The sequence below is a fragment of the Pezoporus flaviventris genome, unplaced genomic scaffold (assembly GCF_033815535.1).
Source record: "Pezoporus flaviventris isolate CSIRO_AGI_PZ_B2104156 unplaced genomic scaffold, CSIRO_AGI_Pfla_v1 ptg000013l, whole genome shotgun sequence".
Classification (NCBI taxonomy): Eukaryota; Metazoa; Chordata; class Aves; order Psittaciformes; family Psittacidae; genus Pezoporus; species Pezoporus flaviventris.
The window spans coordinates 26,821,830-26,944,367 of record NW_026892561.1 but is presented as its reverse complement, the minus strand read 5'-3'; the positions used below and the strand labels follow the sequence as shown (position 1 = coordinate 26,944,367).

The window sequence follows — 122,538 nt, the reverse complement described above, 5'->3', positions numbered from 1 at the left end:
AAAAATACGTTAAAACTTCTTCAGCTATTTAAGGAATTATTTTATTATCTCCCAGGGTGGCTTCCCTCCTTTTTCAAATGGCCAGTTAAGAACATGCCATTTTGTAATGGGCTGTGTGTGAACATCATGAATCTGGAGGAGCAGGGTATGAACTCCTGACTTTTTAGACTAATGTGGGGAGAGGGGTTTTCTTTTGTTTTAAACTTCAGCATGCAGAAGCTGCACTCAGACTGTACTGAATAGTTGACTGATTTATCTGGCTTTGCCTGCTAAAATTTGTATGCACTCAATGGTGTTGGGCCAGGCCTTGATGCACAACCTGGGCAGTGGCTGGTGGGGAAACTGTGTGTCTAGGTACTAAAATAGGGGTTAGGTGTGCTGAGAGCTCCTTGACAAAAAGGGTGGAGGAAGAAAAATCACTGTGAGCTGTTTGAGACAATCTAACATGAGAATTATGGCAAGCCAGGACTTCACAGCAAATAGTAATGTTTTTCTTTTTCAGACTGATTTTTACTTTTTCACATGATACATTTAGATTAGGGTGGAAGGAGGAAGAATTCAACAACTTTTCCTTGTTTTCCTTTTCTCTTCTTATTCCTAGCAGTGTGCTGGATCCAGTAGACCTCTCATTCTGAGTCTCAATCTTCAGTCTCCAAAACATGTGTAGACTATAAGTCCTATTTAATCTGCCTAGCTAAATTGTAATTAAGATAAAAAAATATTCAAAGCTGTAGTTTAAAAACAAGTCTAGGTGTTTCTTGACTGCTGTCACTTGTAATTGTTGTGGGTTCAGTGGCATTACTTCTGACTCTGGTTTAACAGAAACCAGCAACCGTCCATTTATTTATTTATTTATTTCATTCGGGCAGCCTCCCCTGGGTCATAGCACACATTCTGAATGCAGATGCAACCAGAGCTTGTTAGATTGTTTTAGAAGCATCTCCAATTCATTCCTTTTGTTCTCCATCCTGGCAGCAGCCATTTTTATCTTCTTCATTTTCATGCATTGAATGACTATGCAAAATGTGTAACTGGACATAACTTTTTATTCTTTTTCCCATCACCCTTCCTACCTTAATGGCTGAGGTCAGTTTCTGATTTCTGTTCATTTTGGTGGTTTTACTGTTGTATCCTGGAAGTGTCTGTACCGGTTTACTTTGCACCATTCAGAGTTGTTTGCTTGAAGCACTGTTAACATTTTGGAGAGTATTTGTCTGTGATGAGAAAGGTTGTGAATGACATTGTTGCTAATGTTTTAAATTAAAAAATATTCTTGCATCTTGTGTCTGTGTGGATTCTTGCTTCTGTCTTTCCTGTCTGAAGAGGAATACATTGAATATGTTTTAATGTTGCCTCTTTTTTTACTCTTTGTGCTCATGTTTGGTGTTTTATTTAAAAAAAACTGTATAGGGAACAAAGAGGTTTGTAACAGTCTTGATTTCTTGTGACTCATGGCACTTGTGTGGATTGGAGGGGGTAGGGGGAAATCCCACGAAAAAAAAAACCCAAGCCCTGAGTGGCTATAAAACTTGGCAAAGATAGAAACAAGCATTTAAGGTAAGATCTGGAGTTTTTTGCTTTTAACTTTTAAGCCGGCTGATATTCTTTGAACACAAGAGTTGGCAAGATGTGGAAGACTGTTGTTATTTCACTCCAAAATTCCTGCTTTATCTTGGTCTGTGATTCCTGATACTCATTTAGAAATTTCACCTGCTGCTCAGTAAAGGAGAAGCCTTTTTTTCCTGATGTTTAAGGGCTTTACATAGCAGTGTGACCATTGAGATTCTTTGGTAGATGCAAGAATTGGCCAAGAAGGAAGACTGCGAGATGGCAACCCTTTCATCTTTTTATAGGATCATGGGACCAGGAACTGGAGGAGAGGTGAGAGGTAAACCTATTGGAATACAGGTGACATAGAGGACATGTGAAATATTGAATGATGAGAAGGGTAAAGATGGTTGAGCTCCTGAAGGCCAAATTTAATGACCTGTTTTGGTTTCTCTTCTATCACAGGTGACCTTTGTGACCATGTCAAGTCACGCTGTGCTGTGTTCACACCACTAGTAGCAACTGGAAGATGTGTAAAAATGTGTCTCCTTGTGCAAGCTAACGGTCTCTGCTCAGACTTTGTGCAAGAATTTCCTGCACAGGATTTGTACCTGTTAACTTTTGCAGACTGCTTGTGGAAAGAAGTATTAGATAACCGGCAAGTTTAACACCACCCCTGGTTTCTGCTCCCCCTCACTAAAGTGGGAAGTAACACCTCTCTGTCCTGCAGGTGTGCTACAAGCCTAAAAAGAATGAGAGGCACTGAAAACTGTCATGAAAGATGAATGCTATAAAAATATTGAAGACAGTGCATGACTGGTGTGGGGCAGGTGATTCTATTTTCAGACTTCTTCACCAGAAACTTTCCCAGTGATTTTTTTGAGCAGTTTTGTATGTAGGATTTAGTACTAATGCTTTTCTCCCAGCCGCTGTCTTTGGCTTCCTTCCTGCTCTGTGTTTGCTACAGAACATGTAACTTAATGGGCATTACTGCTACTTGTTAGCACATGCAAGCAGCAAAAACTAAACCAACAAAATCTCTGGCAAAACATGAGTGTCAAGAGCACCTGTACTTGCATCGTGAGGGCCAGTGTGGTTTTAGTGTTGGTTCCCTTTTTTATTTTTCTGGAAGGTTCTGCTTAAAGCCATTAACTTTAACTTTCCTGACAGAACTTTATTTCTACAGGCTAATCCTGGCTGGCTTTCATGGAGTTTTTGTTATTGTCTGTTTGCTTGTGGTTGGTTTGTTTTTCTGGAGCATCACACAGGTCCCTTGAGGGAGTCAGCCTTCAGATCCATGCCAGTGTTGTCCTGATTTGCCAACAGCCCCCTGCTGTAACTGTCACAGCCCCCTTTCTGGTTGTCATCTTTTCTGTCCACAGTGGTGTACAGGAGTTTTATGTCCTTCTCATGTTTGTGCTCATGTTAGTATCCCATAGCAAAAATATAAAGATGATGTAATTTCTACTCTGTCAGTTTCATCACATGAAAGCCAAAACTGAAAAACAGCCAACTCCTGCTGTGATCTATGGGAAGTTGCTTGAGTAATAATTTCAATCATTGAAAGTTTGTGGGGTTTTGTACTTTTTTCTGTTTTGTTTCATATGAAGTGTATGTGCAAAATCCTTTGGGCCAGACCTCAACTGGTATAAATCCCAATTGTAAGTATAATTATCAACATGTGGCAATAAAAATAAATTAGAAAAACAACTCTACCTCAGAGTAATGATGAATTTTTGAAAAATGGTGATAAATAAAAGCATCCTCTGGACCCTTAATTTTTAAGCAGAGAAGCATGCTCATGTCGTAAACAATGGGATAGAACACCTCATTACAAATAACTCTTTATTCCAATTGGAGAAGTAGATCCCTCCTTTCAGTTCAAGTATTTATAGTCAAGACTGTTTTCAAATTGAAAAGATATTTTGAAATATTTGAAGCCACAGACAAAGTTTATTATTAAACCATATTTAAAAATTGCACAGTTATAAATACAGGTAAATAAATACAATTTAATATGTGGAAAAGAACCCAAGGAAGGCATGCCTCCATTATAGTACAAAAATACTACATTAAACGTGGCGCTCTGCAAATAGTCATCTATGACCTTAATAAATGTAACACATCCAATATGCGCATCGTTCCTTTTTGAGGAAATAATCTTATTTTAAACAGCAGTGCAAGAAAATGTCAAATTAAAGCATCAGTAAACTACAGGTCTGTGTTTAATATTATGCACACCTGATAATGCACTAAGTATATAGAGGCAAAGTTACCTGTAGTAAGAAACTAATCTTTTACTCCATATGTGCTTACACTCAGATTCTCAGTCTGGGTCAATATGAACCTTGGTAACAGAATGTAAACATTCAGGGGTAGGGCTGAACTCCCACCTCTGCATCCACTGCCCACTTCATTGCTAAGCCGTACACTTAACCATCCACACAAAAAGTTAAGTGAGCAATGTAAGTCTTTGCAGCAGCAGGGCTCTCAGATGGCCCAGGTGAAAGTATCTGCCAACCCTATAATCTCTTCTTTCCTGTATGTTGGCTTAAAAATAAAGCCAAAAAACTGATGCAAGATCGCCAAGATTTTCAAACAGTTTACAGCATAAAGAAGAAGCTGCACAGAATGCCTCTCAAAACTAGTTTTCTTCTGCTCTAGATACATTATATCCAGATATATAAAATATACTTACAAATGCTTTTGATTTTTCTGAGTTTACAGTAGATTACTGATTTTAAAAAAGCTATTTAAATTAAAGTCTTATCAATGTCAATGACATTCTGTAAATGTGGAAGGGGAATAAAGATCAAAGCACATTAAGTCTTGACCATGCAAGCTTGCTCAATGGGCTGTCACTTGTGCAAGCATTCATAAAGTTAAGGTTTATTTTAGGAAAACTAGATTCCTTCAGTCTCTCTCACATGTCTAGTACTTTTTATTTTGTAGGCTGAGGCTCTGAACCTTTCTGTGGATTCTGCGACATGCTTGTTTTCATTTTGCCTAGCTTTGTTCAAAGTGTCAGTGGTCTCTTCATGCATGGCATTTGTTTTCTCTCATTTATTTCACCAGTCCAAAACCAGTAGAACTATAATGAAGGAATCTGTTTTCTAGCCTACATAAGGTTTGACTAGTAGGTAGTACTGTATTGCATACCACTTTTTTATTTTTCACAACATGCAGTGCATTTTGTCTATCACTTATCTGTGAATACTCGGTATTTTATAAGCATTTATTACATAAATGCACTGTACAGACTGCTAGGATGACAACACTGGTGACCAGAAATGCATTTTTCAACTGCGCAGGTTATTCATGAGAAGTAACTAACACATCTCATTTTGCAGATGCAATTTGGGCAAAGGAGATGTAAAACCAATTTATGTTTCACTTCAGTTCTCACTGGCTCCAGCAGGCAGTGATGTAGGCTTCAGGCTTTGCCTCTATGGCCACCAGTCATTTCATTGGTTATTATTTCTGTTGTGGTGGCTTTTGTGTTATGGAGGCCTGTGCTCTATGGATGTTCCTAGAATCACCTGGCTGATCTGCTGGTGTTGTAAGGGTCCTCCTTTTCACCTGACAGACAGGTCCAAGTTCTCTAAATCGGCTCATTAGCTCTTCATGTGTAACTTCATGTCCTGAGCTTTCAGCTGAATTCAGTGGCTGCAGCAGATACTCAGATCCTCTGAAATTTTATGCGTATATACTTCAAAGAGAACAGTTGGACACTGAGCTGCTTTCAGAGCTAGTGGGCAACTTTGACAAGCCTGGCCATGGTAAGTAAGTGTGGACTGAGACAATAGTTGTTTCACTGATTCTGGGAATCTTTTTCTGTTGTTTGGAGAAGAAAATGTGAAAGTCTAAACACATGCTTCACAGTGAAAGCTGCACACATTTAGCTTTTTAATCCTTAAGAGGATACTAAAACGTGTCTGCCAAAGCTATTACTACGTGTCTGTTATTAAATAAACACTTGAAGCAAACATGAAATGCACAACACAAAGTGATTTCTAAGGATGGGATTTAAAAAGGGCTCTGCATTTGGTCTAATCTGTTCCAAGTAACATGAACAACTCAGTTTTGAGTATGGCAGATGCAAAGTACTTTTAAAATATCCCATAGAAGATACCAATCAATAGTTTAAAATATCCTATGAGTTGGCCTTCTGCATGCATTCTGTAAACATGTATTCAAGTATTATTATTGCATGCTTCATGTTAATATTTCAGTGTGGTTATTATGTAATTGCATGCAATATTCTCATATGAGGTTTTGTCATTGGAACCTCCCCCTCTATTTTTACAAGTGCCGTGTTTCATCACAAGAAAATACTATTTGATACAGATATGTGTATGTGTTTACCTGAAGATCAGATCAATTCTTGAAACTGACATAAACCACTATATTGCAGCAATAGACATTGTAGTTTAGAAGACAGGCAAGAAATGAGCCTATTACTTTAATTGGAAAGGCGCATTCCTAAATAATCTCTTTGATTTCAGTACCTGTTTAGCATGTGCAGTGGTATCAGAGGCCAGCCCTTGTCCGGTCACTGAATATGGGCACATGAACTGATCATGCCAAGTGTGAAGGACTCCTGTGAAGACTACAGACTCACTGTTCAGCAGCTTGATGGATCAGACTTACAGGTCATAAATACTCTTAAAGCTTTGCAGAGGAGAGGGCCATTCACAAGCTGGGGTTGGGAAAACAATATGTGTGAAATATAAAATAGAAGACTCAAAAACACTTGTAATCAATTACCTGGCAGTGATAAATCACCTCTAGAGAAAGAGGGGAGTAACAGGAAAGGGAAACAGGGGTGAGAGATGATGATAAACCATTGTAACGTTAATTTGTCATCATCGTATAGATGCTGTGCAGTTATCTTGAAATGTCTCCGAGTCTCTTCTTTGCTCAAATTGCTAGTCTCTTGTGTAAACTTAGTTTGTTTTCTTATGTAGATCTGAGCAACGTTGTGTTCATATGCTGCCTCTCAATTTACTTGAGTGGTGACCTGACCCATGTGGTCTGTGGGACAGCGGCACTCCACTGCTCTTTGGTAGTGCCATCACAGGCAGTGGCTGTTAATTGCCTGTCTTCCTTCCTTGCACACCTGAGCAAGTCAGAGATGGCAGGAGGTTTTGACTTGGTTTAGCTCACAGGCAGGACTGAGAACAAGGCCTAGATTTACCATGTCACTCTCAGGTTCAATCTGCTACTATTCAGCAGCTGCCTTGTTTATCCTGTCTCATGCTTGATTAGAAGTTTGAGTAGATGAATTTTCTCTTCAGGTTAAAATGCTGCAGCCTCCTCACATGATTTCTCTTGTTGTTTCAGCCAAATATACATGCTTGCTGCTGAATATTTGAGAAACCCTGTGAGGAAGTCAGATCAAAGCTGCATCTAATCATGTCTTCTGCACTGACTGTGCTTGGCAGTGGAGGCTAAAGGAGGACAATAAAGCTCAGGGTATTGAAGAAGTCTCCAGAAGTACCAAGAGCTGCTGAGCCTGAGCTGTTAGGGTGAGGTGAGCTCGGTCACTGGCCACTCGCCAACACAGACCAGGCCAGAACTGGTGTCTAGTGTAAGGGGGTGTGCCACTGTCCTCTATCTGCTTTAGTCTTTCCCTCATGCAGTGTCTCGGTCAGTGGTACAGGGTTAATTGGAGCAAATATGCTAACCTCCAAGAGCGTGCACAATCTCTTTGGATAGGCTTTGTAGCCTGTGTCCAGTATAGCAGGATTGCAGTGCTTGTGATGAACTGGGGGCCTGAGTATCCCCATGGGAGGCAGAGTTCAGCCCTTTGATTTGTCTCTAGGTTTACACAGACAACTTTTCTCACACCAGTCACGTGGGTGTGGACATGTATCAGCAGATGGATACAGTTTTGAGCAGTGCATTTCAGGATATATCAGAAATTGCCTACTTGGTCTGTTCCTTTCTGGGGACATTAGGATTTGCATTAGGTTTTCCTAACAGAATTGCTGTGTTACTCACGTACATCATAGAGAAGACGTTTAGTGAACTGATAATCAGTATCAAATGCCCTTTGTCATTCTGACTGAGAAGTCAAGCAGTTAAGTTTTGTTTTATTTGAAAGGTATAAAAATAAAGCTCTTGAGCAGCCAGTTCCTTTGGATAAGTACTGATTATCCTACACCACAGCACAAAGGATGTTCTGGAAGAATTTGTGTGATGGCAGGGCATCAAGCAAAATGTAAGCATATTGCTTTTGCCTTACTGCCTCTTCCCAAAGATGCCTCCCTTCTTTCTTACCACTTTCCAGATTCAGTTGCATTACACCTTCTGCTCTGCCTTATCACACATCACTATCAAAGCAAAGGCGCAAACTGTTATCAGAAGATATGCATACAGCAGCCCATTTAGCTAAAACAACACCCCCAGTCAGTCCTTGATAACAAATCCGTAGAGAAAGTTGCAGGAATGAGTTATGAAACGCTTGATAGCTAAATAGGAATACATGTGTAAGGAGCGAATTAATAAAGCACTACTAAAAAATTCCAGTAGCAGTTTCAGCATCTGTATTCTGTGGGAGAGAGTGTGAGGTAAGCCTTTTATTTTTTAATGAAAATTGATTATTTTTATTTAACAAGCTATAGTTGGTGATTAGATGCAGTGATTACACTGTCTTACCTGGAATTTTCCTTTAAGTGGTTGCTCAAAATAACAGACAGCTGCAAGAAACATTAGGTTTGTACTGTTGAAACTGTCCTGATTCCCACAGAGCTTCTTTCTCTGTGATCTTTGAGCTGGATTTTTCTTCTAATGTTGTTTGTAGGAAATGTGCTATTTGTCCCACTTTAACACATTTCAGTACCTACTTTGCACATTGAATTTCTGACCACAGAGCAACATAGTAGCCATTTGATTCGGCTTTTTATCTTTCACTGTATAGGAAAAAACCTGAAAATTATTACCTTAAAAATTTCTATTTCTGTCTTTGATTGACACATTCACCTTGAGCTAAATGTGTTTGATTGTAGCTGAATTAATCCCTTCATCATGTAATGCCCCAATACTGTTCCCCATTCATCCAGTCAGGGAAAATTATAGATGATGTGTATATATATATATGTGTATATATATATATGTACACACACACATTTTTAGGCAGCTACGAATACTGATGTTATCGAAGGATTTAGTCTGCTATCATGGAGACCACTGAGTCCTTTGCTACTACTTGCTATAATAGCAGGATCAAACCTTAGTCCTACAAGCATACAGACCAACTTTTTCAGGGAAAATTTTCCCTTGAGCATGGTCTGCAGTCCTATGAAGATTCTTCTTTATTTGCAATAAAGATCTGTGGCTTAATATGTTCTGAAATGTCATCGTTCACCTACAACATGTATGTGCATGCATGTATGTGTGCAGTACCTGATGATAATAGAATGATCTTTCTAATGGATATTGCAGTTTATACTGTATTTGCATTTTTTAAACGGAAGAATATTGAAAACCTTCTCATCACATTTCAGGAAATTATATTTGGTCCTCTATGCCAACAAGGCTATCCTGTACATTCTGTTGTTAGTAACTAAAAGCGTAGCGCTATCTTACAAAAAGAAAAATTAAAGTGCATAAGTACATAGTTGCAGATCCTGCTATGAACCCCTTTGAAGCAGACGTGCTCTGTGCAAGATCAGGGATAGCTGGTTTGAACAGCAACAATTCTAGTGCAAATTACTGCTTCTGCTGGCAGCACTTGGCCTTCCCATATGTACATGGCCTAATCCCATAGACTTCCATGTATGATGTTTCTCTTAATGTTGCACATGGTTTGCAACTCAATGAGCCTGCAGGATTGGGCCCAAATTAATCGAAGTTACATTTGGAAGCAAAAATTTTCTTGATTGCCAGCTAATAAATATATTCAACCGAAATACATCAATTTTACATGCATCTGTTCTCAGAGCTATGTTAAAAATGGACCTTGAGAGGACTTTTCAACAAAGAAGCCAAAGGATAGGGAATCCACGTTGTAGGGCAAAGTGATGTCAGCATAGTGCGATGAGCTAGTAAGCAGGTTCCTTGGATGCATTGCTTCCATTCTGCTGTGCAATAATGATTATCTAGCTTTGTTTTCAATATATTTTTCTTTGTATAGCTGTGTATATATTGAGAGAGAGAGAGATCTTGCATGGGATGAAGTTCCTTTAGAAATGGCTACTTCATGTAATTCAGGGCTTTGTCAGATTAGCCACAGCTCATTTCAATCCTTTGAGTTTGAATTTATGTACAATATTTTGTGCTTTTGAACTTTTCCTTTTTAAGTAATGTCCAAGGGAAGTTCCTTACTGATCCACAGCCATGATTTTTTGAAAAATGTGGTCTTGTTGAGATGAGATATAAAAGAGTTCTCTGTTTCCTAATACAATATAATTGATTTGTGGATACCTTTTATTACGGCTCTAGATTAAAAGCTCTTAACAGAATATCTAGATCACCCACATTGGCAGCTTGAAATAGTTCTGGTTGGTCCATCATAGATAGAGCAATTCGAAGTGCTGCCCAAATATTGCCTGATAGAGCAGGATGGGGAACCTGTTGTTGATTTCTGCTCTTTCTTTGTAAACAGAGAGCAGTGAGAAAATTGCTGACAGCCTCTCTGTAGGGAAGAAGACAAAAGAAAGAAGCAATGTAATTTGTTTAATAGCTAGAGTAAAACCTTAGAAAGTTCTACGCTGGACTTCAAGTACATTATTTTACAATGTAGTTCATCAGTCTCTTTGTGTTACTCTTTCTTAGAGTTTCTTTAAACAAATGGATGTGGTGGCTAGTAATACAGAGCCCACTCTATTCATACATCTAGAGATATTGTCTTCACTGCTGTGTAGCTCCCCTTCATCATGTCATCCAGTTTACGCTGACAGTTGGATTAAACACCCTGGAATCATGCTTGATTCCTGAAGACTGAAAGTGTTTTTGACGGGATTAACTACCTGAAGCAGTTTAACTGAAATTTTCTTTGGACAGGCTCTTACATTTTCTTTTAGAAAAGCTCTTAAGCACAGGACTACATTTAAGTGTGGGAACAATCCCATTGTTTATAAAAGGAGTACTTGGACTTAGAGCTAAACAAAATATTTAAGCAGCTTGCTGAATAAGGGATTTATTTTCTTTTAATAGAATCTAGTAGTTCTGTTACGTAGAGTTTGTGGCTATAAGAAAAGTATTATTGATTTGTTAGTACTTTTTAAAAAATAATTACTGATTTTTGCAACAGCTGAGATTACAGAGCTATAATCTGATATTTCTTTTTTAATTAGATAGCTCCAGCTAGAAAATGAATTTTCACATTGTAGTTAAGATGCCTCACTTTTCTGTTTGCACGTTTTTGTAACTTACCTGTATGCCCCTAGGTTGATGCAGCTTATCCCTAAATTGTATCTGGACCTAATGAAGCCAGGTTGAATTTCTAAAGCACGTGTGTAGGCTTCGACAGCTTCTTCACTTCGATCCCCATTTGCCAAGGTTGCTCCAAGACGGTTCCATAATGTATAGTCCTGATGAGAAAATGAGTTTTCTATTGTAGGTGTCAAAAAGGCACATAATAGCTCTTTTTTGCTTCTAAGGTGAGGAGGACTGCAGAAAATAACAGTATCGTGTTTCCTCGTAATTGACACAGAATGTGAGGTTCTGACTCCTCATTATAGGCAACTTTATATAACTAGTACAATCAATCAGAACACAGCTAGAAATTGGACATATATAAATCTGCTTCTAAATGGGACTATCTTGTAATTAACATTTCTATTTCAGATATTAAAATTTTAATGGCTGAAGTGATATCTCATTAATATTACCTGGATCAAGAGTGGAGAAAGAAAATGGCCTGTAAAAGCTGAATTCTTACAAATGTAAAAGCATAAAATGTACCTCTGGTCGAACAGTTAAAGCAGCACTAAATGCATCTATTGCTCTGTTAAATTCTCCATTCAGGTGGAAAAGAACTCCAAGTCCTGTCTGCAAGTCAGGGTCTATCATATCGCCATTCTGGTGAGCAGCCTCCAGATACAAATCCTTTACTTCTTCAAGTAATGAGCTAGATAAGGGTGAAAAATAACAGTATTCAATTTTGCAATTCTTTACAAATATTGCAGTGTTGATTGCATAGCCAAATAAATTTATAAATAAATTTATAAATCCTTATAGTGGGATTTATCAGAAGAGATATAACTTGAAAATAAGCTTCAGCACAGCACAGATTAACTTCCAGGTGCAGGAATAAAAAAGTTCACCTATATAATGAAGTCGTAGTGCAGCTGTGAACCCAAGTGAGATAACATGAAGGCTTATTAAAGTGTTAAAATTAGATGAGTTTCTCAGATGTAATAGAGTTCTTTACTGGCAAAAATAGTAGTCATTAATAGTAGTCATTATAAAGAGGAATAGATCAAGTGACCAGACAAGACCCCAGAAGAAAGATGCCAAAATTTAAGTAAGTCCTCTGTACCCACTGTGGGATTCACAAAACCTTTGCATTGACACCACCAGATGTCAGTGGGATTAAGCCAAAGTAGAATAGCACACATCAATTAAGCAGAACTTTATGTTTTATTTTTGCTTATACTAAATTATCTTGTCAGCCCAGGGCTTGTTAGGATAAGGGCCTGTCTTCAAAATGACAAGCAGTGAGATAGCCCTGGTGATTTAGTTCTATAAATTATGTTTATGCCTGTAATGACTGTATCATGCATCTCGCAATGCAGCAGTACTTATCAATCTCATGAAATCACGATGAAGGGCTGCCAACTCATGATTTTGTTTGTTATTTAAAATGGCTGCCAGCTCCCTTTACAGTGTGCTAGGCTGAAGTCAAATAAAATGACTACACTATCTCTTTGCTTAGATCCAGAATAGCTTTTAAACAGGCAGATGCTACCTCTCAGTGTTTTCAGTGAAATGAAGTCACATCCCACTGAAAAATGGCTGTCATTCCTGGATTCTAGTGGCATGATAGGGGTATAGGAAATATGTTTAACAGTAGGGAGAACACACACACGTAGAGCAGGTTACAGGCCTGGTATGGATTTGGAAACAGCTGAAGAATGAAGATGCAGGATTTGGGAATACAGAGGTAGCAGACAAGGTCAGGAGAAAGTGATGTGAACTGAGTTTTTAGCTTCTTTATTAATGTTTTGGTGGTTCTTTTTGTTGTTTGTTTGTTTGTTTGTTTGTTTAACTTCCACCAATGGTGTAAGATACATCCTTCAGTTGCTAAACCGATTGTCTTATCTTGGTTCCCTACTTCTGCCAGTAGAGATACTGAGTCTTCCATCGTAGGGAACAGGCTGAATGTCTGCAGAGTAAGGGGAAACAGCATCCACCATCATTTCTAGTAATGTTAAAATTTCCACCACTGAGATTTACACTGCGTTTACCTTTCGTCTGATGCCTTAGACATTCTCCTGGTAAGTGCTGGGGACCCTTTTTTGCTTTTAGCTATATGCTTGTATTTTGGATTTTGCTTTATCCAGTTTCTTAGAGCTTGATAGGCTTCTTGTTGATGGCCAGTGTTAGTATAACTTACAGCCAGGGCCATCAGAGCTTTTAGGTTGTTCGGCTGTAGTTCCAAGCACCTAAAAGGCAGAAAATAAAAATACATTGAGGTATTTCTTTTAGCCAAACACAATTCTTGATTTCTTTCAAAATAATCTGTGTCAAAAAAAAAAAAAAGAAAAAAAATCAGACAAGTAAGATCTACCCAATAATATATTTAAAGAATGGACTTTGTCTTATTTTTCTGTGGTAAGTGCATTATGTGTAGGTATATACACACATGTATGCATGCACATTGCTGTGCGTATACACTTAAGTGTATCAAAGTATGCATACAAGTTTTGTTTCCATCCTTCTGGTTATGAGTAAATGTAGGTAGATTCATTTTTATAATACCTGTCTAGTAAATAGAGAAGCTTTATGTAAATTCAAGCGAGTGGATTAAAATAGTTTGCAGCTATATAAAAAAAGTGTTTTGAAGACGAAATTTCTTCCATCCGTATGAATCTTTTCAGTCGTGCTGAATTCCCAGTTTTTCTGGTCTTTCTATGGTTATATACCATTAACCGAAAACAGAATCTCATCTATTTTGTGAACACCGCTCTTGCTTCTTTCAGAATGGTGGGGATGAGCAAGCCTGAAATCAGGCAACCCCTTGGATTTTTACCCAGGCAAGCTAATAAGTTACATATTAATAAGTTAGAGTATCCTTAGGTGAAATGGCTAGATGGTTAGCGTTGCTAATGCAATTGAATATGCAGAGGGAACCCACTATGGAAGGACAATAATAATGCTGATATTTTGGAAATGACATTTTACATACAAGCATACGGTGATCTTTGCATCTCTATCAGCCTAAAAATGTTGTCGGTTTAGTATTCAGCAGCTGAAGTGAGCTCGTTCCAATTAAAAAGCCTTCTTCATTAAAGGACAGACTACACAAAACATTCCAAGTGGCTAGAATATAAAAAGGGTACTTCATTTGCATTAGGCCTAATTCATGTTTATCATGTCATGTAACTTTTCTTTTTGTGCAACTACTTAAATTACTAAATTTAATATTGCACTTATTTAATAAACAAGCAATATTAATCACTAGTCATCCATCTGAAGTCACTGGGAATATTTGTATATCTATGTCAGTGCTTTACTTGGTTAAATAAATACTTCATATTACAAGATAGGTATCATGTTAAATATACGTAGGTCTGTGTTACCTAATACTCATCAGACCCCTTATTTAGCAATTATCTTCATTTACCTTTGGAGGGCGACAATGGCTGCCGGCTCATTTTCATTCTCTGCTTGTGTTACACCCAGGAACTGCCACGCCTGCAAAAATAATCATCATAGTGATATTTTGTTATATATACCCAACTGCAAGCAGAGTTACAACTAATATCATTGTTAAGCAGCAGGGTGAATAAAAATAGCAGATCTGTCCAGCACTAGCTACAGATGTTTCCACAGTGTGCATACCAACATCATAAATCAGTGCAGTTTTGAATATCTTTGGGACTGATAATATTTGTAATGAATGAGTGCAAAGGTATTCTGTCAGTGATCACATGATGATTTCTTAAATTTGAATTGCTGTACTTTTTACATATTGCTAGAATTTTATGGGAAACGAGGAAGAACAATTATGAAGTTGTATACATTTAAGGGATTCAAGAATGTCTGGGGATTCTCTCTGCTTTTCAAAATACTGCTGGTTAATTTAATGAGGTAATAGATTCAACAAGACCTAGATACACTGTAAATATTTTTCATGTTTCAGAGAAAACAGACTTTACATATATATTTTTTGAAAACATCAATATTTCAGATATTAATATAACTTTTAAAGATTTTTCAACATTCTTATTAAATCAAAAATGTTCATCTTTCAATAGCAGTGTTTAAGAGATAGTTTGAAAACCTCAGGGAAAGAAGGAAAGGTTTGAAATATTGTATCTTTTGAATGCTTTTAAATGACAACTTGGAAATGATATCATTTCAAAAATAGATTCTCATCTTTTGAAGAGCTCACCTTTCAAGGCATATACTATTTCAAAACCACTGTTAGCATTCAGCCTGTTTCAGTCAGTCATGACCCGCAAAGGTTTGGGCCCTGAAATCTCTCCAACATTGCACGCTAAAGGGAGTCCCCTTTTCCTTTATCAATGAAAGGCACATGGGTGAATACCTCTGCATCATTGGGTTCTTGTAGAATAGCAGCTTCCAGGTATAAGATTGTAACTGGCAGGTCACCTTCTTTCATTTTTTTCAGTCCTTCCTCAAAAGCACCAGGCCAGTCTTTAAAGGGATTCTCAGTATGGAAAAAATAACCCTGGAGAAGAGAGATAATGGACCCATGATGAAGCACAGTAGCAAGGAATGGCATCTCTGTAAAATTAAATGACTCACGATTTCCCAACTGAATGTAAATATGCTTTGTTCTATGAAAATAGTACGACTCCCCCTCCCTGAAATGTCACTGAAAAAACCTGTAAAAGCCTAGCATCACTGGACATTTATGTTTCTGCTCTCTTTATTTTTACTTTAGCTCTGTAGTAATACTTACTGGTACTCATGTTGGGCTCTCCTGCGCCATCAAATATAATGGCAACAACTCACACTGTCTGCAATAACAGCAGAACTGAACCTAGCATAAGCCTGATCCAGTTTGGTGGTGAAAAGCACGAACCAAGCAGTGGACTCCCTGCAGTGCTTGTAACCTGATTCTGTTCAGTTAATAGTCTGAAAGCTTCAATTAACCTTCAAGGTACAGAAGAGTGTTGCAAATACCTGAGTTTATTTTAGTATTTTAAATTTTGCCTTGCTGCTGCAGTGTAAGTGGTGTATGCTAATATCAGCTACACAGTAAAAATCAAATTACTGATCAAGTTACCCACCCTGTTCAATATCTTTGTCACTGACATGGACAGTGGGATTGAGTGTGCCCTCAGCAAGTTAGCCAACGACACCAAGCTGTATGGCTCGGTTGATACGCTGGAGGGAAGGGATGTGATCCAGAGGGACCTGGACATTCTTGAGAGGTGCGTCAGTGCCAACCTCATAAAGTTCAACCAAGCCAAGTGTAAGGTCCTACACCTGGGTCAGAGCAATCCCAGGCACAGCTACAGGTTGGGTGGAGAAGAGATGCAGAGCAGCCCTGCGGAGACAGACTTGGGGGTGTTGGTTGATGAGAAAATGAACATGAGCAGGCAGTGTGCGCTTGCAGCCCAGAAAGCCAACCGTATTCTGGGCTGCATCAAAAGGAGCGTGACCAGCAGGTCAAAGGAGGTGATCCTGCCCCTCTGCTCTGCTCTTGTGAGACCTCACCTGGAGTATTGTGTGCAGTTCTGGTGTCCTCAACATAAAAAGGACATGGAACTGTTGGAACAAGTCCAGAGAAGGGCCATGAGGATGATCAAGGAGGACCTCCTATATGAAGATAGGCTGAGGAAGTTGGGGCTGTTCAGCCTGGAGAAGAGAAGGCTGCATGGAGACCTCATAGCAGCCTTCCAGTATCTGAAGGGGGCCTATAGGGATGTTGGGGATGAACTCTTCATTAGGGACTGTAGTGATAGGACAAGGGGTAACGGGTTAAAACTTAAACAGGGGAAGTTTAGATTGGATATAAGGAGGAAGTTCTTTACTATAAGGGTGGTGAGGCACTGGAATAAGTTCCCCAGAGAAGTCGTGAATGCTCCATCCCTGGTGGTGTTCAAGGCCAGGTTGGACAGAGCCTTGAGTGGCATGGTTTAGTGTGAAGTGTCCCTGTTCATGGTGGGAGGGCTGGAACTAGATGATCTTAAGGTCCTTTCCAACCCAAACCATTCTATGATTCTAAATTAAAACATATGATGGAGGGAATGGAGAGACAGAATTTCATCATTTCTATACTCAACAGTGTTTGAATGTGCCAACTGAGATTTTTTTATTTGGTGCTTTTCCTAAAGTGCCCATCTTCAAAAGTGCCCATAATCTAGCAGTTTGCTTTGTGAACCTTCTAGCTGAATTCTGGCAGCGTGCAAGTCTAAATGTGTTCTCACTATGATAAGGTTTTTTAATCTACCCCACTCCCAGACAGTCAAGGAGAATGATCTCTTCTGGGCAAAATTAGCTTCTGTGTCCAAAGAGTTTTCTTGGGTTGCCTTGAATAGCTGAGACTCATCTCAAAGTTTCACAGGAAGGATATTAAAAACCTTTGTGTTACCTTCTCAATGGTTGAGATGGTGACTTGTCCTGGTGCTTCCTGGTTCTCTGAAATCCAGTTTCTGCGAGCCATTTCTTCCCATTCTGCTTGCATTTTATCCCAAAACTCTGTGTCTGACTAGAAGAAAAAGAGGGAAGAAATGAACAACAAAACTTTAAAATGAAATGGTAAGCTTTCAATATCTTTCTACCAGTGGTCAGAGTCTGGCAATTCTGCTGAGCAATATTAATTCCATTACTAATCATACTGACTGAAGCTCATATTTGGAATTCCATAATTAATTTTCCTCTTTTGCATTGGAATGCATTTCATCAAGAGAAACTCTTTATTTCAGAGACAGTGTATGCGCTGTTTGAAGCAGGATTTGCAGCAGCTTACACTGCACCTTACTGATGCTAACAGCAAGTTATTACATAAAATGTAAAGGAAACGAATGCTACTTGTCCCTGGCCAAAAAAAAAACCCAACAAAAAACTAATAATTTATTTATGTTAAAGAATAATAATAGATAAAACCATTTAAAAGAGAACAAGCATCCCATTTTGGTACATTAAGCATCATTTTCAATTATGTAAAAGGGCAATATTAAAGCTGAGACAGAGGGTGTTTGCACAAAAGAATTAATGCAAATAGGACTTTCTGACATGGAGAAATCTTAATACTACCTCAGACACTGTGCTGGTGAGAGGAGTCTATAAGACGACCTGAAGTTTACAGTAAAATTAACATTCCCCTCAAAGATGAGGGAAAATGCATATACAAGAGAAACAGAAATGATCGAATGAAATTTAGGAATGAGGGAACTACAACGGCTCCTAGAAAATGATGCCAAGAAACAGAACTAGGATTAAAAAAAAAAAATGGGGAGAATCCAAGTTAAGGTGCTGTCTTTTTAGCCTCCACACATCAGTCAGAATCCCTGAAAAGCAGTTCCATAGCAGAATGTATGTTCAGCACTATGAACCTTTGCAATGTTCTCCAGTTCCTAGAAGGTCATGGCCAGAACTTCAGTGAACTGACACTATGCAGGGCACAGTTTCTCAACTTATTTATGTCAGAGACAACAGTACAAATAATTCTATTGAGGTTCAGACAGAACTATTTGAGAGTGAGCTGCTAATCAAAATGAACTGAAGGTAGTATAAATTGGTTCAGATAATTTTGTCTGCATCTTCATTACAAAACTGACCACTTTGCTACTGCTCCATAGCCAGTCAAGATTCGCAAAAACCAAAGCTTAGTCTGTGATTGCATTGCTTGTTACAACTCTCCTTAGGTACTTGGGAAAAGGAAAGTACACACTCTTACTGCCAAAATGTCATCATGTGCCTCCTGATGTCCAGCACTTTGCTCCAGGAGACTTAGAAATGTCTGAATTAGGCAATTACTGGATCTGTGAAGGTACCTGCTATGTTCTTCTGTGGATTAGGAAACAAATGTGAATCATTCACTCCTGCAGAGGAGATTTCACTCTTTGTCACTGGAGTGAACAGAACTTGACAAATCTGTTAAATGACAATTTCCAAGGTTTCAAAATTTGCTTTTATTCCAAATTTGAAGGAAATAGTGTCTAATAAATAGTTGAGAAATTGTGAGGAAATGTCCATTTAGGATTTGAAAAGGACAGGATAATGAATCAGATCACTCCTTCTTTTACTCATATCAGCCATGACCAGAAGCACTTGAATCCATTAAACTACCTTGTTCAACAGATGTCTCTATCAACTATTTTGCATTCAGTGCAAATCTGTACTGCCCTGAATAAAAAATTACTTGACCATGGTTTTGCTGGCAGTAATTTTGAGATTCAGGAGGAGGTAAAGGACTGGAAATTTCCCTTTCCTACAGATTAATATTAGTATTGAATTTATTAGTATTAATATTGAAAAATAATTAGTAATGCCTTCTTAGTCTTACAGGAGTAGTGATATTTATATGAGTATCTATAATGTTTATATTAGACTTTTTGCTTGTGTTTTTCCCCACAATAATCCCTTATGAATCAGTGGTTTGTTTCACATAGGTACAGGATGGACCTAAATCCCCCTGCTTGCATTTTTAAGAAATTCAAAAGTACCAGTTTTGGGTAAAACACAGCTAATTATTAGCAAGATTAGATTAAAACATATCTGATACAGCACCGGCATTTGGAAAACACATTTCTGCATATTGTAAGCAAGCATGTAAGTGGTTTCAAGTCTTAAATTCAAATTTAGCTGCTTAATTACACTTTTATAATTCACAGAGAAGTTCACTATGTGCATACTCCACTTAAAAAGCTAATGAATTACTATGCATTCAAGTAGCCATGCTTAATGTCTATCTATAGTGAGCAAAAGGTGGAGAGAAAATATAATGGGGAGAAGACATGATTTGCTAGAATGTGTCTCAGTGCATCACATGCCACTTGGACACAGACCAGGACCCAGCTGCTAATTTGCAAATATAAGCAAAGATTTGCTTGTTTGGGCCAAATGGGCTTATGTCCCAGCTACAGTTTTCTAAGTACACCAAGAATGTGGGGTTTCCAAAACTGGTATGGCAAAGCTGCACTGAGCAACTGGATCATGTCCAATTATGGCACCTGGTAAAATGCTATAATATTGCTGTGACAAATAGTAGTGTCAATAGCAGAGCTGTTTAAGGTCCTTGAGGAAGAGGACTGTAAATATTACACAGACTTTGTTTAAAGGGCTATGTCTGTTTCAGCTGTCCTTAGTAGCAATTTTTTCAATGACTTCAGTGGCAGGAGGGTTAAATGAACGAGTGTTTCAGAAAATCTGGCTCCTAGATCTAATTTTAATTCTATTTGCTATGTGGCTGGTGCCAGTTACCTCATTTCAATGTTTCTGCTGCCTTAATGCTGGCAAATTACTTTGGACATACTGAAAGTTTTCAGACCAGTTGAACACATTTAACACGTTCTCAGGTCATCTGCAGCAAAGTGGAATGACAGCCAGGAAAAATGTTCATATCATCTCACTGCTTCCAAGCAGAAAATTCTGCATTTTGTCAAAGATGCTGTTTTTATTGTTAGTATTTAAGAACATGCTGAAGCAGTTAAACAATGTGAAGCAAAATATTTCCAGGCTTTTTGCTTCCTATGATACAAAGAGAGGTGGTGGTGTGGGGTGGTGTACTTTCTGAATTTTGCTGGCTGATTTCTAAATTTACCTATTTTTATAACATTTACAGTAGAATTTTGCCTGTCCTGTACTGCCAAAAATTAATTTGCAGTGTTCCTTCCTGATGAATGCAGAAGAAAGGAAGGTTCTGTGATTGTTCTTTCTTTGAATTACTTCATCAACATACACTTCAATGTGAAAGACATAGTAAGTTAAATTTATGTGCTAACATAAGATTTCCTTAGCTGATATCTTCTCAAAACAAAATTTTAAATATGCCTTTTTAGTAAGGTTTAGAGATAGAATGTATATCAAGGCAAAGGTTCCCATTGTGATTTGAGACTACCAAGTAAATACATCTGAATGCTTAAGCTCCTATGTCCCAGTTTAAAATGTGCTTTAGGCAATCTTAGGCACATCCATGTTGAAATAGTGACACAGGAATACCATAGACACAGAAAGTATTCTAATTGGTATTCATGGGAACCACAAAGCTGATGATTCTGGACTATGTTTTCCTAGTCTAGAATAAACTAATCCCATCTTCTTCCTACTATGGTCTCATAATTTAGCTGTAGTATGTCTGATGCTTCTAACAGTATAGTTATACAGCAGATGGCTCTTGTGGCATGGTGGTGTAAATAAAATGATGCTGAGAAGGACAGCTCAAAATTTCTTTTGCGTAAGCTCACAAGACTGTTGCATCTTCAATTTCATCTCTACATCAAGGAACTGTGGAGTAAGAAAATATCAAAATTGCTTTTTTTCTTTTCCATCTGAAACATTTCTCAGTTGGAAGTTTTTTGCACTTTCTTGTTTGTTTATTTAACTCGTTACCAACAGGACGGTGGATGATAAATATCATTTTAACAGAATTTAGGTACAGGATGGACCTGAATCCAGAATTGAAGTACTAATGTTTGGTAAAACAGTTCATTATTAGAAAGATTACATTAAAACATAATTGGTATGGCACTGGCACTTGGAAATCACGAAGACTTTAGGCTATCTGTGCTTCCCTCGTGTATAGCAAAGGGATGATGCAAAAATCAAATATCCAGTTTCCAGAATGACAGGGAAGTTAGCAAAGTGCAAATTGTTGCAAGGGAATCTTCACCCTCTCATGTAAAAACCTGATTTACTTACCTCTTTATTCTTAAAAGATTCCCCAATAGCATAGACATCTTTAAACCTTCTTATGAAAGAATTACCTCGCAGATCTACATTAATCTCAAAGTTTGACATGTTAAAACCATTCCCAAAGCTCTAAAGTGAATATTGGGTGGAAGATAAAGTTTGGTGTCTTCATTTACTGAATTGTTAATTAATTCTTTTCAAACTAGGCTACAAAGACCCTGAGATTTGCTTCCTTTTCTTCATCAGTTTTCTGGCTAATCTTGCCACTTGGAGATTTCCCAGTTGAAGAATATTACAGGAATATCCAAAGCCGAAAGAATAAATTTGAGAACTGCATCTATTCTCCGCTTAAGAAAGTACTAATCTTTCTGAGATGGGCTGCAATTTTTTTCAATCACTCTGGCTTTCTTAGCACTTCGTTTTAGCTATGATGAAACTTCAACTCTTTTCATATGCAAATGAAAATAGCTGCTGTATAAGATCCTGAAGAATCCTTTCCTTTACATTTTAATGACCTGGGCCAAATTTCTGTTTTAAGCAAAAAAAAAATTTAAGACTGCCAGCTGAACAGCTAGGGAAGCATTTAATTAGATTCTTTTTAATAGCTGTTTGTGGGGCTATATTAAAGCATTTAACAATCTGTTGCCTCAGAATGACCTTTTAATGCGCAGGTGTATTTTTTACTATATATTCTCCTTCATACTTTACTCTGTAAACTAATTCAGTAATATCTTCTAGTCTGTTGTTGGCCTCAGATAATTTTTATTTCTGTTGAATGCCTGAGAACTCCCCATCACACATAGTTTCTGGCAATTGCAAGAGTACTGATATCATTTGCTTAACCACTAACTGTAACACAAAGATATCCATCATCAGATTCCCGTGTCACAATCACAGATTACAGCACAACCTGTCCCATTTTAAGGATCAGTCTGCGATGCAATTAGTCAATTAGTAACATCTAGAGCATTTTAAGGAGTGTCAATCTGAAAGCAAATCTCTCCTTTCCTACCAGGAGCAAATGTGTATGATACGTGACATCAGTGTCACTAGCAGATTTTTATAAAGAATCTATTTGATCGGAAAAAAAACAGTGCATTCAGAAAATACAAGAAAAATGCCTTCAGTTTATAGTTCATAAAACAGCTAGCTTACGCATTGTGTTCATTTTAGCCTTGTACACTAAGACATTTTTCTGTGTCCAGTAAAATACTAAGAAAACATGGTAGAAACCATACAGTCTTACCTTAGCATATCATGAAAATCAAATTAACTTTTTAAATGAGAAATCCTGATTCCAGCTAGAAGCCACCATATGATTTTGGCCTTGTTTTCTTTGTAATTAACCAATATTAATCTAGAATAGGTCAACTGCCAACACTGCAATTACAGTGGTATAAAACTTGAGTTAGAGGAGTATTAAAATACAGGCACTAAACTTTAAACCTAAATCCAAATATCTCTGAAGTGTTCTAGATGTTTTGAGACTAATGGGACTGCAGTTAATGTCAAAAATAATCAGTTTTGAGGAACCAGTTTCACAGCCTTATCTTTCCACCCCAAAAACTCATTTCAGTAGCTGTTACATAAGGCAGACTGAACTTTTGTCCTTTGTTGGATGCAGCTGCCTTTGCTCTTTGTGGTGATGGGATGTTGAAAGGTTACCGACTGGACCCCTAAGAAGATTTGATGCTCAAGGTCAATAGTTATATTTGATTTTTCTTTGTTTCTGTTAAAAAACTATATATGCCATCTTGTCTCTAGAGAGAACTGGGATCTCAGCTGGGACTAGTGATATAGGGCAACACTCAAGAGGCATTTTTCATGTTGGAAAAGTAGTGGAAAAAAAACAGAAGTGCAATAGGAGACCTATCCAAATACCTGCACCTTTCAAACTAAATTGATTTGTTAGGAAACGAGTGCTCCTGTATTTAACATTCTGCCACTAATTATAAAAATTGATGCATGATTACTGCTATGCATGCAGCTATCCATGACAGCAAGTAATCATCCTGCTTATCAATGATTCTGAATTCCATTTTCACTGTGGAGAACTGGTCTGTGCCTGAGCTTAAATAACTGAATGCACATATTCAGTTCCTGGGGAAAAAATATGTTTCACTCTTATACTTTAAGTTTGGAAGTACTTACATTTATGGGGATTTTTTCTTGACCTACTTGCTATAGCAATAAAAGTCGAGCTTGAGAAGTTGGTTCTGTCTAATCTTCATTTATAGCTAAGTTATTCATTTATTTCCTTTTTAAGATAGAAACTGCTATTTCAAATGAGTAACTCCAGGCAATGTATCTAGTCTCTGCTTTAAACAATCCAGTTCCGACTTTCTCCTATACCTGTGCTGTACGATAAGAAATCCATAGAACATTAGCTGCAAATGAAAAGAGTAAATGGAGCAATACCTCAACAGCCGCCTTTGCTCTTTCAAATTCCTCCTCCAAAGAGTGATTTCTGGAGAGTAAAGGCCCGCCCCAGCGCTGCTCCTTAGTTGATCGTGCCTAAAAGAGAAAAGAATAAATCAGAAAGGGATGACATCCTCTCTGCCACATTTCTGAGTTATTTCCTAAAATTGCCTACAGCCTGAAATGGCCTTTTGCTTGGGCAAAACTAGTTGCATCCCTGCATGAACTCCTCTGAATTCTCTTACACTGTAGCAGAGATCATTCCTCATGGGAAGCAGAGTAATTGATCTTTTCCAGACTTTATTTTTACTCAAGATGTGTGAAAGACATAGAGACCTCCAGGAAAAGACAATGCGAGAGTTGGGCTACAAAGGGAAGAGCTGACTATTTTGTGTAAGACTTTTACCTTAATTGTTCCTTCTCCAGTATTATGACTGTGGCAATGCATTCCACTCTTTATGCTCCAGGAAGAAGACATCTGATTTTCCCTGTATATTTTGTGGTGTTCTTTCAGATTCTGCTTTGATACCACACTAGAGAGCCACATTTGCTACAGATTTCACTGGAAGCACAGATGCTTTTTACAGTCAGCAGCTCTCTTTTCTGCGCCTTACTATCAGTCGATCCCATTGGAAGAACATGACAAGTTTCTCCCCGTTCTTTTATTAAAAACATTTTAGTTATTTTTTTGCACAAAAGGCCCAGTACAAAACCAAACAGTATTCAGTGAGGGCATAGGAAAACACAGAGTGTTTTTTTTCTAAGCAGAGCTCTGACTGCTAATCCCTTTCCTCATGTTTGTTAGAGGTTAAACTCATTAGCCATTTGCCTGACCATGGTCCCTAATGTATTAATTTATATTATATTTCTGATGACTGTACTTGTAATATTCATTGAGCCATATTGCTAAACCACTAATTCTGCTCATTTCACGCATATTGGGCTGGAACTGCAAGTGGAATGTGCACTGTTGGGGTGAAACACCCCAGACATATAAGTCATGTGCAATGCATGGTCAAATAGGTATGTCTGTGTGGATTTTTACCTAGGAAAGATGACATTCGTTTGTCAATCTAGCTCTAAAGTTTCTATTTGTTCCTGAGTCTTTGGTCTCTCTGATAGATTGATGAGTGAAATATATACTGGGTTGATGATACACATGAGGTTAGAAGAGAATGACCCTGCACAATTTCTATGAGACCAGGTGGTGGGGGGCACTGCATGCATTCTTCTATGTTGGTTTCTGGGCTTTGCTGCAAGTGATGGAAGCACAGAGCATGAGAGAAGATCTGCACTGAGGATCTGTTGTTTCTGCTTTCACACTGACTGTCTCTGGTCTGTGTTGTTGGAAAAGTACTTTTATTATTTGGTGAGGCCAGGAAGAGATACCAGGTTGTCATTAAAAACATGCCAAAACCCAATCCTATACACAAACCAGTTATTTTAGTGAATAATAGAGTTTAGGGCAGAAGAGACAACAGATTTAAGTCATCTATTTATTTATATATCATACAACAGTACCTGTCACTCAACATCTGCAAGCTGAAACTGATGTTCCACAGAGAATAAACTGAGGTTGTCTGGAATATGTGTCTTTGAGGAGGGTGTGTGGTTTTAATTTAAAGTTATCAAGAGACCTTAATCTTATCACTTTATTTGCAAATTAATTTAATTGCTGTCCTTGTTTTTCTTATTAGTTTTCCTTTCAGTTTCCAACTATCACTTTTTACTCTTTTTCCAGTAGTTTAAAGATCTTTTTAGTACACAGTATTTTCTCTCTGGAAAGATACTGATGTCTTGAATCAGGTTTTAACTGTATTTTAAATTATATAAAGAGGTTGAGATTCTAAATTACCTCATTATGAGGCATTTTCTTCTGATTTCAGCTTTTTTTTGTGTCTCTTTTATTCTCCCTCTTTATTTTTTATAGCTCTATTTTTTTAATAGCCATACAGAAAACCAAAGAAAACACTATATTCCAGTTATCTGTCTTGCTGTTTCTCTATACAGAATTGGGGTGATTGCCAGTGTCCCACTAATTATGCCTGCTTCTGCACGCTCATCTTGCTACAGTACCGTACACGTTGTCACGTTGACATCCTTGTACACTCTGAACTATAGATTCTTTTCAAATTGCCTTCCAGCATAATGTTGTAAGTAGAGCCTGTGTTCTAGTTCTGAAATGTATTATTTTGTGACTGTATTGGAATATGTCTTTGTACAGATGTATTGGTCATCAGCTCAAGACTGGCTGGTAATGATTCCCTTATTTACATATTTTTCATTACATTTTTTGCATCATATGCCAGTTTTATCAGGAATGGTTTGCATCTTTATTTTCAGATCAGTAAAACCAAAGACCGTGGCTTCTCTTTGGAATTGCAGAAGAGCCCCTATGTGATTACAATTCATAGTAAATAACTACTGTTCTTGAGATCTTAGGTTAGCCAGTTTTTTATCTGTTTAACAGCTGCTTTATTCATACGGTATGGTGCCAATTTTAAAAGCAGAATATGGTAAGTTAATTCAAACATCTTTCAGAATATCACACAGCAACATTTATCAACCTGACCTGTAATCTGATCAAAGAATTATATTTGGTTTCTTGACACAAAACTCTGTTGCAAGACATTAGTTATGTTCCTAGGCTTTTCATTATTTATAAGGTGGCTCTTGCAAACTTTGATTACTTCCACTTCTTAATCTTTTGTTTCCAGTGACTGCAGTTTCCTTAGGTCACGTACAGTACTGTAAATCATGACACTCAGATTGAGCAGTGCTGCAGAAGGGGAGAGTGTGCTTGTTGGGGCAGTAGAGAGGTGAAGGGGAAAAGAACAAAAAAAGCCGATGTCTCCTACATCTGTGCCATGTAGGGCATGGCACGTCTGCCGCTTGTCAGAGTATACACACTGTCCCCACATATTCCCCTCAGAAATATGCTTTTTCCTCCGTTAGATGCACAGCCAGAGGGGAAAGAAAGAAGTAGTTAATAAGACCCATATAAGCTGCATTTGGATGTAGACAACGCAGTCATATTCTGAGTGGTGATACGCAAAAGTGAAAGACCCCACTTAAAACAAACATGCTGCCTTTTGCTAGTGCAGGATAGAGGGGATGGGAATGGAGTGCTGGCACTGGAGAACTTCACATCTCCAGCTGGTGATGGAGTGGGACTCTGCACCTCCCTCCCTCAAGGGGAGCCCAAGGCAGGTAGGGGTCAGGGTGGAATGGGTATGTCTGAGGCATGGACACTCTGCATAGACTGTGGTTTGATATGCTCACCACTCTACCATGGAGGTGCTGTAGCTGATCACTGGCTGCTGTCTTCAGGGACAAAATCTTCCATTCCAATGCATTTGCACACACTTTCCTGCACTTGTTGTCTGCTTATGTGCTGTTGGACCTTAACTGTTGGTGAAAGGCTTAAATTATAGTCTTAACTTTTGAGCAAGTCTTCAAATAATGAGCTAAATCTGTCCCTTGTAGCTCTTAATTTCATTAAATTAACTGGCACATTCATAGAGAACTGGGGCCATCAGTCTTATCTGGGAGAAGTGGGGAATAAATTCTTCATTCTAAATATTGTTGCCCCAAACTACAGGTTTCTAAGATTTATGAGCTTTGTGTATTACTTTGTCTGAGAGTGCTGACATACTGGAATTAGGTATGGTTGTTTAGCGTGTCAGGGGTTTTGTGTATGCATTCTGTGTGAGCAATAAAATATCTAAAATGCCAAGGAGGTATTTAGAAAGTTTAAATATGAGCAGACTTCATGCAATATACAATTGAACATTATCTCCCTCTGCAGTTTGTAATTATAAGAGAAAAAATAAGCCATCAAAAACACCCAAACACTGTAGGTATCTCAGTACTAATAAAAGCACAGCAAGGAACTTTCCAGAATGGCAGATAAAATAAAGAACGAAGATACTTTGGACCAATGCAGTCTATGAGTTAATAATAGGTAACATATGATGCAAGTAGAATGCTGAGAAGAGGACCGTACTCAGGGACAGCTACCATGCCACTGCCCGTTCCAGCCTTCAAACACATTTCTTCCTTATTAATTCAAAGCTTACATTTGTGATTTGGTGTTGGCATAAATGCTGGTAAACACAGGATTTTGTTAAGAAGATTGCATAATTTTAATGAAAATATGATCTAGTTACTTAGTATTTCAGTCTGAGGAACTAAATCTAACATGTCAGAGATGAATGATGAAGGTGATTGTCTGAGAAACTGCTGATGGAAAACTGCAGCAAGTTTGACAAGCTGAAATCTTTAGGGTATGGCAGAATCTGTTGCATATGCAAAAGTTACCCATAAATGAGTGAGACAAGATCTATAGAGGACAAACTATGGAAAACATATGCTTTGATAAAAGCTCTAACGTGATTTCTTTTACAAGCAGATTAAGAATGCAGTCAAGACAGATGAGCATGTCTGCTGGGAAATGACAACTTTTGACAGTCCAGGTATAAGCAGGATGAAGCAGGCAGTGAATTATAATACTAAATTTGTAAGTAAACTACTTGGAACAAGAAAACAATCTCACTTCAGGTCACTTCTCTGCACTACTGATTACCAGTTTAACAACATTTCATGACTTGAATGGATCACAAGTTTGGGAAAAAATCAGTTTACAATAAAAGTAAACAAACCATGAAATATACCAGGACAACAGATAATAATTTTATACTCTGCTTCTTTTTCGAGTTGGCTGATTCAGCTTCACATATTTTTATTTTGAAATACTAGTTATTTTGGAAAATAGTACGGAAGCTCAGCTGACTCAACTTACACTGAATTAAAAATGTGGATTTTTGCCTCTGCAGTCATTCTAGTGGAAGATAAACAGGAAATAGACCATATAAAGTAGCTATGTTAAATACTAAATTTGTAACTGCTTTTACAGAAAGACACAGCACTTAAATTCTGGGACTGTCTAGTTGATTTACACGCACCTTGATTAAGCACAAACTTCCTGGCATTTAGATCTATTAGGCTGAGGAACAGCCTCCTAAAAAGGGGTTAGAGGTACTTAAAGATACGATGATCAAAAGCATGTGAAAACACACTGTCTGTCTCAAGTGGATGATATTATGCAATAGACCTTTTCCATTACTAAAATGTATAAATCTATTGCACACACAGGAAAAATATTATGCATTACAACTAGTGTTAGGCTTTCCAAAGGGGAAAAACTTGTTTATAATGTAAAGATGGCAGGGAAGTAAAGGAGACTTTTTTCCTAATCAAAACACAGGAATGGATCCTAATAACTGGGTTGTATTTATATTTTCTCCAAAAAAAACCTTCCATGCATAATTTCAGGAAAGACATTTGGAACTTTGGTGTCTCATTTTTCTGATTTCAAGTGAGGCTTTTATTTTCCATTAATTTCCAGATTTTCCATCTGATAGCAATGTTTTGAAGTCCAGGACTAAAAATAGCTGTGGAAGAGGAGAAAAGTATTTTCAACTAAAAGTTAATCCACCAAATATCTCTCTCTTCCCCCTACTAGTGGCACTGGCTGAACTTGAAAACTTTTGGTTAAAAAAATAAGAAGCAGGCAAGAAGGATTGTATAGTGACCTGATCTATGCAATATATAATGCATGTTTGTACATACATATGCATACCTGCACATATAATGTATGTTTGAACATATATATGCATACATCCATATGTAAAACCCATACAACTCAGTAATAACTTCCACAAAGTCCTGTCTAAAATACAATATGACAGTGCAATTAGGCAAATCTAGAAACTTTCAACCCAGAGCCTTCTTCATTATTGTTCCCATTCCAGCAGGAAAATGTCCTTGGCCCACTCTGCTCTCCCTCCTGTGGAGATAAATTGGTAATGAAAGTTGGTCTAATGATTCTTTCCTGTATTCCTTAGCCATTTTCCAGTTCTGGAGACTCCTGGTTTACCAAAAGACCTTGAGAATAGACATATGACAAGGAGAGGGAGCCACTAGAAGTCTGAATTTGAGAACTAGAGAAATGGAGAAAAGATGATGCTGTAAATTGTAGTTTGAACTCTTTCTGTACAGGAGGGTCACAGTTCAGCTGCCAGTTTAATACTGGCAGGTTTATTTTCATAACATTAATTTGGAAGCTCTGTGAAGATTTGGTTGTATAATTTTTTTTAACTGATGATCCTGAAAATATCTCTTAGATATTCCTTCCAGAAAGTAAACAGATAACCACTGGTGCAATTCCTACTTGTCTTTTTATTGTTAATAAATCTACCATATCCTCTTACCTGTGTTGCAGATGCAAGTTCTAATTCTGATGTTGAATCGGATTCCAAGGCACTCTTGACATTAGTCAGCTCAGACTGTGATCTGTTTTCTGTGGACCTGGAAACAATGCATTTACATACTTACCACTGCATACTACAGCATGCTTCCTTATGTCTTTCAGGTTCATAAGCACATACTGATTAGGTTATTTATTTTAACTGAATTGTTTTATCTGCAGTTATCAGAAGTGCCTGGACCCTTGTCAGTGTTCCCACTCTTAGACTTTTCAGTCATATGCAGACAGTAGTTAATACAACAACAGTCAGGCCTGATTCACCAGTAGCGTCCATGGTATGTATTGGCATGAAATTAGTATGATGGGATGAAGACTTTGTCTCTAATGCTATGCTTCTATTCCATAGCCAGGCAGAATGAGGTTAGGCAATGACACAAGACTGTATCTGCAGTCAGTATCTAAGAATCAACCACCACATTACAAAACTTCACCTTGTCATATGTGCATTTTTGTGCCACAATATCCTAATAGTCTTTCTTCCTAGAAAATGAAACCCTGCTTACCAAAATTGAGTTCACTGAGCAAAACGTGTAATGTTTTAAGTTAATGAAACACCCTGATAAAGCGTAGGTTAAGATACAGGATAAGCATCATTTGTTCAGAAAACTGCTTCTAGTGTATGAAAATGCTAATTATGATGATGCATAATGTAGTGAATGAATGTTGCTTACATATCAGGAAGGCAGCAGAACTAATCTACATGAACTGTTCTCAAAGGCAAAGTCCAATTCTTCCCTCGTTTACATCCCCTGCGGTTTTAGTTGAACTGCATGGAAGAGGTAGTACTTGTCTTGGATATTTTATGTTGCTTCTTCCATTTGTACACAGAAATTCTGCCCTCTTGGTAGCAAAACCAAAATACAATGGATATCCAGTGACTGTCATATCACTGCCAAGCATCCTTTTTTACTTATTTTACTCATGTTTGTAGGTGGTTTTAAATCACTGCATGCCTCTGTAGAATTCTCACCACCATTTATTTACTAATTGCACCTGCTGCTTTTCACAACACTGAAAATTACTGGCAAAATGTAATTATATAGTGTACTTGCTTATGATACATTGCCCAAAATATCTTCTTGAACACGTTTAACGTAGTCATAACAGACTTAATGACTTGTCATGAAGCGAGCATTTCTGTGAATTAAGAAAGCTGGAACTATTTTTTGTAAGGAAAGCAAAAATTTGTACCATAAAAGCTCTTTTGATGGAGCTCTAGATGATGATGATGTTCGCTCTGCAGAAGGGTGGGCTTTGCTACTCCTGTCTCCAGGAAAACTGACATCATCCCATTTCTCTAGCTGTGTCTGAATATCAACTGAAAAATAAGAAAATAAAACATATATATATTTTAAAGAAACTACTGCAGAAAATTTTATCTCTTCTGTTAAGAGGTTATAGAGAAATTGGTGCCACCAATTGTACTTTAGTTAAGGCCCAATAAACAGAAAAGTTGTGCAACTTTTTAGCTGATACTCTATGAAAATATTTTGGAATTGACAGCATTTTTTCTGTTAGTATTCATGGTCAGGATGTCAGTGAGAGTCTTTCATTTAAAATCAGTAATTTGTAAGTAATTTAGATCTGTTGATAAAATTATATGATTTGATAGTTTTGGATATTTTTAATTTCCTAGTTATAGTCAAATTGTGAAAATAAAACATTTTAGTGACTACCATTTAAAAACGACTTTGTAGGCAACTGATATTATTCAGTCATATGTCGGACTTGCTTTGCAAAAATCAGATGTTCACCTCCTGTTTGAGGATAAAGTTCTCAAAAAGAATTTCTGTGCTGATGAATGGAAATCTGCTACCTTGGTATAAATTACATTTACCTTGCAAATTTCTCAGCTGTGGTGCAAGTAATTTTGTTTGGATGGAACTAAATTAAATTCATCTTTTCCAAATCTTATCTATAGATCATGCTTGACAGGATATTAAGTTGTGTTTGGGATTATTATAATTTTTTTTTAGCCTGTATAAACATAGCTCTCTATCAAGAAGGGATTTTTTTATAATCTTGTATGCATAGATAAAGTAGTATTTACAAATCTAATGTGTATTTCTGACATCTGCGGTTCTGAAAAGGACATTCATGGGCTGGATGATTTGTGTCCTTTACCTATTTCTTATCAATCCCCTATAGATTTTTCTTCCATTTTACCCTGACTAAATTATTTTTTGTAAGAAATTTGCACATTTAGTAACTTCATAGGTTAAAATGGCAAAGGCAAAACAGGTTTCAAGTTTAAGGTGTTTCAAGTAGTTTATAATGTGGAACAAAGGCTACCCTCTCTGGTGTAACAAAAATTCTGGTCCTGCTCATTATCCTGTGACAGTAGCAAGGAAAAATTCGTGCTAAGCAAGAGGAAAAGTTTGTGCTAAGCAAGGCTATCTAGCACTGATAAAAGAGCTACACTCTTACCTAAATCTAGTGAAGACTTGTCTGAAACTCTGACAGTCTGGGCTTTCTGCTCAATATCCACGCTTATAAGGTCAGAATTGTCTGTCTTCTTTCTGTGGATTGAAGCTTTTAAGCCTTCACTTCTTGATGGATTCTCTGATTTCTTTGCTTTGTTTTGGCTTTGTAAGACAGGTTCACTAAGATCCAAGAGATCCAGACCTGCTGATAATACTTGGAGACAAAATGTTAGAATTCAATGTTGTTTTAATTAGAACAGCTCACTCAAAAAACTTGGTTTAATTGGAAAAATATATGAATGTGTTTGCACTTGACTACAGCAAATGTGTATTTCCTGGCTGATGATGTTTCCTGGATGATGACCAGTATATTCAAATTGATTATTAGGGATTTCAGGTGCTTAACAGGATGCAGTTTAAAAAAGCTTAATTTGCATAAAAGGCTTTTCCTCTGAAAACCTTAAAGAACTCTTAGATCTGATATTGTGAGAGTTCCCCTTACAACTGAGCTTTTAGATAAGATTTGGTTTAATCCTGTGATTTATCAAGTAGCTGCATAAGGCACTACTGTTGTGCTACATACCATTATGGGAAAACCTGAAGAGTAGACAGTTTCTAGGGTGGATTTCTTGGGTCCTAAAGGAGTAATGGTACTTTTAGTAGTGGTTTCTACTGTTGTTGCTCTTTGTCTTTTGAGGAATAAATACAGAATATAGTTATAAATTCTACTGCTATTTCTATTAAGCACTGTATCGCATGAAAGGCATGTTCAGTCTCAGTTCTTCATTTAAAGTTGCTTAAGGAGTAACATTTAAAATTATTTTGCACATAAAAGATAAAAATCCTCCCTCTTTATCTTTCTTTTATAGGGCAGGTGTCTTTGACAGATCAGTTTGGATTATCTCTTGCTGTGCTTTATCTGTGTTCTTGGAAAACCAGTGAATTTCATCAATCTTCATAGACATTTTTATTTTGCTATTAAATAATTGCAATTATTCCCTCCCCAGTCTGATATCTATTCAAGGCAGATATAGTATCTATAGATAGTTTTTACAAGCACCACTCTTAAACAACCTGAAATATTTTTATTGATCCTTGTAATATCTTTAGCTATATATAAAAGGAAAAGATATTACTTACTATTGTTATTTAATTCAGTGTTCTGGATTTTGCTACTAGGACTTGCATATTGCTTTAGACATTTATTAATTAAATGTGAAGATAATCACTCAGCTGTCAGTTACTCATTTAATAATTTGCATGTATATAGATTTTAATTAAATGGCTTCTAACCAGCCAAGTCACTTAATGAGACAGCAATAGAACATAGTAGTGCTGTGCTGATTTTATTGTAACTTAGTTGATCCGCTCAACCACTTTGATTTCCTTTGCACAAAGGAAAGTCCTATACTGAATAGGACGAGGCCAATTCCAAAGGACAATATATTTCAAATATAATTCAGTATAATTCAAAAAGCTTTCAGAAATCACTATTACTTTTTATTATGTGCTCACATCTTATTATCACTATATCTCACTATCTTCTTATCTCATTGCAACACAAGGGAGATAAGAAATGTCTTAGATCCTTTCATTAATAAAGTGACCAAACTCAGCCTGGATAAACTGTTTTGGTATCTCTTCCCTTCTCTCTGACATCCCATCCAAGTTTTTATTACAGAAGGTCTTTCTAGAAGAAGTAATGAGTTTGGATAAAGCCAGATAAATGTGGCTTCCTGTAGGTTAAAATTTTGTAAAACCAGATTGAGAATTGCTCAAACTGGTATGTACTTCCTCTTGAACTTAAACAAGTTCGCTTTACTTCAACACCAGAGATCTGCTAGAACATATGTGATTTGGATCACATCAGATTTGCCCTCAAATGGCATGAACAAAGCTTTTTCTACTAATAGATGAAGCAATTATAATTTAATACCAGCTTGTAATTTTGTGCAAATAATAACAAATCAAGAAATCTCTTGATAAAAATGTACCATAATTAAGATAAATTTAAAATTATTTCTCTCTAGTGAGTGATAGTAAAGAATTTTGATTACCTGCAGTATTTGATGTTACAGGTCTTGCAACAGCTTCTGGTTTAGTTTCACAGAGAAAGTCATCAATGGAGGGGCTCAGAAGTGGTCTGCTTTCTTGTTGCTCATTCACCAGCTACCAACAAAAAATCCCAGGGTAACAGTGTGGTGTTGGCATGCAGAATTTAAAGAAATAGAACATATTCTCACAATACCATGTGCTTTATTTTTGATTGTGAGAGGGTAAGATACTGCAATTAGAAGGTATACATATAGCCCTGGGCTTAAAATAACAAACTGCAGTCACTCTTTTGGGGGAAAATTATGTTCCAGTTTTCCAAATTGCACAAAAATAAAGCAGCAAGGTGATTTTCCCATAGTAATTATTGCATACTATTGCTTATAGGGCTAAATTATACAAGGCCTGGCGTAACACCCTTCAGATCAATAGGTGAAATTAGCCTCCTCCACCACGAGACTAAGCAGCGCTTTTTTAGTATTTGGAAGTGGTTTTGTTTGTTTTTTTTTTTTACAGGTAACATAATACCATTTCATGAAAAAAATATGCATTAGCCCATTAAACAATAACCTGCTGAGACACAAAACACTTCTCTGCAATACAAAGACATATGAATGACTGTGGACAGAGCTTGGTGAATGTATGAACTTCCTTCATGAGGTTTGACTGTATGAATGTCATCAAAATCTGGGAAATAAACTCTAACCAGAATGGTTGGTTAGATGAAGACTCATAATACAGTTTTTATTTGTGCAATTGCATTAGTTTTCTGGTACCTAAAAGAAATCTCTCTATTACAGGCTATTTCATGTATTGGGGATTAAAAAGACAAACCAGAAAAGCAGTCTCAGATATAGAAGTCTCTTGTCTGCAATCTAGCTCTGATTGGAGGATCAAGACCTAAGCTAAGCTGTGTGCGTTTCTGATGGTGTGGCCTGTGTTTGCCTTTAATAATGTGAAGTCATATTTTCCTTCTGTCTGTTGCTTTCATCTGGAGCTGTGTCAGCTTTAGTTTTATCCTCCCTGCTCTACTTCTCTTCATTCTGTTCTTATTCTTTTCCCACTGCTGAATTTTCAAAATGTTCTCTCAGATGTATTTGACCTTTTAAATTTAGGATGCTGAGACAGAGTAAAACTTAAAAAAAAGGTACTTATTTATCCTCATTTTATATATGTTAATTACTGGCACTTAGCTACTCCAGTAGTAGAATTGCCTCTAAAGTTACTACAGCCAAACAGTTTAGACACTTAGAGCTATTGAAATAAAAAGTCCATTATTTTGATGGATCAAATGTTTAGCCTGGTACCTAGTGCTGACTGATTGTATAATATGTGCACTAACTAATTTGCCCAGGACCTTACATTTTTGCACTGACATACCAATTTACATGAATAGCATGAAGACAAATGTGTGATTGCCTGCCCAACTGTGTGTAGCAGAACATGCAAACGTGGGCACTTAATTTAGAAATCTAGCAATGATACTGTCCTGAATTCTAATTCTTCCTATGCTAAACTCAGACTTCAGGTGCATCTTACAGGTGACTTAATGATGTGGTTTTTCAACTCTCTGAACTGATTGTCCAGGTTGCTCATTCAACACTCAGAAGTTACTTGCTTAATTGAGTAAATCTCAATACTTGATGGAAGTTGCATTTATGCCAGCTGCACAACTTATGATTTCCATTAAAAGTGGCTCTACAGTACCCACATTATCTCCAGGTCTGAGCTTTACCTAATACTTAAGAGGACCTTATTTTCTCTTTATGATTTGGTGACAGTCCTTTCTCATTTCTAGTGGTGAAAAAATGAAGGTGGATGCCTAGTTAATTCTTATCCAAGTTAATTTTAATGTTTCAAAAGTTTCTTTACAATCAAATGCAGCTATCAGCACAAAAGTATTTGAATACAATTTTTTGTTTTGCATTTACTCATCCCATTCTAGGAGCTAGCATTAATAATAGCTAAAAGTGGTGCTTTCACAACTAGTTGCATGTTCAGGTGAACATAGCATCCAGTAGAAAGATTGTCAAAGCCTCTGGATCAGCTGGATCTTCAACAATCTACTCTGTGATACAATACAGTGTAAAGTCCTGTTTAGAAGGGGGACAGAGGGACATGAGAGAAGAAAGAAGAGGTTCTATAGCAATCATTCTAAATGTAAAAACTTCATAGGAAATACTCTGTTTCTGTAAGAAACTCTAAATAGAGTAGGTTACATTGTCACATAAGATTTGAAAGCTTATCAAGTTTCCCATTACTCTCTGTAGAAATTTTCCTTAATAGGAAAGAATTGGGAAAGGAGGGAATAGAGAAGTATTATAATAACCATGACAGCCAAGATCATTCACTGGAGACAGTGAAGAATGGAAAATCTGAAGACCAACTGGAAAGGAGGTAATGCTAAGAATCAGAGTTGCAGAGGAGACTACAATCAACAAAGATCTGAATTTCTCCAGGGTTCAGCTGAAAAATGGAGTAGCAGATGTCAAGCAAATATTTTTTCTTTTCAAAGCTGGTTATCATATCCCTAGAAATTTCTTTATTACGTTGTTTATAGATAGAAAAAGTGCTCAGTAAAAGGCCTTCATTAGTTTGATACCTGCAGTGTATTCTTTAAAGTCCCTTGACAAAATTCTATCAGCAAACAGAAAGAAGACTGGTGGTAATACACATTTCAACCATTTTACCAGAAAACACCAATAAATTATTTTTACTTAATGGTGTATTCTTTCTGCTGCATTTGCTTTGTGAACATTTACACCAAATCCATCAGACATGGGCCACTCACATGACCAGAGAAATAACACATTTTACATTTTACTCTTCATGTGTCTATAACGGCAGAGTAGTTAGATGACATTGGAGGAGGAAAGTTGTTTCACCTATAGGCAAAGGTTGGCACAAAACCAGAGATCTAAACTGGCCATGTGGTTGCTTCAGAAGTGGACTATGGCCCACTGGATCCCTGCTAGTCCTGTGTCCTATGCTCCTACAACTAAGGACCGGAAGCTGCAGGAGTGGCAAGGGAAAAAATAATCTGCTTTCAAATACATGATCAAGTCTACTAATGCTCAGTAAATAAAAACTACATATATATAGCAATAGAATGTATTAGAAAAAATATGATTTTGGCCTGAAGCATGCATTTAATGATGAATCAAACCTTAGCAGGTTAAAGAATGCCATGAGCTGATAATTTTCCTGTAGGTAAGCGGGCAGTGGGGAGAGTTTCTGACATTACTGTGTATGAAGTACTACTTGGTAAGCCCTCTGCCTCACACTTGGAATTTCATTTTGCTGCCTCATATATTGTACCAAATTTATCCCTAGTTTAACTCTGCTCAAGTTATTAGAGTTACATCAGGCATGAATTTGGAGTAGTACTATAAAACATTCATGAGATGAAAACTATTATCTATATTAAAGTAATAATTTACGGTTCTCAAGCACCTTTCAGGGTGAAAATCACAGAATGCTTTAAAACATTCATGAATCAAGCCTGGCACCACTGCAGAGCTGAGAAGTATTATCTTTATACTGCAGACAAGAAAAGCAAAGTGAAATTAAGAAAGCCACCTAACACCGACCAGCACTGGAGGAAGCAGCAGGAGCCAGTATTTATGTGTGCAATATTTGTACACATGCCAAATGGTATAGGCTCCGCCTGTGAAACTTCATTTCTGAGTACTAATTTAGCCAGTGAGTGCCATAAACTCTCATAATGCCTCTAAGAACTTAATTTTTCATTACAAAATTCATTTTAGTTAAAGAAAAAGCCCCCACACTCTATAGCGACGTTCCCTACTACTAATACATCTGAATAGACTCAACTGTATAAAACACTCATTCAAACAAATTTTTTGTGACTGACTCCTGCTGTTGGACAGCAGCAGGACAGGAAAAGGTACTTTTTCTCACCCCAGTACTGGTACTGGAACTTTCTGTTCTGAAAAGCATGGGGTGGTTTTGGTGCTTTGGGAGAATCAGAAGTGTCATCTGGTGGCTGTTATCTGCCACACATCTTTAATACACGCAAAGCAGGAATTACTTAGCAGAGATCTGAGACAAGGCACAGAGGCTAGGTCACGCAGTGGTGGGCTGCCACGCTGGAGACGTGTCTGCCAAATATCCCTCAGCACAGCCTGGGCAGTCCTAGGAATCATCTGCTCTTTATTTTCTGTGCCCTGTCATGTGCTGCATCCCCAGCTGTCTGCATTTATTCAGCTGATATAGTTTATTGCCTGCAACTGCCTTTGTTGTGGAGTTCTCCTTTCCTTAGTGCTCTGGTTTGCCTAGTCGTCTCCATGCTGCCCCCAGAGCTGCTGTGAGATGAGGAGAAAGCAGCAGCTCATGGCAATTTTTCTATGGGTGATCCTCAGGCTTGAAGGGTAGGTGGAAGCCCAATGAATGGTGCTGGTTTGGGGTCAAACCATGTTTAAGCCCTAGGTGGGCTTAGACATGGGTGTGCTGGGGCAGGGGGGAAGTATTGCTGTGGAAGACATGCAGTGCTGGGTCCCTGAGAGGAACCAGAGGGATTTCTTCCTTCTAGGCAACATCTAGCCTGGTCTTAGACTTTCTTATCACCCACACAGGGCCTCTTCCTCTATCCTGCAGTCACCCATAAAGCCTCCCAGGTCTTATTTTCTCTTCCTTGTCCTCCTGCCTCTGCTCAGGCCTAGCATCTCCCTAGGGAGTTCACATGGGACACAGTGGGCACCCAGCTACTGCTATGGTGACAGCTCTGCTCTCCTGTAAGAACTTGTTTCCTGCTCATTTTCAGGGTCTTTTGCTTATGGTTTTAATACAGGTGCTTCTTGCAGTGCAGATGGCAGTGCTGGCCTGTTTTTCTATGCTAGAGACAGTGTGAGGTTATGTATGTATACAGCAAGTATTGTGGCTTTGGTTTTGCTTTGCTCTTAGTCTATTCTTTGTGTTGTAGTAAGAGAGCTATGAAATACCTCAGGAGTAGCCTGATTTAAAATAAATTAAAAGAAAAAAGGGGTGGGTGGGCAGTTGACAGGGCTCTGTTGCGAAAAGTTCCCACAAAGCACCTTAGTTTGGCCTTAAGGCAGAGGGAGCTGGGGCACAGCTGGTGCTTAGGGGAGCCGCTGAGGGGACCAGCTTCTTACCTCATGTCACACCTGCAGTTGATAACATTCATCTGTGCAGCCTGCCTTGCTCGTGGCTACAAGTGCCTCCTCTGCTTTCTCTTCCTGGGGTGCTGGATTGCACTGAGGCTGTTGGTAAAGGTATGGTCCTGACACCCTATTTTATATGTTCTTACTGCATTCCTGGTCTTGATCTGTTTGTAGTGTATAATACATGCTGTTTGTGGTTTGTTTTTTTTTCTTTATATCAGTGAGGCATAACATAATGCTAGCCTTTAAGATAATTTTTTTGGTATCTAAACTGGAGGGTTCCAGTCAGGCACAGGCAGCTAATTAGCACCTGTTTTGAGCACACAGTGAACTAGTTCTCTTAAGTGCCTAAATTCCCTCCATGTTCAATAGGAAAACTGCCTAGAAAAGCAAGTCCAGAGGGAGATCCTGCCTAATTTAGGCTGTCCCTCAGGAGGATCTCAAAGGCACCTAGCTTTCCCAAAAATAAATGGAATTTATTTTAGAAGGACTGGTTCAAGAGGCTTCTAAAATGTCAATGTGATTAGTTACCCAAGTTGGTTGGATTGGATTCTAACCATTTTGTCACCTGAGGCTGACTGAACTATTCAAGGCACCTTTTGAAGTACTGCCCGCTCAGTGCACTGGTGAGAGTGCGGTTGGGCTGCTGACTGAAATGATCTGACCTAGAAAGCTCAGCATGTGGTAACGAACAGGTGAGAGAGCAGGAACTTTTTAACTGGAATTTTCCATTGGGGAAATTTTATTTTTGAACCTTACTCTGGAAAACTTGTCTGCTGTTTGGGTGAGACTGGATAAATACGGGAATGAGTTAGATTGAGTAGCTTGTAAGTGTTACGCTGCTCTTTTAACTTAACCAGAGGCATCTACTAAGGCATCAACTAACTTCAGTCACTAACTATCTGTCTAATAAATATCAGTGTTTTTTTGATAGATGGGATCTCTGCACGCATCTGGTACATGGCGATCTTTGGTGGCACTCACTACAATAAGAGAAAACAAGTGAATTAATTTCCACTAACTGGCTATTTTGAAAAACTGATAAACGTGAACCACAACTAGAAATTGAGGTTATTGTTCTTTAGAGCTTAACTGGAAGTACTGCCCTGACAGTTATGTTTGCACATCATTATTGTGGCAGGGTAAGAACCGCAAGACCTTTTTTGCTCACTGAGGAATGTTTGGAAAGGAAACTCCTGACAGAATCACTGTCTCATGCTAAAAGTCCAAATTGCGTGAGTCATCCACTTTTCTAGCACGTTTATAAACATTTTAGAATCAAAATTACAACCTCTTGCACTTTATTTACCATTGTATAGTAAGCGCGATCACTACTTGACTTTTTCTATCATGCTTGTGGCAGGGTGACAGTAACTTTTTCTCTGTCACTCTAGTGTGAATTTATGTCCCAGCAAAACTGATATGCCAGCAAAATATTTGGTTTACAAGAACAGAGAATCAATTCACATGGCACACAGAATAACTAACTTCCACCTAATGTGAATTGCAGGAAGCTCTAAGGCTGAGGCAAACTCATTTCACCCTCCTGCAAAGAGCGCTTTGGTGTTGCTGCCTCTCTGAAGATTAGTGTCACGCAGCAGGCAGTAACTGGCACCCTGTTGCTATGTAGTAGGAAGTGTGTGGAGTGGCCTGTGAATCAGAAGTGACAGTATCTTACCTGAAATCACACAAGCCAAGTGACCTCCGTAGGGCTTAATGCAAACAAGTTACAGAGGGCTTGCGTGAAAGTCGGAGAAGCTGTGGGAAGATTACTATACATATAGTATTGGATATTTAAACTGATGTGCTAGCTGTGTTGTTTAAAACCTGTGCTTGATGTCTGAATTGATAATTGATAACATGCTTGTGTTGCACCTTCATAAATAGCAGTTGCATTGCTTGGTGAAAATTTTTACTGTGATTGCAGTCACAGTAGCATTCTATCTGTGTTTATAAGTGTTGATCTATGCGAGTTATGTTGTATTGTTGCAATGTAAAATGAAATATCTTGCAGTTCACCATTTCTTTCCCTCTGTTCCCCTTGGCCTGGCTAAAGGAAAGTAAACATGGGAGTTGTACATGGCTCTTGCATTTTGGCCTTGCTCCAGCAAATCACTTAAGAGTGTTCTGCAAAACTCAAGGTTAAGCATGAGCCTAACTGTTTTGCTGGCTCAGAGCCATGGGGGAAGGGGAGGACAGCTACTCCTGTCATATTTCAACTATCATTGATAATCTGGTCTTTGCTATGCTCATAAAAATGTGGTTAAGTCTTTTGCATTAATATCTGCATGCTCTATGCACTTTTAAAGTAAAGGAAGCTGTTTATTAAAATGGAGTGCCTTCACTTTCCTGGGTGTTAGATGATTTTTTTCTTTTTCCCTCACTTGGCTATGAATTGTCTTTGCGGTGCTAAATTGTGATTTGTGGTTTAGCCTCTCTCCTTCCTTGTATCACTATCTGAACTGAAGAACTATTCTAGAATGGTGATAAAATACAAAATTAAGAATTAATTAATCACAAACGCTTAGAAATCCTTGAACACAGTCACCAAGAAGTTATAGTGTTTCTTTAAAAATTATTTCTCTAATGTTAGTTTATGGAAGTACCTAGTCTGTACTCCTAAAATGCTAATTAACCTGAGGGATTAACAGATTTGACATGTAAGCTAAATAAATGCAGGTTGGAATAGTGGAACAGGAAGGCTACAGAATCAGAAGTTATCTGTTGAGAAAGCCCTGAAGAAACCTGTACTGTGGAAGGAGGCACAAGTATCATGATAGTATCTACAGGAAACAAATGATAACTTGTGATGCTAGATTCTGGTTTCTGTATCATTCACTGAAATTACTTTGTGTGGCAACTCCAGATGAAGAGGAAGTCTGAGAACCACGGTTCTCAAATGATTTCAGAGAAGGTGCAGAGGACAGAAACTAGAAGGGTGCTGTTTCACTCACAATGCAGGTATTGCATTTGTTGTCTTGCAGCATCTCTGGGGGCAACTATGATAATTGCTTACAAAATACTGGAGAATTACTTAATGTTCATTAGCTGAAAGTAGACTGACAGCATACAGAACTGAGCTGCCGGTGCAATTTCTTTTTGAACCACCAGTGATCCATAGATAAGTTCAATAGTTTCAGCGGGAATGGATTGTGTGCAGCCTTATGCACTATTCAGAGTTGGGTACATAATCAAATGAAATATGCACAACTGCTGCTTTTCTTAAGGCCAGACCCTCATATTTGCAGCATAAAGATTATGAAGATGAGGGAAATAACCATGTCAAAAATAACATGGCTTCTCACAACATTTAATATTTTGTAAAGCTTATGCCACTACCACCAATATTTAGCTGTGTTAAAAATACCCTTTGTACATTTTCCATGCAATCTGTCCTTCCTGCACCCTTGCTGTGTCTTTGTATATAGGCTGCAATTCTTTTGAAATAGCATGAATTTTTCTTGTGCTTTCTGTGGAATTTTCTTTTAAAATGAAGTTCTGTAGCACACCTAGAATAAGGCTCTGGTTTTGGATGTGTTGCTGTGAGCAATCATAGGAACCAAGTCATAATTTCTTGTAGGTTATACAGTCTTTCTGTTGGAGCCTGTCATGGTATGTGTGGGTGCTTTGAAATATTTTCTGCAGATTGAAGAGCTTGATACTCAAAAGCTGCTTGTGAATTTTTTTGGACTTGCAATTCAGTAGAACTGTTTCAGGGTACAAGCAATGAGTTCATTGAATATAAACCAACTGTAGTATAGGCTTGCAGCTCTTTAACGGGATAGTATATTTTTATTTGGAGTATTTGTGAATGAGGAACCAACAGACTTCTGAAAATTGCTTCCTACTAATAAACTAAAACTGGGGTTAAACTGGTATATTATTTACAAAAAATGTTTGTCCAAATCTTTGTCTTTACAGAATGGTAAATTACTTTAGAATATGTGAAACATTTTTTTATTTTATGAAAAAATTACACCATCAATTCCCACAGTAATTTCAAATTGAATCTGCTATTTCATGGAAAAATGTATTTATGCTGCAGAATTCTGTGTAACTTTAGGCAAGCCAATTTGTAACTACTGAGCATATCGTCAAGGCAACTTTATTGTACTCATGAGGCTATTTCTGCTGAAACTATGCATACTGCCGCCCTACAAGCAATAATGGTGTTGAGCAAAACTTAACTTGGAGGTAAGGAACTAATTAGTTGTACTGCTAAGCATGCATTTATGCATTTTGTATTTTTTTTTTTACTCTTCTTGAATTTATCATGTTTTAATAACAGATGAAAAAGAGTTAGAAGGACTTAAGAAGCGTCCTCTGCTAAACTATTTAAAACTTTTATAATAAATGAAATGGATTTGAGATGCATGGAAAATACTAATGAATTTATCATGAATCCTTTAAAAAAGAATCCTTTAAAAAGAATATAAAAATATGGTATCAGATATCAGGTCTAGTCCTCCTAAGATGAGTAAGGAAATTGCCACTCAGAGGTCAGACTGCAATGTACAGTGATCTACTGTAGTCTGAATTCAATTATTGTCACTATCTAAAACTGACATAACTTTTGCCTTTTTTTTATGTTAATACTTATCTCTTAGTTAAAGTGGAGTTAATTTTGGTTTAGATTAGTATAAAAGAAGCTAATTTTATTCGCTTTAACTTTCCACCATTCTGATACAATGTTTAGTAAACATTTATGGAGTAAGTCAATACAAGTCTTAATGTGAGGAAGCTTAGAGTGAGCATGACAGATTCAAATGGAACTGTTAACTTTTATATGAAAAATCAGTATGACTGATTGTATAATCAAGTTCATGTAGTGAGTCCTTGATACACACACCAGAAAATCTACAAACACCACTGGGAAATGAATATTATCTATCTTTACTCTGTTTACTTTATAAAATTGAATGGAAGAATTTGGAAAATCTCCTATCAGAGTTTTGTGTTTTGTTTTTGTTTTTGTTTTTTTTTAAAGAAGCTACCAACCAAACCCCAGAACAAAATAAAATCTACAACCGACCAAGAAACTATCCATAACCACCAACCAAAAAAAAACCCAACAAAACCAAAACTAACAACAAGAGAAAGCCTTGGAAAACCAAAAAAGTGGAATTTAGGCAGTGGAAATGCTAGAGTATTTTACTCAAAAGCCCTTGAGCAAATATAAATATGCTTGGATCAACTAATGGCATGCAAATGAAGATCACTTAAAAAAAATAAGAAACTGTTCCTATTCTGAATACTAAATGGAATCTTATAGAGAGACTATAAAAAAAACCTTATTCATCTGGTGGAGTTAATTGGGATGTGGTTTAAGCTGATATGGTATAACCTGCATTTGTCATGGGATAGGATGAATTTCAGCCAGTTTCTTAAAATGTAATTTCAACTTTTAAAAAAATGTCTTCTTTCCAGTTCAAATTCTGAACCTAAATGTCCTGTAATTTTTTAAAATATAAGTGGTCAATATCAAAATTGTACTCCAAGTAATATCAGATTTAGTAATTGATTTAAATATAGTTGATTTAAATGTTCACATAAATTCTTAGTAGGCAGCTCCATAGTTTTTCAGTTACAAACAGGAGTCTGGATAGCTTTCTATATATACACTTTGAATTTCTTTTCCCTATTGGTAATTTTTTCATGGACTTAAACTCTGATATTATATAGACTAGAAATGGATTTGCCACCGGATCATCTTGGACATTTATCACCTCCTACAGGTCTTCTTTCTTTCTTTCTATTATCGTTATAGGGATCCTACCATTGCTAGTTTTCCAATTTACGTACTCCAGTGATGATTTAAATTATGTGTGATGAATCTGTGACAAATAACTCTTGTGAAACTGAGATTTGTTTGTTTAAAGTCGGGCTGCAAGGCATGTAAACATGTGCTATTTTTACTGCTCAGTGAAGTAGTTAATTATATTTCAAAGTATAAATGTGGATTGAAGTACTTTATTGATTCAGAACCTTTGAGGTTGTCTGACCTGTAGTGTATTGGGTATTTCATAGCTGACTGTACAATTAAACATTGACTCCAGGGGATATTTAGGTTTAAATTTCCCATTAGAAAGTAATCCTGAAGTGAGGGGTTCTTTTCTCTTGACAAATGCAAAGGATGTGTGAAGAGGTTAAACAAAAATTTTATTCTGGAATTTAAAACAAACTTTTATGCACTGTTTTTGTCATTCATTTATCTGCTTCAGTTAGACTTAAACCGGTTCATTGCTGAACTTCCAGTTGATCTTTGAACCTTTAGCAACCTTTCTTTCCTTTTTTCTAGGTTCTATTCATACAAAAAAAAATACCCTTTTTCCTTTGTTCCAGACTCTTCTAAATTATCTTCAGAAAGATAGAGACAGCAACAAGACACAGAGTTATGTTCTATAAAATCCCATTAGTACCAAAAGCTTACTCTGTGGATCCTCAAGTATTAAATTTGGCAGCTACTGAATGCTCTCTCACACCAATAAAGTGACTTTCATTGAATGTAATTGAGACAGAATCACAAAAATGGATGCTGAACAGCCTGTTCAATTACCAAGAATACCCCTCTACTTATTGTAGTATACTCATTACTGGTGGAATGATGGTCTAGATTCCCAGTTGCCACATATTGGTGTAGCCACACTGCAGTCTGCATTACTTAGTTGGTTCATGTTATTTGAAGATTTCTTTCCAGATCTGATGATACAAAATAATACCTGATGATATAAAATAACCTGTGAGTTGGAAGCTTTACTAGGATTTAATTCACAGTATTTATGTCAACAAGTGATGTATTTTACAAGCAGGGCTTTGCTTGGAGCATAACAATAAAATGTGAATCTTTCTCTGGCTTGCTCTGTGTTGGATATGTTTTTAACATTTTCCAGAGGAACAGAGCAAAGAAGCATCTCTCAAAATACAAACTCAGGGGTCTCAGTACACTGTTACTCTCAAAATGAGGACTTTTGTGTATCAGGTTACACTTGCGCTTCCTGTGGAGTCTGCTTCTGATCAGACATGGTTAACCTATTCATCAAGGCTTTTGGAAATGAGAGATTTCAGTTTTTTTAGTGTTTTTGTTCTTTAAGACTTATTTTTATTTTTAGAATAGCCTGTGCTCCTCTATCTGGGCTCGATCCCTGCATTTTACATCCATTTTTCTTGCTTAGTTAACTGCAGCAATGGAGCAACATAGATACCGAACATAAACAATTACTTCCTAAGACAGACCCATAATGGTTTGGTGGTAACTTTGGAAAGACTGGGCCCTACTCTCATGTTCCAATTTAGTCTGGCTTGGGGGTTTTGCAGCCAATTTGGAGCCTGCATGTTTTACCCTGTGAGCAGCAACCACATCCATCTGTTTCATCATGTAAAGAGCAGGGACAAACACTTTGGTAATGGTTAAATGTGTATCACAAGATAGCAGTGCATTGTTCTGAATGAATGGTCTCGGAGAAAGGTTTACACTGATACACTGAAGAGACAGCATCTCAAAACGTTACAGCCAGACAATTAAGATACAAATGATGTATGCAATATGATAGTATAACTGCACATCACACATACATGATGCAGAGATGGCTATGGGAAATACTCACTTTTTCACTTGATTCTGCTTCCTTTTGGCTTCTGCACCCCTTTGGTGCATAGCAGGGAAGTAGGTATTTGTGTTTAGTGGAAGAAATTACACTGACTAACAGATACAAGCATTTTACTAATCAGTTTATCATAAGACTGTTGCTGAGTAGACTGACGGACAAAGACCACAAATAGTGCATTAAACATTTAATGAACCCAGGCTGAACTCCTGTCCCTGTTGAAGCCAATGGAAATTTTGCAGTTTTTTGTAGGGGGAGTGTGGGGTAGAAGGAGCAACATTTTCTGTTGGTTTCTAATTGTTTGCTAATCACTTAGAAAATTAGAAATGATGCCTCAAAAGGAGCATCTTTTTCCTTTGTGCAATTGCTTTGTAGGCATTAGAGCTCACCACAAGCAATGTATGGTCTCCAACAGGGGCTGATAAGGAGATTGCCAGACCTGGTTTCCAAAGGAGTAGATGATATTTCTATGTGTGTGTGTAACATTAGAAATAATATGTATGTGTAATATTAGTGCTGGGCATCTGTGATGCTCCGTAAGAGAAGTGTATGATAGCTGTAGTCCTAAAACATGAAAGGAATAAAATAGGATTGTGGGTTTTGTTGAAGGCTCTCACATAAAAACAATTATGTGTTCAGATTACTACCATTAAATGTCCTGATGAGTAGGAACAACAACTTGTGTGCACTAAGTATCGATGGTAAACTAAACGCATTTGCTTGGGGAACAAATTAATGTATGTGAGTGATGGAAGGAAATAAAATCCATTCTTGTAGTAAGATGGAAGTGGTGTGTGTTATGGTAGTGCTCAGTCACGGTCTTCAAAGAAACCAATGAAACCACGTAAGGTTCAATGGCTGCTCCCAGGTGCAAGGTCTGGTGCTGTGACATTACGTCCTTCTTTTGAACTGAGCTGGGGGATTGAAAGCAATGAGGTGCGCAAAATTAACATTTGACCTGGACCAGGAGTAGAATTGCAGTGAGAGCTTAGGGATGGGACCTGAGATACTGAAAATGACCTATTGTGAAGTGGTTGTTTATTTTATATATGTATTGAGTACTATATTTGCACTGCAAGTATTTGTGGTGTGAATACCGATGGCATGAATTGTAACTGAAATCTTAAACTGGTTGCAAACAACTTTCTGGTAAGTAACATACACTGTACTTTTTACAGACCCCTTTATTTGGGGAAAAAATGCATTTCAGTTTAAATTTTCAAGTCAAAACATCTAACCCCCAAGTGACTGCACCGTCTACACCACGCTATTTCCCCCGCGTTGGTGAGGAAACTTGGTGCCGCTGGTGCGAGCTCCTCGGGCAGGGGGTTCAGCCCGGCCTGCCGCAGCTGCCCTTAGGCACGGGGAAGCCGAGGAGCGGGTGAGGTTCCCCCTAGCCGTGTCTCCCGCAGCTGCTCGGCCTCCCCCGTACGCCGGGCCCGGCCGCCAGCCGCTCCCCGGCCTGCTCGGACCCCGCGCTCCGCCCACCTGTGATGCCATAGTAAGGAGGGGCTTTTCCTCTGCAGACTCCTCCCTCGGAATCTCCTTCATCACCATGGCAACAGCCTTATCTGCCGCCCTGGCGCCTTTCCCCTACAACAGCGAAATCAACAATGGCGCGAGTCAGCAGCGAGCCGAGCAACCACCGCGTCCCAACACACCCCAGAACCGACCAGGCGTTGGCGGCTGGAACCAAAGCGTGGTTGAAAGTAGAATACACAAACACCGTTCGAAAATGGTAACAGTGATAAATCATCCGCGAACCTGGCAGTTAACAGCGTGGGAGGGGCCTAGCCATGGCCTTGTGGCTGTGTCAGAGTTGCCCCAGTGAAGTCACTAGGAACACAGCAGTGCCGTGCTGTGGCTAGACCTGCTGGAAATACTCCAGCGCCAGCCCAAGGCTTTGGACCTCCTGCAGAGTATGGTCTCCATATGAGATCCATATCAGGATCGGTTCCCTCAGGTAATTTTAGTTACCCAAGCGTTTATATCTGAAATGCCTGGGTTTGTTTGGGTGTTATTTATGTAGTTTTCTATTTATTTTTCTGTAAAAACCATCACTGAGCTGAATTTGCAAATAAAGCACAGTTCCTTGTAGTTCACTGAGGCAAACTCTCCATGAACCTCGAATGTATAAGCCTGGGCCTGCAGTGGTTATAGCTCTAGTAACATCTTAAAAAGCAATTTGCATCATATAAACAGTCTGGGGTTTATTTTTGCTAACAATATACGGAGCCAAATTCTGCCATCATAGCCATTGTCACAGTTCTCCCCAAAATGGTCAATGGTGTTGAATTTAATATAAGGATTTTTTTTTTTTATTTTTAAACTTCACTTTAAATTCACTTAATACATTATAAATATTCAAGACAAAATATTTCAACATTATTTAATATTTTAGCCAAAGAAAAATGCAATACCATTGTGCCATGCTCCCTTTTAAGCTATAATTTTTATATAAAAAGGGTATTTATATTCTTGATTTCACTCAAATTTCTGTATTTTGAGCTCTTGCAAGTGACGGAGATAGTCTGAGCATGCACAAAAAGCATAGCAGCAGAACTGTATTATGTTACTGACACTGGGCGTGTCCTTACTATTATACTATAAAAGCTCCTGTTGATTTCCATGGAAGTTTTAGCTGTGCAAATTTCCATGGAAGTTTTAGCTGTGCAAAGACTGCAGGATCTGGCTCCATAAAAGCAACAGTTTCCACTAAACTTAATATATTTAAATACTTTATAAGTCCATTAACAGAAGGGGTTCTTTGCTACCACATCATATACTAGAACTACTTTCACTATCACGGTATTCTGTGTCCAATGAAAGTATCCCCTATTGCTTGCACTGAACTACAAGTTGTTTCAGAAACATTTAATCGGTTGCAGGTAAAACCATTACATACTATTGTGGGTTTTGAAGGAATTTTATTAATAGTCAAGTTAATCTTAGGTTAGCTTGCTTGTGCAACACATCACAGTTACCCTACAGAGTTCTTTGCATGCTGCAAGAAATTTTCAGAGCAGAAGTGTCATAAAAGATAAGCATGCTGGATTTGTGATGCCTTTGATATCCAAAGAACTGCAGAGTCACTGTAAAATTAAGTATATTTAATTCAATGGGAATTACTTCTAATTGGTAACCATATCAAAGGTTCTTGGCCAATTACATATTTTGTTTGTTCATGATTTATGTGACATTCCAGGTCTATGAAGTTTGTTTCTAGTATGACGCATGGAGCTATCCTTAGCTAGCACTAATAACATGCTATTTGATCTTTAGAAAATGTAGTCCTTTTGTGCTGAGTGCTAGAACAAAATAGTTTATCAACTAGAAAGGATGCATTGGAAAGCATGCAGTGCTTTTTATTTCTTGCAGAGTAAAAACCCACCAAAGCAAAGGTCAGGTCACTTTTGTGAAGACAGAGCCACTTTTTCTTCAAGGTTTCACCTACTGCCTGAAAAGAGTCATGATACTTGTATTAGTGCCTGCTGTTAATCTTTCATTAACGTAACTGCAAAACCCTGGGAGTGAGTGGTTGATACCATACATAAAATCTGTCTCACCAGTTTACAGTGGCTATCGTACAATGTAGAATAGTAACCTGATGACTACCTCTGTGCTATTTTTTATGAGCAGAATTTGTATATTTGCTAGTCAAAGCAAGTGATTTGATATAACTTTATTAGTTTTTTTTTAGCTTTCCTATAAGACTGCATGTGAGTCAGGTTGATTTATTTCTGGCTACAGGGTCTATGGTATGAAAAACATTGTTCCGAAGGTAGAAGTTACCAGGCAATTTCCTGGGTACCAAAGAGAAAGCTACTGCAGTGAAATAGCTTAAATTCTCTGATTCTGGTGGAGTGATAACACAAGTGCCCAATTCATTGGCAATCCAGTTCTTAATTCTGATGACAAGCAATGGATATAGTTGTCCAGTGTGAGGTATGTAAGCTTGAAAATTTTGGTCTCTGCTTGCCATAGTGAATATTATGTATTCAGTCCTTGCCTATGGAGTGATTAGGGAGAAGAATTGGAGAGGAATAAAAACAGGTTTTATATGTCTAGAACAACCTTGTTACTGGTGTGAACTGAAGCTGAAATGATAATTGAAATGATAATATCTAGCACATTTATTACAATAACCATTGATGGAATTTTTCTTTTTTTTTAATATTTTATAAAAGATGCTGTTTACTTGGCCTCCTTCAATATTAAGTGTTGTTTCTTAGTGGTTTGGCTTGCCATATGTTACAGTATTTTATTGCTCAAACCCTGTAATACTATAACAGCTAATCTTACACTTGCCAGGTCTTTAAAGTGAATGTTTTGTTGATAGTGCAGAATTGCAAGATAAGTTATTTTCTCATGAAAACAACAGTTTAGAATTTCATCGTTCCCTATTTGTCTGCTATATATAGATTGAAACAGATTATGCAGAGCGTGACAACCAGTGTACAAATCAAGACAAACATGAATTGATGAAAAAACCCATAATTTCTTTACATGGAACATACTGCTTAAGAAAACATGTCAGTGTTTCATTATTCAATACACTTAAAGAGAAACAGTCCCTTTAGGTGATATCTCCAGAGCAAAATAGGGAGTAAAATTCTGAGTATTCCCATGATGCTAAATATTTATAATAGAATAGGGTTGAAAACTTAATAAGGGTTTCTCTAGGTTTGTCCTTTGGGATCAGGTAATGGATAGTAGTAAACATTTTCAAAGGAGTATACTGATTTGCCAAGATTTTGTAAAGAAGCAATATTTTTTTTTTTTCCTCCATCTGGTGTTTCTGAATAGTTACAAATTAAATTTTGTACAAGTGTACAAGTCACACTATTTAGAGGTGGCAACTAGTAGTGAGTATGTAATTAAGGTACAGTAAGAGCATCTTGATGTAAATTTCTAGGGCAGCAGACAGTTTTGGTTGGTTTTGGTTTGATTTTTTGTTTTTTTTTTAATTTATTTTTTTAAAATCAGTGATGCAAATAGCTTTGTAACTGTGTTCATGTACAGTAAAGCTGTTCTTTAAATATATGGGACCAATAGATCACCTTCAAGTCATGATGGGCAGATCAGTTAGAATGAATACATGGTCATAGAATCATAGAATGGTTTGGGCTGGAAAGGACCTTAAGATCATCAAGTTCCAACCCATCTGCTGTGGGCAGGGACACCTAACAGTAAACCATGTCACCCAAGGCTCTGTCCAACCTGGCCTTGAACACTGCCAGGGATGCAGCATTCAGTACTTCCTTGGGCAACCTGTTCCAGTGCCTCGCCACCCTCACAGTAAAGAACTTTTTCCTTACATCTAACCTGAATCTCCCCTGTTTAAGTTTTAACCCACTACACTAATACTTGAAACATTACTGTTTGGTGAAATAATATATAAATCTGTAATTCTTCATTACAGTGGTTTGCAAATCTTTTCTCATTTGTGAAAAGCCAACAGCCAATGCTGTGTGAATATTTGACATTTTTGCATTAATATTTAAAACTGTAATGGTTAATTACAGGAATTCTTTGTCATCTTCTGTGGTATAAAAGGATTTTATCTAAATTGATAATGTAATTGTAAGTTTGCTTTTGACAAGTATTTAAGGTACGGGAGTCCCAAATTCACCTTTCAGGAATATTTTTACCACTTATTCTTGTGAGAAAGTGAACAGAAAGAAATTGAGTGACTGGATGATTATTTCTTTTTTAAAGAATGCATAAAGAAATTATGCCTTTATATAAATTTGAGCTGTTCTATTTAGTTTCCAAAGATCCTAGCAAGCTGTTCCAGCTTTACTTGACACTAAATGCCTCTCTATTCACTGAGCTATTGGGAATCATCTCAGCATGGGCATGTTTAAAATTAAGCTTTTGTAAAATTCAAGTTTTACCACAGCTTCCCCTGTGAAGACATTTGATAGAATAAAGTGCCAGTACCTGTGTGATATCATTACTGAATTCATGTGGTATCTCTCCTGTTTAAGGAGAAACAGAATAATAACTTGCTGTATTTATGAATATACTGCCAAAAAAATAACCAGCTGTCCTGAACTTTTCACATCAGGCTATTGAAGTGTGTTTAAAAACAAAACAAGAACAAAAAAACCCACTGAGTACTTCTCAGTCCAGAATGTCTTGAAGTACTGATCTGCTCTTTTAATAGCTTTAATAGGTGGGGGAGAGTTTTTGTCATAGAATCATAAAATGGTTTGGGTTGGAAAGGGCCTTAAGGATCATCCAGTTCCACCCCCCCGTCATGTGCAGGGACACCTTTCAGTAGACCACATCACCCAAGGATTTGTCCAACCTGGCCCTGAACACTGCCAGGGATGGACCTTTTACCACTTCCTTGGGCAACCCATTCCAGTGCCTCACCACCTTAACAGTAAGGAACTAATTCTAAATATTTAATCTAAATCTACCCTCAGTTTAAAACCATTCTCTTGTGTCCTATCCCCACATGCCCTTGTAAAAAGTCCCCCTCTAGCATTCTTGTCAGCCACCTTTAGGCACTGGAAGACTGCCCTAAGGTCTCCCCAAAGGCTTCTTTCTCCAGGCTGAAGAAGCCCAAAGTAAACTTTATGAAAGATACATTAGTGGTAACTTCAGGTTGTAATAGCTTTAGTCCTTCTGTGTTAGGATAAAGAACAGATAGAGCTACTGTATGTGTTGAACTTGGGATGCTTGGCTGCTGTCCAGATCCTGAGGCAGCTGATATATTAGACTTGCAGAACTAATTAAGCAGCCTATTCAAAATGGGCTTTATACACCACAAATCTTTGTGTTTTGAGCAATTTAAAAATAAAAATGAAGGGACAAATTTGTCTTTACTGTTTAAAATTATGCAGTGCTAAAATTTTTACCTCTCGAAATGAGCACACACTGCTATGCAGTGGTACCATGTGAGTTCTAGTGTTCAGATTATGACTGTGAGCTCTTGATTTCACATAGGATCTGTGTTTATTACTTTGTTTTCTTCCTTCTCAGGCTTTTCTCTTCATGTTTTCTGCATGTGTCTGACTTTTAATCATCTATGCTTTTCTACTGATTTCTAGTGGTGGTATATCTTGCATTTTATATATCATTGAATATAGTGAGAAACCACATGGTGACGTACTGTTAGGAACCAATACAAGATGGTTATTTAAACAAATTCTGTTTCATCAAAACTCTTGTTAGGTTTGTATTATGAGCTTGCTACAGTTCATAGCTGAGGTAAATGTGAACATACTTCCGTTAGGCAGTGCTCAGTTGGCTGTGGTTTAGACACATATGTCCTGAACTGGAAGTAGTATTGTCAAGGTAGACCCGTTTTCAGGTCCTGAGCTAGTATTTCCATATTGTATGTGCATCTTTAGAACCTCTTATCAAACTTTCTGTTGTCTTTCTGGACTCATGACCTTTATTGGCTCATTCTTATGAGATTATGATGAAATATGTTGGCTGCAGTGAAGGAATCAGGGATAAGAAGGCTTGGCTAAGAAGTAATTTACAGTGAAGCAGCTAAATCCATACTGAGTTCAAACTTTACATCTTTCATGTCTTTCTCTTTTCATTTGCATATTGATAGAATAACAGATTCAGTATATGATTTCAATATTAATATGGGAAGACTTTACTGCATACAAGAAAATTGGCAAAGAAAAAGATAACAGCTGATAAAAGGTTAATCAGCACAAACATTCACATTTACCTTCTTTGGCTTGTGTTTATGTCCTTTAAATGGACATAAATGTCAATACAACTGGTTTAATTGCATTCCAGTTTGAGAAGCATTTGCACTGAAATGGCATTGTTAGGTTTTATGTTTATTGACCATCAGTAACTGTTGGATTACAGTTGCCCTCTCTTTAGAAGCTATCTCATTTCGATGCCTATAGGTCAACTCTGAAATACAGTTGTATTTGACTTCAACAATTTCAGGGAATAGCTGTAGAATTTCTTTTCTCTCTGCTTAGTCTGTGTCAGGGAATATTGAAATCATTTGATTCAGCAATTGGCAACTTCAGATTTGTTCTGTAGTCTTCAGCAGAGAATACTGAAATTTTGTCTCTCCCTCATTTTGAGTTAATTTTATGTTGACTTCAGTATCATAAACCCTACTCATAACGTACAGGTAATAACAGAATTAGTTTATTACTATGAAAATGCATGTACTGAATTAGAATAAGGCATTCCTGTAGTACTTACTAGTTCAAGTGAAATTCAAGGAGCACAGATCATTTTCAAAATAGGCTGGTGACTAATGTACTGTCCATCATTTGAACGTGAGTTGACTGTGCACATAATGTGTCAACTATGTGTTTTGTTCACTCCCTCCCAGTGCATAATGTAGGGGTTCTTTACCTCTTGAAAGCTGCTACACAGTTCTTAATGGGTTTGTTTCGTGAAATGTTTAGAGAACTCAGACTGTCTGCGGCAGAAGTTGTAAGATTAACGGCTACACAGTAAATCTGACATGCTAATTTTGTACACATGAAACTGATAAATTCTCTTGGTATGACTTACAGTTTTAGAATCAGAATCATAGAATGGTTAGGGTTGGAAAGGACCTTAAGATCATCTAGTTCCAACCCCCCTGTGCACTTCTTTGCACGTTTTCTTTAGTGGAGTTTTCCAGGGTGGAGTTCATGTTGAGTGAAGGGCTTCAGCAGTGGCAGACTCTATGATAAAGTTAGGACCACAGAGATCTCCTGGAACCAGTCCATCAGACAGGATCTGCCATGGTGTGTGTGTGTAATGTAGAGCTTACTTCCATGGCACAAGAGTGAAGGTAGTGTAATTCTGATGACGTTTGTCCACATGTGCAAGCAGTTGGGCATTATGTTTTATGTGTTGTTTTCAAATGATAATTTAAATTTCATTTCCTACTAAAGAAGTAATACCACTTGAGTGATGTGCATGTCCTGGAACTGTGATAGTTTGTCAGGAGCTCACATCAGTGAGAAAGCACTAAAATCTGTGCCTTTAAACATTTGGCACACATATATTCTATTTAATAATTACCAGTGTTTCAGTAAAAAAGAAACTGGATAGGAGATATTTTCAATAATCTTCCATATGCTCATCTTCAGATGGGAGATGGGAACACAGTTTAGCAAATTTTCCTTATATTCCTCTGCTGGCTCACAAGATGAGCTAGATGTTTCAGCTGACACAAGTTGGTCACTGGACCATAAATAGCAAATGGAAGAATTTATGATAAATACAAAAGGTTTCTTATCAGCACACAGTATGCCCTCTTCCACATGCTGTTCTTAATATACCTTAAGAATTAGTCAAAGATGTATGTAGATATGAAGCATCTGTCATTGACCTGTCATTTGCACACCCTGCCCCAGACACAGAGGATGTTAATCCAGAATGTTGAGTAAATTAATACATCTAATATCAATAGATTATAAGTAATCTGTGGACATGTAGAACTCTTATGAGTGCTAATGCTGTTCAAGATGTAATGACACAGCTTAGACTAAGGAGATTTGATGGTAAATTGAGTAAACAGGACAGTTAGAAAAATACACACATAGCATGTGCTTTTTTAAAAAAAGATTTGTTTAGGAAGAACAATGAAATTTAGAGGTGGGTTTTTTAATGTGGAAAAATCCAAGGCTTATCAAAGCAGGAATACAGAATAGTCTTTGTAGAAAATTCAGACTATAGAACGTTGTCCTGAGCTAACTGAAGATTACAAAACAACTGTTTCTGAGGCTGTCATATAAAATGTTTTATAGATGTAGTGATGGGGTAACTCTCAGTGAAATTAATAACTGTTCATATTTAACCTCAGACAATGGCTTAAGCTACAGAACTTGAGACAAGCATTTAACTTTTTGTACACTTGTCACAAATGTTTATAGATTTTGGGAATCTTCCTTTTGGCAGTTTTGCTTGGATCTACTTCTGTATTATTTCTGCCTCTAAGTCTTTTGCTTAGAAAGAGGTTCCTGCTCACTCAGGTGTGGGGTCCTGAAAGTCAAAACTTTATTGTTACTAATATAGGAAAGGCAGTGCTAAGCAGAACAAAATGTGGAGTTGTGGCATAGCTTAAACATTCCTACATATTTATAAAAAAAAAAGGACAGATCCAGCTGTTCCCAAAACCTGTTGTACATTAACTGTTGTGTCTTGATGTTGCGGAAGTTTCTCAATTAAAAAATGACCTTAGATATGGCAACATAGAAGTATTTTGGCCTCATGTAAAAGGTGACCTCTGAGTCATTCACAGCAGTCTGTTTTCAGTCTCAGACTCCAGCCTTTGCAGAGAAAGAAGTGGATGATCTCTGGGAAGAGGTCAGTCTGTGGGTTGGTTCTCTTTTTTATTACTTCTTCATCTGGGGCCAATGAGACTTTAAAAGTGTATGACAATACTTTTATGTATGCATAAAAGACAACTAGAATAGCGCCTGGAATATGTTGCAAGTTCTTCTAAAAAAGAAGGTGATGCAGGTTCTGTTGTTAAAATGGTATAATCTGTGATCTCTCTGCCTGGAACGTAAAGAAATGTGTAATCTTTTCCCCCCGGTGTTTGCAAGCTTAAGTACTGTGTTGTTCTTGTTCCAGATATCATTATAAAAACATACACTTCACAGTTGTATGCCTGTGTAGCCAAAAAAGGAATTAGGTCACATTAGCCCAATATTCTTATTTGTGGATCCTTCCTCTAGATTGGAAAGGCAAAGAAATAAACAATTTAAAGGAAAAAGAAATCTCTTACAGAGCTGAAAGAAGGTTCTGCAATCATACTAGTCCAGTCATATCCTATAGTTGCAATTCAGTGGAAGTCATAAGATCATTTAAGTCCTGAAACTATGGTTTTCTACACAGAAAAGAACTGGCACACCTGTAGAGAATATAACGGAAACTTTTATCAAAACTACTGTACGGACATGGCAGTTGTCTCTTGTTTCCTCTGGCTTTTATATTGCCAGATTTAAGGAGCCTATATTATTTATTGTAGCTGTAAGGATGGGTTTACTCTTGTTTTAATAGCCCTTAAGGAAGGTGGTATTATTTAGAAAAGGTGAAATTCTGTTGAATAAGGGCAACTGTTCAGATGCCCTGTTACCTCAGAGGCAGATAAAATTTTGCGCACTGTTTTGAATAATATGTGCTTTTAAATAAATGAGCTAGCGCAAGTCTCGTGCTAGATGCCTAACTTCAGAACCATTTCAAACTTGTATTGCCTCTAAAATGACTGTTATTTTGATCTGATTTTGTTTATTAATGCAGACAGCTTCGACAGAGAAGACGTTTTATAATGTGTTCTCACTAGTATTAATCAGTTATTGAAGATTAAGATGAAAATTTCAGGAGTTGAGTCCTTTAAATCTGGGGTAAACATTATGTGATCAAAATCCGTGCCTTGAATTTAAGTCTTTAGTAATTTGTGAATAATAATTACAGAAAAAGATTGAAATCTGTTTAGGATTTTTTTTTTTGCCTCTTAAACATGTTGCTCAAATGCTCAAAAAAGAATGGATTTTTTTTTCTTAAAATGTTAAAATATATTTAATCCTAACATAACGATATATGTGATCCTACTATGTCAAGGGATATAAAGGTGGTGAGGAGAGAACGAATGGAACAAAAAAGTAAACCAGGGTAGATAGAGGGTTATGATCTGGATTGTCTTGAAGCAGATTGTTGTTATTTCCTCATAAGACCTATGATTAGACCTGTGCATATTAGGTAATAAAAGCTTATCATACTAGATGGCAGGTTTGAAAAAAACATATCAAGATAGTTTAGGACTTAATTCTCTTTACCTGAGTTGTCTCCAGCCATCATTCTGAATGCTGCCAGGATAGTTTTAGCCCTTTCTCTAATACAATCATTTGATTCCCACCATAATATAAACATTTTATACCCTGGAATATATAATACTATTTTTCTGGTGCAACCTTAAGATTTGAATCCTTTCTAGTGAATGGAGATAAAAGTAGAACTGTTATAGTGCTTTGGTAATGGGGCTTTATGATGTATCATTGACCCCAAATTCATTCTGTGTCTCTTGTGCTGTGTGTTCTCGATAACGATTTCTGAATCTTTGTGTACATGCTAGAATAAAACTATTTTTTCTTACACATAGTAGAATATGTTTACCCCCTTATTTTTATTCCCTAAAAATAGCAGGTTGCCACTTATCATACACTAGCAGTAGTAGGTGAGGCACTGAAATAACAGTATGACTGCAAAATATCTTCATGTCCGTGACCTGGAGTTGGACTCTGCATAGAGTTTCAGCTTTGGAATGATCTCATCCGATGTACCGAAGTACAGCATTAACAGCATTGTATAAGCTTATTTAGAGAGGATTGTGCTACTGTCCCTTCATTTTGCCCCTTGTTTATCACAGTTTGGAAACCTTCAGGAAGTGAGTTCTTAAAATTGAGGTATTAAGGGTGTGCTCTTAAAAGATACTCCTAATTCTTTGATGTGTACTATTAATGTGGAGAATGGACTTTTCTATTCTTAATACCACAAAAATGTTGCAATTACAGAAATGAAAAGGTGTAGGTGCACTAGCAGATAATTGCTTTTAGTCCTAATCAGAAGTTCAGCTGTCTTGGACAATTAAAAGCTCATTCTTCTATCTTTATTTTGTAAGATATTTTTTCAGCATAACAGTAACATCATTTATATAAATCTGCTCACTTGTATATCTTTGTAAGTATTCAGTATTCTTCTTGGCTTCAGTGGCTTTAATTTCATTTTACATCAGTGATGGTAATCGGCGTTTGGCTGTTCTATAAGGAGCTGAAAGCAGTATCTCTATTTCCAATAGCAAGCACATCACTGATATCACGTATGCTCTGTATTGTTCTGTCCAAACAGTTATTCACCCTCTCCGATATCAAGTTACTGCAATGCAATTAAAAGCACTGGTTTTCATAATTTTTTTTTTTAACTTGCTTATTTATTTATACTTAAGTTAAAGGATCTATTACAAAAAAAAAGAAAAAGCACTTACTCAGTTTACACATTTTTAAAATGTATACTTAAAAATTACACGGTAATGTTTCTAAAGTACACTATGTTTTGCAGTCTACATATGCTTATGTTGTCAGGTTCCTCATTAGAGAAGTAAGGTATCTTTTTTCTTTTTTTTTGCTGCTTTTTTTTTTTCCTTCTGTAATTCAACAGGATTTCCATTGTTTTCTAACAGTTTGGGGAAATCTGCAAGTCCACAGTATAATTAAAAAGGTGCTGACTCCACACTATAACAACTATTTAAACCAGCTTAGTTTGGCTGGTAGGGTAATAATTTTGCTTTATAAAAAATCTGAGATTACCTACAGCATGATATCTGTGACCAAGTAGCAAAAAGAAGCTGTTAATTGTAAATGCCTCTTACAGAGAGGTTCTTGATTCTCAAAACATCTTAATTAAGATTTTATATGCAAACGAGTGTTAAATCATCAGTTATGCTTGCTGTGAAGCTTCTTTAGCACTTACTTTCTTGGGCTGTAAATGATACTGCTTGTATTTCAAAAGTGGCTTCTGATTCATAGAAAATCCTTGGATGTGCTGTTGTGCTAATTAAGGGGACTTGGCCTCTTCAGCTGGAATGTCAAAAATAATGCCAGTCTGTCCTATGTAGTTAAAGCTAAACTAGATCTTCCCTGTAGTTCAGGGCATAGTAACCTAATGCTGCAGAGTTTAAGCTATTGTCAGAAATATTTCTCCTCAGAGGTTCTATAAAAAAATGAATCTGTATTACTGTTGTAGTCCAATACTATACACTGCTTGTGTCCCCTTCCATGAGAGCACATTCATTTAGCACAGACTGTTCCTGAACATCAAAATAAATCTTGGTCAGGTGGAAGAGTGGGGATGAGTTAACTGCTTTCTGAATTGCTTGCAGCCAGCCTCAATAAATGTGCTTATTATCAGAGAATTAGCAAGCTAGTATCCGAAGGAAAGTAGTGCAGCAACTTGCTGTGGCTGCCCTTTGTACTAATAGACCAGGGTGTAGCTGACAAACGCATGGAGTGGAGCATGGCACCCCAGGGTGGGCGAGGTAGGGGTTAGCCTTGGGTGTAGAGGATAAATGGTGGTGTAGTCCAGCAGTAATTCACTATATTGTCTCCTGATGAGTTTAGGAAGAGAGTACAGTGGCCTTACATAGCTTTTCTAGTGATGATGGTCTGACTGAAATTGGTCTATTCAGGCAGCAGTTTAAATGTTGTATTCACTGAAACATACTGCTGCTTCATTTCACTCTGAAAAACTTGTAAATAAGAAAATCTTCATCCAGACTTGACTCTTTACCATTGAACTTTAGACACTTGATGAAACCCCAGTGAAATTATGTGAAAGATGGCATTGTCTACTCAGATTGGTAAAAATTACTTGAATGAATATGTAGGTATATGCTTAGACTGGCAAGGATGGCAACATTATTATTCAGCCCAGAGAGCATAAGCATAATTGAGGAAGAAAGAAGCTGTCGCAGATGGCAGTAGCAGTGAGAAGCCCAGTGACACGTGCTTCAACTGAAAGTTTGCTATAGGGGAGTTGCTGAGGTACCAGAGAAACTGCCAAAAGCTCAGGCTCTCAGAAACATGCTTATTAACTAAACAAAATTGCATATTTGTAAAGAGAGTGAATCAAATCATTCCTTGATGTGGAGATATATTTATGAGCAGAGGAGTGAACTGAGAAATGCGTCTTTGTCCCAAGGCATTGGTGCTAGAAAGCATCTGGCAGAGACGAGGGAATGAGGATTTCCAGGAGGGAGGCAGCCTGTGATATCGGCATGATGTAGCTCCTGCATGGTCAGGGTGAGGAAGGATTATTTATAATTATGTAAGATGCCTCAAAGAATCAGAAAATGCCAGTGCTTTCCTGTAAGGGAGGGTGTTACCTGGGCTGCCTTGTTTAAAACCCTGCCAAGCTGTGGCAGCTCTATAAAGGCTGAACTAAGAGTGCTCACAGCATGGCCAGGATTTTCTTTTCCTCCCTCTGTTCACACCTTGAGGTGAAGCATCCATGGAGTCATTAGCAAACAAAAAATTCAAGCAGCTGATTCATGGTCAGTGAAGTGGGAAGGGGTAGCTTAGGGCTATTTTCACACGCTTCTTTCTGAATTGCACTGTCCTCTCATCAGCTACACTTGATGTTTTTCATGTTTTGTCTCATTTTATTGATAGAATAAGTTTCTTTGGTCAGTAACAGTGCCAATGATTGAAGACGCTTTGGCTAAGGTAGACTGAAAACTTGTTCTTATTTCCCAGTACATCAAAGACCATCTCTTTCAAATGTTACTGTGTTTCCTGAAGGTGTTGAAAAAACCTCCCTATTTCTTTCATGTCCCTGTTCTCCCACAAGCAGAGAAACAACTCCTTGTATGCCTTCTGAGTCTGTTGCTGTTTTCTCCAAAGGGTTGGGAATTCTTTTTGTTGTTGTCATTTTTGTCAAGGCTGACCTTTTATTCCTTTATTGCCTGTGACAATATAGTTTAAATTTTACTTTTCAAGAATGAAAACTCAACAATATTATAAACTGTGTATTATTTCTGCATACGGGCTTTTTATTTTTTTTTTTACACTCTCTAAATATCCTGAAGATATCAGAGGCTGTGAATTTTTAGAAAATCTCTTCAAGATTTGCTTGCAAATGTGAAAATATGCATGTTAGTTTTCATACATATAGATGTACATACATAGATATAGAATTAATGAAAACGAGAAGTTGTTGTCTTCTATGCAAAAGTGAGCTTTTTGAGAATAAATGCAGATCAGACATATGCAAAAAAGAACCCAACAAAACAACTGCTTGTATTTTGTACTGCATTTTCAAATTTCTGGAATTTCCTTGTTTGTTTGTGAATCAAAGGCTGTGTGCACAATTTTCTTCCTGAGCAGAAGAGAACGATCAAGAACAAACGACAGGATTTTGTTTTTCTTGTACTTGCCTAATTTAGGATTCCTGTTACCAAGAGTGACTTGTTTGTGACTATTTCAAGTTAGCTATTTAATGAGAAGTATTACAGATATCACCAGATCAGCAAATTATAGATGACTTTAAATTGTTGCCAATACTGTAGGAGCTAAGAAAAGGAGGAATTTCTTTGCAAGGTTTTGAAACATGGGATTTTGGTACCATTAAGAAAGCTTTAAGTTTCAGGCCTTTATGGTACCATGTGATGTAGTAATTCTTAGCAATTTATAGCTTTTAAGGTTATAATATTTCATTTGCTCACCTTAGTTCACTTCATATATAACCAATCTAAAGAAATTCTTTGTTTTGTACATCAGTTGTATCTCACAGAGAATATCCCAAAATATATGTATTTGTAATGCAAGAAGTCAATTTGTGGAATTTTTTATATTTTGCTTGTGGAGCTCCCTAGTGCTGCTCTTAAGTGAGAGGAGCGTGTTTGTTGTCTGCCTGACCTCTCAGCTTGGGCTTAGATTGAGAGACTGACTTGCTCCCTACTCCTGCCTCACGAGGTGCATCTACAGAAAACATTCTGCTATTCACTTAATCATGTCTGTGCTTCACTTCTCCAGTGGAGTAGATAGTGCAGAATATTCCTGTAGGCAATGATGGCATTAGTAGATCTGGAGAGGAATGTTTTATTTCAGAAAGCTGCTACTGTTCTCCTGGGTCCATGCAGTTGTGATGTTGTGCAAAGAGCGTTTAATGAATTTTCAGTTCTGTTCTGCATCTCCCTTCAGTAGCCTTATGATTCCCTGCTGGCCTTCCTGTTCTTTTTCATTTTTTTTTTTTTTTTTCCCCTGCTACTTTCCTATTCTTTATAGTACAGCCCGAAAGGTAGCAGAGAGCCTGCTATCACAGCACTGTTCTGCTGTGTGTTATTGTTGAATTACAGATAACCACTTGCTATCTTTTTCAAATTACTATTTCTATAATCCCTTCTAGGAAATAATCTATAAAATTGCACGAAGGCTGGTCTTTGGCCTTTACTTTACAATAGATATATCAACATTGAAAATCATCCTCTGAGAATTATATGTTCAGTGAGTCAGAATCTCTGTTATAGAACTAAACTTAGATATTTCCATTTGGTTTTTTGACTAGCAAGAGGTTTGTCCTGATATGTATTGCCCACTAGTCTGAATATCATACCTAGAAGCAGCAGGTAGTATTCATAAAGCAGGATGAGAAATATTCTCTAATGAAAAAGCCAAGTTAGAATTACACTTTGAACCAGTGAAGCACAGCTGTGGCTTCTTAGGAACAAGTATTATACTGCAGCTATTGTACAATATTGACATTTCTCCTAACTTGTTCATATATTAATTTCATATCTTTGTTTAGAAAAAGATGTGTGAATGGTCTGGAATACTGAGCACCTTACAAGATGATCTGAATAAAGCAATGTCCAGTGACAGCAGACAATGGACAATGACAATAAAGCAATGTTCAAAGACAGTGTCCAGTGTCATGTAGCAAGAAAACTGCTGGGACCTCTGCTCAGTTATCACCAGCAGCATTTTACGTGCTATGGGAATACCCTTATAAAAGTTCTGTTCGTATCCAGATTGCATGTGCCTCTTCTGGTGTGTGAGTAGTTGTCTTTGGTTTATTGGCTGGCTGGCAAATAATGAAAAAAATTCTGTTCTCAGCCCCACAACTAAAGTGACTATTAGTCCAATGCAAAATTATGAAAATATTTAGCTTTGGATCAAGTGGGATGTTTTATTAAGTCCATGTCTTATAGTCACTGTGGTGACGAAAAAAATACAGGTCAGAAGGAAATTAGTAGCTCAGCATCTGGGACTGGTACCTCCAAATATTCCTTATGATGACTGGTAACAAAAGCTTATGATGCTAATAAACATGATACAAGGTTTGCAGGCATCATTAATACACAGGCTTATCAAAATAGTAGAACCAGGGTGAAAAGTCTTAATAACAGGGAACTTCAGCTGTCATCTGGGAGTACATGTGAGTCAGTCACAGGACTACTGCAAGCCAGTGCTGTTGTGCCACTGTGAATTGATCATATATATTTTTGTTCAAGACAGGAAACGTTTCTATTGTACAAACTCTTTTAGGTCCTCATCTAAATATCATAGTAGTCTTGTGAGAAGGGTTGATTGAAACTAAAAAATGCACAAAAAGATTAATCTGGGAGATGAAATATTTTATTAAAAAAAGTCTTTTTAGCAGATACAAGATGGATAGTGGGTAGGTTGGAAATTAAAAGTTTATGAAGCTGTCTAAAAGAAGTAAAGAGGGAAAATCTATTTTTAAGGTGAATCTCTGCATACAGAAAGGACAGTGACCTGTTATGGGTCCTTATGTTAAGGAACTACGCATTCACATGAATCCATGTTGCTGGATTTCTAGTTTTATTTTTAACATAAGCCCATGTCAGCTTTAAAGAGAATTCTATTCCAAAATGAGGATCCAAAATTCTTAATAAATTCTTCAAACCAAGAAGCTTATTTTTTACTTAAATGGTAAATATACTATGCTGACCCATTTTTTTATTTTTTTTTCTTTTTCAGTAAATGATGTATTGATTAAGAAATTCTGTCCCACTTTAGCGCTTTTTGTACTCCTTCAGCAGGATACTTGCATGTTGTAAAACCAGCAGGCTTCCTACATTTAGGACTGTGTAAAAAGATTCTCTTACTGGTTCATCTTCTAAATGCTTCCATGACATAATTTTGATGTTAAAAAATAATATGGAAGTGTGCTTTATGGCACATATAAATCATGTGATAAATCTTTTTTTTTTTTCCCTGAAAAATACATGTTTATTGAATATTTATAAAAACTGCATGCAACTCTGTCATGTGGGTCAGGCATCTCAGTGAAAAGAAATGTAGACACTTAAAACCAACTTACATATGTTCAAACAATAGTTTTTTTTGTTTTGTTTGGCTTTTATTTATATTTCAGAGCTTGCTGCATCATATATTTTTTTTTCTTTGTTGGTCATGCTATTTCTATGGATGAATTCTAAAGGATACAAAAATCCTATCTCCTTTCTTAATTGTTCATTACATAAGAACTACATAATGTTAGCAGCAAGTGAAATAAAACCAGCAGGACTAGAGGGGTGTAAAGGAATTTCTGAATTTTATGGCGAAGCTCAGTGCCCAACAGGAAATCTTTGCAGTGCAGTTGTCATCTCTGTGGTAGAACAGAAAAACTTCTTAGAGTTTGATGCTTTTCTCCTGGTTTCCTGGTGGGTGGGTGAATGTGAGGAAACACTTCTATAAAGGAATATTAACTTCTTAAAGGTTGTTCAGAATTGTGAGCCGAGCCTAGAGGCCATATAGCAGCATACTGGCTAAAGGGGTAACAGTGTGAAAGACAAATGGAAAGAAAAAAGGGAATGTGGCACAAAGGGTAGTTTGTAAGCACAGCTGTCCCTCACCACTTTAAAGAGAAAAATATTTTTCCATAGTTTAGTTTTCTAAACTAGTTTCGCTATTAATGTGAAACCAGATATGGCTAAGCTTGGTTCCGAGCAGCAAATGAAGATCATAATTATATTGTGTGAATGATAGTGAAATATGATCATGAGCCATCTTGAATATTTAGAAATGGGAGAGCCTGAATGTAGCCCCAGTCAGTGTGCACAGCTGCAGCCAAGCCATGAAACTCTTGCATGGTAAATACTCCTTAGCAGTTGTTCTTCGCAGGGATTAAAAAAAAAAAAAATCAACGTGTTGACAAAAGTCACAATCCTCCTATCAGTTTCACCACATCTCCCTGTTCCAAATACTACCAGGGATTAAGTGTACTTAAAGAGAAATAATAGTTTCAGGAGAATCAAGACAGCTGTTGTGGTGAAGTGCTGAAGTCACACAGAAGAGAGAACACAGATAATGAAAAATGTCAGAAGAGAAGGAAAAGGCTGATGACAAATCATCAGCCCTCATCAAGTATGCCACAGGATGAGCTGAGCCAAGGGTTTATAAAGAAGCAAAGGTGAGGTGTTAGACATAATGAAGTGAGGCTATCAGCATATATAAGACATTGAAAGTTTCTCTACTTAGACCCTCATGTATCTGCAGCACTGGATTTTTTTTAAAGCATGTCTGTGATTAAAGGCTCAGAGGGAAAAAAAAAATGTTTTTCCAAAGAGTCTGCCACAGGCCTTGTAGGATAGAGAGCTTGAAATGTATGGGAGCAATCAAGAACTACAGCAAGTGAAGCTCAGGAACTGTAGCTGCATTGTAAGTCATTCACGGCAGTGCACTTTCACTATAATTAGCATCTATGGGTGATGATTAACATCCATGGATTTTAGAAGACTTCCACTCAAGTTAAAGCAGTCTCATGGTAGTTGTGAAATTGGAATACCAGCCCAGCATGCTGCACACTATCTTACACTTGTAACATGTCCTATGTACTTATTTTGATGGAAGGTGAAATTGAGCTGTCTTTGGAGTTCTTATGCATGTAGCTGGCATCGCTGCCTCTGTTTCCTTGGTATGATTGGAGGTAGATCTTGAATGTGTGACATATGCAACTATACAAAGTGATTCTGCATCAAGAACAAGTTCCCTAAACCTTTTTACGGTGGAGGAAGGATAGTGTCTGTTCATGACCATTCAAGAACTGTAATGGTTAGAAGTGTCTTTCTAAGTTCTCCTATCAATTAATTTTCAATAGAAGCTTTGCTGTGATTTACTAAAGCTCAAAACCACCCTGTGTCCAGTCTTTGGAACTTTCTGAACTACAAATGAACCTGGACTTCCTGTTGAGATATAAAGATAAAATTGGTAGCAAACAGTAAAAATTGATCATCTTAAGCTCTAGAGCTATATTGTACAAACATGACCTGCACCTGCATCTCTGTGCACTGCACATGGTTAGAAAATACTGTCTTCAGTTGCTGCTTGCAAAAGGTGTTGTATTCTGAGGCATAACATTTTTCTTCAGGGGCACATTAGCTGAACTTATATATATACAGTTAACGGTCATAATCTAGAGAATTAAGTTTTTAAACATGTATGATTTAGCTTGTATAATGAACTTCTTTTACTGCTTAAATAAGTGAAAAGACTCAGTGAAATAAGACATTTAATTTTTCTAGAGTGAAATCTTTTTAACAGACCAGTCAGGAAGAAGATTTAGCAACTACAAAACCATGAATATTGGAGTTTTAAAGATTTTGACTATTGGATGGTCATATTTCAACAACATGCATGCATTTGCAATTAATCACATTATCCATCATGCTTTCCTAAATGTACACAAAGATGTAAGTAGGTACAAAGATTTAAACTGAACAGTCACATTGTTTGCAAAATTTTGCAGGATCCTTGCGGACATATTATTTTATCCATTGCTTATGTAAACCACAAAATAGTGGCAAGCTGCATGGAGCATGCAACATTTCTTTTTGAGACTAGAAGTCTATCACATAATCCAACATAGAAGTAAAATTCCCTGTAAAATTCCGGTAAAACCTGGAATTAAATTCTTAACCTCTAGAGTGCTAAATAAGACTTCAGAGTAGCCTGTAGAGTTTTACCCTATACAATCCTTCTCTCACAGTAGATTTAGAGCTCTCAGTGTGCAGTCTGGCAGTGGTAAGTGCACTGTGACTGGGAGCAGCTGCTCATGGTGGTACCAAGCAGCTGAAAAAAACCTGAAGGAGAATGCCCAAACCCTGAAGTTTTAAAACCTACTCTAAGAACTCCCCCCCCCCCCCCCGCTTCACCGCTCGCTTCACCTAGAGGACAATTTATGGTCAAAGTCTAAATTTAATTTCAGAGAAAAAAACTAATAACATTAAAATGGAAATAATTTATCTTTTCCCACTTCCTGTTTATGTCTGTGCACCTTCTGAAACTAACACCATACCGTGTAACTTTTCAGCCTTACACATGTGTTAAAATCAGCATGCTCATTCTATAAAACTCAAGTGTGAAAGGTTGTCTCCTGTGAACCTGCTACACCTGGAAGGCCAAGTACCTCGTTCCTCCTAATTGTCTTAGTAATTGTTAATACGCCTTTCTTTGAGCTAGTAGCTCAAATGTGTTCAGTGCATCTTTGCCAGGAAAATTTACTTGTATTTTTGTTGCAGTATCTTGTAAACCAGTTTGAAGTATGTGTGATCCTATATCCTTTTGACAAATGTAGGTGGACTTCTGCATTCATATAGAAGCAGGACTAGGGCCTAATCGTCGATGGAAAGTTTAGAGTTGCACTTAGCTGAGTGCAGCCCGTGTTCATAAGTCATGCTGAAAGATAGTTCTGCACTGTCACCAGACAAGCTCATCACTCTGTTACCAGTCTGCCCAGTATGGATTTTGGGTACAGCCTTGACCTCTGTATACCCTTCCTGAGGGAGTTGAGTTAGGAACACTCCAGATACTGGTACAAGCAAGAGGAGCGCAAACAGTTTGTTTCTTCTTACTGTCCTCCTATCTTAGCCCTCTTTATGTAACTATTATCTGCCTCCTAATACTGTGATTCAGGCTTTGTGTTAAATGGAGGAAGTAGAGGGCACCACAGCATGGTGCTGGAACTGAGTCATTGGAAGTGCTACTTATAAGACACTAGTGGCTTCTCTAACTTCCTCAAGAGCTGTCTTCAAAGGTGTTATTAAATCTGCTTTGCCATAGAGAGAGCTTTGAGTCCTTGATGCATCTAAAGAGTTTCATCTTTTTCAAAATGTTGTACTTGGCATGTACTCACAGAAAATGCAGCTGAAGAGGTGGCCCAGACAGCTCTATGAGGGTGCAGCTTTCCACAGGGTTCCTTCTGAAAGTGTTTATAACCAGTTTTGTGAATATTGCTGATGGTGTAATAGCTGTGGTTTCTAGGCACAAATGCCAAAGCTATTTGCAGTTAAGTGCTATAATTTAACCCTAATCTGTTTTGAATCTGGTTTAATTTATTCACACTAGAAGGAATGGATGATCTGGACTGTACCTGGCATTTGATTTTTAGATTATGTTTATTGGGTAAAATTATCTTTGTAAATGATAGCTATGGGTTTTAAAAAAGTAGCTTGTCTGTTGCTTTGTATTTGACTTTGCTCTATCACTGTTATTAAAGTAATTTTAAAATAATTTTTTTTTATAGATTACTAATAAAATCTGCGGGCAGCATCAGAAAGCCCATTGATGCTCTTGTCAGTGGGTCTCACAATACTGACTGATTATAATTTTCCTTTTATGTGAGAGAATGCATTTCAGTGGAAGCACTTCAAGCTTAAAGAACTAACTTGAGAGTTTTAATTAAATGTCTTTTGCATTTGGCTGCTGCTGTCTGTGTGTGGAAGGGTGGGATCACACAACTTCTTGGTTACTTTGCCTGTGCTATGGTGTCACTGAACAAAGCTTCCTCTTTGCCCTTTGCAAGAAGGAAGACAAAGTACAGTACTTGTTCTTTTATTGTAACTGTTCTTTCCTTCTGTCTGTTGGATACAAGGGACTTAAACCAAGTGTGAGGCAGGAAATCACTTGTATTTGGAAATACTGTTAGCGCTTGTCACAGGAGCTTGCATACATTTCCAAGTTAAAACCTATGATTAGGTCAGTCACAGGGTATCAAAAGAACAAGGGTTGTCAATTCTGTGCTCGTTATAAATTCAGTTAATTTCTATGTCCTATGAAAGATATTGTAGTATGGGACTCTGCATAGAAAGATAATCTCCTGCAGATTTATGGATTCCTTTTGTATTATATAAATAGCCATACTTTGGTAGGGCAAAGGGATTTGCATCAGATGATCTCTAGAGGCCTATTCCAAACTAAATTATTATATGATTCTATTATCCTGAGTTTGATATTTACTTCCTTTTAAGAAAAAAAGTTTTAAATTTTTAACAGCAGGCCTGTGGTGAGGCAGTGCAGAGGCACCCATGGTGTATTTCTGACTCAGAATCATTCTGTACCTAGGTAAGAACTGAGGGACAAAGTTTCTGAAGTTGTCTGAGGTTCTTGTTTTATAGATGCCATCTGGCAAATGACTTCCTGACCAATGGTGGTAGTATTTAATCTCCAATTTGTTAAAGGAAGCATGTACTGTGTCATAATCCTTAAAATGGGAACTGCAGCAAACTAGTTCCTGACCCAGGGAAAATGAGGTGTGAAGGAATGTGAATGAGATGGGAATATGAAAACATTGAAATTGATAGAGTGAGTAATTAGGTATCTGAAAGGGAAGAGTATGAACTGGAATGCAGAAACAGAGTCCATTTAGTGCAGGGAGGTGCCAGCCCTGCCAGACTATCATGCCCGCCCCAGTTTTTGCTCACCCTCCTGCTCTGCTCAGGGGCCTTTGGGTCAGGAGCAGCGCCAGGGTCCTGCAGCTACAGGCAGCAGCCTCAGAGAATGCTGTCTCTAATTACTGATGGTAACTTTGCTGTTTGATCTGCTCCACTTTCCAAGTCTGTCACTTTGACTAATCTTTGTAAGATGTACTCCAAAGGCAAGGCTGAAGATCTAGGATTAGCCTGGGTCAAAGAAACAAAAATCTCTGACACATTTCAGGCTTGATACATATTAGCAATCATCTTGTGCAGAGGAGACAGTGACTTATTAGGGCGTTTCCAGTGGAAGAAAATGTTAAATTACAGGATCCATAGAATGGTTTGGGTTGGAAGAGACCTTAAGATCACGTAGTACCCCTCTGCAATGATCATTCTGTGTTATACAAGGCAATAATGTTTTAAATTATAAACTATATTTTTTTCTGTATTAGGAGAAAATGACTCTGTTTAATAACTGGTTTCCACCAATATTCCCATTAGAAGATGGTATATCACCCTCTGTTTTCTAAAAGCTAAAAAATGTTAGAAAAGTGAGGAATGTACTGAACAGAAACATGGGACTTTTGCTGGAAAGTTACTAACTGGTGAAAATATAAATGGCTGACCTTTAGATTTCCATTGGGAGTTTTGAATGTGTACCTTTTGTTTTGAAAGTGTACCTTTGTTTTGAAAAGAGAAATGTTGGAGTTGATAGTATGGCTTTAAAGGATAAAGCATGAAATCTGGCTGTGGAAATAACAAGGCTTCTGAAGAAATACATAGTGCTGCTATGTTATGACAGGAGACTATAAACAAGAAATAGTTGTAAATTGTCCCTCTCGTATAATTTCACTTTACTGGTGTTCAACAGTTATTCAGTTCTCCACCCTTCAGAAACATTTCAAAGCACAGGTAAACTCTGAATTCTTCCTATAAAACAACTGAACCCTACCAAGTTGCTAAATATGTTCAGGAGGATGAGCCTACTGAAGATTATTGTCTCCTAGGAGATAACCGTCATCTTAATTTTCATGCTTCTCAAAAATTCTTGGTACCTTAAGGAATTATTGAACTAAGAAATTAATTTCTATTACTTGTAGGAGAATAAAAATGTCTCCAGACTCACTGTTTTCAAGCAGCCCTTTGAGTACCGATGACTATCATCACCTTGATTTTTCACATGTAAAATTCTATCAAGAAAAACAGCCACATGCTTCCATTTCTAATTTTCATCTCTTGTGTTGTAGTTGATTTAGACTGTAAATTCTTTGTGTTGGTGAGCATTGTTCAGTGTATGCCATCACACAAGTCCTCTGATAGATCCATGCTTACTGCATTTTCTTTCTGCTTTATGAAGCTAGTAGTTCCTGTGTATCTGAAGCAGACGGGCTCTGTCTCTTCTGAATGTCATGTTCTTTCCAATCATATTAACTGTGATATAGGCACTGGCCCCTACTTGCATGCTTCCTTGAAATCTATGGGTAAGTGTAATCTAAAACCAGACAGTTTTCAGTATTAGGCTGCAATTTTTAGATAATCTTTTTACTTTCTGGTGTGTCACCCACATAACCATTGAGTTAAAATATATCTTCAAAAGAAAGAAAGCATGCCTAAAAGGTTAATGGAGTGTAAACCTTTTTCTTCAGTGACTATTTGTTGTAAATAATAAATCATATGCTACTATATCAGCAACACTAGAGATACGTTGAGTATTCAGTCCTTTCCTTGTGTTGAAAAATCACATGTGAGCAGTCCTTCATTCTCAGTTGTTGGCTTTTTATTCAGAATTACTGAATGGATTCTCATTTAAATATATTTCAGTCTGCTGAAGGATTACAGATGTGTTTTCGGTACTCAGCTTCTGTGTGATTTCTTACTTTCAGGATGTGGGTATTGATGCTCTGCGTCTTGGTTGGAAGAACGCAGCTCTAGTAAAGACTTGAAAAATATAGTCAGAGCCAAAAACAGTTTTAAAAGCTGATAGAGGAAGACTGGCTGAGTAAGGGATCTTTATGTGTTCTATTTTGGGTTTCTTGAGCTGAACCTTGCTATAGGCATTGTTGCAAGTAGCAAATACCCTGTATAAAATTTCAAGTGGTGAACTTAAAGCATATGTATGTGTATGCGTTTCTGTGTCAGGATTTAAGCCTCAGGCATTGTGGATGTTTCTTCAAGCCCTCCAGTTATATCTATTACACATTAGCCTTTGCAGCACTCTGTTAATCATCACCAAATTTTGTAAGCTAAGGGTGATAATATATGGAGGAAGAAAGAGTTTGCCAAGTAAATAAATTTAACTCCGTGGATATAACTAACATATTGTGTCAGATATATTTGCATTGTTCTGGTGCTATGTATTCCCAGACACTTTGGGTATGGAAGTTGCCTTATTTTGTCTTGGGACAAACTACAGGGAATAGGGAAAAGATAGTTAATAGGATAAGATATGGTTGATAATTTTGCCAAAGGCTGAGAGAAAGAGATATGCTACCACGCACTTGATGAAATCTGTAATTTACTGCCAGAAATTAATTCTCCTTGGTTTTGCATGCTATTAACCTCTCCTTCAATTTATCTACGTTTTGAAGCCATTTCCTTACTACTTTGCTTAATGAAAATTTCTTCTGAGCTTTCAGTTTTTTTCTTTACTAAGTTGACACTGAGGATAACTGTATTTGAAAGGTAAGCAGGTCCCAGACAAGGTACAACTGTTTGCATATGAACACATGGACTCTTCAGTTAAAAGACCATGTCTTTTTTCATTTCTAAGGGTCTTTTTTCACCTGCTTACAAGGTTGTTGAATGTTTGTTGGTGTCCAAGTTGCAGTAGACTGAAATTTGGGCAGAGTTTTATATTTTGGGCATCTCCTTGAAGACTTTCTGGATTATTATTGTACCCATAGGTTGTGCAGAATTTTGCTAAAAAAACTTGTATTGGAAATCAGATATAGAAACTTTACATGAAACTTATAAGCAACTAATAAATGTTTAAACTGAATGTTTTATATATTCTTTCCTAGCAAAGTTGCTGAGCTTTACTCTTACAAACCAATTGTGAAGAAATTGCTATATTCATTACTGAAAGATAGCAGACTGAAATGCAATTTGTGTTACAAATAGCATTACAATAAAAGTGTTACTAACTTGATCAGATCAGCATTCAAGTCATTTGTAGCAATTTATTAGCAAGTTTTCAATCTTACTCCTTTGAAATATTTTAGTCAATGAAGTTTCTGAGATCCACATGCATTAGAATTTTGAGAAAATGTACAGGTTTGAATATGAGCACTGATTGACCACATATGCAGCTTCAGGTGTCTGTTTTCATTTGCGTATACAATGTTAAAAGCAGTCGTGTTTTGGCATGCAAAATGAGAGCTATCTAACGTAAATGTTAAAGCATTGCACCATCCCTTCAAATGACAAAAATGTCTATAATAGCCTTGAGAGTTTGCAGATACTTAATTTGAAGTTCTTTATTACCTTTTGCTTTTATAGACTTTTTATATTCTTCCTGTTTTTCTACTGAGAAGATCATGTTATTCCAAGACTTGTCATCTTACTGAAGACAGCATAAATTACACGATTTGAAATAGAACTTGAAACTAATAGTGTTGTCCAAGATACAGAGACCTTTTTCTGAGAAATGTATTGGTGATGGGGCGTACTGTTTTCAAAGATAAACCTCAGGAAACTTTCACTACAGGAGACCCATGATTCCTGAAGTACTTAAAGGGGGCCTAAAAGAAAGCTGGAAAGGGGCTTTTTACAAGGGAATGTGGGAACAGGACAAGGGGAATGGCTTTAATCTGAAAGACGTTAAATTTAGATTAGATACTAGGAAGAAATTCTTTCCTGTGAGAGTGGTGAGGCACTGGCACAGGTTGCCCAGAGAAGCTGTGACCGTCCTGTCCCTGGCAGTGTTCAAGACCAGGTTGGATAGGTCTTTGAGCAACCTGCTCTAGTGGAAGGTGCCCCTGTCCGTGGCAGGAGGGTTGGAACTGGATGATCTTCAAAGCCCCTTCCAAACCAAACCATTCTATGATTCCACTTCAGAAATGTAGCCACCAAGCAAATGAGTAAATAAGATTGTTACAGAAGGCTCTACATAAAAGGTGCTGGCTAAATATGATACATTGCAGGACTTTATTTATGAGATCTGAATGATGTTTTTAATTGTGTTTGCATGTTTTATGTAATATCACTTACATATTTTTGAGTAAATAAAGATCATCCCTAGTGAGATTTTTTTATTGCTTCTAAAGATGTTTTAGGAGTAAGGTTATTTTTGTCATCACCTTTCTATTTGTGGTTGTCACTGCAGGATCTCAGTGCTTCACAAATACTTATCTTTGCATATCCTCCTTTGCAGATTTGTGTTGACCCTGACAAAGACAGCATTAATCCTGCCTGTTTCAGCGCATGGGTGCTGGAATAGGAAGTTATCCTACCTGCATACTGTGAATTGTGCAGCTTGCATTTTTCATGGTCTGTGGTGCACTATGTAACACCTTCTCTGGAATCCAGAATGGCATTTTCAGACATGAATTTCTGACTTCACAGTATAGGAAAGAGGCCAGGAGATCTTGCACAAATAGATTAAGACAAATATGTAAGCCTTTAGCAGACTGGAATGACTCAATGTCTAACTGCATTTTTGAAGCATCTCTATTGACCAAAGCCCCCAGAATACCAACATTATTTGTAGTGTATTGCAAAACATTTGTCCCTTATGTTACTTCTTCAAGCTTGATTTATTACTTTTTAATGTTATTTTATATTATTGTGTACTTGGCAGTTGTATGTTTCAACTGGGACATCAGGGACAAAATCTTTGGTTGTTACTAACAGCTGTAATTACATCAGCAACATCTTGCAATTTATACCCTTTTTGAACCTGTATTTCCATACTGACAAGTAAATTCACAAAGTAGGATAGATCTTTTGACACTGTGTATTTGCATTTCTGCTGGAGCAGGAAATTTGCAGTATCCCAGAAAATGGCTGTGGAATACTGTTTAAAATACTGTAAGCTTTGGCTGTCTTTGGCCTTACAAATATATATGGGAGGCATTTTAATGTAATTTTTTAGTATCTAGAAATTGTGAATCAACCAAGTCCTGTATATAGGTACTTCTTTCCACGTGCAAAATGAAGTCTGTTTTATGCTGTGGCTGAGCATATCCCAAATTGTTTTAAGCTGTTGACTGATTTTCTCTTGCTTCCTATAGGCTCTTTGGTTTAATAGAATAGTTTGAAGAGTGGAATGCAGAGTGACTGATTTTTATCCTGTGATTAAGCTCATATATCACATTTGAGGGATAATTTTGGTTTTTGTTTTTTCATATTTTTTTCACAAAAATCATTTATTTATAACTGGCTCATAAATGACTACACAGTAGACTGCATGCTGCTTCTAACATTCCTTCTTCCACAGTGTGTTAAAGCCAGTTAACCCTCTCATAATTACAGGAGGCTTCTTTTGTGATTGTTTCTGAAGTAATTCAGTTGGCAGCTGTTCCTCCATTTAGTGACATCTATTGACAGTAGTACATTGAAGTTTATATCTTTAATGCTGTTCTCACAATGATCTGAAGAGATAAGGATGCACATGCCCTGTTTTGCAGGTAGAGACTCGGGAACAGAATGATTGATTTGCTAAGGATCAAGGAAGTGCATGGCAGAGCAGAGGTTTGAGTATTTTTCACCAGTTCCTAAGCTTGCTTTCTGATCAATGAATTGTTTTTTCTCTCCTGGGTTGGAGGTGGGGGTACTGTTTTTGAATCTTTTTCATTTGAAGACTTGCATATGTTTCTAGTGGATCTATGGACCTTTGTAGAAGGAATTCAGGCCTAACAACTGTGACATTGAAGCTCTCAGTCTCCCTAGATACTATCTATGAAATTTCCTTATTTGTGAATTTTCCCTTTCTGTGGGCCACAGGTGGAAAACCATTAGTGTGGCCTAAGGATTAATGAATAAAGCAACGATATATAGCCAACAAAAGTAATGGTGGTATTTTTTTCTCTGTTTTGTAATCTGCTTCTGATGTCTGGATGGCTCTTTAGTCACTTGGACATTCTGGATCAGATTTTGTCCCTGAATAATTTATTCCTTTGCAATAAATAGTTACTTAAACCCTAACTTTTAGTACCTTTACAGTAAAATGTAATCCTTTTATACAGTTTTTAATCTAAACTTGACCACTTTTGTGTGGTAAGTAATGAGATGAGGTCTCTCCTGTAAATCATCTATCTCTGAGAGTAACTGCCAGCTGATCAGAAACTACACCACTTCCTGTAACTTCACACTTACTCATCTTTGCAGAATCATCCCACTGAAAACTGACAGCAGATTTTTGGGTAGTTTTAATTAGCGATAGAAAAAGTATCTTAGGATCTACTTAGATTGCATAAGCTGGAGATCACCTATCCACCTATCTTGCACACAAGAACTTCCACCAGTTCACTTCTTTAAAGTCTGTCCTTCAGTTACCTACCTTCTGAGCTCTCTCAGATGTCTTGTTTGGTCTGGGCTTCTTAGTTGGAACTTTATCAGCTCAGCATCAAGCAAGTGAAAAACAAAGCAAATATCTCCTGTTTTGCTGCCCACCTTCTGACTGCTCCTTCTGTCAGCCTCCTACTCAGGCTTGTAGTAGACTTGTGAACCAGATGTAAATGTTGGTATGAGAAACATGAGGCAGAAGGGCAGAGTTAGCGAAAGTTAGCAGTAAGGCAGAATCCTAAGAAAAAGTGCAAACATATTTCAACCAAAACCACATTTTCCTGTATTTGTAATGAGGACAGATATATTTCCTGGTCACAGTGTGCCCAGCAAGATTGCAGACGCAAAATTGGCAGGAGTGGCTGGTTCGCCAGATGGTTGTGCTGCCATTCAGAAGGACATCAAGAGGCTGGGAAAATGGCTGACATGAATTTCATGTGTTTCAACAAAGGGGACTGCAAAGTCCTGCAGCTGGGAAGGAATAGCCCTCTGTACCAGTATAGACTGGGGCCCAACCAGCTACAAAGCAGCTTGGTAGAAAAGGACCTGGAGGTTCCTGGTGGACACCAAATTGAATATGTGGCAAAGGCCAGCAGCCTCCTGTGCTTAATCCAGTTCTGGCTGCAAAGTGAATTGAGAGGCTCAGCTGGAAGGTGAAACAAAGATGCAAAGTATTGTGGTTACATGATATTTAAGCTCAAGATGAAGGATTCTGAACAGAGGAGCTCAGGGGATTTTTTTTTTTTTAAATGAAAAAGGTAACTTCTCATTTTAGTTTTTTTTTTTTGCTAGTCTCAAACATCTCGTATCTGAACATTTTGCAGGCCTTGATGTTATAATTGCATCTGCAGATGATGAAAAGAAACAACTTTTCTGTTGAGAATATCATAAACAGATGCTGAATTCACTTAGTCTGAGACAATACACTGATTCTTTGCAGCTATTCCCAGAAAGGACAAGAAATTGCTGAGATTACACATTATTATGTTGAAAAAGCTTAGCAGGAATACATGTTTTCCACAATTGCAGAGTTTATCCTAAGCCAGCTGAAGTCTACAAACTGAAATATATCCGTTCTGCTAAAACAAATATGGTCCTTTCCAACCCCAACTATTCTATCATTCTACAAATAATACACTGACCTTTCCAATTTACATTAATTTTCAGTTAAATGATTGTTACGTGAATTCTTTTATTGCATATAGTACAAACTTTGGTCATACAGAATTGTCCATGAGGACTCAGGTTGGTGGAGTTATTCCATTGATACTGAGAGAATAGTTTGGCTACAAAAGAGAAAGTGTATATTTCCAATCCTAATTGAAGTTGTCAGTTGACCTCAAATTGGTGTAAAAGAGCTTGACTCAGATGTTGTCTTTTGCATTCACATTAAGACTGGCTATTGATTTTGGCAAAATACTGCAGAAGAACAAAAAAGGCAGTCCTAAAGGAGATGTCTGCTGCACACATATATATGTTTGTAGCTGGTTAGGACTTCAGGTAGGGTAAAGGCTGGAAGCTTTGGATCTCAGTTCCAGAAGCAGAGTCAGGAAAGCATAGATGAAAGTTGAAACCCAGTAGGTGATTCTGAAAAGACACCTAAAGGCTGAAAAATGTTAAAAAAGAAATAAAAGCCATACCAACTTATCTGTGCTCAGCCTGTACTAACAGAAACTCTGTGTGCAAAGTTATGAAGACAAAGTTCTGCGTATTAAATACAAATCTGAATACTCATGCTTCTTATATCACAATAAATCTGATACAGCTTTCCACAGGAAGGGAATTTGCATTTACTGTCCCCTTCAACAAGGAGAATCTTGTGATCTCGCCTGTCACAAGAAAGAGATGATAACTTAGAGGGGAGAACTTAAAAGAATTTTCTAGATAAAAGCCCAGTATAAATTAGCGTGCTCAAAGAAACCAGAAGTCACCTGCTTCTTGCAGCTTTCAGTAAGCAGCAGATCCCTCTTTGGAATGCAGATTTGGTAACAGCTAATTAGTTTATGTAGCTAATCTTTTGCACAGTCTTTCAGGTTATGAAGATAAACTAAGCAGGATGAATAGGAAAAAAACATTTACAGCACACTAATAATAATCAATTCCTAGACATTTCCCTAGCTTCATATATAGTGAGATGTCTTTCAAAGCCAAATACTGTTGGAACAGCTGAGAGAAGGTGCAGAAAAGCCTTGAGTAGTGATTCACATCTGACTACAATCCGAGTTAAGCTTATCATAAGATGCTTTTTAGTGTTGCAATTGGGGATTCGGAGAGATCAGAGATAAAAAATATGACCCCTGGTAATTCCGAGAAGGGAAGAGGTAACCTCACAAATCTTTCCTGTGGTGTTATAGCAAAAAATGAAATAGGGTCCTGCAGCTGTATTCACCTATATGGAGGTAATTTTCAACTGAGTGCGACGTGGACATGGAAAAGCCCATCTTACAGTGAAAAAGAAGAGCTTTTTTCAGCTCACTGTTACTTATATTGACGTAGCACCAGCCAAATTTAACGAATATTCTCATCAGGGTATCTTATTGCTTTAGCAACTCTCTCTTAAGTCACTAGAGATAAAAATATTTGTATCTTTGTTTTTAAAAGAAAATAAGTTACTTTTTTTTCCACTGTGTTTTATGAATAGTTCAAAGTACAGTCAAATCAGCTTAAACATGACTGATCTTTTTTCTTTTCTTCTTTTATATATATATATATATATATATGTATATATATACACTTCAGCATTCTAGGATTTTGTGTATAGTTCACTTTGCACAAACAAGTAAAACTTCTCAACCTGGGGAGTTTTATACTGTCTAGTTCTTGAACTTGTCATACTTTCAGATATATACATTTCAAAAATTTGCTCTTTGAAATGAAAATTTCATGTTTAAATTCAGAGTTGTCCTAATGTGGCACTGAAAGTCCAGAATTTCTGAATCCTTCAGGAAATACAAGACAATCCATTAAAAATAGTAAGACAGTAGAAACTTGTGATTATTTTACTTGTTTTCTGGCTTGTTTAAAGTTCCTCTCAACAGCCATAAAACCTTCAAACATTTTTCCAAAATGAGAGCTCTAGATATGATTGTGTGACTCCAGGGGGTAGCTGTTTCAAAAAGAATGGAATAAGACTAAAAAGCAAATTGATGAAAATGGAAAATGATGCAATAACAATAAAAAAGAAATTTATGGAAAACATCTCCTTTTTGTGGTACATGGTTGCTTGGATTGAAGTCAACTGGAATTCATTGTATGTGATTTTGTTGTTTATTAGGCCAGGAGCATGTGTACAGGAAAGGGGCAACTTATGCAGATTATATGATTGAGGAAGTGACAGTTGCATGTAACAACTTGCATTCAATTGATGCTTTATTGAATGTTGTCAATAGACAGCTCAGTGAATGGTAGAGTATCTCTCTATTTGATTTTAACTGAATTCTCAGTGATTTGCATCTCTGATCTGTCCTCTTGATAATAAGCTGTTTTATGGACATGACATCATCTATTTGAAACATGGCACAATTATTAATATAGTATCACTAAATTGATACTGAATGGTTTTCCAAGTCATAAAATGAGAGATCAGATTATTTTGCAACAGAAAGGGTGTAAAATAGCTAATTACTTGGACTGAATTGCCTAAGTGATTCTATTCTGCACTTTGTATGTTAAACACTGATAAATGAGGGCAATTAATACTGCACTAAAGTTCACAGTATACAGTGTATAGCACATAGTGCTGAGGGAGGTTATTTCTCTCTCCCTGATACAGCTGTATTTCACTGTTAATCCCAGCTTTTAGTGTCCACCTCTTAACATTTCAGTCTAGGCTCTAAGAATACATATATTGCCATGTTTTTGTTGCTTCCAAATTTGCCCATATGTATTGTATGTGTCATATGTGATGTGACATATGCGGTTTTTGCTAGAAAGCTCCAACATTCTTTATTGTTATTGAAGATAAAAAAGCCTCCCATGCTTCAGCAGAAGTGTGGAATAGGCCCAGGAGGACCCTGAATGCTTGTAAGATCTTCTTCCCTCTTTGTGGTTTTTGCACCAAGATGGTCCATCTTGCTTACCGCTTTCTATAGTCTCCAAAATTGAGTCCATGTATCGGTTATTTTTCAAATTTCTTAAGCATTAGTTTTATATTGTATATGTGTCCTCTTCTAAGTGTTGTCTTTCTCTTGTAGTGGTGATTTCCTTTAGGTAGGCAAATTTTACACACAAAATATCTACTCTAGGCGCATACGTTCTAAATTTAATTTACCTAATCAAATGCTGTCTTGCCCAAAGAGCTTTCAAATGAGGTAAAAGCTCTTTGTGTGTTGTGTATTTTGGAGACTTTTTTTTTTTTTTTTTTGGGGGTGGAGGTGAGAAGGAGGGGAAGGAGGTCATAACATTAAAATTAATTATCTTGCAGTTTCTCAACTATTTTGCTGCTGGACATCTCCATCTTGATAGTGCTGAACTATCTCATACTGCTGCTGTAAGATTAATGAAAAAAGTGTTCTCATGTCTATTTTGTCTTAGTTTAGTCTGGGAGGCCCTCTTAAGAGTATTTCAAGTCAATACAACCATAGCATCCTCCTCTTTCACCCAGTAATGCCATGGCTAGAATCCTGTGTCCTTTTTTATTGTTTCCCCAAATTATTTAAGCTTCTTCACCCCATCAGAGTACTCACATGCCAAAATGTAGGATGCTTTGTGGTAGCTGGAAGCCATTCTTGCTACTTTTTTGTTGAAGCAACTCTAATTTGTGTGGCATAAATATTTTCAGTGGGCTGGAGAAAGCATGTGTATCTCCGGATAGGGAAAGCCTAGTAGTGGGGAAAACTAAGGGGAGAATATCTTGAGTTTCAGACCCCTGTTCTACTGAACATTTCATTATTTATTTTTGATTGATCAACAAAAGAAAGCCTAAAATTTGGGTGTGTTTTCTTTCTAGCACAACTACTTTGGCTGTTGGGTTATATCCAAGTTTGCTTTTATTCCTTTTCTGACTGTTGCTATGAATATTTAATCAATTCCATGTACAGTGGAGCAAATTCAGCAGGAAGGACTGGAAATACCATTAAGATAGAAGATTATCCTATATCTGTTGTTTTGGGGACACCTTGAAAGTGACAGATGTTGGTTTGGGTTCTGCAGGCATATTCTAAAATGGGATACCTCTCTTCTGGAGCTTAAATATTGCATACTGGAGAGGGCACTAATGCTCCTCATTTTTCTATATTTTGGGAGTGGAGACTTAGACCACCTAAATTTCTTAACAGGGAAGTGTTGGGTATCAGATTCCCAGTAAGAGGTCTAATAAAGTGATTTCTGTAAACCCAGAAATAACCTAAATCAGCCTTTTATGAGCATTGGATTTCTTAAGCAGCCCTTGCTCCAGCTACTAATGACTGTGACTACTAATTTCAGACTTGCACTCACCCCAGGTGCCTGTGGCCCAGCTTGAGCTATAGATTTCAGGAGTCAGTGCAGGACTTCTGAGTTGGGTGATGCCCTGTTCAGCAGTGTGCTTCTCTGTGCTTCCGCTGCTTAATGGGAAGGTAAGAATCCTAATGGGCAAGTGCTCAGTCAAGTTTTCATCTCTCTCAGCTTAAAGCATTTTTTTTTTCCCCACAAAGATTTTCAGAATATTCACAATAATAAAATGGTTGCTGAAGTGATAAACATTACTGCCAATAGTACATGGGAAAGACAAGCTGTGTTTTTAATGATGCAATTTGCAAGCCATATGTGAAAACACAAGTGAAACTGCTTCCTAAAGATCATGCCAGCTAGGTTAGCAAAGTACAGTATAGGATGAAAGTGAATAAAGAGCTATGACTTCTGTCTTCTCTTATTGTTAAGCATCAGTTTACGTGACCTTCTCCAGTACTTGAGCTGCAAAGCTACAGTAACACTTGCAGGAACTGTAAAGAACTATTTTGGTCCTGTTCTACAGATGGAATCATTCAAATCAAAGAGAAGTACAAACGCTGAGGAGATATAGAAATACCCTTTGTTTCTTTTAGCTCACAGGCAAACTTTAATCCCCATACCATTAATCCCAGTATGTGTATGACAATGAGGGCAGAGAAGAGCAGGGAAGTGTGGCCATACTCATTTCCAATACTGTTTTATAATAATCCTAGATAATAACAGATCTATCTGAACTCGGTGAACCTCTCAATTCCAGTCTAGAGGTAATGTTCTTTTTTCCTTGGTAGCCTCTAGAGACTTGAAATATACTGCCTTCTCCCTCAGTGTTTTACGCAGTGTCTCATTACAAGGTGATAAATAACTTGCCTGGAGTTTCTGCAGCTCACTAATACCAGAGATAGTAATAATACCAGTCAGAACTTTTCTCCCTATTCATTTTCTGCTTAACAAATACTGAATATAAATATTTTCTATTAATGAACATGGATGGAAATTAAAACAGAGAACAGTGTCATCCCCTGTACACAATGATGGTCTCCACATTCCTCCCTTGCAGTCTGGTGGATGTTGGCTTTGATGCCTCTTTGGACTATTTCTTGTTCCAAGTGCATCATTATCTTTTCTCCAGCTTTGTGCACTTTGAGACAGGCTGCAAAGCCTCTAGCCTTTCTCTGTCTAAATGCTGCTTTCATGGTCCTGTTCTCAGTAAGAAGTTTTCTAGCAACAGAAACAAAGCCAAATTTTGTTCTTGATGCAGATGAGTAAAAACATTGTACTGGTACAATAATCAGTGCTGCACTCGATTTTTTTGCTGTAGTACATCTAATAAATGCCTAGTTCTTCAGGACATTCACATTTAATTAGATGTAAATTAATTAGGATGATTTTGACTAACTGCTGACTTGTTTTTCTGCTGCTTATAAAAAAATGGTGTCCTTCTGCTTAGTGGTGCAGTTGTGTTTTGTTGTGGAAAAAACTAGCTGTAAGCTATCACAGTTGTGTTGCCAGGAATCACCACAGAGGCTGATCTCCGCTTATTAATGAAATTGCTGTCTGGTATTTTCTTTATTCTCCTCAATTTATAAGTCCTTCTTACACATTTTGGCATTCAGGCAGTTTACCTTCATTTTGCTCCTGACCATTTCCCTACTGGTCTCAGTGGTTTCTCTCTAGTCTTGTTTAGCTCCCTCTCCTCTTCATTTTTAGTGCAGGTTCTCTGTTATTGTTAGATCTTTAAATAGTGAAGCTACATGATGGCCTTTCATTCACTGCGCTTTGTTTCTCAATCTGTTGCAGCCACACTAGCAATACACTGTTGGGTATCTCCCACACGTTCTGTTTTCTTAGTCTTAGGTTCATAGAATGGTTTGGGACCTTAAGATCATCTAGTTCTACCCCCCTGACATGGACAGGGACACCTCACACTAGACCATGCCACCCACGGCTCTGTCCAACCTGGCCTTGAACATTGCCAGAGATGGAGCATTCGCTACTTCTTTGGGCAATGTGTTCCAGTGCCTCACCACCCTCACTGTAAAGAACTTCAAGAAGAACTTGAACAGCCTTTTTCTAACAGGAACTGGGAGAAGAAAAAGGCTGTGTAAAGACAATGATATTTCACCATTTCTTTCATGTATCTAGTTAAGTCTGGAATCTACTGACAATAGTATCTTTACTGTTATATGGAAACATTAGAGTAGCTATTGGTTTTTTGAATTTAAGATTAGCAGCAACAGTGAGAGTCAGATTGCTGAGCAGTAATGAACATGGGAGGGGAAGGGAGGGGAAGGAAGGTGAAGTTAAAAGAAATCCTATGCTTTATTCCCCCATAGCCTTGATGAAAGTATTTCATTTGGCTTCATGTGGAAGTTTGAAATTTCAAATTAAATAAACCTTCAACATAACCCTTCTTATTATTTAGTTCCATTATTTCATAATAGCATTGCCAACAATATGAGTAAACTGAAATTGCTTGTATTAGATTTTGCTGAAGAAAGCAACCTGTGCCCAAAAGCATGCTTGCTTTTTCAAGCTGTATCAGCTAATCTAATAAAAGCTACCATTCTTATAAAACTCTGTTCACTTATGCCCATTCCTCATATCCTCCTAAATCAATAAATAAATTTAAGGGAATCTAAAAATAAACTGGGCTGGTTTTGTAGGAGGATCCCAAACATACCATGCAAAATGCCTTAAGAATCTGGCTATGTAGCTGCTCAGTGGTATTTCTCCTGGGAGACAATTGCCAGGAAGAAAACTAAGTGGAGATGAAGACCTGATTTTTGTTTTTTTTTTGGAATGTAACATTTCTCATTTTAAATAAAAGACACTGAATCCTGGGGCCATGCAAAGTGGTGTGGTAAATGTCTTGCTTCTCAGTGATTCCTTTTTTCAAAACAGAATGGCAGAATTTAATAAAACACTTGATAGTGTGGAGATATGTCATTATTATATGCTTGATTTGAAGTGGACACTTTGATATTGCTGTAAATAAATATGTAGCAGATAAAGAGATTAGAAGCACATTTCTTTAGTGTATGCTGGAGGATTTAAAGTAAATATATCTTAATGATGTGTTGATTAAAGCATATTCCTGCAATTAGTAAGGCACCATTCCTTGGAATTTGTTAATACAATATAATGAAAATAGTCACATTTATCTATCTTTTCACTTCTCATCTGAAGATTTGAGAATTGATTATAATTTTATAAACACAAGACTTCCTTGCAGCAAAGTACTGCTGATTCGAGTTGTTTGGATGAAAAAGAAATCAGGAGTTCACACTTTTTTTATTTCAAGTTCTCTTTTCCCCTCTGCTCTTCATCCAAACAGTTTCTTAACTGAAGTGGAATCTTCTAAGGAATGTCAGAAATTATATCAGCCATTGAAATGGTTTGTTTCCCACCACTGATTCAGTTTCCATTATTTGAAATCAAAGCAGTTCTATGGTACCACAATTAACATGAGACCAGTATGGTACTGGAGATACTCTTAATTGCCAGGTACTGTGAAGTACTTCATAGAACTGAGACCTGAAATTTCTTTGGGGTCATACGCTCCTTTGTGAAATGAGAGATGCCCATCTAATGTACTGTCAGATGCTTGGCAAAATATCTTTTGGGAGATTTTTTGAACCTCCCTAGTATAATATTATTGGTTGTCCTGTTATCCAGAGACTTTGTGTTGATTGTGAGTGACAGAGAGAGTACTGTTCTTACATGGAGTATTCCAAGTATTCCAGATTCTGAAATTCTAACTTTTTCTTCACTGGCTGGTACTTTGATTTACAGTAGCTACAACTTCTGTGTAGGTAATCATCATTTAAATCAACAAACACAAACTTTCTCCGATTTTCATTTTGCATTGACTACTAAAGTCCCTTGATTAGTATGATCTTAAAGATACAGCTTCTTTTATCCTTAAAAGAGATACTGATACACTCTTTTCATGAACAATATTCCAACCAGAAGACAAAAACCTCTTACAAAACAATGTGCTTCAGGAAGTTTCTTGTGCATTTTTTTTTTTTTTTTTGCATGTGTTCTCAGATAATCACATCACTCTGAGAAGACAGGTTATCACCTCCCCACATGAAGAGCGATTTTACCTCTCTAATCTTGCTTGCCTATGTGAAAAGCAGGCAACCTGGAGGGAAAACAACATGCCTTTACTAGTGTCAGAACCAATCATTTACATTAGTGCTTGAAGACTGATCTTGTACATTCTCAGTTTTCTCTTGCAGGATTCAAACTTATGTGAAGTAAGATAAGGTCACTGTGGGAAAACGTAAGTTGAGATGCTGCCAACTGAACCTTTTCTTCTTTTAAATCTACCTGGGTGTGCAGTAGGAGGAGAAACTTCATTATCTTCATTATAAACATTGGTAAATAAAGTGCTACCCTGGGTTGCACCCATGGTCTCCAGAGTCTACGACATGACAATAAAGAAATGTTTATAATCTATTCTTGATGTTGACAACAAGTTACATCAATCAATGGAGTTGTAGAGAATTTTGACTGATTTCAGATTTAAATATGACCTATAAGGACCTGGACTGAGGTCTGAGTTCAGTGTACTTTGCCTCTCTGTTTTGTGTGAATTCTGCCAGATTTGGAAGCAAAAAGCTGTGTTTGCCTTTTCTTTCGTGGCATGTGACCTGGAAACCTCTTATGTTGTGCAATACATATGGGCACAGTGTGTGGAGGGGAGAGCTGGATCTGTTGATGGCTGTACTCAGTGCATTCGTCTCTGTTCCCTATTATTTTAATCCAGTGAGCCCAAGGAAAGAAACAGAAAGATGGAGCATATATGGTGACTGTAGAGCAAGTCAGGAGAGGACCTTGTGCTACTAAAGCATTAGTCCTCACTTTTGTTATTAGCAGCAATGATGAAGTGGACAGATACCATAGTTATCATTAAGTCACCTTTTGCTCTGCTCATTCCTCTGTGATTAGCACTCATGAAGCAAGTCATCACCCTTTGCTGCACATTCAAAAAATAATATTCCTATTTAACTGGCAACGCATATGGAGTTCTTTGTATAAACATGGTTAGGTGCTTGTACATACTTACAAGGCAATAATATGATGGCAGTTGCTATTAAACAATTACAATTTTGTCTAATTACAATTAGACAGAACATGACAGCAATAATAAAATCAATTTAATAACTCTATGGAAGAAAGTGTTAGCTAAACTTTACCTATATCCCAAATACTTTTAAAATTTCAAGAATTACAGGGATTTTAATTTTATGTTTATTTTATTTAATGAGTTCCTTAGGATGGTAAAGGGTATGTCAGATACCACTGCAAACACTGGTAAAGTCCTGTAATTATGATTATGCAAAATAAGTTCTGATCAAAGTGAATTTTCTTTCTTTTATCTATTTTGCTTTCTCCAAAGTGAGTTCTGATCAAAAACAAATGATCAAATAACACAGATTGTGATCCACGCCTACAGCATGAGTGGAGCTCACAGTAGAGAAGTAGTTGTATAAGGGGTAGGTTGATTAATGACACTGCATCTGAGATTTTTTTTATTTGCTGTGCCAAGCAGACCAATTTGGAAGGCACCTGGGTTTGTACTGGGCTTCCAATTTAGAAATCTTCTGGTGAATTGTGCTGAAGAGGAAATTGTAATTGAGAAACCACAGGTGATTATGTTTGGATATATCTAGACAACCTTCCTTCAGGGAACTGGGAGAGCACAAAGGGAAAGGACTTTGTTTTTCCTTGTTCTCTTCAGAACAGTGCATCTGAACTGGTCTACATACTTTTGATAAAAGGAAAATCCTGAGCTTAGCTTGTAGTATGCACCCGTTTCAAATACTCTGTATGTGCCCATGCTATTGCTGCACAGCACTGCTCCCTTAATGAACGACACCAGTTCCTTTTTGGTGTACAAAGATTGCTCTAGTTCTACGACTACACAACTGCTTGTGTGCTACTGTTAGACTCTCACTCCTCAGGACCTCAAGCATATAACCGATTCTGAATCCTAAGATCTGAAGCACTATGTGCCAGTCGAAACAGTAATAAGGGTGGCAGACCCTTGGCATTCTTGCAGGCTTTCAAAAATATCACTTGTGAGACTCTCAAAAGCAGCTGTGTTCTCAAGTTGGTCTTATGACCAAGGTAGGTACAAGTGTTCTTTTTGCATTTAGGACTTTTTTTTTAGCCTCTTAGGAGGTAAGTTGTCTTTGCACAAGTTGTCTCTTATACATGGTCTAGTAGAAGAGTTTGCATAAATAAGTAGTTCAGTGATCTCTAGTAAATGACTGAGGGAACAGAGTCTCAGTGTGATGGATTTTCTGGCTTGCAATGACAGATCTGATGTCATGCTCTATGCTAGAGTAGTTATATTATTTCATCCTGCTAGCACTGAAAGAACCGAAACACTTCCATCAGCAGGGAAGAGAGTTTGGGTTTGGCAGGAATAGCTTTGAGAGTGGTGATGTTCCTTACAATGTTAAATTAGACTGGACCCCTTGGACAGCTGTTTGTTTTGTTGTTTGTCTGTTTTTAGAAGAAGACTGGGTTGATGTGAGGATTATCTATTAATTGAGAATGAGATTCAGTCTTGCAAGGAAGTAATCTCAAAACATTTGTCCATAACAGGACTTGGGCACAGAAAGGATAAGCTAAGGAAACTGGTAAGAATAAGAAGTGTCTTTAGCTAACCGGTATAGTTTATGCAGGTACTTGGAAACACACAGTCACTCCTTATAAACATAGTCTATTACAGATACAGTTTTTGAAAACTTTCATTGGCTTAAATTTCCAGTGTTCACTTAATATCAGTGCTTTCCATATGATCATTATGTAGGGATTAAACCCTTACTGTACCCTGGTCTGAAGAAAAGGTTAATTAACAAATTCTTGGCTGCAAATCTGCAATAAGCAATAGATTGCCTGTGAATTTTTTTTCAGAAAGCATAATCTATTTTTTTTTGACAAAAGAAACTTCTGAGAATGGCTAAGACAGCAAAATGTACATATCACCTGGAGACATCAGCACAGTCTACCTGCCCTTTCCTGACTGTTCATTTTCAGATAATTCTGCATATTTTTGCATAATGGACATGCTGTGATTTCTACTAATGAAATTTCAATTTGGAGATTTAAAAGCAAAATACCTTCTCTACTTCTTGGCAATTAAAAGTTTCTTCCTAAGTCATTATGACCATGTAGTTAGTGCTGGGTTATACAATTAGGAAAAACTGATTAGGCAAGGCAAGTAACAGTGCTGAAAATTCACCAAATGTGTGTGTCTGAAGTGTGCTGCTCTATACTGTTTAAGTGAGAATGCACAGAGGAATGCAGTAGCTTTGTCTCCTCTTTCTGTCAAGATTGCTTGGTTTTCTCACACACGTATTTTGAATACAGTCTCTTGGACCTGGCTGAGGAACCAGTCATACTCTTTGGTCTGCATTACCGGAAATCAGACTAGATAATCATAGTGGTCTCTTTCACGGTTAAAAGCTGTATGTGCCATATTGTTGGAATCAGTCCATACAAAACCAGCATGGGAAGCCTGCATTTCTGCTGAGAGCAGACATGTTTGAAGTAGGAGAGAGGTGTCAGTATTTGGAGCCAAAAATGACTCCTTTCATGGAGTATGTGTTGTTTGGACTTACACTGAAGTGGAAGAAATTGAGGGTTCCTTAGTTCCTTTGGTTACATCTGTCCTAAGAAGTTAAATGCATCTAAAGCCAGTCCTCATTTTTAAACTTAACTGGCATAGGAGAACTGACATCCATACTATCAAACTCTTACCCCTGTGAAGGTAGTCTGCAAGCAAACTGCCACTGGCAGCCGTTAATATCCTCTGCCAGTTCCTGAATCATGCCTGGGAATTGTTTGGAAAATCACAAGTTAATATGGGCCAAAAGCATGTCAGGGACCACAGTGGCAGATTAACAGTAGAGATGATTGCAGTCCAATGCCCAGGAGCTTTCCCTGACCTTTTACTAGCATAAACATAACCTGTAGGGTAACTGCATTTAGCTTAATTTCTCAGAATTTGTTCTCAGGATAACTGCCTGTAGGCTGCTAGAAACATATAAGTGATTATTTTAAAAAGAAGCTATATTTTGAAAAATGAAATTTGAAATCTCTTTGAGGCTACTGTGATATTACCGTGTCCTAGATGTGAAAGGTGGAGAAAAGCTGTATGTTACACTACACCTGCCATACAAAGACAGGCTAAGAAAATTGGGGCTGTTCAGCCTGGAGAAGAGAAGGCTGCGTGGAGACCTCAAAGCAGCCTTCCAGTATCTGAAGGGGCCTATAAGGATGCTGGGGAGGGACTCTTCATCAGGGACTGTAGTGATAGGACAAGGGGTAATGGGTTTAAACTTAAACAGTGGAAGTTCAGGTTAGATATAAGGAAGATCTTTACAGTGAAGGTGGTGAGGCACTGGAACAGGCTGCCCAAAGAAGTGTTAAATGCTCCATCCCTGGCAGTGTTCAAGGCAAGGCTGGACAGAGCCTTGGGTGAGATGGTTTAGTGTGAGGTGTCCCTGCCCATGGCAGGTGGGTTGGAACTAGATGAGCTTAAGGTCCTTTCCAACCCAAACCATTCTATGATTCTTCATGACTCCTTTTTGTGCATGTGAACCAATTTTAAAACAGACAGGCAATGTCTGTCATTAAGATTTCTAGTACAATGTTAAGATTTGCAATGGAAAATGTAACTTTTCAGTTTGTTTAAAACTACTGTCTGCAAATTGGTTTGTATTCCAGTTGTGCTCTGAAAGCATGAATTTTTGTCAAACAAATTTTTGTTGCTTCTTGGGGGGCTGCAGAAGGAGTTTTCTGTAGATCACCCTCAGACATGTCATGGGTTTACTGGAATTGCAAAATGCCATACTTCCTTCAGGCACTAACTCTTGGAAGAGGGAGGAACAAAAAGAAGTAAAAAGGTGGCATTATCAAGTGGGATTGTGTGGGAGTCAGTGAATGGCTGTTCATACAGACCAGCATTAGGCTCTTGTCTTAACTAATTCACTGAAGGTTATAGCCTGCATTTGCTCTCACAGGGAGCTTGGGGATATCAAAGGCACATGGGGACCTAATTTAGATACTGAAATTTAGGTATACAAATTTTGCTTTAACTTCGTTTGCCACAGACAATTGAAAAGTGACTTCTTTCTTTACATTTTACTATTTACAAGATGAAGATAAAACTATTGCCCCAATTTCCAGTTACATTTAGAAATAAGTCAGAATTGCTAAAGATACTATACTGATAAAGCCATGCATGTAAGAAAGACAGTAGCTACGCTTGCTGCTGCAACCTCAGTTTGGTTGGGTGATTGCATACAAGCCTCTAACCAGAGCTGGGCTCTCACTTCTGCTGTTCACCCACTACTCCAGTGAGTATTTTAAGGCAGAACTCTTTGACCACTGTTGTACTTTTTTGCCTGCATATGACTGAGGTGCAAGTTAATTTTTCTTGTGTATATGTGAGGAAAATGAGCAAGCTTTTGCAGTTCACTGATGTGTGCCTGCAAATCTGGGAGAAATAGGGAGCTAGGTAAAGAGATTCCCTTTGCAGCTTTCTCAAGCTAATGTCTCACCCCAACTTTCATTTTGCTTCTCTCTCAGTACCTCTTTGCTCACTTCTGCCAGCCAGCAAAAGACACTGAAGCTCAGTAAGATGAAGTAGCTAGGTCATACTGCAGAAAGTGCTGATGTGGGCTGTTTCTTAACAGGTTGAGCTGTTTTTTCACACAGCCCTGGGGCTTTTAGGGAAAGTGTATGTGTTCTTCTTGGACTTAGGCTATGGATGTACAGAATAATTTTTAATGGCGCACAGTTCAGTATTTCCTGTCTTAAGCCTCAAAAACATCTCTCTATTTTGTAATAATCAACAGTTCCTGGTATTTCAAGATCCAGATTACATAAAATGAAAACCTGGTATGAAGCAGTCTGAAACTTCACTGTACGTTAAAATGCCATGGTATTTCAATGCAATGCTAAAGAGAGCATATATTTACAATGGGACGGTGATGGACAAATGTGTGATGGCAGGTCTGAAAGGTTTTCTGCACGTGATTTTTACACTGACAGGTAATTTAGGGATTTGTCTTGAATATATTTTCATATGTATCCATTAAGTGGAGCAGTTAAATGTGTCAGGCATGATAGAAAGACTCCTAAGAAAAAAAAGATGTGGTTAGGACAGTGAATTAGTCAGGTAAATTCTGCATTTTGTGTAGGATTGGAAGACAAGGAATGGAGTAGAGAAAGCTAATTCTCAGATGAAAGGCTTCATGATAGGCTAGAAATGCACTGTAAATGATGACATAAAACTGATGAAAATGGGAAAAGGGGATAGAAATTTAATTTGCAGCTATGTGGAGTCTCATTTTAACCTTAATTACAAATATATGAAAAAAGATACCTGTGTTTTGTATAGAAGAGGATAGCCCCTTTTCTCCCTGCGTGCCTTTTGGGAAGCTAGTGTGTTTTCCACCTTAGTTTAGAGCACCTTATTTGCCAAGGCTTATTACAGTATCATTTCCCTGTTTCAGTTTTATTTAATCCAAGGATCTAGAATTTGATAGGCATTAGTGAATTTAACCACTCTGTAAGGTAGATTGGTCCTTGAAGAATTTTTATAAAGAGGGAAAAGGAGGCACAGAGAACCTCAGAAAATAGAGGACTGTATTTATAGGCTCAGTGAACCATGTGTCCAGTAATATCTTCTAGAGTGCTGTCACTTTTCAAATACCTTGGAATCCTAATAAAAGATCTCTGGTATGTGCTGGGCTGAAAACATACCAAAAACTATTGGTGTGAAATGTTTATTGTTGATTTGCTAACTGTGAGGTCTGTATGGGATGATTTCCAGCATGGTACTAAGGTTCATATTCGAGACAGAAGGGTTAATAAGAAAATTTTAAAGTATATATACACAGAGCAAGACTTTTTGTAATTCCTTTGGAGATTATATGCTGGTGTTTACTGGCAGCTTTGCATTAATGTAATATAAATCCTTTAATTTTATTTTTCTGGTTATGTAGATACAAACACCTATAAATAAAATCTGTTTTGGCAAAATACATTTATAATTTATTTTAATGAAGACACAGCTATTGAGTTTCTGGGACAAGAGTGCTCTTACTATGCAAAGGTCACAATTCTACCAATTTTCACAATATCACAAAATATTTTTTTCATTATAAGTCTGGTAGGAAGTCAGAATGTATTTTTTTGCAGTCTCTTTCTGTGACCTTCCAAACGATTCTGTCTAATCCTGCATTTCTCTGCTTTAAGTAGTAGTTATACAAGTTGCACATTTAGAAAAGTTCCATTCTTTTATTTCTTGTATACACAAATGATCTAAACCCTATGCAGAATCATATTTTGATTGATTTGTGTGGTTCATTCTTAAATTTACCATCTGAGAGTAGTAGTCACATAGTTACAATCACCTTTTTCAAGTAAATATGGCTATAGAGCTGGATATATTCAAAAGTATACTCTTCGGAAAATGTCTCTCATAAGTCTTACACAACTATCTTTATCTCCCACAAGAGTCCCATTATCTTCTGCAGTAATTGGACCATAAATGCCAGTTTTACAGAAAAACTTTCATTTTAAATACCTTTCATGTTTTAGATAAAGCAAGAAATGGTTCAAGATGCTTGAACTTCAGATTGCTGTGCTGATAAAAAATACAGAGCTTTACTTTAAGAAGTTATAGAATGTTACAGCCTCTGTAGCGTGAACTGCAGTAGTTGTGGACTTGTCCGTTCATTGTCATCGACTCGGATATGCAGATCAATTCTGATTACCAGAAAATGCCCACAGCAGCGTATTGGCAAAAGGAGTTTACTGTTAAGTGCTTACATGGGTTTAAAAATGGTTGTCTTACTTTTGGCATCTGTCCGTTGTGTATATATATATTTAGTGCTTAGGATCCACAATTTAAAGTCAAAGGATAAAAGATTCTGTCTCATGGTAGGACATTCACGCTATTTTCTTGGAGCAGTTTGTTGTTTCTTTCCACTATATTGTCACTGTTTGATGTATTGGTAAGTCTTAGACACTGAATTAACTTCATCTCATAGTTGCTCTTCATGTAGAAAGCATTTTAAATGCTATTTTTTGTGGGTGATAATGGAGTGAGAGAGGAGTAAAAGTAATTAAAAGAGTGGAGTAAAAGTAATTAAAAGAATGTGTATCAACCATTACTCAGTAAAATGATCTTTTTCAGAAGTACAACTGCAACGTGTTAGCTTGTGTGCACTCAAAGTTAGCTTTAACTGAGCTACATGGAGTAGGGTGGCAAAATGCCGCAAGTCTGACATACGGGGGAATCTCAAGTACCTCAAATGGTGTTTGTGTTATTAGTGTATCACATTCAGTTTCTGTGACAACTCTTCAGTATCAGAGTCATAGAATGGTTTGGGTGTATAGGAACCCAAGATCATCTAGTTCCAACCCCTGCCTTGGGCAGGGCTGCCTTCCACTGCTCAAAGCCCCGTAGTTTGGCTTGTCAAAATATAATTTAAATAATACTGATGGATGGTATTCAGGGGATAGGTTTCAGTTAAGCAAAACTCTTAGCACTCTGTAGTTATTGATAAATTTTTTCATGATTTTAACTTTTAGTAATTTGATTTCCAATAGTTTCAACTGCAATTTAACCTCTAATTGCAATAAAGTAAGCTTTAAGAAAGAAAGATGTCTTTCCCCAGGGATTTCCAGATAACAACTGACACTGTTCTCTACATGCCGCTGCTGTCAGGAAACTGCTCACTGTGACCTACAGTTACAGTCCCCAGATGCAAACAGTTACAGTGCAGGACAAAGGCTTAAACCTACGCTGTTTGTTCAATAGAACGTTAGATTAGGAAGAGCTGTACTGCCAAACACGACTCCAAACTGTGATTTGACAGGCACAGACAAAACAACTCTTTTGCTGAGTACTTAGGAGGAGCCCAGGTGACTTTTAAATCAGCTAAATGTGACACTGAAGCTATCAATTAATTCCGTTTCCCATGCTAGTCACCTGCCCTGCTAGTCTGGGGCTTAACTGCTAGTGTTCCCAGCTGAAGGGATTTGAGTAGATTTGCACGCACACACTGTGGTAGAATGATGTATCTTGATTAAGGCTTATTTGAATAGCTTTGTTTTGAGTAAATACAGCTGCAAGGGAAAGGTACAGGCACATAATCTTGTCAGTGATTATTAAGTATCAACTTTTATTGCTGGATAAATACAATTAAAGTGCTCAGGAGAAAAAAAGGTCAAAATATTAGAAAGTTGAGGGAAGGAGCTTGGTATGTAAGGCTGACAGCATCCAGGTAGAGAATCATTACGTTACCTGAGGTCTGCTGAGACTATTGTAAACAAAACAAGTCGGCTTTACTTCATAAACAAGTGGATTCAACTACTGGATCCCTAGGGGGATTTTTTGCCTTTGTATTGTCATGAAGGGATAGTGAAAACATGCCTTCAATTCTAACCCAGCATTAAAAACATATATGGTAGAAGTATTTTGGTTTGAATTGATGATACTGAATAATTTTTGTGAAAGAATTTAAATGTCATACTCTCCAAAATATCTAAGCTTCTGAGAATTTAATATTCCCTGACTGACAAGTTCAGGTAAATGTTCAGACGTGTAGTAATGTATTTTGCAGGCAAGGTCACTCCATTTCTTTCTGCTTACACAGAATACATTTCCAAATCAGTGTACTTCATTTTGGTATTAGTTACACAGAAATTACTACTATTTACATTAATAGATAGGGAGAAGGGAATTAATACATGAAATTAGTGTCTTCATAGAGTTAATAGGACAGAAATTAATCCAGTGAATGTAAATAGAAAGCATAGAATAGTAGTATTGTAAGAGCTGGTAGCACTGGTTTGGTTATTATAAATGGTAAGCTTTGGGGCTGGGCAGTATTGCGTGTAGTATTTTTCCTTTCCACTGCACAGGGAAATAAGAGGCTAGTAGTAGAGTCAACACATTTGCAATTCTGACCTGAGCTATTCTGACACCTTGCTTTACCAGCACAATGCAATTTCTTCTTTCAGCTTTCCTCTGATCTTTTCTTGGCTTCTAGCATTCTCTTGATGAGAGGATTGTCTCCAGCTGTAGTCTGTTTAGTGTCTTTAAATATTGCTTATTCTTCTTCTCAAATGAAGACATATACTAACCTATTTCTTTTACTGAAAAATTCAAACTCCTTTGTCTTTTGTTTCCATTATGTGGGTAAAAATGGTTCTTCCATTTTTATGCAACTAGTTAAATAACCTTTCCATGTATAAGAAAGAGTTACTTATCTTGTAGCCTTGTCCAGATTACCGTTAGTGGTCACTGTTTTCAGGCTTAGAGACTGTCACCCCTATTCTGTTAACTGGACTGTGAAAACTGTTATTGTCAGGAACTTTCTGAGAAAATTCTAAAACAGATGTATGATTAAGCTACCTTAGAATAGGTAGACTATATTTTGTTTACTATAATCTACAGGAATACACATTCCTGACATAAACACGAGAATAGATTTTAAGGTCACTCTACAAAGCAGCTTTACTGTTTTTTGACCCCGCTGTTTTCTAAAAGGTGATCACAGGTCCCTCCCACAAGAATAAAGGTAAAATCCTGGTTCCTCCAAAGGCAACAGAAATTTTTACACTGTAAAATCATTTTGTGCCATATATAGCAAGAGGCTGCCACTGCCTTGAGGGTTATTCCTCTAACTCCTCCAACTGCCACTTTTGTCCACTGAAAGTGAATTGAGATACTGTGTTTGGAACAAGAAGATAGAGACTTCAACTGATTCTTTCATATCCTTATTTACACAGGTCCTGAGCTGGGTGCGCTGTCCATGCCTATAAGGTTTCTTATAATTTAGCTTACCTGAGAATTCTAAAAATACTATCTGCTTTCTTATATTCTTGTAAGATAGTTTCTTCGTCTTTCATGTAATCATGAGACTGAGGTTCTAGAGCAACTAATATTTCATCATTTCCCCTACAGCCATTGTTAAATTTTATTAGAATTTAATTTGGGCCTCTTTCGTATTTTGTGCTCTCTGTTTTGGGATCAGCCATGTGGAAATTCATCAAATAAAATACCTTGCTTGCAGCAGTGCAATAACTTTCAATAAACAGGAAAATATTGAAGTAACTTCACTAAGCAACTAAAATTGTTCAAATGAATTACAAATGATATCTAAATGAAATTTTAGAAGACACTGTCTAGACCTATTGAAAAAGAACACGTTAAGTGAAGCTTTACCAATCTTGTAATAGGAGAACTATAATTCTTTCACTCTTCTACATGTAAGATGTTTCACTTAAAAAGAATCCTCCTGTGAGGATGAATGGTGTGAAAAGGAAAATATTAAGCTATGATTTTTTTTTGTAATAAGGAGAAATTTCAAGTGAGAGAAATATGTGTTTACTCTAGAGAATAAACCACAGGAAGTAATCAGGAAGTGGTGACTGAGGGCTACTTTATGGCACCCTTACTCCAAGAAAAATCTCACTCCATGAGCAGCACCATTAAATCCAGCAGTATTACTCTTAGCAAAATCTCATATTATGTTCTTCTAAATTGTCAGAAGCAGACACTACATGAATTTAGTTTATAAGACAGCAATGAAATGTTTCTCCGTGGCTGCTCATCTGCACTTTCATAATGCTTCTGAAATACTTTGGTTTTTTTTAAGATCTGTATCTGTTCTTGGATATGAGATTTTTCATACAGAATTCACACAACATCCTGAATCCTTACTGTTTTGCACAGTTTTGTTTCTACCACTCCTCAACTATTACAGTCAATGTGCGTGATTTCTTTATACAGATCCAAGCACTGATGTGGTCAAAAGGTTAATACGTTGCAGAGAAGGGAGAAAGGGTTCCCAAAAGGTTATAAGCCTCCCTAAGGACTTCATAGCAGCCATGATACCTATATTCCTTTTAGATAGTAATGTCTGGCAATAGACATGCATGCTTAAGTTATGAGATATGCAATTTGCATTCTCCTAATTTGCTATCAAAGCTTCCCTATTAAGAAGCAACCTATTGCTCTGTGATAGAAGATCTAGATTTCACTGCTCAGCCTGTCTGAAAACAATCCTCTTTTCCCACTCAAAGGTGTGAAATCATTGATTTCTGTGCCTTATCATCTCTTCTGCAAGCTACCTATTTCTGATCCCCTTTTGCATTTAGTCTCTTTACCACAAAATCCTCTTAACATTTTTCCCCCAAACTTACCTTGCAGTATTTTGGTAGCATGATATTGGCTTGCACTGGACTTTCCTCCCTGGAGCCTGGCATCAGAGTCCAAATGAGGTCATTAATATAAAAAAGTGGAGTGGTCTCATCCTAGTCTTTGTTATGGACACCTCGCTCAGTCCAGTTCCAGTGTGCTCTGCAGACTCTGCTTGACAGAAAGGCTCAGGGCTTCAATAGCGGTATTACTAATGGTCAGGAGTGTACAGCTTGAGCAGTGCTGTGTCAGTATCAGGAAGCTTTTACTGTGCATAGGTTCCTGTCAGTGCTACTAATTCAATCACATATGCAATAAATTCACATGAAAAATTAACAAATACCTAGCCAGCGGCAGTGCCCTCTGTTCTTTCTTTTTATTTCTGAAAAAAAACTGCTCTGTAGCTTTGTCTTAATGATTGGGTTTAATGGTTTCAGGACTTTTTTTAAAGCATGTTGTGTATTTCAGCATTTAGTGAAAAAGAAATTTTTCTTTTATTGCTAAATAGCTTTTCAATATTAATCCGTTACATTTAGCTGTTATTTCTAATATCTTGCACCGGGTTCTTGTCTAATTACATCTGCATGTCTTTGCAGATGTCAGAGGGGGTATAGCTCAGCAACTGGCAATCCCAGGCACACCTACAGGTTGGGCAGAGAAGAGATTCAGAGCAGCCCTGCAGAGAAGGACTTGGGGGTGTTGGTCGATGAGAAAATGAACATGAGCCGGCAGTGTGCGCTCACAGCCCAGAAAGCCAACTGTATCCTGGGCTGCATCAAAAGGAGCGTGACCAGCAGGTCGAAGGTGATCCTGCCCCTCTGCTCTGCTCTTATGAGACCTCACCTGGAGTATTGTGTGCAGTTCTGGTGTCCTCAACATGAAAAGGACATGGAACTGTTGGAACAAGTCCAGAGGAGGGCCACAAGGATGACCAGGGGACTGGAGTATGAAGACAGGCTGAGAAAGCTGGGGCGGTTCAGCCTGGAGAAGAGAAGGCTGTGTGGAGACCTCATAGCAGCCTTCCAGCATCTGAAGGGGCCTGTAAGGATGCTGGGGAGGGACTCTTCATCAGGGACTGTACTGATAGGACAAGGGGTAACGGGTTTAAACTTAAACAGCGGAAGTTCAGGTTAGATATAAAGAAGATCTTTCCTGTTAGGGTGGTGAGGCACTGGAACAGGCTGCCCAAAGAAGTTGTTAAATGCTCCATCCCTGGCAGTGTTCAAGGCCAGGCTGGACAGAGCCTTGGGTGAGATGGTTTAGTGTGAGGTGCCCCTGCCCATGGCAGGGGGGTTGGAACTAGATGATCCTTTTTTTGATGTGATCATTTGTAGTAGCAGCAACTCTAAAGGTGGTGCAGGGTAGAGAAGGAATAGGACTCAGGACTCCCTCGCCTTCCTAAACAAGAATCCCAAAGGAATTGAGGTCTACGTATCATTCCTTAACTTTTTCGAGAGGCTGGTGATTTTCCCTGAAGAGCTGGTCTGGGATTCTACAAACGGTAGCCTACAGCTCATGTAGTCTAATAACAGAACCGCATTCAAAACTGAGAACTAAAATCTAAAGCTATAGCCCTAACCAGCAGGTTTTGTCGAAGCCGTCTTCCTAGCATAGCTTAAGAAATGAGGGTGGAACTGAATGTATGTATCTTCCTCTACCCATGGGGCAGACTGAGATTTATGCCAGTTATCAAGTTGCAGTCTCTCTGTAGAGACATAATGTTAAAGCAGCTGGTGACCACAGTGATATTTAGTACACTTTTGGCATATTCCTTCATGTAGATTCCTTCATGTAGAAGGGCTGTAATGGCAGAAACCGTGTGTCTCAGCTATCTTAACTGGTTGGCCTGCTCTCATAGCTGCTTTTTGACACTGTAACACACTAAGAATCACATGGCCAAGGATGTGCTTCAGGTAATAAAAAGGTGTTACTCTTAATTCCAGTGTTCACTAGTGTTTCATGTGAATTTAGTTATGGATATTAAAATATCTTAATTGTCTAGAAAATGCCTCTTTCTGAGGCCTTTATCTCTTTCCTCAGGCATCAAACAGTCCTTGATATGTTATCTCACAATGTTCTTCAAAATTTCAGCTTGATATGCATGCTAATTACTGTGTTAGGCACCCTCCCATGCTCCAAGTGGTGTGCTCTGTTGTTTCTAAGAGTACACCGGTTCTATGGCCCTTCTCTCAGAATTATTCAAACAGGTTCTACAGTTTTGAATAAACTCTTTTACTTCATACCTTTTCACAGCTTTTTATTCTGAAAAGCCACTTAGAAAATTTATTGGTACAGTAGCTAGATTTTTTTTGCATGCCATAGCTCAACACCAGTCTGTTCCTTATCCTCTTATAATTATCATATTATGTGTTACCAGCCTTAGAAGCCACTCTAAAACCAAATCATCTTGTTTTAGAAAAGAGTTAGGTGTACTTGTTATTTTTCTGCATTACATGTAAAAAATTGAGAAACTATATAATTTTTCACTGTGACAGGTAAACAAGACTTCCTAACCAAGGTAAGCAATGTTGTAAGCTTGTTCCTGAAGGCTGTGTAATTTGCTAGTGTGCCCAAGTGCAGTGGAAATTAAGACTGGGTTCACAGTGTTACTCCATTTAACTGTGTTCCTTGTATTACCTTTTTTAATATATGTTGAGCATACAACAGTTATGAAATAATGCATTGAATGAATTGCATTACAATTGATTAGCCAGACGTAGCTGGGATTACACTGGGACATTGTGGTGCTAAAATTGCGTTCTAGTTTCATAGAACCAATGGGTAAAATCATAGGTTGTTTCTGCACTATTTCCCAAAGTACATGTTCAATCAGCTCCACTCTTAAAACACTGAACCTGGCTAAGAATGAGACTTTCTTCCTCATCACTCCTTGTGACTGGGGGTTTGACTGTGCTGTCCTGCCCCCACTTCCATGGTGTGAAATTTGTGCCTAGTTCTGTGCACTGTTATTGAGCAGGATGTTCCTGACTGGACTGTGCTTCAGAGTTCCTTTGTTACTTTTGGTTTTCCTATCTGTTTATGGTTCTTTGTTATTGTAGTGCCTATCTGCTTCTCTTATGCAAATCATTGTTCTATCCCTGACTTATCAGCAATAATCCAGAAGGAAGAGTTAAATTTACTTGGTTGTGTTTCCCTGTTTTGACGAAAGCCCTCTTGTATTCAGGATTCCATTATCTGTATGTACCTCCAACTCCCTTACCAATTTGGTTATGTGAAGGGCACTGAATCATGTAGCATGTTGTTATGCTATAATTTCTGTGTGAAATCTATCAAAAAGCTTGGATTAAAATATAAATACATGTAAGCCTGGATTCAAATCTAAGATGACTTTTCATTTTTATAAGAATAAAAAATCTGCTTAGGAATTACACAGAAGTGGTCTCCATAACTGCACAAATGTATGCTTCTATAGGTTTTGATACATCTGGGTAACACCCTGTGAAGATAAAAGTGCTTTTATTTCTGTCTTACTGATGGAGAACAGAGTCACAGAGACAGTAAGTGCCTTGTCCAAGTTCATACAGAAAATCTATGGCAACAGCAACAGCAAAGCAGGAACTTAACTGCAGATCCCTCTGTACTACTGCCATAACCACTGGAGGCTACTTCATAATGCATGCGGATCCAGAAAGTTATGGAAATTCAATTTAAATGAAAATACAATGCATTTGGGGTTGGTCCAGTGTAAGAGATTTGTAACCAGCAGATAAGTTCCTCTGCAGTTCCAGTGAAGGACTTAGACCTGGCACATGCACACTTGGGAGAATCTCACCTTTGCTGGGAAAATGGATGAAATAAAAAATTAAAAAAAAAAAATAATAAATTCTTCTTTGAACATAAGAGTAGTATCTTTTTAAATGAATCTTGCAGTGCATGAGTACATGGTGTCATGGTCCTTTGCCAGTACTAAGCGTTAATAAGAAGGTGACATAAGATAGAAATCTGCAATGAAATTCCTGTTTTGAAATTATACTTCTCGTATGTCAGAAATTTCTGAAATTATTTTACTGCCCATAAACCCAAATTCTGATGGACTGCAAAAAACTAAACCTGGAGGGAACCAAATTGTAACCAGGTACACTAATTAACTGCTTCTCCTGTATTTAGTGAGAACCTCTAAATATAAGTTAGAGCAGAATGTATTTAATGTTTGTAATATATTTATTTTGTTCTTTATGAAAACAATTAATTATTTGAAGAGAAAGAAATGACAAGTGTTGATGAACTCTCAAGCAGTAATTCTATTGCTTCTCAAGAAGTGACAGTTATAGAGAATCAAAAAACCCCACGAAAAAAATATAGGTGCATAATTGTGTCTGACTAGCTAACTTAGAGTATTCTATGTAGTATTAGCAGGTCTTTGAGAGGTATGTATATAATTGTTAGTTGAAGTAGGAATGATTGTCCAGCCATCATCTCAGTGATTTCAAAGTAAAACATAAACAGAATGTGCCATATAAATGTCATTGTGAACTCCAACAAAATAGTGCTAAGTGTAGTGTGAGTGTAAATGTGTTTCTTTTGCACTCCTTGCTGATCACTGTCCAAAAGATCGTGCAGTTGAAGCAACCACTTTGCTGAAATGCTAGGTATGATTTAAATTTTTAGAACTGATAATTTAGCAAGAAGGTTTAGAAATCAAAGAATGCCTGTCAGCAGTGATACACCAAAAGCACCATGCAGGCCTTCAACTCATCATAGCTGAAGAAAAGTGTCAATTGTTTATTGTTTATTAGTGTTAAGCCAAACATGCTATTTCCATGTGACTACAACCCTACAAAAGTCAGTAAAACCTGACTATTCCTATGTTTCCATTTGCAATTCTTCAGCCAACGGTGTGGGCGCACTATGTATATTTTAGCAACCTGACGAACTTTGTCTTGATAGATTTAGTCTTTCTAGTCTGTGCCTATCATGTTTGGTTGGCCACTTCAATAACAATCCTTGTCCCCAATTCTGTAAATGACACTTATACAAGATAGAACTTGAGCAAGTGTCAAGTGTGTGTGCAAGGAATAGTAAACACTATAATTTGTAAGTTCACATAAAATTACTCTTTTTTTTTTTTCCTTTAGAAATAAGCATTCTTTTTTGTGTACTGGCAGGAAAAAGTACTTAACTCCTCAAAATACCATGCTATTTCCTTGTGCAGTAAATTTATTAATATGCTTTTGCATATCTTTGACTGGCCATTATCCAGTGATCTCGCCTATTTGGAAACTCCTTGCTGTATGACCCCTAAAATTCTGAAATATGAAGCATGATACTCTGTAAACTGCAGTGCAGCAACTGCTAGCAACTTGCTAGCTGCAAGGCTGTAATGATGTAATCAAGTTTTGATGGAGTGTTTATGGACATCTGTCTGCCTGATACATTAAGGGATGCAAATCACAGCCATCATGATCAGAGATGGGACATGAACCCCTGCAATGAGATCCTGAAGTAGTTTTATAAGCCTGAATTAACCCAGAAATAAGCTTCTGGGTTTACTAGAAGGGACTGACTATAAGGGTTTTATGATCCCTTCTAAGTCAACAGTCCAGTTGTTGAGTTCAGGACTGCAAACCAGCGCACTGAGTTCTCTTATTTAAAAGCATATGATCTGAATAATGATCATATAATACATTTATTTTTGGAGCTCAGGAGAGAAAAGTGAGCTGGTGGGGAAAAATCTGTATCCTGGCTCTGCTTGAGGTCAGGGAAAATATCACTATTGATTCTGATGCATTCTAGTTTAGATCCTCATGCACACACACTTTGGCTTTTATTAAACTGAATTTAAGCTTATTGTTACACAATATTAACACAGCTGGTGATTTCAAACTCTCAGTGCCTGGTTGCAGGAATATGAATACAATATGGGGAAAAGCTTCAGTATATCTAGCAAGAACCATTTTTAGTTGTATGGGGGAAATATATTTCCTCTGATTATTAAGGTTTTGAGTGTAGCAAAACCATCCGTTCAGATGAGTGGGAGACTCTATAAGGAAGCTGGCAGAGTATTCTAAGTGTAAAGCTCAGTAATAGGAGTAGTCAAAAGGAATAGGCAATGGGAGGAGAAGTGAGACTGTTTTGCCACTGCATGTAAGGCTGTCTTAGCAGGAGGTTACTGAAGCTGTGAAGACAATCAAGCCCTCCACAGCCATAATAGGAAAATTTTTGACTTCTTGAAGCTGAGGATTTTGGTCTTACTGAAAAAGAGTCAGTTTTTTTCTGCTAAGTCAGATAAATTTCAGAAGACAAGAGGGGTTGCTGGGTTATTAAGGTTCAGTCTTCTGCTCTCATAGGCAGCATGTCATAGAAAGTATTTCATAAATTGATTGTGTTTTATCTTTAAAGTAATTAGGTTTTTTCCCTCCACTATTCCAGTTGGAAGGCTATTGGAAATCTTGATTGTTTTAATGATCAGAAACCTTCTTCTAATTTCCAACCTAAATTTATTCACAGCCAGTTAATATCCATTTGTTCCTGTGCCAGTTTTGTCCTTAGCTAATTTAGGTTTTTCCATATCTGGTGTTTATCTCCCTGATGCATTTACATGCTGTGATTATGCGCCTGCTGAGCTGTCACTTTGCTCAACAAAATAAGCCAAAATATTCTGTACAAGAGACTTTCCATTCTCCTTGATCATCCTTCTTTGGACCTGTTTCCATGCCTCTCTTCTTGACCAGATCTGTATGAGATTCTCAATTGAAAATCTGCTAGTGGCACTATAAACTGGCATCGATATTTTCTTGACTATTCTGAAAAAACTCTTCCAAAGCTAGACCTGCATCTGTCTTTTTTTTTTATGGATATATCATATTGGTGGCTTATAGTCATCTGTATGTGCAAGTCTTCTTGATCATTTCTAAACAATAGTTTACATCTTAGGGTAGACATTTTTTGTTACTGATGTTCAACAGCATATTGTGCTGTTAAATTTAATTGCATTTGTATCATTGAAGTTTGCATAGTTCCCTCTGTATAGTAACTTTAAATTCATCAGTACTGATGATGTGTCCCAATACCGATGATATTTCTGAGCACATCAACATACTCCTGTTTCTAATATGCTTATTAGAACATCTGACATCAGTTCCAACAGTCATCCAGAGAGATCTTCCCTATTAAACTATCCTCAGTTCTTTAATGTTCTAATTTTCATTTCCCCATGACTGAGTTTCTTGCCCTCTTTACAGATTTTCTAGTATTCCTCACTTTATCCAGCTTCACTAATAATTTCTTTTGTGGCACCATAACAAATGCTTAGCAAAGATCATACAGATAAGTCAGTCTCCCTTGCCTAAAAACCCCAATGATGACAATAGAAAATGCTGCAAAGTTATCCTGACATTATCTCCTCTTGATAAATTCAAATAGCATTTTTACCATTTTTCTGTCTATTTGTTTAATTTTCCTTCAAGTTTGTCCCCTAAAACCTTGCAGATTATGGATAGTCACATGGGCATCTGGGCTGTTAGTTTTCTCGCTATTTTTCTCACCTGACCAGATTCATAACTAGACTATTAAGTATTTGTTCTCAGGACTTCAGTTTCATATTCCAGTCCCATCAGCAGTTTGGGATAGGGATTATAGAGTGCACCTCTGCATGAGCTTTTGCTTCACACATTTGTAATTGCAGGATTCATATCCTCATAACCATTTGGGCTTTGCACCATAAATTAGGTTATCCATAATATGAATGCCACTTTGTTTGTTTTTTTTTTTTTTTTGCTTCTCTCCTTCTTAATCATGTCACTAAAAACTTTCAACAGTTGTTTTAATATACTTTCAAGATCTAAATAAGTTTTACTTTAGGCAAGTTTTACTTTTTCCGTCTGCCTTTCAGGAGCCTTTATTTTCATTCTTTGTGTGTTCCTGGCTTAGTGTTAACAACTGAAATGTTTAGAACTGAAGTGTCTTACAAAATTTTCCCTCACTTTCTTGGTATCCAGGTTCCTAATGTAACCAACACCTTTAGTTTTCTGTGTTTCCTGAACAACATGTAATATTTTTTGAGAGTGCTCCAGCAATGTTTTCTCTTACTATTTCCATGTAGGATCCAGCTGTTTTCTAATAATTAAGATTCCTTTGTTCTCTTTGTTCTGTTGCACAGGTTTGGGCAAGCCTGTGCATCCCTTCCAGTTTTGTATACCTTGACACATCATGTACATTACCTGGATTAAGTACAGTGGTAATATTAATAATGTTTTCTTATAGAGAAGGAAAATCTATTGTTTAGAACAATAACAGCACTTTCTTCCCTCCTAATTTCCATTATTTTGCCTTATTTTTCTCTGTTGTGCATCATGATTTTCCTCTTTTATCTAACATTCTTCCTTGTATTCCTTTTTCAAAGCCGCCTTAAAATTGTCCTGGTTCTTGTAAGGAGTGTTAGATAACAAATAGCAGAAGCTGAAAGATCTGTCTATATCTGAAGCCTGTAACTGGAAAATTATCTTCCTTGTTAAACTTCAATGAATGACAGCAGAAATAATCTGTCAATTTGATGAGACACATGTCAAGCTACACCTGTTATTATTTCATTAATCCCTTCTATGACATTTCTGTCATTACTTCTGTGACAATAGTGTCCAAGGCATTTGTGAATACTAAAGCTATCCTACTTTACATAAATAATATCAATCTGTTCTTCAGTGAAAAATATCAGATACTGATTTTTTTCAGATCTTCCTATTAGGGGATACTCTCTTGGATTTTAAAAATCTGTAACATTACTGTTGCATCAAAAAGTGATGTTTTCTCTCAGTTTTACATAGTACTCAAAAAATATTAAAGAGCTTCTATTTATTATAGCCTTTGCTTATTCCTTTATTAATATTAGAAAACTTGACCTTAGTAAATTTTATGAACTTAAACTCAAATATTTAGTGTTACTTACTAAGAAATAGATCCCTATATTCCAGGGTAGCCTTAAGCAGGCAAGTATTATCTCTCAGTTGACTTAAAGAGCAGTGAGAATGAGTTCCTGAACCTTTTTCTTGATACGCATACTTGTTGGAAAATGCTGAATAAGAAAAAAGCAATTTGTAACAGCTTTTTTGCCCCCATTCAGGGCATGATGTATTCTCTACACTATAACTTTGGAACCCAACTGCTGACAGGGGTTAACATGAAAAGCCCTGGAAGCCAATTATTCTCTTATTTACATCAGTATAATTTCCACTTATATTCATTCATCTAAAGATACAGCTGGCTGTAATGTTGGTAAGGCAAATTTTAAAGGTTTCTTTTTTTTTTCCTTCAGCTGTGGAAAACTAGTCTGTAAAGCCAAAGGATTGATCTAAAGAAAAAAATACAAAGAAAAATTTGACTGGTCCTAAAATAAATTTATGCCAAAATCATTCTGAAGTTTTCATATCTAAATGTCAGTAGATAAGAGTATTTGAATTTGTGATGCATCTCATAACAGAAAACAAAGTCTTAATGTAATCAAGAAAGATTGTTCATCTGAGTTCACTGCACAGTACTTAACACATATGCTTTTGTTATTATACTGACAGATTCTAAAAGCATCGATGTTTTGTAAGTTAATTGAAAAATGTTGTCCAAATACATTACTATGTATGTAACTTGCGTTATATTCAACATCCATACTGGGACAAGAGGTGTGTTAAGGAACTGATATGAAATTAACAGTGGCGAGTTACCAGAAGATAGTAGATTGCTTTAAAGACAAATGAACATGAGACAGTAGAGTGTTCCCATATTTTACAGAGGAATTTGCAAAGACTGTAGTATGGTTATTTTTCCCTAGGGATTTCCAAAAGGGATAACATGTGAGGAAAGAAAGTTCATGTACATGGCTGTACACTATGAACTTTGTAGCAGCTGTAGGCAAAAAGTCAAGTTGCTCTTTTAAAGCCAGCTACTTCCCTTTTTTCTTGGTCATCCCCTGTTGTCTCCTTATCTAGATTTAGTTTGTGAGCAGTGAGCTCTGCTGGCAGTAAAGTCCTCATCCAAGAGCTTGTTTCTTTTTACCTGTGGCAGTGAACCTCACTGTAGAATATTTTTGCCTTGTGATGAAGTGCTGCTGAGAGGTGACCCAGACCCCACTGCACACAGCATACAGTCATGACATGGCTGCTTTTCTGTAAGCAGCATAAATAAAACTGCAGCGCAAATGTGGTAGGAGGCAAAGCATCTCAAGAAAGCCTTGGACCCAGGATAAGGAAGAGAAAATGAACAGATAGAACAGTCAGAGAAAAAACACTGGCAAACCTAAGTGTTGATAGGCCTTGGAGAAGTGAAGGGAGAAAAGTTGGGGCTTACACCTATTATATCAACCTGACAGAAGTTTAATCAAAAAACTGTTTAGGAGGAACTGCAGTAATGCTGAGACACGTGATTAATTGTGCAGACTTTGTAAAGATCACGTTCAGGGGCTAATGTTAAACTTTGGGTTGTGTTTTCTGTTCATGGGGATACGGGTCTGAGAAGACCTGGTTTGTCTGGGTTTTTATTTTTTTCATTCAGTATAAGAAGTTTCAATTACTTGATATTTTAGAATTTACTTAATTATTTATATGCAAATAAAACCATTGGAAGTGAAACTCATGTACCAGTGATTCAGTATTTCAAAAGCTTGAGAAGGAAGCAGTGAAATATCTCCTCATAATAATTGTAACCTGGTAGAAAAATTTGCTGAATACAGTCTTTACAATCTTTAGGCATTTTGTTAATAATGTTATTGGACAATGATGAAAATGCATAACTACAGAAAGTCACTTCCTGACTTCACTGTCATGACACCTGATGTGGAAGAGAACTACTTCTCTCAGTTTTGCAGTATCAGCTGTCTCTGAAATTGTGCAAACTTACATACTGGGAGACAAACAAATAGTAGATGTAGTAGATACTTCTTGTGCTGTGTATGTAAGAAAACAAAGATGGTAATATTAATTTGAAGTGCTATTCTAATATTTTTACCATTTTTGTTTCTAAGTATTGCAAAAATTGTGGCAAGTTAAACAAGATCATTTTAAACAGATCTGATGTTTAAATCACATCAACCCCCCACTTTTTTAATAATAAAAACAGTTTCTGGAGAATCAGCTTGCTTATAAACATGATTATTATAAATTAGAAATTGTACAGATGAATGTTGATGGAATTGCATTTCTTAAAGGAAACTCTCAACTTCTCTATGTGGTTATCTCATCTTTCCTTTTATGCATCTTGTCCTACTTGTAAATTTCATCCTGATCTAGCTTGTGGACTTTTTTCCAGGATTTTGGTCTCCTCCTTTGCAGAGCAGCTTCTTCTACATTCTTCCATTCTGACCCTGCTGGCCTGCCTTTTTCTCTCTCTGATATATTAGCAGTGGGTCCCATCAAAATAATTAGTTTTCAAACATGTGTAAGCCTAAACTTTCAAATAAATATAAGCCAAGTTATCAAAATAGACTCTCTGGGTAAGTCTTCATGCAGCTGAATATTTTTGCTAATGATCATCAGTTCTTGTTTTTAGTAGTTGTGCAGGTGCATTATAGGGTATTTGAAAACATGATTTAAAAAAAAAGTAACTGCTGTTCAAGCTTAGCCTACATGCTAGGTGCTCAAATTAGGCAACGCAGGTGGGGAAATATGGATGAGTGGAAAGGTGACTGGGCTTGCTGAAGTCATAAGATGAAGCTTGAGGTAAAATCCAGGTTGCTAGATGTGTAGTTTAAAAAACTAGCAACTGTGTCATGCTGTCACAGATTATGACAATAGTAGTAGATTAAAAAAAGAAAACAAACCAGCATAATTTCTGGAGTAAAGAGTGCCTCTTTTATAAAATCTATATACTGTTTTTTTTATATATAAATAAATGGCAATGCTAGGGATTGTTGTTTTTCTGTGTTTTGAATTAATGTAATTCCAGAATAGATGGATGGATCCTTATTTAGTTAGTAAGAGTTCCTCTTCATTTGCATCCAGCAAAAATACACTGTGTGCCAAGAGTTCCTGAGCCTTTGCAAGATTTTCTGCTAAAACTTGTAAAACTGCCTAACAGCTTTAAGGAATGCTTCTTTATACCAGCACTACAAATACTCATAATTTGTACAGTTTTAGTATGTGTCTTAGCCAAAAGCAGTTTATCACCTACTTTCTTTGAATGAACTTCTCTCAATGAAAGTGAGCTGATTATTTTTAGCTTAGCTCATTTATAAGTAGTTCATAATCTACTGTTCAGAACTTGAAAAAATACTAGTGAATAACTGGTAAATATCAAGACAAAATGGAAAACATGCCACCGTAAGCACTGTCCTCATATTGTGAGTAGTTTTGGAAAAGGCTCATAATAACAAAAAATAACCAGTTTATGGTAATGGAATTTCAGCTAGCAGTTATCATTCATCGACACCACTGGGGATCAGTTAGAATTCCAGCTATGTGCCCAGATTTTTAGAATCTTGTAGCTTAAAGTTACAAGGTTTATGTTGATCTTAACAGCTGAGCAAAAATTCAGTTTAGCATTGAATTAAGTTTTGTTGTTCATGTTCTTTGTGATCTGTTTTATCCACGTATAATGCATATTCACGTCAAAATGCATAGTTGAGAGATTACTTTTTATTTATAATTGATTAATAGCTTGAGGTTTGTTTATTTCAGGTGGCAGGGTAACCAACACTATTAAAGTATTTTTAATAGGTTATAAAATATGCAAAGATGGGCCATGCATCTACAGCTGATCTCGAGACAGTTTTGCTTCACTTCTCCCAGTGAGTCAGCTGTGTTTTAAGTGTTGGGAATTCAATGCAAAAATGCTTTTTTCTAACTCTAAAATATTTAGCAACACTTTTCAGGCCCAGTACAACATGTGAAGCCCTTGAGGTTTCATCTTGTAGAATTTTCATGTGTACAGTTATTTTTCTTTAGACCCACTACAATCATGTAGGTTTGAGTTTAACCAAAATCTCACTGAAATATGAATGATTAATATGGATCATTTCATGTAAATATGAAATGCCAATAGCAGAATGTTAAATTATCTTTAATAATACAGAACACAGCACAACAATTAAGGGCATGATGTTGATTGCCTATGCAATTAAAAGTTTAGGAGACTACCCAACCTGGAACTTGGCCAAGACATCATGATTAACAAGTCTGTTCTTGTGAGAAACTGCCAGGGGAACTCCGATAGCCATGTGTGGTCAACATTTCTGCTTTGTCTAAATTAAGCCATCTTGAAACACAACACTGCCATACGTAAAATCCCATGACAACATTTGGTGAAGCACTTCTATTCAAGCATTGGTGCTGCAGAAAACTGACTGTATACAGCATTAAGGCAAACAGTTTTGAAAGCATTTATTTTGAATTTCCTGGTAAGCCAAATGCTGCTGAAAATCCCATTCTGTGATTTTAATTTACTTTCCATCCATTTACAGAACCCTCATAAAAGTATATTGTATACCAGGTATATAATATACTGTAAACAAATGAAACCATCTTATTGTTGGTTGTTAAAATTATAGACATTTTAGAACAGTGACTGTGGGATGAACTCTTCTTATATTCTGCTTCCATCTGGTCTGCTACTGTTCCCTTGAAGAAGATGGAAACCAGCACACATTGGATTGCACACACTGTCCTATTTACACTGATTTACGCTCAGGTTTTTTGCCATATCTGGGTAATCCTAGGGTGTGCTCCTCTATCCATCAGGTTTTATCCTGTTGTAGCCTGAGTTTACTGAATTAAACAGGACTTCTTACATAACTGAAGTTGTACATTTGTAGGCAAATAGTCTGCATATCTCATCTGAAGTTCTTTCTCATGCAGAAGCCTCACCTTAAAGGCACAGGCTTCAGGAAGTGGCTATGCGCCTTGAAACCGATGCCAGTCCCTGCTACGTTTTAAACAGTTACTGTGTCAACCGACCTGGTTAGTAAATACAGTTAAATCAAATGCTTATGCTTATTATGATAGTGAAATAGCTTTAAAAGGGCTCCTATGGCACTGTGCTTTCATGCATCCTATTCCTGGCTCTTTGGAAGGCCACTTCACCTTTTTCCTAGTATTTTATGTGAAAGCATGCTGTGCATAAATAATACAAATGCTAGCTCTGTAGAAAGGTGCGTGGAAATGTAAAGGCAGTAAGACAGTGGTTTGAACCAGTAACTTCTTTCTTTTCTTTTTTTCCTTTTTTTTTTTTGTTTTTTTGAAACTGTCTTTGGAATTTTAGCTTAGGGACCTCTCTAGTGTTTCTATGTTGTAAGGATTCATTTATAAAACAGCAAGAGGGAAATCACAACTTAGGTCTTTTGAATAAACTAAGTGATTTTCTAGGACTAAGAAAAATAATCAAAACTAATCTGTGCTACAACCTAAAAATCAAGAAGAGATGCACATACTGATGTAGGTACTAAAGCCTGACATAGTAAAGTACTTTAGGTGCTGGACTTCAGCGGTGCTTAAATGCAAAATTTCATCTACACGTGCAGAGTTTATTGAGCTTAGTCAGGAATTCCCCACTGAAGCTAGTAATGCTTGATGCCTATTCAAGATAGGTAAATTCTCTATAGTCTCTATAGTTATGCTTATTATGTAGTTACAGTTGTTAATGTTCTCACCTTACAAAAGTCTTCCAAGAATTACCTGAGTTACAGCAGGGTCTTAGTAAAACATGGGCTCTGTAAACATCTTTTAAAGTAATCTGACTAAGGAACTATTTGTGCATATTTTACTTTTATGTCTGAGAACAAAGCAGTAGGAAAAAGGGAGATGACAGCTGGAATTCTAAATCATATTCTACATTTGATCACTATAACCATCAGAGCTTTTGCTTTAAAGAGTGTAGGGTCAGGCATTATCTACTGGAACATCATTTGACATTTGAATGTATGAAGGTAGATGCTTAAGTAGCCAGATAGGGCCCAGCTAAACATTCTAGTTTCACTTAAGGAAGTGGGAGCTCTGTGAGTGCTCAGTTTCTTTAAAAACAAGATTATTTTTGTTTGGGACTCCAGGTACTTACTTAGGTGCCTGACTTAATCCACCCAAGTTTGGATGGTTTTATGGTTCACCTTATTTTATATTGGCAGCTAATTGCAAACAATTTCCCCCAAGTTAATACATGTCTTACCAGAACTCTTGGAGATAGTAAGAAAGGACCCATAATGCTTAAATGTGACTACATTTTTGTTAGTGTGTGGTTTGATACTGTACTTTTATGGTAACTTCAATAGTTTGTGTTCTAACATGATTTAGTAAACATTACAGTGGATTATTTCACTGCAAAGAAATCAGCTCTGTATTGGTTTTGTTCCACTCACTTAAAGGCTCTAGTTAAGGCTCTAGTAAACATGAAAATCTTTCTTAATGCTTTAGTTATTTTTAAGTATTAGCTGAAGAACATTAATGCTTCCTGTTAGGACAGAAGTATATTAAAAAATTTGGTTGATGAACTCAGGTGGGTTTGTTTTTTTTTTTTAAGAAGTGTACTCAATATGTATAGCATCTTTAATTCAGCAAATTTATAAAGAGAATTTGGTTAGAATTTGATGACATTTGGGCTAGAAAAATAAAAAATGTTTTGAAAGAATTAAAGGACATCAATCACAAAATGTTTGTATGTTTTGACCTGATTTTCCTATTGCAAATTTGATTTCAACCTTTTAATGGCTCAGAAAATTTAGGGTGATGCCAAACAGCTCAATATTAAATTACAATTCCTTCTAAAAAGTGTTGTGTGTTTGTTGCAACCTTGCAATATATAACTCATAGCAAAGAACTTCTGTTTTCTTATAAATATAAATACCTATTTGCAATGTCCAAGTCAGTATCATTAGTTATAGGATTGTTTCTGTTACCATATAAACAATGCATACTTGAACCTTATCATTAGAACTATATAGCCATACATATTCTCCTTCCATTGATTACATTTCTTGTTAAAACCTGTTTGCTTTCCTACCACAAGCAGTATTATGACATGTTGTTTATCATTGTTGAGATCAGGTAACACAAACATGAAAGAGTAACTCATGTCACTCAGTTCTAGAAAGCAGAGTGCTGAATCAGAGTCCCCACTTAACTCACATATTGTACACAACCCTGTGTTTGACATTGACTTAAGTTTAATGTCCCTGATGACCATTCAGCAGATATTGAAATACTGGGCAGAGTCACACCAATGGTCAGCTTACACTTACTAAACCTGCAGGTTCTCTGTAAGCAACCTTAGTACTAAGAACACTACATGTGAGGCTGCCACTGTACGTGATAAAAGCATTTGATCATTCCTGGCAACGAACACAAAGCCAGACTGGGTTCGAGAGCCGAGAAATGAATTTGGGAGATTAGTATAAGCCTTTATTTCAGTTTGGCATTTCCTCCCCCTTCAAAACAGACTTGGCTTTCCAAGGAAGAGCTATGTGAAGGAGAGTGGGAGTCAAGGTTAAAGTCATCACGTCCAAGCCACTACTATGTTTTTATTGGGGAGAGGCATTTTCTGTTACAGTAATACGGATCAGTAGGATAATGAGACAAGATTTTGGTCTAAAATGTTGAACTCAGTCAGAAATGTGTTTTAATTAATTCTACAAAGTCATTCCAGGTTTCAGCAAAATCGATCCTCAGCCCATGTTGGGAGGGAAGAACAGAAATCCATCACCTTTAAACACGCCACACTGTGCAAATCAATGGCTTTAGTGTGTCATGAAATCTTTGCAGATTTTGCAAAGCAAGTGCTCTGTTTTATCTCTTATTGTTTGCCCTTCACTTGACATACAGGAAGAGATGCATCAAGAGGATGGCAGGAGACATATGTCACTTAAAGCATGCCATAACACTGTTTGCCCTGGAATGCTCCCTTGAATCTGTTTGAACAAGCAGGCATAACAAACGTATAAATATACACAAAACTTTACCAGTTACAAAGTTGATAGAACCCCTTTTCCCTCCGCCCCCTTGAGCAGAGCTAGCCCTAGGCACGCTCTTCCCTTCTGCCCTGAGTTGGAGTGCCATGTTCGTACTGCACCAGCTCACTTGTTGCACAGTGCCGGGGTGACATCTCCCCTCCGCTCAACCCACAGAAACTTCATAGAATCGCGTTTCAGCGGGCTTCACCTCTCCACCCTCTTGCAGCCTCTTACCTGCATGTGTCCCTGGTACATTCTGCTTCGGCTGGTTGAGGTGCCCCTCAGGCCGACAGGTTGGCTGTACGCTGGGGTAGGGGCACTTCTGTTTGCTAGACTAAAGGAAAGAAAGAAAAAAAAACAAAACCAAAAAAGCGCCTAACCCTGCTGAAGGAGCTATTTTTTGCAAACGATTCAGTTTGTCCTGGAAGCGCCTTTACCGCTTTCCGTAACCCAGCGCTGCGGGCTGCTTCCCTCCCTCCTCTCTCCCTCGCTCTCCCTGTTTAATGCGGTGCTGCAAACTGCAAAGGAGCTGTTCCTCGCGGGGTGCTGGGGGGAGGCGGGCCGGAGCCGGGCGGCGGCGGCGGCGGGGCTGCCGGGTGGGGAGCGCCGCGGGGCGGAGCGGAGCGGGGCCGCCCGCTGGCGGGCCTCACCTTGTCCCGCTGCCAGCCGGACCGGCCTGCTGGCCCTGGCCCGCGGCTCCCCCCCCGCCTCCCGGAGACAGCCTCAGTCTCCCTCCCTCTCTCCGTTTCCTCTCTCCTCCTTCCCTTCCCCCTCCTTTCTCTCCTCCCTCTTTTCTTCTCTCCTCCTTCCCTTCCTCCCTCCCTCCCTCCGCAGAGGGAGCGCGCAGTATCCAGGGAACGCGCGGAGCCCCGCGGCCACCGGGCGGAGCCCTGCCGGGGTCCCGAGGGAGCCGCGGTCCCCCGGCTCAGCCAGCCCGCCACGGGCCGGCGGCTTCCGCTGCAGCAATTTAAAACGAATGAATAAATAAATAGCAGTCAGAAGACCAGGAAAACCTGAGTGTCCCAGAGCCAGGGCACAGCAAAACCTGGCTCGGGCACCCGAGGCCTCCTGGAGTTTTGCCTCCTCGCGTGAAAAGAGAGGGGTCGGGGGGCGGGTGCGTCCCAGGCAATGGTTGTGCCCAAACCTGGTGCCAGCTGCGCACTGCTCCCAGCCCTTCCCCATCGCTGCTGCAGCTGGAAGAGGGCTGCTGGCTGCTCCCTGCAGCACTGGAAAAGTTTGGCATTGCAGAACGGGAGGGATGTTGAGGTTACAGACATAATTAAATGGAATTTTAGTAATATGCCTCATCATGTTTTTCAACGCTTAGCAAAGATGATGTCACGTAGGAACCATTCTGATAATAGCCTATATGTGCAAAATTCTGACATTGTAAACTGGCACAGCAGGCCTGGCTAAATCCTGAAACCAACACCTGCATCATCTTGGATCCAGTTTTTCTCCTTTCCCCATCTGAAACCTTAAACTTACCATCTGCTAAAACCAGCAGCTGCTTCAGTTTCATTGCAAATTCCTGTCCCACCTAGTTTATCTATATTCAGTAGTACAGAAAACAACCAGTGTCTGGAACTTGCTAGATGGTACAATTTTTTTGGCTCTGAGCTTGCAAGTCTTACTATGAAACTACAGAAAGCTTTATGATGCTTTTGATTGACCAGAACAATCCAACCTTAAGCACGTCCCAATACTAGAGCAATACAAAATAGATCTCTTATTCCTGAAACCAGCATGTGTGTCATCACAGCTCTTGTTTCAGCTAAATAACGCTTTTCTGAAGTGTTCTATTCAGATTTAAAAAATGGGGTTTTGCAGAACACAAGTTTGTAAAGTTGTCAGTGATGGTACAAGCAGAATATAGCCAATTTTTTTGCTTAAGCTTGAGAGTTTTATTTTTTATAAAGCAAGAATGACAGTTCTCTTGCATCCAATGAATATGCATCCAGCTCACTGAGATTCTCAGAACAGCCTAGTTTAGCCTTGTGTTGGTGATAAAAGGAAATAAGAAATGAATATGTTTTGTCTAAATCCCTTAAGCTGCTTTGAAAACCACAATTAAGAGCTGACTAGCTTAAAATACTTCTTTGGGATTGTCTGTACATGTTTTAGACATATCTTACTGTAAAACTTCAGTGTGTAATACAAAAGGTGGCTGAACTTACACAGATGAAAATACCAGATTTGTATTATTGTGGTTTCACTTAAGATATAAAATACGGAGCAGAGATTTTTGAGCTGTAAGTATTTGGCTTGCTTAGTGCTCAATTTAGAAGGAAGTCTTGGTCTAGATGAGAAAAAGTAAGTCCTAGTTAAACTTCGAGCCTCGGTGCCTTTGCTGTTTGTTGAGCAGAGATGTATTAGGCTCTTAAGCTTTAAGTAATCTTGAAGGTACACTTTTTCACTCTGAATACAGTAGGTCCAGATTATCCTTTCCTGGGTCAGTGGGCAAGTTTTTTACACTAGCTGAGTGTTTTCAAGGCATCTGACAATTTCTTTTTTTGTTGTTTTTTTAAGTACAGGGCACTTTTGTTTTTCTGAGGGGGAAGCTGGGATACATTTGTCAACACCACTACGTAGCAGTTATCTATTTTTTCTGAACTGAACTATATGCATCGTGATTCAATTTTTTCCTACAGTGTAGGAAAAAGTACACTTATAGTAAAATAATTATTAATTCAGGAATGAATTCATGCAACGTTATTTGTGGGTGGGGGACAAACATTGATAGAACTTGGCAAGATCCAAATGCTAGAGATGAGATTTTATAGTATAGAGTGTGTCAGATTGGCCATTTTTCCTAATGCATCAGAAGCAAGTGCATTCATCTCACAATTTGTTGATGCACTGACATGCTGATGACACAGTTTGGCAGGGTCTGGCTGATCCAGTAAAGCCAGGTAGATCTAGCTTTTACCTTTTTCCTTAGCAGAGGGCTAAATCACTTGGCACAGGTCAGTAAGGCGGCTGGCAGAGCAGCAGTTGTGCAGTGGAGACATGGAAATGTATGCATAGATAGATGGATGTAGTGTTTTTTTCTTCAGAAGCTGTTCTTTAAATGTATTCCAGTGCAGGCTACACTCACATGCACGCACAGTGCTGTGCTTTCACAAGTATAAGCTCTCTCTTTGCTCTAGCTCTTTACTAGAAGAAGCTTCTGTGAGATCATTTATCTCTCCAGCTAGTTCTAATCTGGAATCGATGCATGATATTTATTGCTCAGTTGGAGTACAATTTAAGAAATGTGATGGTGGATGGGACAAAAAGCATTAATGTGCAATTTTGTAACATAAATATAAATATAGAGGGAAGTTCTTTACAGCTTAGAAAAAGATGAGTGCCAGGACCCGTACTGTCTGTGACTCTGCTCTATTTGTGGATGTTAAGGTCTGTTTTGTTACAGGGTGTATTTAATCACCAAAGGTTCACTTGCCTAAATGCTTTAAAAACATTTTTCTATTGTGGTCCCTTTCGGCCTGTCTGTGTAGCTGCATTAGTGTTTGAATCACTGATGTCTCTGTGCTACGAGTTCTCTGAGATTTGTTGTTTGTTATGGCAGAAACGGGAAAAATGAGGGTAGAAAATATGAAAGTCCTAATGTTTGTTAAGAGAAAGAAGAGTCACCATATGGCTCAACAGATTTTAATTAATATTAAACTGCCAGGGGAATTTTTGAAAAAGTCAAATAAAAATCCTTTATTTCACAAGTAAGTATGTAAAATTTGTTTTCAAATACATTTCTGGGGGAATTAGGACTATTAGGAAGCCTAGACATAGTAATAGGAACACAGGGGCATTTTCAGAAACACATAAGGTGTTTCTGGAGAATATAGCAGTTATCTAGTTACTGTCAAAAACCTGACATTTAACTGCCATGGGGAGGCAGTAGTTATTCCTTTAGGCCTTGCTCATATTTATGTCATCTTGGAAATTTAACAAATAGTTTTAAATCACTGACTGAAACTGCAAAGGCAACACACGTAGATTCCAGTTAACAACAGTTATTGCAGTAATCTTCATTGAGAAAGTGCTGGCATGTTAATGTCTGGTGTCTATGCCAAGAAACCACATGGCAAGGGCAAGTCATGATTTTTATTAGAGAAATCATGTGATGATAAACAGCCCTGGACATTCCAAGCCGGGAAAGTGAACATATACTCAGTGTGAAACATGTAGTTACAGTTACATGCTCTTCCTTAATGTGGATGCTTTTCTGAAGATGGGCAAGCGGTAACTTGAAGGAAAATGAGTTTCGTAGCTGCAGGTTGTGCACAACAAAGTGTTCAGTGGAAGAGTTTTAAATTCAAATTGAGGGGGATGATTAGTAGCATTGGGGGCAGCCATTGCCTGTGATGTGCTATATTGCTGCAGTTTCAGAATCAAGACTTGGAGAGAGCACTTTAGGGAACTCGGACTTCTTCACCCACAGCCGGTTGTATCCATCACTCTGCTGTGCTTCTCACATCTCCCTGAATTTCTTGGTGTTTCTCATGTGTGACAACAGATTGTACTGCCAGCATCCAACAACAGCGTATGTTTAGTTGTAAAGACACAGATTTGCTGCTTTGTTCAATAGTAGATTAATGTTCTGATGCATATACCTAATATAAAATGTCAGTCTATTAGCTCATGTAACCATGGAGATAATAAGTAATTTGCATACATGGAAACTCTTTGGGTTCATTTAGGCCTATCATGAAGAAATAGATCCTTACAAATGTTAATAGTAATAAATATTTTCATAAATAATATCTTCTGCTAACTGAAAATAATTGGCCTAATTTGTGAAGACATGGAGCTGATTAAAAATTAACTACCAAAAATAACCCAGCTTATTCTTGGGCTCAAGTGAGGTTCAAAACCTGTGAATTTTCAATTCTGTTGTTAATGTATTAGTAGTTTTAAATCTTATTAATAACATAGAATTCAGGATTTATAGTATTGTTAGTTCTGACAGATTCTAATTGCACTTTATACTTTTTTAATTGCAGTTGTAAGGTATGAGCAGTACAACCACACTTCAATGAAAGTGCTAATTATGTTACATGTATTTGCATATTGCTTTTATATGCTAACATGATTTGTGTGTGTTTAGGGAATGCATGTAAAGGAGGTGTTTGAGGTGCTTGACATACTTTAATGAATAATTAATTTGAGCAATGCACAATCCTAAATTAATTTTGAAAAGCTAAGTTTTGTTAATGATGCATATAAAACAATTAATTAACAAGACTCAATGTAAAAACCACCAGTCACAGTAATAAATAGCAATTAGATTGTAAATAGTCTGAGTAGAATGCTAATAGCTAATTTTTCATTATGTTGGATTTGCATCAGTTTTATTCACCTGTAACTCCATGTCTGTCAGTAAATACCAGGCTAGAGCTTGTCAACAGAACAAAGAAAAATGTCACACTATTCCAGGGTATAGGCAGCATAATTGCAAACACCTCAGTCCTGTTTCAGTTGAAATTGTTGTTACCCTACTTTATTTACAGCATTGGCCATCGTTACCCCAATTTTATGTTTAGGGTAAGTGCCATGAGCGGGCAGAGGGGGAAGAGGTCCAGCTGCACCCCTGTTTGCACAGCCCTACATGTTGTAGAGGTGGTGGTATATGATGGAGCGAGGTTACTGCTTCTGCAGTCTGTGCCACTCCTGCGTATATCTGAAACAAGCTGTGGGATAATTGTAGCTTCCTGGGGAAAAGTGGGCTTCGGGTGTGCTTTTCACATACATTTGTATTGAGTTTG

General features: G+C 37.5%; 1 protein-coding gene across 8 annotated transcripts; it reads right to left on the bottom strand.

Moving 5' to 3' along the window:
* Window positions 1-8,802: 8,802 nt before the first annotated feature.
* Window positions 8,803-117,502, bottom strand: PEX5L (peroxisomal biogenesis factor 5 like). 8 transcript variants are annotated; one of them, XM_061452462.1, is made up of 17 exons: window positions 117,211-117,502; window positions 117,008-117,107; window positions 50,904-50,969; window positions 49,001-49,105; window positions 47,513-47,551; window positions 34,773-34,884; window positions 32,720-32,929; window positions 31,484-31,610; window positions 30,237-30,333; window positions 23,965-24,060; window positions 17,285-17,401; window positions 15,269-15,412; window positions 14,342-14,412; window positions 12,963-13,160; window positions 11,458-11,623; window positions 10,927-11,084; window positions 8,803-10,186 (listed from the first exon to the last, which is right to left on the bottom strand). In XM_061452462.1, the coding sequence occupies exons 2-17, from the start codon at window positions 117,026-117,028 to the stop codon at window positions 9,982-9,984; spliced, it is 1,932 nt and encodes a 643-aa protein (XP_061308446.1). In that variant the 5' UTR covers window positions 117,029-117,107; window positions 117,211-117,502; the 3' UTR covers window positions 8,803-9,981. The 8 variants fall into 8 exon arrangements, with proteins under 8 accessions (XP_061308446.1, XP_061308448.1, XP_061308450.1 ...); XM_061452464.1 differs by lacking the exon at window positions 50,904-50,969; XM_061452466.1 differs by lacking the exon at window positions 32,720-32,929 and having other exon boundaries at window positions 117,008-117,502.
* Between the last annotated feature and the right edge of the window lie 5,036 nt (window positions 117,503-122,538).

Excerpts from the sequence above, each read along its gene's own strand:
- PEX5L (XM_061452462.1), bottom strand. The coding sequence starts at position 117,028 with ATGTACCAGGGACACATGCAG. Across the intron at positions 50,970-117,007 it reads TGTACCAGGGACACATGCAG|GCAGTAGGTGAAACCTTGAA; the intron begins GTAAGAGGCTGC and ends GACTCTTTTCAG. Across the intron at positions 15,413-17,284 it reads CCATCTCAACCATTGAGAAG|GGTTATTTTTTCCATACTGA; the intron begins GTAACACAAAGG and ends TCTCTTCTCCAG.